General features: G+C 33.2%; 14 protein-coding genes, 3 long non-coding RNA genes and 1 pseudogene across 20 annotated transcripts; 6 read left to right on the plus strand and 12 right to left on the minus strand.

Moving 5' to 3' along the window:
- Positions 1-7837: 7837 nt before the first annotated feature.
- Positions 7838-16572, minus strand: LOC146957716 (RAF-like serine/threonine-protein kinase 20). 3 transcript variants are annotated; one of them, XM_085738467.1, is made up of 10 exons: positions 13599-16572; positions 10986-13386; positions 10683-10898; positions 10507-10593; positions 9884-10036; positions 9484-9647; positions 9260-9407; positions 8868-8990; positions 8662-8749; positions 7838-8343 (listed from the first exon to the last, which is right to left on the minus strand). In XM_085738467.1, the coding sequence occupies exons 2-10, from the start codon at positions 13275-13277 to the stop codon at positions 8156-8158; spliced, it is 3459 nt and encodes a 1152-aa protein (XP_085594593.1). In that variant the 5' UTR covers positions 13278-13386; positions 13599-16572; the 3' UTR covers positions 7838-8155. The 3 variants fall into 3 exon arrangements, with proteins under 3 accessions (XP_085594593.1, XP_085594600.1, XP_085594609.1); XM_085738474.1 differs by having other exon boundaries at positions 14916-15177; XM_085738483.1 differs by having other exon boundaries at positions 10986-13249; positions 13599-13899.
- LOC146957717 (holliday junction resolvase) lies at positions 16417-24238 on the plus strand. The gene is made up of 7 exons (XM_085738494.1): positions 16417-16572; positions 16694-16792; positions 18203-18337; positions 18436-18525; positions 20422-20571; positions 21088-22679; positions 23027-24238. Exons 1-7 carry the CDS (start codon positions 16510-16512, stop codon positions 23988-23990), a joined length of 3093 nt encoding a protein of 1030 aa, XP_085594620.1. The 5' UTR covers positions 16417-16509; the 3' UTR covers positions 23991-24238.
- Positions 24239-24500: 262 nt separating this feature from the next.
- LOC146957718 (putative glutathione S-transferase) lies at positions 24501-26601 on the minus strand. The gene is made up of 2 exons (XM_085738512.1): positions 25821-26601; positions 24501-25066 (listed from the first exon to the last, which is right to left on the minus strand). Exons 1-2 carry the CDS (start codon positions 26127-26129, stop codon positions 24698-24700), a joined length of 678 nt encoding a protein of 225 aa, XP_085594638.1. The 5' UTR covers positions 26130-26601; the 3' UTR covers positions 24501-24697.
- Positions 26602-27525: 924 nt separating this feature from the next.
- On the plus strand, positions 27526-33207 carry LOC146957719 (uncharacterized). Its single transcript, XM_085751058.1, has 3 exons — positions 27526-29026; positions 29167-30728; positions 31018-33207. The coding sequence occupies exons 1-3, from the start codon at positions 27526-27528 to the stop codon at positions 33205-33207; spliced, it is 5253 nt and encodes a 1750-aa protein (XP_085607184.1).
- Positions 33208-34465: 1258 nt separating this feature from the next.
- On the minus strand, positions 34466-36690 carry LOC146957720 (putative glutathione S-transferase). Its single transcript, XM_085738502.1, has 2 exons — positions 35868-36690; positions 34466-35044 (listed from the first exon to the last, which is right to left on the minus strand). Exons 1-2 carry the CDS (start codon positions 36192-36194, stop codon positions 34682-34684), a joined length of 690 nt encoding a protein of 229 aa, XP_085594628.1. The 5' UTR covers positions 36195-36690; the 3' UTR covers positions 34466-34681.
- A 1383-nt stretch (positions 36691-38073) lies between these two features.
- Positions 38074-39692, minus strand: LOC146957721 (putative glutathione S-transferase). Its single transcript, XM_085738537.1, has 2 exons — positions 39360-39692; positions 38074-38631 (listed from the first exon to the last, which is right to left on the minus strand). Exons 1-2 carry the CDS (start codon positions 39666-39668, stop codon positions 38263-38265), a joined length of 678 nt encoding a protein of 225 aa, XP_085594663.1. The 5' UTR covers positions 39669-39692; the 3' UTR covers positions 38074-38262.
- A 2880-nt stretch (positions 39693-42572) lies between these two features.
- Positions 42573-52781, minus strand: LOC146957722 (putative glutathione S-transferase). The gene is made up of 2 exons (XM_085738545.1): positions 52388-52781; positions 42573-43202 (listed from the first exon to the last, which is right to left on the minus strand). The coding sequence occupies exons 1-2, from the start codon at positions 52694-52696 to the stop codon at positions 42843-42845; spliced, it is 669 nt and encodes a 222-aa protein (XP_085594671.1). The 5' UTR covers positions 52697-52781; the 3' UTR covers positions 42573-42842.
- Positions 44999-50111, plus strand: LOC146957723 (uncharacterized). Its single transcript, XR_015023870.1, has 8 exons — positions 44999-45359; positions 45506-45542; positions 45684-45735; positions 46057-46120; positions 46998-47107; positions 47392-47454; positions 49132-49227; positions 49716-50111. It is a non-coding gene; the product is annotated as an uncharacterized LOC146957723 (long non-coding RNA).
- A 1795-nt stretch (positions 52782-54576) lies between the features above and the next one.
- On the minus strand, positions 54577-68535 carry LOC146957724 (general transcription and DNA repair factor IIH subunit TFB1-1-like). Of its 2 annotated transcripts, XM_085738524.1 has the most exons (20): positions 68211-68535; positions 68049-68127; positions 67587-67648; positions 67288-67348; positions 66588-66690; positions 66247-66322; positions 65779-65874; positions 62834-62878; positions 60903-60959; positions 60633-60788; positions 60472-60537; positions 58534-58657; positions 57635-57691; positions 57449-57555; positions 57114-57305; positions 56822-56935; positions 56115-56192; positions 55722-55769; positions 55489-55557; positions 54577-54906 (listed from the first exon to the last, which is right to left on the minus strand). In XM_085738524.1, exons 1-20 carry the CDS (start codon positions 68295-68297, stop codon positions 54823-54825), a joined length of 1761 nt encoding a protein of 586 aa, XP_085594650.1. In that variant the 5' UTR covers positions 68298-68535; the 3' UTR covers positions 54577-54822. The 2 variants fall into 2 exon arrangements, with proteins under 2 accessions (XP_085594650.1, XP_085594655.1); XM_085738529.1 differs by lacking the exon at positions 62834-62878.
- A 1225-nt stretch (positions 68536-69760) lies between these two features.
- On the plus strand, positions 69761-73046 carry LOC146957725 (pentatricopeptide repeat-containing protein At3g23020-like). Its single transcript, XM_085738559.1, has one exon. It carries the CDS (start codon positions 70023-70025, stop codon positions 72504-72506), a length of 2484 nt encoding a protein of 827 aa, XP_085594685.1. The 5' UTR covers positions 69761-70022; the 3' UTR covers positions 72507-73046.
- Positions 73047-73840: 794 nt separating this feature from the next.
- LOC146957726 (chaperonin CPN60-2, mitochondrial-like) lies at positions 73841-78764 on the minus strand. The gene is made up of 18 exons (XM_085738562.1): positions 78599-78764; positions 78314-78338; positions 78041-78172; positions 77604-77763; positions 77241-77416; positions 77027-77122; positions 76612-76716; positions 76187-76273; positions 76016-76105; positions 75830-75910; positions 75676-75744; positions 75376-75453; positions 75169-75264; positions 74957-75056; positions 74775-74878; positions 74471-74576; positions 74275-74353; positions 73841-74185 (listed from the first exon to the last, which is right to left on the minus strand). The coding sequence occupies exons 1-18, from the start codon at positions 78634-78636 to the stop codon at positions 74077-74079; spliced, it is 1731 nt and encodes a 576-aa protein (XP_085594688.1). The 5' UTR covers positions 78637-78764; the 3' UTR covers positions 73841-74076.
- An 898-nt stretch (positions 78765-79662) lies between these two features.
- Positions 79663-80316, minus strand: LOC146957727 (AT-hook motif nuclear-localized protein 29-like; annotated as a pseudogene).
- Positions 80317-82321: 2005 nt separating this feature from the next.
- Positions 82322-87188, minus strand: LOC146957728 (chaperonin CPN60-2, mitochondrial). The gene is made up of 18 exons (XM_085738565.1): positions 87087-87188; positions 86780-86804; positions 86543-86674; positions 86131-86290; positions 85587-85762; positions 85391-85486; positions 85103-85207; positions 84610-84696; positions 84434-84523; positions 84251-84331; positions 84094-84162; positions 83891-83968; positions 83675-83770; positions 83477-83576; positions 83291-83394; positions 82998-83103; positions 82770-82848; positions 82322-82681 (listed from the first exon to the last, which is right to left on the minus strand). Exons 1-18 carry the CDS (start codon positions 87122-87124, stop codon positions 82579-82581), a joined length of 1725 nt encoding a protein of 574 aa, XP_085594691.1. The 5' UTR covers positions 87125-87188; the 3' UTR covers positions 82322-82578.
- A 2312-nt stretch (positions 87189-89500) lies between these two features.
- LOC146957729 (putative glutathione S-transferase) lies at positions 89501-91175 on the plus strand. Its single transcript, XM_085738571.1, has 2 exons — positions 89501-89829; positions 90653-91175. The coding sequence occupies exons 1-2, from the start codon at positions 89521-89523 to the stop codon at positions 91022-91024; spliced, it is 681 nt and encodes a 226-aa protein (XP_085594697.1). The 5' UTR covers positions 89501-89520; the 3' UTR covers positions 91025-91175.
- Positions 91176-92513: 1338 nt separating this feature from the next.
- LOC146957730 (uncharacterized) lies at positions 92514-94799 on the minus strand. Its single transcript, XR_015023797.1, has 2 exons — positions 94423-94799; positions 92514-92762 (listed from the first exon to the last, which is right to left on the minus strand). It is a non-coding gene; the product is annotated as an uncharacterized LOC146957730 (long non-coding RNA).
- A 2889-nt stretch (positions 94800-97688) lies between these two features.
- On the minus strand, positions 97689-100054 carry LOC146957731 (uncharacterized). The gene is made up of 2 exons (XR_015023800.1): positions 99678-100054; positions 97689-98017 (listed from the first exon to the last, which is right to left on the minus strand). It is a non-coding gene; the product is annotated as an uncharacterized LOC146957731 (long non-coding RNA).
- Positions 100055-105657: 5603 nt separating this feature from the next.
- On the plus strand, positions 105658-107467 carry LOC146957732 (Integrase-type DNA-binding superfamily protein). Its single transcript, XM_085738353.1, has one exon. The coding sequence runs from the start codon at positions 105822-105824 to the stop codon at positions 107055-107057; it is 1236 nt and encodes a 411-aa protein (XP_085594479.1). The 5' UTR covers positions 105658-105821; the 3' UTR covers positions 107058-107467.
- Positions 107468-108654: 1187 nt separating this feature from the next.
- LOC146957733 (putative F-box protein At3g16210) lies at positions 108655-110008 on the minus strand. The gene has a single exon (XM_085727179.1). The coding sequence runs from the start codon at positions 109942-109944 to the stop codon at positions 108733-108735; it is 1212 nt and encodes a 403-aa protein (XP_085583305.1). The 5' UTR covers positions 109945-110008; the 3' UTR covers positions 108655-108732.
- Between the last annotated feature and the right edge of the window lie 11888 nt (positions 110009-121896).

The following is a 121896-nucleotide window of genomic DNA, read 5'->3' on the forward strand; positions in this document are numbered from 1 at the left end:
GTGCCAAAAAATTCTAAAAATCAAATAAAACTAATGGAAATTTTTTCGGATTTTTCTGAGAATATAAAAAATTAATAAAAATGAAAAATGGGTCTAAACGATGGAATTTTGAATTTTGAAAACCCGATTTTTGTTAAATAAAATATTGGTTTTTAAAAATTAGAAAAAAAATAAAAATATTGAGAATGAATGTGGAAGTGACATGTGGCATAAAAAACCTTACTTTATATATATACTATTGATTGATTGATTGATGTGTAGTTTGTTGAGATAAAAAATACTGAGTGCATAAGATCAAAAGTTTGTTGAGATATTTATGTTAAATAAAATAGAAAAAAAAATAAAAATATTGAGAATGAATGTAGAAGTGACATGTGGCATAAAAAACCTTACTTTATATATATGCTATTGATTATATTTACGTATTATGTTCCTATTTTTTATCAAATAATTGAATTAATTTTTTATTTTTTTTTATAAATAAGCACACAAGATTTAGTAATATTGGTTTGGTAGTGATGGTTTATGACCTTGGAGTATGTTCTTCTCAGATTCAGTTCTCTCATGTCACTTTCGGTGGATTAGTTTGACTTTTTCATATTATTTTTTAGTAATGTTCTATTATTTTATGAAAAAATTATAAATTACATTGTTTACCACTTTGATATTATACGGAGAATAATAATAAAGTTAATTATTTATTGGTTTTGTCGTTTGTTTCTATCTATTATTTTATATTTATTTATTTCTTCTTTTTTTAAATGTGCAACACGAAAGACATATAGTATTAAAAATGATTAGTGCATGTCAACTATTACTCGTTATCTTCTCACTCCTACAAGATTTTGTCTTCCGTGCGATTCCTGCCATGTGATGTGCATGGGAGTTCAGATTAACTACATTTACCAAACTCTATTTATTGTTTATTTATGAGAGATGGACACAGGTGGCATTTAACATGGGAAAGTGTAAAAATTTCCCACAAATCTGACCATTAGATTAAATAATGAACACAATTTTATCATGGACTCTCAACACCATATCTAGCCATCCATCCTCTACAATCCATCTTCTTCCTTGCTTCCACAGTTCCACCACCTCATTGAACCTTCAATTTTTGGAGCAATAGTTCCAAGGGACAGCTTAACGAACTTCAACGAAGTAATTCCAGGAGGTCTGTACTCTTTTATTAGCGGTTCAACAGTTTCTCTTATCACCATAGTTGCTGCCTCAAAAGGCAAACACAAACAAAAACAAGATAAAGTAAGTTATTTATTATGCAAAGTATGAATACCCTTCCCAAAGGAAGATTAGGAATGAAATCCAAAGTTTAAAGGTCTCCTGAAGCTTGAGCACACGAGGATTTTTGTTTAAGGAAAGCAAGGTCCATGTTGCAAAGAACATACACTGTGTTTTTCGAACATACAATGTTTTCAAAGGAAAAAAATGCACTGCTTCCTTAAGACCAAGGGGTCACGAGTTCTAGTTAGTAGTCACAGAAGCCCCCTCTCATATCAGGGTAAGGTTCCTGTTGTTTTTGGATTTCCAAACTATTATATTTGGATTTCCAAATTCTATTATCTACCGAAGTTGTTACTAGGTTGAGTCACGACCAGACGTTTCGTGGCACTACCCAAAGTTGTGCAAGGTAGACTATCAACCACGCCGCCTCCAGGATAAAACAAGCTCAGCTACAACTGTGCGGTTAACTACTACACTGTAGAAAACCGTTCGAGAATTACACCTTCAAATATGGTACTAAGACCACTCTTTAATACTGAAACCACTTTAATATAGTATTATTATCATTCTATTATGGTGCTAAGACCACTCAAATATGGTGTTTCCACCATTCTAACCCTTAAGTTCTCCAAACTATCAATATGGTACTATGACCACTCAAATATGGTGTTACCACCATTTCTCCTCAAATAGAAAAATATTGTTATAATATTTATATACCGTTAAGATCATTCTTGATTCCGACGGGACATTATTATTCCAAATATGGATTATGATCTTAAAAGTACTCTTTATTCCGAAGGGACATATATTACCGAAGGGACTATGAACTTAAGACCATTCTTAATTTCAAAGGGACATTAAACCGAAAAGGGACTATGGTCTTAAGAACACTCTTAATTCCGAAGGAACAGAAAGGACTAGAAAAAGGAGAATGACTTGTTAAACAAGTCGAAGGAGGGAGAAGAGAGGAAAGACTCGTCAACACAAGTCAAGAAAGGGAGAAGAGAGAAAGAGTTCCCGACAACTCAATGAAACTCTTTGGTGTGTGGAATGCACTATGTGAGTTCTCTATTTATAGGGAAAATTCACAACTAATAAGTGAGAAACTTTGGGAACAAGTAATATATTACTTTGCGATTAAGTAATTCACATATTAGATCTAGTACAAAAATATCTTAATTGAGTACTAAAATATATTAAATTTAGTACAAAAATATATTATATTATGTACCAAAATATTTTAGCAAAACTTAGGGACTAAGAAAGCACTTTCTAATAATGATTAAATTAATTATTTAATTTATCATTTTCAAATAATAAAATATATATCAATATATATTTTTTCTCTTGTGCTTATGTACCCCCATTAATTAGAGGTACACCCCCACTATATAAACACTACTAATGTGTGTGTTCTATCCGATGTGGGACTTCCACTTTTTTCAATTCACACAACACTAGTTCTACCCAACATGGGAATTTGTGTTTAGTCTTTTTACTCAATTTCCACACATGTTCCAACAATCCCCCACTTGAATTTAAAAAATGGTTTCAGAAGTAACGTCAAAAACGTCTCCATAAGATTTGCTAGTAAACAAAGGTGTCGCCTACAACTTGAACCTTTGCATAGCGAGTAAAATTCTAATTAACAAGAGTTGCTTACAGCATTGAACTCTATCTCAGACATAGAACCCACACACAAACCTTTTCATAAGGTGTATTCTAAAAGCCCGTGCGTTTATGGCCTTGCACGTGTATCCCGGTTTTAACGAACACTCTAGGTATTCTGCCCCGAATCCCATAGGAACCGGCCCTTAGTTCCACATTCATATAGGTGAGTCTATCAAAAGTACTCCTGTAGCTATGTACTCCACTCCAAATAGAGTATAGATCTCATTCAGAGTTTCTATTATCTCATCCTTCTATCGCTGCAGGAATCATGCTTTCTTACTTTTAACATAGCATGTTCTATCACTTGTGACTTGTTATTACCTATTGAACCTATTTCTTGGGATCTCCAGTCATGTAGGTCGGGTTACCATCACTTATGACCTTTGGGCATTAGTCTCATCCTATTGGATGTGTTTAAGACTTTCTTTTTAGTAATTCCTTTCGTCAAAGGATTGACTAATTCTTTATCAGTACGTACATGATCTACTTTAACCATTCCTTTTGAGAGTAGCTAGCTCTCTAATCCTTTATGTGTTCATGCCTTAATTATCGTCTCTAACGATTCTCAATTTTTGTAATAGCTGTAGACTATCACAATGAATTAACACTTCTGGAAACGGTTTTATCCACTAAGGGATCTCAATTAGCAAGCATCTTGTCAACTTGCTTCTCCACTAGTTTTCTCTAGTGTTCTCATCTCAGATTCATTCCATAGTGGACTGAGTCAATATCATTTGTTTTAACAAACAACTCCTCTAGTGATGCTCAATATGCAAACACTAGTCGCTAAATATTCATCTGAAAGATGTTCTATTTTATATCTTGTACCATTTAAGTACAATAGGTTACTCCTAGTGAAGTAATCTTAGAGTCATAATCTTCTTAAAGCACCTCATGACTCTTTCTATAACATGGCAATGCTTCTCATTCGTCTACTAGTAAACTTGCACAAGAGTTTTACGACATCGGCAATGTCGGGTCTAATACATTCAGTGACTTACCTAAGGACTGCCAATGATGCTCGCATATTTTATTTGTTTAACTCCATCTCAAGTGTTCTTACACTTGGATCATAATATATGATTGCAAGTTTACGGTGAAATAATAATATTTCCTTAAGATCTTCTCAACTTTGTGAGATTTATCAAAAAAGTTCTCTTTTCTGATCTAGTAATCTTGAAACCAAGAATTACTTCAATTTTGTCTAGGTCTTTCTTATCAATGTTGTTGATAAACAATGATTTCACATAATTCATAACATGAATCTTTAAATCAAATATGAGCAAATCGTCTTCATAGAGACATATGATTGTGCAAATATTATTTGTCACTTTCATTCACTTTATACTCATTCGATAACATTAGAATGTCAAATTTTTCATGTCATTCCTCAGGAGTTTATTTTAGACCAACAAATAATTATCTAACTTACAGACCATGTTTTCTTGTCCATGAATCGCAAACCTTTCAGGTTGTTTCATATAGATTTCTTCTTCTAGTTCACCATAAAATGAGGCAACTTTTACATCCATTTGGAGTATTATCGAGTTATGAACGACGGCTAAAGGGACTAGTACTCTTATGGATATGATTTTCGTGACTGGTGAATGAATGTCGAAGAAGTCTATATTTTTCTCTTTGTCTAAAACCTTTGATTACAAGGAGGGCCTTGTATTCATAAACCGTACCATCAGGTTTTAGTTCTTTTTCCCAAAATCCAAATACAACCGATTAGTTTGCAACTATGAGGCAAGTCAACAAAGTGTCATGTTTTGTTAGACTCTAGAAAATTCATTTCATCGTTTATTGCTTTTTGCCATAATTCAGCATCCAATGAGGATATATCTTCTTTAAGGCTTAATGAATCTTCTTCCAATGTATAAACCAAGTTCATACTCTTTAGCAATTTTAGCTTTCTTACCTCCTTGAGGTTCTATAACATCTCGTATGATGTTTTCATAACTATTTCTAATTACATGAATGTGATTAGATATAGTGCCCCCACTAGTTCTTAATTTTTAGAAGGGAATTTATTTTGCCCCCACTAGTGCTGTGCTCCCATTAGAGCCCCCACTAGTGCCCCCACTATTCTTTAGTTAAATGGGTAAACATTTACATAGAAATCGACATCTTTTAAATTCTATGATCACTTTAACATTTAGGTCATAAAACCTATATGTTTCGTTATTTTATCGCATACCTGATGAATACACATTCATAGGCTCTACTAGTGAGTTCAACTCTCGGGGTCCAGAATCCAAATATAGTTCAGACAATCCCAAGTTCAAAAATAAGACAAGTTGGATTGTCTTTTCTTCAAAAATTTCTTAATTAGAATTTTTGTTCTTAGACTTGGATACACATAGATTTCAATTTTCATTATAAAAATTGAACATATCAAGCATATCAATTTTATTTTTCAAAATTCACAGTCATCAATAAATATGATAAAATATTATTTTATCATTTCTAGTTTATGTGCCATCAAGTTTGCACATATCATAATTTATTAAGTTTAGAGATTCCTATTCTCTGAACACTGATTTATATGAACTTTTGGTTCATATATCTTGACTGCAAAAAATAAAATTGTCTAATCATATAACTTTGGAATCAAGTCCAAGTTACTCAAGTTTAAAATTAAACGCTTGTTCACAAGTCAAATATTAAAATCACACAACTAATAAAATAGAAGGAGAATTTTAATTCTGAATATACCATAAAAAAGGTAGTCTTTCCCAATAAGAATACGAATACAAGTCAATAGACCTGTTCTTATAGGATCAAAATCCTAAAATAAGTGAGTGCTCGAGTTTATAGTTAAAATCGTAAAGATATGCTGATGCTTTAATTTACCAAAGAAAATGAGTTCATGTGCTAGAATTGGAGTTGGTTTTGGTAAAGCAGGCACAACATATTTCTAACGTGTACACTCAACCTTCAAAATTAGAAGCTAGCATCTTTTTCTTTTACCAACGCGCTGTACAAAGATTATCAATACTTGATCACAGGATTTTCCGTTTCCACTTAAAGTAATAACAGAATCCATTGCAAGCAATCATCAGTTCATTATTTTTCTTTTCGATCCGACACTTTTTTTTTCGTAACAAACTTGTCAGTTTTATCACTATCAATGATAATCAGGAACTGTTGGAGTTCTTATTCATTTGTGTATGTGAATTTCTTAGTGTTGTTGTTATAACAACAAACACTTCTTTGTTTCAGTCGAAAGATGTATTTCTTATAGCTTGATTTATCCTTCTTGTATTTAGCGACAATTGAACCTCAATAAGTAACTTCTTCGGTAGACATAGCATATCGAAACGTCTTAAAATTGTTGTTTTTGGATTTCCAAACTATTGTATTTGGATTTCCAAATTCTATTATCTACCGAAGTTGTTACTAGGTTGAGTCACGACCAGGTCACTCTCTTTAAGACGTTTCGTGGCACTACCCAAAGTTGTGCAAGGTAGACTATCAACCACGCCGCCTCCAGGATAAAACAAGCCCAGCTACAACTGTGCGGTTAACTACTGCACTGTAGAAAACCGTTCGAGAATTACACCTTCAAATATGGTACTAAGACCACTCTTTAATACTGAAACCACTTTAATATGGTATTATTACCATTCTATTATGGTGCTAAGACCACTAAATATGGTGTTTCCACCATTCTAACCCTTAAATTCTCCAAACTATCAATATGGTACTATGACCACTCAAATATGGTGTTACCACCATTTCTCCTCAAATAGAAAAATATTGTTATAATATTTATATACCGTTAAGATCATTCTTGATTCCGACGGGACATTATTATTCCAAATAGGGATTATGATCTTAAAAGTACTCTTTATTCCGAAGGGACATATATTACCGAAGGGACTATGAACTTAAGACCATTCTTAATTCCGAAGGGACATTAAACTGAAAAGGGACTATGGTCTTAAGAACACTCTTAATTCCGAAGGGACAGAAAGGAGTAGAAAAAGGAGAATGACTTGTTAAACAAGTCGAAGGAGGGAGAAGAGAGGAAAGACTCGTCAACACAAGTCAAGAAAGGGAGAAGGGAGAAAGAGTTCCCAACAACTCAATGAAACTCTTTGGTGTGTGGAATGCACTATGTGAGTTCTCTATTTATAGGGAAAATTCACAACTAATAAGTGAGAAACTTTGGGAACAAGTAATATATTACTTTGCGATTAAGTAATTCACATATTAGATCTAGTACAAAAATATCTTAATTGAGTACTAAAATATATTAAATTTAGTACAAAAATATATTATATTATGTACCAAAATATTTTAGCAAAACTTGGGGACTAAGAAAGCACTTTCTAATAATGATTAAATTAATTATTTAATTTATCATTTTCAAATAATAAAATATATATCAATATATATTTTTTTCTCTAGTGCTTATGTACCCCCATTAATTAGAGGTACACCCCCACTATATAAACACTACTAATGTGTGTGTTCTATCCGATGTGAGACTTCCACTTTTTTCAATTCACACAACACTAGTTCTACCCAACATGGGAATTTGTGTTTAGTCTTTTTACTCAATTTCCACACATGTTCCAACAGTTCCTTCTAAGGAAGAAGATGGATTGTAGAGGGTGGATGGTTAGATATGGTGTTGAGAGTCCATGATAAACTTGTGTTCATTACTTAATCTAATGATCAGATTTAACTTTCCCATGGTGGGAAACTTTTACACTTTCCCATGTTAAATGTCACCATGGAGACAAGTGATGCTCCCTCTGATACATAATATAAGCAAAAGTACCATTTTAGACTTAGGTAACTGGTTGCTTATATTAATTTTAGCTAAAGCATAATTGCTTTGCCCAAAATACCCTCATCATTATTTACACCACAAAGTAAAAAAAAACATTTAATATGACAAAAAGTTGCATTTAGGTAACCACAAACAATTTTCTTTTGTTGAAAGAAATATGAACCGTTGAGTTAAATATTAATATACAAGTGGCTGAAAAATGAACTTTCCCATGGTGTAATTTCTTTTTTTTACTTTCCTATTCTAAATGCACCCGTCTAAGCTATTTATATTAGATTGATTCTACAATAAAGCGGTGAAGTTTATACACGGTTTCTACTCATTTTCAGAAGATACCTCTATGCTATGACTTTTATACAAACAATGCTAACCAATTGAAAAAACTCATTCCATCTTTCTTTCATATCTGCATTCATACACATGAAATGTACGCTTTCACCGGTTCCCAATATTCGGCCTCTTTTTCTGCAGTGCAGCTGACATGTTACGAAGTCTATTTTTAACTTCTGTGAAGCATGGTCTGCTTTCAGGATCAGGACTCCAACACTCTTCCATCAACCTTTTCCACTCAGAATCACAACGTTTCGGAATAGATGGCCTGAGCGTATTACTAACAATACCTCCTTCAATAAATAATTAGTAGAAAAACAAACTTATAATTAGAACTCAAACAAAACCTATTTATTGTGAAAATTATAAATGTTTAGTGATAAGAGATGAAGCAGTATGATTATTAATTATTTGCAACACATTGCTAACAAGATATACACAACTAGATACATTGTTATTGTTATTGTTTCAGTTTTAGTCTCAAGTTTACTTGAGAGGTTGTTCTAATTCCGCATTCATGACAAAAAAGACTGATCTATAAAGGATCTCAGGAGTAAAATAGAAAACTTGAATGAAGGCTATAATTTGGAATTAACATGGAAAAATCTTACCTATGATGGCACCACAATGCATGTTTGCATAAGGTTCTTCCCCGGTCAAGATTTCCCACATTGTGATGCCAAATGAGAAAATATCAACCTAAAGATGACAGAAAGTAGTTAGCTCAATAATACAATCTCCACGAAAGCACTTGCTCTATCCACTATATAAGTGCATGGTCAAAATTGAAGTAAAGATAGACACATGAATTACTAACCTTCTCAGATACTCTCGAACTATTACCATCCAGTAATTCTGGTGCCATCCATGGAAGGGTCCCTCTGACACCACCCGAAACAAGTGTGTTGCGTTTAATTCTTGATAGGCCAAAATCTCCAACCTATTGATCAAATTTTAGCCAAAGAGATTAAACCAACAACTTTCTTTAAATAAAATTGGTTGTAAATGAAAAGAAAAAATATCCCGACAATACGGGAGCAGGATAACAACGGGGGTTATTTTTGTATCAATAGTTGGAAAATATTTTGAATAATTAAATTAAAAAAATTACTACAATAAACGTGATATGATATCAAATATTTACAAGCATGACTTTCTTAAATGCTCATAAGTCAGAAGAAAAAAAAAATTGTTTCTTCAGCAAAGTACCTTACATACAGGCCGTTCAGGATCGCCCAAGTTGACAAGTAAATTATCACACTTCAAATCAAAATGAACAATATTTTTCAAATGCAAATATTCCATGCCAAAGGCTGCATCCATTGCAATCATGATCCTTTTACGACGGTCAAGTACTCTGCGAGTATGCTTTAGTAAAAGTGATGAATTCAAAATTAACAGTTCACAACTTATATATGTGAGAGCTTGCTTACCTTTCCTTCTTCAAGAGAACATTCCTCAGTGATCCATGTACCATATATTCTGCTACAGTTGCCAATGTTCCACCTGGGCCATCTGGAACTACTCCGTAAAATGCCACCACATTTGGATGGTGAAGAGTTGATAGAATCTTTGCCTCTCTCCAAAAATCTTTAGTCTAGAGAAACAAACTAAATAAGCATATAACTAAGAAACCTCATACAGAAAAATAACTATACGTGAATTAATGTTAATGGCCTGTAAATATGAGATTTTCTCTTTCCCATTCATTCATCATGGAAGCACTTTTCCATGAATAACTTTTTATAAGAAATTTTATAATATCAGTTTGAAAGGAAAACTAAATAAATGACACTAATAAATTCAATTTGTTTATACTCAATGGATACTTACCAACCGCTCTTGCTCTGAAAATCTACCAGCAAAACAACTACTTTTTATTCTCTTAATTGCAACATCTGTTCCCCTCCATTTGCCATGATAAACGGTTCCAAAGGTTCCAGATCCTAACTCATGTAGTTCTTCGATATCACCATTCTCAATAATCTATATTTTTACACATGAAGTATTCGGGTTAAACATGGATACTTGTGGATTTTGATTTGCCTTCTTTCAATCGTTCTACTAAAAAAAATTAAAAAGCCAAAAATTGGAGGAAAGATTGGATCTCAGGTGGAACTAGTCCTAGCACGATTTGCTCAATTAATGAAGACCACTATTAGTCTTTGCATGATTAACAACAATATAATTATAATAATGCAAGTGTTATTTTCAGAACAATAACTTTGAAGTATCTCTTTACATGTAAACCTCGTATTACTGGAATTAAATACAACAATTATCATCATTCTCATGTTTCATATTAGTCGACAAAACCAATTAGTAAAAAAGGGAGATAAGTAAATAAGTGGTTTTAATCAACCAAATAATACCTAATGAAATTTGAGAGTTTATTCTTATATCAAAGATGGAAATGCAGATATACACCAATACACCAAAATCTAGTGGTTTGGTACCTGTAAACCATGAAGTTCAGACTCTATTTCGGATGTTTCTGAATCACCCATAGGCTTAGTGAAGTTTCCACTATCAGCTCTTGCAGGCTATCATTGTAGATAATAACCACAAGTCAATTATATAACATAGTTATCACATATAAAGCACCAACACGACAATTTCAAATTATTCTCACCTTACTTTCAGAGCATGATTGGATACCTGAAGATATGTAATCAACCGTCTCTTTGACAACTGCTGCTGATTCTGGCTTATTGATGCAAAATTCATCAATGTATTCATAATATTGTTTACCAGTGACTATGTTTTCGTCCTTTTGGTTCTGGTAGTATACAGGATTGTCGTCATGGACAACAACCTCTCTTAGTGAAGAAGAAACCATATCTGGATACTAAATTAAAGAAAATGAAAATACTTATATTCTTATCTACAATAACATAGTTTATTTGAAAAAACAAAGGTTACATCATATACTTACCGAGATAGCTAGTGTATACTCTGTGTCAGTTTGGGACTCTGTAGACTGTAATTCTAAAGAGCCAGGGGGAGGTGGTCGGCCATCTTTTGTCTCCGACACATCATATTGGTGTGTTGATGAATTTTGGCTCGTAACAGAAAACTCATAAGCAATTGTGTCTAATGGTATACCATGGGGTTGCTCGATCATACTTCCAATGGACTGTGAAGAGATAAGAGGTGCAGCAGATGCATTGTATTCACTACTTTGTAAATCCGGTGAAGATGAGGAAGCACCATGTTGGTAGTAGATGTGTTGTAAGTGTTTTGGCATAACTCCAACTTTTTCATCGAACCCACCAGTGTTTTTATTTTTGCAGTGTAAGTTCTCTTTACCAATTTCTGACAATCTCTTGAAACTAGCGCTTGTTCCAAAAGTCGGCAAATTTTGATGTAAAATCATACGTTCTTTCCCATCATTTATCTCTCCTAGATGTACTGAACATTCTCCCAAAGAACTCGAAGTTTCTAATGATGACAATTTGTCTCTCTCAACATTAAGTGGAAATTGCAAGTGGACTTTGTAGTTCTCACTATTCTCTAGAAGTGTTGAGTCGGAAAGTGCATGCAACATTCTATACTGAGATACATCCCAATCATCAGACACCGAAAATACACTCGATGACTCAAGAGGATGATGAGAGACAATCTTGTTAAAATGGTATGAACCTTCGTTGTTAACTAAAGGTCTCTCAAATATCATATCACTTTGATTACAAATTGCAGAAGAGACAAATTCATTACTATTGCTTCGTTTGTGAAAATGAAACTCAGCATTAGACTTCTTGACATGGTCAGACTCCAACATATATTGATTACTAGGATGACAGTTCACACATGGAGACCCTTGAGGAAGATTGTTATAATATGCAATCCGATTAACAAAATTATTATTGTCTACATACAAAGAGTTGTCACCTGGAACTTTTTCCGTGACAAAGGGAATAATGTTTTCATTAGCAACATTATATGGTTGATCCTTAAATAACTGAACATTAGATATTTTTAGCTCTTTAGGCAGTACACGGATGGGAGATGGAGGCTTTTGATTAAATGACCTTCTTGGTACATTCAATGCTGTTAAATATGGACCTCGTTTTGACATTATGCTTGCCAAATTTGAAGAGGTTGGGTTGCAATCCTTTGCCTCTGAATCAAATGCAGATGTGGATGATTCCCTATGGAAATGTGGACTGTTGTAATCAGAGGTATTTGCAAATTGGCTTGTGTGACTGGCCAAATTCATCCCACTCGAATTCTTTCGCGGACTTGGATCCAACATACCATTAACAGCAACAACATAGTGATAATCGACATCACTTTGTTGATTGACTCTTGATTCATTAGAACTTGGACTCTCAGATTCATTTGAAGTTACGAGAAAAATCCTAAGTCGTTGAGATCCTCCAGCTCTTTCAAGCTCTTCATACTCCTCAATCATATGTTGAAGATCCTCGTCGGAACAAACAGAAATAAGAGCGTCAAGATCCTCTCCAGGGAGTTGGTATTTGATAATGTGAGTTTGATTGCAAATACCATAAGTCTTCCCCGTAAGTTCCTCGTGTGTCATGTTCTTCCCAATCGATATAATACGTGTCTCCCCACCCACATATCTCAGCTTCCCGTCATTTGGCCTTGGCAGTATTCGACCTCCAAAACTACATAGAAACTTTATCTTTTTGTAGAAAGAACCTTCTGAGAATACTGTTCCATAAGGATGGCACGAACGAGGAGACTCAGCAGCATAAATGGTTGGAGTATTTGGTATCGAGGAAACTTGATCACTTCCGTCAGAAAACCTACCAGATAATTGTCTTGAAAACGCACCTGATGCTTGTCTTATAAGACCGTGTTCACACTGGTATCTACTCAAATTATTATGATAACCCCTGTTATCAACTTCAGCAACATAGCCTCTAGCTAAAGCAATCTCTGACAAATCCAAATTGCTATCAGAACCCATTCTCCCTAGTCCAAGAACATGATTTTGATTCTCATAAACCAGTTGGTAATTGTTACTATTATTAATTGTATTGATGTCCAATTTGTTTGGCAGGTGCTGCTCTCCGTCAGTTATAACAGGAAGTCTCCTTAAAGCAACCCGATCACGTAAGAACTCCGCAGAAAATTCTTCACCGGTCTGTAGACATATATTATCTTCATCGTCTTTATCAGAAGACGTTATGTCACTAAACACAACACTTGTTGTACCTTTATATTGATAGCCTGAAATTCCAGGGTCCTCATTACTCATGATTGAAAAATATACAGTTAGCTTAACCCAACCACCTTTTGCAATAAACTCTTAAAAAATTCTCAATGCCCATCCCGCATTTAACCATTCGAGCTTGAGAATTTAAACCCTATAGAAATATAGACATGATCAACAAAATATAAATTGAGATAATGCAGAACCTATTTCTTTCTCTCTCTCTCTCTGTTTTTTTTATAAATTAAATTGTGAAGAAACAAGAGTGCAATGAAATAAAATTATGAACAAATTATGAAGAACAAAGGAGGAATGGTGTGAAACCTAAAATAAAAGGGAGTAATTAGCAAAATTAGATTAAATTACCTGTTTGTGTGTCCATAAAGTGAAGGTGAACGTGAAATTGAGGCTGAGAGATTGTTGTGTTGGGGATGCAAGGTTTTGGGGCCGGTAGGGTTGGAAGAACCCAAAAGAGAAAAATGGGGGTTGAAGTTTTGTTTTTGTTGGGAATTTGGAAAGAGAAAGAGAGGGTTTGTTTGTTTGTTTGAGAGGAGATCGTTGTTGAGAGAGAGAGAGAGAGAGAGAGAGAGATGAAAATGTTCCATGAGGATCGGAGGTTACTACCAATGGAGATGTTCGAGAAGAATATTTGCTTAAAATGGCGCGGAAAGGATTTGGTCTGTCAGAGAAAAACAAGGAGTTACTCCTCTCTTCTCTTCTATCTATGTCCACGTCATATAAGTACGATGTTTTAAATGGGGAAAATTGTCATTTAATAACATTTTCTTTTAATAAAAAAAACATAGAACAAAACAAATTTTGCTAAGGAATGTCCCGACTACTTTTTAAAGGATTTTAAATTATGAAATTAATTTTATAAAAGTTAAATACTATAAATTTCAATGTATGAAGTACACACATTTTGATAAAAACTTGTTATTTAAAGTCTTTAAATATTATTTCTAGGTTTTTATTTTTTTTAAAGAGTTGTCTGGAACACTCGTTAATATTTCCCTAAAAAAAATGCACGAAAGACATTTATCAGAGGTTAGTGGGCATGGGTTCTCTTCACTTAATAAGTGGGGAACTAATTTGATATTATTTTTTGTCGGTGAGACTCGCAAGAAAATTGCGAAAGATCATAGCGGGTTATTAGTGTATGAATTTTTTATACCATGTGCAAATTTGCATATTTTATGACAAATGTATTATATTGAAACTTGTATATTTTATAATCAAGTTAAAATTTATACAAATGTATCATGTTGTTCATACAAATTAAAATTTAATACAACATTTGTCTTAAAAATTTATACAAATGTATTAAGAATCTAAATAATTGTTGTTTTCAATAAAAAGTTGATATTGTTAGTTACTTTAACATGTGCATTATTGTTGATCTTGGACAAATGTATTATAGAGGGTGATACTGGGATTTTTTTTAATGAATAAAATTATGAGCCAAGCAAACACCCCTTACATCATCCCTAAAATAAGACTTAAAAAGAAAAAGGTTCATTCACTAGCATCAAATTGAAAGTCTAGTATGAAATGAACGACCCAAATTAACTAGACAATCACCACATCTATTAACTTATTTCAAGATATGAATAACATAAGTTCTTCAATAGGGAAGTTGGAGAAGAAAAAGATCCTCTTGAAGAAGAGGTAGAAGATGCAAACCTGATGAGTATCATGAATGTACAATATATTGACCACCACACATGTGTCTAAATCCAACTCTATTTGGAAATCCTTTGACTAAATCACCTTCAAAATATGAGTAAGTAATACCGCCATAAGAAGAATCAGGAGATGAGGTTCTAAAAGAACCATTGGCATTCAATTTGAACCAGCCTTGAGAAGGTTTGGATCAAGAGTCCACAACTTCCCACTTCGGGATATAGATTAACCTTGTTTATTGATTGAGCTTGACTTGGAACATAGTATAACAAGTAACAACAGGATATCTAAAGAAGTGGGTTCTGAAAAGACAAGGCTGTTACAACCTTTTAAAAAATTTCATAAATGCCACTTCATAGAAGGTGGACTAACGAGCTTGAGTTTGACCAAGATCATCATTAGAAATGAACAAGTTTCTAGACCAAAAAGAAAAAAAAGAAATGAACTAGTTTAACCACTCGTAGTCTTTCAACATATGCAAAATAGTTTTTCGGCAAGTGAGATATCTTGGACAAATATTGTAATTGAGAATTGAGATCCCTCTAGTGTGACGCGCATCATTGGTGAGAAACCGTTTATGGGTTGATTTCCTGAAAAACATCGATATCAATGAGAATTGAGATCAATCTAGTGTAACGCACATCATTGGTGAGAAACCATTTATGGGTTGGTTTCCTGAAAAAATATCGATATCAATTAGGACCATTCCAAGTCCAAATATTATCAAAAATAGGACCAGGAGTAGTTGTTGTTTGAGCATAAAAGGGGATAGATAGATTATGAGTAGACAATAAAATCAAAACAAAGTAGACCATTTAATCCTTGAAATATAGGGATGAAAAGGTTCAAAAGAGGAGAGATATGTCGAAGGTTGTTGAAATTTGGGGTCTTACTCATCCTTACAAAATCAGTTTGTAAGGTGATGAGTGATGTCTACTCTTTATAAATTTTCATCAAGAGTCATATCTATATGATATGAGACTTGAGTTTTTATCAATACGCCCCTCACGCCAACACTTTTGGACTTGGTGCGTGTATATAAATGGTGGATGACCCGATCGATAGGCTCTAATACCGCTAGTTTCACGAAAGTGAGTTCATCCAAATATCAACAAAAATATGAAATGATTTCACATATGCGTGTTACACACACATATCTTCGACAAACAATTTAAATGTTGAGAAAGACACTAAAATTTAAAGGAGGCCAATTTAATGGAACAATCAAATTAAAATGAGAAGAGGAAGAGAAGGAATAAGAGATTTTTTTTTGTTTTTTTTGAAAAATTAGTATGAGATTAGGGATTATTTTTGTAGGGGAGATAGGTGTATTTTTCTCAAAGCTGACAGGAGGTGTAATTCGATATTAGGGGGGGTGAAATGCGTATAAATCGAACATGAATCAACTAAATTTGTTCAGAGTTCACATTGATTTAACTCGGGTCGACCCGTTCTGAGTTCTGACCAATTTTGCGTTGAGAAAAGAGCGGGAAAAGCACGGAACCAAACGAGAAAACAACAAAGCAATTCAAAAATCGAAATATAAATATCAAAAAAGAAAAAAGAGAAGACGAAGATAACAAACAGTGAAAAAATGGCGGAAGGAAACTCCGGCGCCGATATCCACCGTATACTCGCCGCCGTTAAATCCTCCGAGGCGAGCTACTTCCATTTCTCGCTTCAATTTTTCGACTCGTCAACTACCTTTTCATTCTGTTCACTGATTTAGGGTTTAGCGCTAAAATTTCCACTTCGTTTTGCTTTCATTTTCGTTGCAGGTTGTTGAAGATCGTGTTCAATTATTCACCGATCTAGGAAATTTAAGCTTGAAAGAAGCTTCTGAATCCGATCATGCTTCCGTCATGAATTGCCTTGTAGTATCCTTTCTTCACTTCATCTTCTTCAATGTTTGTTACATTCTATGTCACTGATTGTTAGATTAATTTGTTCAATTAATCAATTATTAGAGATTCTGATTAATTTATTATTAAGTTAATTATTATTAAATTCGTTAGTTAATAATATTTTCAGTTCACACGTTTCTCGCTGCTTAGTCAACTTGTGGCACTGACACTTCTGAGCAAAAGCGTGTCCCGGTGTCCGACACCGACACATGCGATTATATTGAATTATGTCATTTTCTCAAAATTTTACGGATGTCCACATGTCAAGGCTTCATACTTATTTTACACAATATGTCAAACAAAATTTTTGTATATACTTTTTATTTTTTTGTTATTTTGCACTTCAAAGTAATTTTGCTCAGCACTGCCAAATAAAACTCATTTTATTGTTATTACCTTTAAACTAATTTTGTACTTTGGCGTATGTTTAGTTTACACTTAAGAAACTCTAAATGTATGCTTGGTATTAAAATCCTCAGAGTCAAATGTAAGTTTTCGGCGGAATTCCGAACATATTTAGTAAGTAATTACTGTAGAATTAACTCATTCAAAATAATTTACTCTGAAAGTAATCTACGTGACTACAGAGTCATCAAACCAAGACTGTTTAGTTTATACATAATTGTAAATTTGTTTGCAATCTTATTGTTTATGCATAATTGTAAATTTCTAAATCAAGGTCTTAATCAAGGACAATTGTGTTAGCCTTTCCGAATTTGTGCATGCACGTGTAGGCGCGTGATGCACACTCATCCAAGATGGTCGAGCTGTGAGATAACCATGTTTAGTAATTTGTGTGTGCACATAAGAACAACATACGCCGTTCATATGATGTCTATTTGCAAGATTTGCCACAACTTGACTTGATTTATGATACACTGAATCAATCTTTTGATCTTGAAGATTAGTCTGAAACGAATTAGCACAAATTTGTTAGCTGTCGGTTTTAATTTCCTTCCTACTAATCCGAAGTAAGTAAGGCTGACACTATTGATGGTTGTCATCATCAGGGCTCAGGCTTAGAATGGTAATATTGCATGGAAACCAATCAATATATAAATCTTAGATTGATGTTTGTTGTATTTTTAAAAAACGGCTCTGTAGCACTCTTGGATAGCAGAATTTGATCAAATTGCTACTGTTCCGCGATATGCTATTTAGTATAAAATATTGTGAAATAGATGCTATAGCGGTGCCATGACACTGTTGCCGTCTTGCGTAGTGGAATTTGGACAAATCTCTATTTTCCACTTCTGCAATTGACAAAATTGGTTTAAGTTTAATGATAAGTAAGTGCCGAATTATTAAACAATGGTACTTGTATCCTATTTCAGTACTCTACTACTTGTTTGCATTGTTGCTTCCACCTTAACTGCAAGCTCGACCTATTGGGAAACTTTCACATGTTTGGATGTTACCCAATGCATGCTAAACAGAAGTATTCTACAGGTCGCCTTAAAAAACATAGATTTTAACCTACCTAGCTGTTTACTGCAAACTCTCACTCTTGGAGTCAAGGTATTTCATATACATACTTCAACGCACTTTTATATCTCCTAACCTTTTCAGGAATATATATTCTTTCTGATTTCTGATTACACAATATTGTTAATTAGGCTAGTATATGGTCTGGCAAACATCTACAAATGACCCTGTTGTCGACAGAAGAATCTCAGGAAGATGAACACAGCTCTGCATTTTACCAGGTAGGAGTTTTTTTTTTTTTTGTATGGACTGAGATCTCAAATTGTCCTTGAACAGTTCTTATTCACACACAAAAGCTTTTACTTGGCCATACATACATACATACGTACATATACATATATATGGGTTTTGCTAGAAGACACCTTTCATGAAGGTGTCTTTTAGCAAGTTATAACTAAAAAGTGGATAATCACACCTTGTGGTGTGGATTGCTAAAAGACACCTTCAAAGGGTGTCTTCTAGCAAATATATATATATATATATATATATATATATATATATATATATATATATATATATTTATTTGTATTTCCACATTTACTCTCAATCATTTTTGTATATTTTCCTCCTTGATTAGTGATTTGAAATAAATATTCTCTCGTTTTAGACGTAAAAAAACACTTGTTGATTATGGTATATTCTAAGTAAATGAGAATGAACTTAAGATATCATATACCTTTGCTGGACAAATGTAAATGAAATTATGTTCTATATGCTTTATGTATATAGGAAAAGAGATGATAATGTTTGTATCATGCTTCCCTATTATTTTTATTTTTTGTATGATTTCTTCTGATTATTCAGTACTGCAATATGCTCAAGGAGAAGTTAATATTTGTATTATGACTCGGTTATTTCATTTAAGTGATGAGTTAGCTGTGATTCCTGTTGCCTCCCATTTTAAATTATACCAATGTTGTTTTCATCTATCTAACTTATGATCCAATGACTCATAAGTATTAGCGTGCAAACTCAGAGAAAAGGGAAATTATATTTTTGAATATTCTCTATTCTGAATTCTGAATATGTAGATTCATATCACAAGAAATTATACAACTACCAACCTTCACTCACTTAAACGCTAACATACACCCTCTGTAACTGACTTTAAAAATAGGTACTACAAACAGTGCTTATTTGGCACTTCACGAACTAATTCTTTAGTGTTTAGAGGCACTTTCATGCTGTTAAGAGCAGCTAACCCAAGCTAAAGCTAGTATACATTACTCATACAATGAGTCATGTCATGATTATTTATCCATGGTCGTAATGCACGTCAGCTTCAGCTTCAAATTTTTCTGGACATCCTAAATTTTCTTGCTGTGTATGATTTCTTGCTAGGAAATTTCCATTGATGATCATCTCAGTCTGTCGGTGAGTCTCCTTCCTTGGTTATGCTGTGCAACATTCCAGCCAGCTCACTGGGTTGATGATCATTCCTATTGATTTGCTGAGTTGTCTTCCGAGCATTACTCATGTTTCGAAAATCTCCAACATTCTTGAGTTGTCTTTCTAGCCATGTTTTGTGGAGCCTATATTATATTTTCTTTAAAGATCTATTTGTAACAAGCTTAAAGCTTCAGCTTGAACGGAAGTTTTAGAATATATGAAAAATGTCTCATAATATTTGGGTTCTATCTCAGTAATTTAGAATATATTGGATTATCTCTTATGGTTGATTCCCATATTTCTTCACACATAATATGTTTCCGTATTTATTATCTGGAGTGTAGTTTTACTACAAATAATAATGGATAGTGCTTAGTCTTTTATATCAAAATATGTTTCCGTATTTATTATCTGGAGTGTAGTTTTACTACAAATAATAATGGATAGTGCTTAGTCTTTTATATCAAACCACAATCAGTCAATAACAATTTAAAATCATTATTCTTTCTCATCGCTTCTAACTTATCTAAAATCCCTATAATCTCAGCAAATATGAATAGAATGGTCCAAAGTGTTGACAACTTTTCTTATGTGGGATGGTTTGTTAAATGGTGGCCACTGATTTGAGAGTTTTGCAAAGGTCATTCAGGAATCTGCGTTTGTTGGGCTAAACATTGATTTTAGTGACATCATATTTTACCTGAATCATTTATATTTATGTTCTGCAGCTTCTTTTGGAGATCCTAAGATTTTCAGCATCAGCTTTTTCGGCCTTGTTGAAATTCACCGATATTAGTAACAAGGAATTGATGGACAATGTTGAAATTTTCACTATAGAAGTGTTAAATCTAACTAAAGATTCTATATCTGAAGCCAAGGTAATATTTTTCTTCCTGTGTATGAAACTTGACAATTGGAGGATATAATTTTTATTATTGTCATTATATGATCTAGGATTTAATTTTGATCTACTGTAAGATATTTTTCCTTTTTGATTACATCATCTCTAAATCATGTATTTCTATTTTCCACATTATTTGAAGTGTACGACTTTGATAACTGCTTAAATATCAAACCTGTCTGTGGATACATGACTGAGTGGAGGTGTAAAAAAAATCAATTGAGAATCAAAATTGAACGCCAATGATTTATCAGTCCTTTGAGGTACCGCTGATATTTTGAGACTTGTGGTCTTCCGGGTTCCAATGTAGTCCTTGAATGTTTAAATTTATCATTTCAGTATTTTTAGTCGTGTGGCGTTCGATGATAGTTAATGCTAGGTAGCAAGAGTAAAACAAATGTGCCAATGATGAAATTTCTCCCATTCATTTCATATTTACACTGCAAGATTTTGTATGTGTCGCTAAGCATGGTTCTTTTTTGATCCTAAGCAGAAAATTCAATCATTTGGATCAGAGATATTAAAGGCCGCACACACGGTCATTGATGTTGTTGTAAAGCTATGCAAGGTGCGTTCTGAATTAATAAACTGGGAGGCTTGTGATGAAAAACAGTCGAGGTTTGACAAACCTATTCATGTTGTCCATGCTATCAACATAACCAAATACACAATAGAAAAGCTGTCTCAAATTGGTGTTCTTGCTGCGAATGATGGTGGCAGTTTAGTCAATATTCTTAGTATCTCCTGGAAAGGTGTTGTTTCTTTGCTTCAAATTGGTGGGGGGCATCTTACAGAAGTGAATATAGCAAATATAGTGGTATCTTTGCTTGTATTAATAGCCGAGCCTTTGAAATGTGCTGCTGAGGTTTGGTCATCATCACTGAATGAAACTATTTCTGTAACTGAAGCTAAAAGGATATTTGTACCAGTGAAATTTTACCTGATCAATGCAGTTAAAATATGCTCACTGTATCCTCATCAGACCTACACAGTGTACAGGGAGATCACACACTGCATTCTCACTATCACTTCATTTTGGGTTTTAGCAAACAGTGAAAATCTTCTGAAAAATGCATCAGCAGTGATAGCGGAGCTATTGGAGGAAACAACCTTGGATTTGGTGTTGTCTTTGCTAATATCTGATAAACTAAAACTGGAACAGAAGCTTGAGGTAGTGGAATGGCTATTTGTTAATGAAGATTCTCATTCTGGCCTTGATTGTCCAACATTAGCTGCTTGTAACTTTACATTGGTTAACAAAATATTTTTAAGTAGCTGTGAAGACATAAGCCGATCAAGAGTACTAATACTTGGTCGAGTTGTTTTGTTTATTAACTTCCTTAAATATTCTCTCAAGCTTGATGAGGATATGAAAGTAGCGATTACTCAGAAGCTTAATTGGTTTTTGGATGTTTTAGTTGAGGAAGATGTATATTCTTGTATGCTTGTTTTGCAACTTCCATCATTATCTGGCTCTGGAAAAACAGCTGAACTGGTGTGGCAGCCTATGTTTACTCTCCTCTTGCAAGCATTCAAAACCTTCATGATTGTGATCTCTTCAAGTACAGCTTGGAGGGAGTTGCAGTCCTTCTTACTAGAGAACTTCTTTCATCCTCACTTCCTTTGTTTGGAGATTGTGATGCAATGCTGGTGCTTTGTACTGCAATATGCTGAAACACAAATGGCAAACAACATAATTAGCAAACTATGTTCATTACTTAAGCTGTTGGGATCCTCCGACTCAGTTTTCCTTCCTCATTCTTCTTTCAGGAAATTGACAAGATCATTTTGCTTGCTTCTTACCTGTTGTGAAAAATCAGTGGTTGAAGAGGTGTTTATGTCAATTGTTGGTGATCGGAGATCACACTTGTCACAAATTTTGTGTTTGGCTCTGTTCATTGAAGGGTTTTCGCTTGATTTGCTGTCTGATGAGTTGAGAAAAACTTTCATTCAAACAATTATATCTGATTATTTTGACTTCATCGACAACTTTAATGAAGCTTCATTGACGGCATGCTCCTCCGGTTTGTTTGGCATTCCAGTTTTTATTCTCTCTGCTTCTTTGCAATCTTCTTTGCAATCAATGTAAGTAATTTGGTTGTTATATCCATTATTATATGCCTATTTATATATATAATTTTATATCCTATTAATTACTGTTGATCACTTTGTCATTGTTAATCGTAGTCTTCTTACAGCATGCTCGCACAATTCTTATGATCAGTTTGTCATAAATTTATTCTGCTTCTTTATATCAAAGACTCCTAAATCTTGGAAGCAAAAATCAGCATCGAGTTTGATCTCCCACATGCATATGTTTTACTTTTGTACTTGGATTTCATTCATTTTAACCTGATTTCTTTTATCCCTTCACTGAACCAGAATTATCATTCTGATTCCAACCTTACGAATAGTGTTCCCATTTTATGCAGCAAGGAAAGACTACCTGAGATTGATGCAAGGGCCATAAAGTTTTTGGTTTCAATTAGTTCTAACTACAAAAGGACTGTTGACAAAGAAATAAAGGACCATTCTCTTCGGCTTTTTGGTGAAATTCTAGTGATCATTTCATATCTGGAACATCTATACAAATCGAATGATATTGAACAGGCCATAATACAGATTGAAAATATCTTTATCACTGAGCCTCCAGTCCTTTTGTACAAATGCAAACCACATTTGGCTCAGTTCCTCACTGGACTTGTTCACATGGAATTTTCAGAAAGTGATGATGGTGATGCAAAAAGTCGTGCTGCATGGGAATTATTTCACTTGATCTTGACAGAGCGGCACTGGGCATTCACACATTTAGCATTAACTGCATTTGGATATTTTGCTGCTAACACAACTTGCTGTCAGCTATGGAGATTTCTTCCACCGGATGCAGCACTTTCATATGATATAATTTCAGGAACAGAGACAACTAAGGAGAGATTTTATGCTGAGCTTAGAGAATTTCTTAATAAGCAAAATGCTCTTCTAACAGTTGCACCAAGTCCTGAACAGCTTGAGCTGCTACGACGAGAAGGTTTTATGCTAAAGCAGATGATCCATAACATTTCAGTCAATGCTGAAAGGAGAGATGGATGTGAGAGCATGGAAATTGATGACAAGAACCAATTAAATAGCATGGAAGTCGATGACATGAGCCAAACAAATAAAAAAAGGAAACTTCCAGCAGGAATTAGCAAAGGAGTGGAATTGCTGAAAAACGGTTTGAAGATTATTGGTGACGGTCTTTCAGAGTGGCAGCTTAATCAGTTTGAAACCAATGAACTGCATGTCAAGTATTCTGCTCAGTTTTCTCGACTTGAAGATGCAATTACTCACTTCGAGGAATTGGCTGGGAGTGGCGAGGTATGTTTATCTCCTATTCAGAGCAATTTGCGAGGTTGATTACCCTTTGATGTTTGTTTTATAGTAAAGAAATCTGATTTATCAACAAGTATACTGTATGATACTGAAGTGCCAGATGTTCAGTAAAATTTAATTCCCTCTTGTATTGATTCTGATATATCAACAAATATATTGTAGAGATTTATTTAGCATTTATGTAGCAACTACTCCCGCCATTCCTAAACTTTTGATGTTTTTAAGTTCATTGCACATATTAAAAAATAATAAATAAATATATATTTGGACTATAACATTCTTATTTAACCTCTTCCTAGTATTTGTCATTAATTATATTGCAGATTTCTTATTTCTCTCTTCAATTAAGGGTATAAATGGAAAAGTACATTAATTAGACATTAAACATCAGTATTTTTGAAACTAAAACAAATGCTAAAACATCATGATTCGTAAACATCAGCATTTTGATGTAATCTTGTGTACCAAATACCTCTGTTTAGGTGGAGAACAAAATTATAAGGTAGCAATCAAGCACTAAAAATAAGATAGTAATCAACTAAACTTTTACTTTATTAGACGTGTGGTCCTTACTTTCAACATTAAAAGAAATGAAATCATTTTAAACTCTGATTATTGACGTCCAAAGACAACATTAAGCAGCTACTAGTAACATCAAGAAATGCACATGATAAGATGACCCATGAAGATACAAATGCTTTGTATACCAATTCATATAAGCCATAATTTTCTCAAGAAGATGCCTTGACTGCCTTGATTTTTTCAATTAGAGAATTAAGAAAGGCCACCAACTTCTCTTGGTCAGGGGTGTTTTCTTTGATGACGGGAACATCCTTAAAATTATTAAACCATAAATGCAATCGAGGGAATCTCTCACTTTGCAAGATCTTCACTTCAAACATATCTTCCTGAACCTCAATAAATTTGATAAAAGATCCAAGAGCTATGTCTACAATGTTAATGGTGTCTCCCCCATAAAATTTCTTTTGATCATCCAAACACTTATCCTCAATAACTCTGAGTCGCTCCCATAAATTCTCTCTGGCCTTCTCTCGCTCTTCACCAATTTTGCTATAGAGGAGTGCCGCAATTGCCGAAATCTGTAAATATTGATCCAAATATTGTTAGTCTGAATCAAGATGAGATGGTTAGAACATATTAGGTAATAATTATAAGACACCAGGGAAAGTAAATTATAGATTCAAATATGCAAAACTAAACCATGAATCCTTTAACTTAATTTTTTTTTATAACTTAATCCTTTAACTTAATCTTAAGTTTCAAAAAGGTCTTTCATCTTTTTTCGTGTCATGTTGGTGATTTATGTTCAAAAACGTCAACGGAACATCTTTTTTATCTATGTTTGTTACCATAAGTTATACTTAACCATTCATAAAGATAAATTACATCTTCAATTCATCAAGTCATCTTTTTTATCTATGTTTGTTACCATAAGTTATACTTAACCATTCATAAAGATAAATTACATCTTCAATTCATCAAGATAACATATAAATTACATCGTAAATCGTAATGACATTGTGATCTTGTTGTCAATGTGAGTATATTTTTTTTTTTGCAAAGTGTGAAACATTCTTAATAGTATAGGAGTATTATTCAATGATCATGTACACAGTAGCAACAAAAGTTGATTAAGAATGAAAGTTGAATTAACGGTGTAGTTTTGCCTATAAAATTAAATTAAATCCTCATGGTGTAACTTTGCCTATAAAATGAGTGGAACATGTATTGTGCAAGTACAATTGGATTATGATCACGATGGAAATGCTAGAAAACTAAAAGTAAAAAAAAAAAAAAATACAAATATGATGATTAAGTTTTGAAAAATCGTACCAATTCATCAACATATTTAACCCAAAATCGGGCTTGAGCTCTGTCATAGGGATCAGCAGGAACCAATGAGTTGTGTGACCATATCTCATCAATGTATTCAACAATGATCATGGACTCACATATGGGTTTTCCATCATGAACTAGCACTGGAGTTTTCTTGTGTATTGGGTTATATTGAAGAAGCAGAGGACTTTTATTGAAGCGATCTTCCTCTATGTTCTCATATGGTATACCTTTCAAATTTAAGGTCCATACTACCCTTAAAGTAAAAGGACTATACCAAAATCCATGTAGTTTCACCTCTGCCATCTGTTGTGTTATCCTAAACCCACACCAGTCCTTTTTATAGATGGTGATCCACCATGGAGTTATTTGGCCTTGTCAACTAGTCAAATTCAAAACAAAATAGAATTTGTATTGCTATTTTTTATATTTTTTTTACTTTCTGTATTTGCTATCACTAACAAAGTAATAGTCAGACTTAACAAGCACCATATGACGTTGCATTTTTTTTTATTTATTTTTATAATTTTTTTTGGGACAGATTTTATGAATAAAATAGTTAAGAAAACTATCTAATTGTCATTATATTAAAGAATTTATTTAATTCTCTAAAAAAAATTAAAGATATTTAATAGAAAACGAAATAATTAATATGTCTTTTATTTGTTTGATTTCTTTTTATAAATATATAAAAAACCATATAAGAAGATTTCCTTCATCCTTCTAAAAAAAAAAAAAGATTTCCTTCAATCTTCGTCAACGTTTCATGCGTGCATGGCCTTCCACACAAATGTTTCATTTTGTTCCCCACCAGCATTATTAATTTTTCTTTTTGGCAACACTACATTTTTTTTTTGAATGAACACTATTATTATTTATTGAGTAAAAAGAAAACAAGCATTATTTTTTGCATATTCAGAATCGGTGTCGTAAGTGCTTGCATCACTAACAGATAAATACGCATGTGTACGCAAGTTTGTCCTTTATGATAGTAGTAATATGATGAATGCTAACAAATGACATAATGACGAGATTTAAAAATAAAAATAATTTTATATTTTAAATGATATTGAATGCATTATTTTCAAGACAAAACTTATCTTTAGACTTTTTAACAAGTATGGTAACAATTACTTCAAACAAAAAAACAAGTATGGTAACAACATCTACAATGATAGTAAATTAACAAAGATCTTTAAATGGATCTCACATGTACAAGTCATTTATTTATAATTTTTAAATAAAAGTACATATTAAGAACTCAATTACTCCAATGGTACTAAACTAAAAATAGTCTTTAAATAAGTTCACTAATATATACTTTAACATGTGCATTTAGAAAATAAATAAAAAGAAATCGAAAAGAGAAATAATCACATAAACTTTGAGACGGTGGAGCCACCTTTTATATATTTTATTTTCTATTTTAATCGTGAGACCCGTCGGTTTTAAGGGAAGGACATTAGGCCCTCCACGGTATTGTTTACCAAACAAAAAATGTCTTGTCAAAAAATAAAAATAAAAAAAATAAAAAATGTAATTGTTGTATAGATAATCATATATTTATTATTTTGACGGATGTTAAACTTGTATTTTTAAGATAAAATATATCTAAAACAAAAGTGAAATAGTTATGTATGTTTTTAACATTGTTTTTCTCTGCTAGGGTTTCATGTCTGCCGACTTTGTCTTCTCAGCGCATATGGACACAAGTGAAACTCCAACAAAAAAACCACCTGATCACAATGATTCACATGGAAATCCAAATAAAAATCAAACAATCTCCTTCAGGGACATGGTTATGGGTAAACAAGAAATAGCTCCACCAAAGCCAAAGGTGGATCTTTTTGCTGCAAAACTTGCACATGTCGAGTATTATGGAGGTAATCCTGCTGCACCTATGGTACACATCAATGACTCAGTGTTTGAGGGCCTTTGTGAACCGTGGAAAGATTCATTAGTGGTAAAACTAATGGATAAAAGTATTGGTTATCATACCATGAAGGACCGTCTAACAAGAATTTGGAAGCTTTCTTCTGGTTTTGACATAATGGCTATAAGCAATGACTACTATATGGTCAAGTTTGATTTAGAAGAAGATCGAGTTAAGGTTATTGAAGGTGGACCATGGATGATCTTTGATCATTATCTTACTGTGCAATCCTGGTCAGCGGAATTTGCCTCTCCTTTTGAGAAAATTGAAAAAACAATGGTTTGGATCCGATTCCCTGGACTCAAGTTGGTTTTTTATGATGAAAGCATTCTTCTTGCCTTGGCTTCAACAGTTGGTAGACCTATCCGCGTCGACAGCAACACGCTTGATGTAAGGCGTGGTCGTTTTGCTCGAGTTTGTGTCGAAATCGATCTCAACAAACCTGTTGTTGGTAAAGTTTGGATCAAGGGGCACTGGTATAAAGTTGAATATGAAGGTTTACACAGAATTTGCACATCATGTGGATGTTATGGGCACCTTGGACGTGACTGTAAAAAGGTTGTGAAGGTTGCAAGCAAGGAAACGACGACAGCATCAACTACTGTTAGCGGTGGCATAACGGTTTCCGGCACGGTGGCTTCTGATTCTATCAACAATGTCATGGTGGATCCTGCCGCTGTCAAGGTTTCAGAGCCGTTAGCTAACAATCAGGTACAACCTTCAATTCCCATTAATTACTCTGAACCGTTACATGTTACTATGATGTCAAATGAGGAAAGAATCAATCAAAATATGAAGGATATTAATGAGGAGGATCTCTATGGAGATTGGCTTATGGTTACACGTAAAAGAGGTAAGGGAAAACAACATGGTAAATCTATCATTAATGCTATGGATTCTAAGGGAAAGAAAGAAAAGAAACCTTCTGTGCAACAATTAAAGCAGGGAGATAAAAAAGGCAACTCTCAAACTTACCAAGTCAACAATAGAGGTAAGTCTTTGGTTAACCATATTGTTAAAAATAAAAGGCCAAGGCAAGAAAATGACATGGTAAGACAGTTTTATACGGCACCTATTAAGCCCAAGGAAGCTACTTTAATTGAAAATTGTTCTCCTAAAACAATTTATAGTGCTGGTCCGTCACATGTTCCCAAGGATAAAGACAAAATAACCCCTACCATATATGATATTGGAAATGGTATTAAATCTGTGTTAAATTTAAAACATGTTTCTAATTCACAATATGAGCTAATGTTGGATGCAGATGAAAGTAACTCTACTCAGAAAGTGCATGAGGGGGAGGGGAAGGAGATGGTTCTAGTAACTCAAAATCATAATGATTTTATGGCTGCTTAATGTTGACATTTGTTTGGCTAACTTTATTTTTTGTTTTTATGGATTGTTATAAAGATTTCTCTTTTCTCTCCTGGAATATTCGTGGTGCTTTAGGTAAAAGTTCTAGATGCCATGTTCGTGAGATTATTAGAGGTTATCATCCAACTCTTTGTTTTATTTTTGAAACTCATGGTGCTTTTCAAAAAGTGGAAAATTTTTGGGATTCTCTAGGATATCATCCTTTATTTCTTCAAGAGGCTAGAGGTTATGCCGGAGGGATTTGGATTTTATCTTGTACTAATGATTTTACATTTACTCTTATAAATAATATGCATCAAGCTATCACCTTTTGCATCTCTAAGGGAATGGCTACTTGGTATTGCTCGGCCATATATGCTTCTCCTACTTATACTATTAGGCTTAAACTTTGGGAGCATCTGATGGATTTATGTAATTTAATTTTGGGTCCTTGGATCATGATTGGTGATTTTAACGAGGTTCGCAACTGCAGAGAGGTCTCTGGTGGGGACTTTAACTTGTCTCGGGCTAATTTTCTCTCTCAAATGATGGATGCTTGTGGGGTCATGGATTTAGACACTATTGGTGGCCTTTTTACTTGGAGGAGAAATTCTCAATATGGTGGCCATATTCGTAAAAAACTTGATAGATGTCTAGCAAATGTGGATAGGAGGCTAGCTTTTCCTCATTCTCTAGCTGAGTTGTTACCTACTCATGACTCTGATCATAACCCTATTTTGGTGAGTTGTATGAAGGCAGCGAGTAGGAGGTCTAAGATTTTTCATTTTCAAGCAGCTTGGCTTCATCATCCAGACTATAAACCTTTAGTTCAATCTACTTGGAGTGACACTGTTGGTAATGTGATCTCTAAGCTTCAAGCGGTCCAAAAGTCTTCAGAGAGATTTAATTCTGATATCTTTGGTAACATTTTTAAAAATAAAAGACAATTGGAGGCTAGGATAAAAGGAGTGCATCAACAACTTGATTATTGTCAATCTTCTGATCTCATCAATTTTGAAAGACATTTGCAGAATGAGTATAACAAGGTCTTGGCTCAAGAGGAGATGTTGTGGTATCAAAAGTCGAGAGAGAATTGGATTAAATTTGGAAATAAGAATACAAAATTTTTTCATGTCCAAACTGTCATTCGCCGAAGGAGAAATAAGGTGGTTGGCTTGAATATTGATGGTATTTGGTGCACAGATGAAGATTCTTTAAGAAGGGAAGCTTTATCTTACTTTAGGAGCTTATTTCAAGAGGGAGGATCAACCAGTCCTGCAAGCCTCCACTTTTCTCACTTTCCTCATATTAGTATTGATCTTTATGACTCTCTTTGCGTGAACCCAAGTCTTGAAGAGGTCAAGTCTGCTCTTTTCTCGATGAATTCTTATAAGGCTCCTGGTCCAGATGGGTTCCAATCTATTTTCTTCAAAACTTTTTGGAATATTATTTCATCAGAAGTTCATAACTTGGTTTCCACTGCTTTTCAATCAGGTACCATCGATCCAAAATTGACTGAGACTCTTATTGTTCCTATTCCTAAAATTGATGATCCTATGTCTTTGAAAGATTTTAGGCCTATTAGCCTTTGCAATGTTATGCTTAAAATTATTTCTAAGGTTGGGGAGGATTAGACCCCATTTAAATAGTCTTATCAGCCCTTTTCAAAGTAGTTTTATACCTAAACGAGGCACGGCTGATAATGCTATTATCGCACAGGAAATAGTTCATAGCATGAATAAAAAGAAAGGGAAAAAAGGTTATCTTTTGTTCAAAATTGATTTTGAAAAAGCTTATGATAGAGTAGATTGGAATTTCCTTCGTATAACTTTACATGATTTTGGTTTCCCTACTTCCATTATTACTCTTATTATGAATTGTATAACCTCTTCTACTTTATCTTTAAAGTGGAACAACGAAAAACTAGAGAGTTTTATTCCTCAAAGAGGCTTAAGGCAAGGGGATCCTATGTCTCCTTATCTTTTTGTCCTTTGCATGGAAAAACTTTCTATGTTAATTCAGGAGAAGGTTCAATCTAATGAATGGAAACCGATCAAAATCTCCAATAATGGTCCAGCTATCTCTCATTTATTTTTTGCAGATGATTGTCTTTTATTTACTCAAGCTAAATCCTCTCAAGCTAGAATGGTGAAAGAGGTGTTAGAGAGTTTTTGTCATGCTTCTGGGTTGAAAGTTAATATTCAGAAATCTAGATTCATGTCTTCTGCTAATATCTCCAGAGGCAAAGTGAATAAATTTTCTTCTATCGTTCATTTTATTCATCATACTCAATTAGGCAAGTACCTTGGTTTCCCTATGTTATCTGGCAGGATAAAAAATGCTGATTTTGCTTATATCATGGACCGAGTCAATAGCAGATTGGATGGTTGGAAAACAAAACTCCTTAGCCGAGCAGGGAGGGTGACTTTGGCCCAATCTGTGGTCTCTGCTCTTCCTACCTACTCTATGCAGAATTTATGGATTCCTGAAGGGGTGTGTAACCAAATTGATGCTTCTATCAGACAATTTATTTGGGGAAGGAAACATAGTCATTGGGTGAATTGGAAGATGATTACACAACCTAAGTCAAGAGGTGGTCTTGGAATTCGGACAGCCCGTGCTTCAAATATATCTATTCTGGGCAAACATGTTTGGGAATTGATCCATAATCCTGATAAGCTTTGGGTCAACCTTCTTTCTTCTAAATATCTTCATGGTATCTCTATTTTAGAGGCTACAGATTATCAGGGTTCCTCTTGTGTTTGGAAGGCTATTACCAAGACAGTTGAAGTTTTGAAATCTGGTTTCAAAACTAGAATTGGAAGAGGAGAGGTTTCTCTTTGGTATGACAAATGGTTGGAGGATGATTATCTTTGTAATCTTGTCCCTTATGTCCACATTAGTGAAACTAATTTGAGACTGAGAGACATTTACCATCACGGCCGCTGGAATTTCTCTCATCTCACAACTCAGATACCTCTCAATATTCAACTCCAAATTCAAAGTATCTTCATCGACGAGTCTTCCCAAGACATCAAGATTTGGACTTATTCCCCAACAGGTATGTACTATGTTAAAAGTGGTTATCAGTGGTTGACTTCAAACTCTCTTTCTTTTTCAGGTCATACTCAACATGAAACATGGCAATGGATTTGGAAGCTCAACCTCCCAGAGAATATGAAGCATTTTATTTGGTTGGCTATGCAAGGTAACCTTCCAACGAATGCATTTCGGGCTGGTAGACCTTTAACCTCAGATTCATCATGCAAGAGATGTGGAGCTAGTATTGAGTCACTTCTTCACACCTTTAGAGATTGCCCCCTCTCATTGGCGATCTGGGATGCCTTGCTGTTTAACAAAGATACAAATTTCAATTCTCAGGATTTCAATTGGTGGTTCAAACATTATGCCCTTGCTCCTAATGGTAATATCTTCGTTATTGCATGTTGGGTCTTATGGAAGGCTCGGAATCATAAGGTTTTCAATGAAAATGATTGGGTAAATTGGGTTTGTCTTAGCCATATTTATTCTCTTCATTCAGATGTGGTGGTGCACCTTTCTAATGATGCAATTCAGAGGCCCATTAGACATGTTAAATGGATTCCTCCTTTGAATAATATCATCAAAGTTAATGTTGACGGTAGTTCTCTTTCTAATCCTGGGAGATCGGGTTTTGGAGGTCTTATTAGAAATAATAATGGTGATTGGTTGCTGGGTTTTTCTGGATTTTGTGGTATTACTTCTTGCTTGGCGGCCGAATTATATGCCATTTTTCACGGCCTTCGTATTGCATATGATGCGGGACACAGGAACATTATTCTTGAATCAGACTCTATGATGGCTCTTGATTTAATCATGTCGGATGTCCAATCTCATCATCCTCATGCTCCTCTGATTAGTCAGATTGTCCAACTGCAACATAGAGATTGGATTGTTAATTTTCATCATAGCCTCCGTCAAGGCAACGAGTGTGCGGATTGGCTTGCTAAGCATGGTGCTTCTTCTTCGGATGCTTTTAAGACTTGGATTGTTTGCCCTCCTCAACTGCATCATTCCCTTCTGGATGATGCTCTTGGTGTTGCTCGCATGAGATTGTAGTTTGTTTTTGTTTTTTATCATTTCTTCTTGATCAAAAAAAAAAAAGATAAAATATTTTTTTATGGATTTTTTTAAGCAATATCTTTAGAGTATTTGTTAACATATACTGTTTTATTTATCGTTTTGGATTGAAGTGCTAATATGTATGTGAGTGTAGTCCGTATAGAAACTTAATGTGTGCATGATTGACTTTTTTTTTTGTGGTGGCCGGGGCTCGAACCCTGTACCTTGTATATATTATGCATTATCCATACCAACTGAGTTAAGCTCACGTTGATTTTACTTTTAGATGAGTCAATATTGATTGGAGGTGTAAAATTAATGTTGACTTGTTAAGATATTTTCTAGTAGAATTGTGCAATAGAATCTACCAAAAAAAAGAAGAAGAATTGTGCAATAGAAATAAGATTAAAAAGAGAATTAAATTACTCCCTAAGTGGAGTCAACTTTGTTACTCTAGTTTGTCAAAAAAAAAATAAAAATAACTTTGTTACTCTAGGTTTACTCAAATGATTTCTTGCCTTTATTCATGTCTTTTGTTCACTGCATATAGTGAGAATAATGCTACAACTGTAAGTAAATTCTACGGATAAGGATACAGTTGGGTTACAAAAGGATGGTTTTAGATTAATTCCATGGAGACATAGTCATTCAGCCACTTGAACCTGACTATAAAGGATGAACAATGAATCCAGACTCACCCCAAACATGTTTAAACCGGTATCCATTTTTGTGTCGCAGTTGGACCTAAACATCATTTTTAATGTTATCTTTGAGTTATTAAAGGAAGTCCCAATGGGGCATATTAATGCAAGGTATTGTGGCTGTTCATGAACACGAGACAAGGCATCGGTCACTAGATTTTTTGAACCCCAGATTTATAGATGATCTCATAAGAGTACCCCAATAACTTGGTCAAGTAAATTTATTGCTCCGGAGTTTGGATTACTTGGGTCGAGTTGGCGCAAACTGTGTTGATCCGTATGGATCACGAGTTTGCGGCCTAATAGGTAAGACCTCCATTTCTTAACTACCAATGTGATGACACATAATTCCTTAATATAAGTGGATGCATTTAGCATCTTTTGGTAAAATTTTATGTTGTAATCTATGATTCAAAGTTTGAACTGAGTAACGAACCAACAAAACTTCTAAGTAATGACCCAAACTGTTGTTCAACCGGATAATTAATAAATGAACAAATAAATAGATTTTTTTAATTTGATAATTAAACGTAGAAGGACAAGTTAAAGCTTACTTTAATTTAAAACAAGTAAGAAGTTTTTATTAGCATAAAAAATACACATTACAAGATGACCCATGAAGATACAAGTACTTTATAATGAGACGACATACATCGTCGTTGGTGTTTTAAAATTTTATTAAGCATTAATTTATGGTGGATCACTTCTAAAGCCAGTCGTATTAGAATTTTTCATGCTTCACATACGAATTCATAAAAGTCGTAGTTTTTTTAAGAAGATGCCATTATTTTTTCAATTAGAGGCCTTACATAAGCCACAAACTTCTCTTGCTCAGAGGTATTTTCTTTGATGGCTGGAACATCCTTGAAATTATTAAACCATAAATGCAAGCGGGGGAATCTCTCACTTTTCAAGATCTTCACTTCAAACATTTCTTCTTGAACCTCAATAAATTTCACAAAAGATCCAAGAGCTATGTCTACAATGTTAATGGTTTCTCCCCCATAGAACTTATTCTGATCATCCAAGCACTGATCCTCAACAACTCCGAGTCGCTCCAATAAATTATCCCTGGACTTTTCCCGCTCTACACCTTTAATTATGCTTCGATGGAACGCCACAATTGCCGGAAACTTCAAGCATTGATCCCAATATTATTGTTAGTTTGAATCTAGATAGAAGGTAAAATATATTAGTTATAGTCCAATAATTTTCAATAGTAAGGGAGGTAAAACAAATTTTTAATATATGGGATCTTTTTTGTGTGCATATGAGGCCTTTTTGTTGGTGTGCTTAAAGCGAAGGTTTTAGAAGTCTTACTCTTGATTGGTCTTGAATATAGTTATAAATAGGCAAAACTACAACATGAATCCTTTAACTCAATTTAAAGTTTTTTTTTTTTTTAGCAACACAATTTAAAGTTTTAAAAAGGTCGTTTATATGTTTTTTTTCCATGTCAAGCTGGTCATTTATGTTTAAAAACTTCATTGGTATTTGACCAAACTTCATTTTTGATCTATGTATGTTATTAAAACTTTTACGAAACCATTCAAAGAGATAAATTACATCTTCATTTTTTCAATACAACATCTAAAATACATCATAACGACTACTACAATATCAAAACTAGCATGATATTTTTTAATTTATTTTATCCAAGATTGTGATCTTGTTATCAACTAGAGTCCAATTTTAGGGTTGAGTGTGAAACATTCTTAATAGTATATATCATCATGTAGACAATGGTAAAGAATAAGAATGAAAGTTAAGTCACTAGTGTAAGGTTTTTAAAGATAGATGACTAATTTGATTTGGAAAAAGAAAAATGATTTAAGTTAAATGACTTCCGGGTAGTTTTGCCTAAAAAATTAGTGGAACATGTATCATGATAGAAAGGCTAGTAATTAAAAGTAAAAAAGTATACAAATATGATGATTAAGTTTTGAAATTTGTTACCATGTCATCAACATATTTAACCCAAAATCTTGCTTGAGCTCTGTCATATGGATCAGCAGGAAGCAATGAGTTGTGTGGCCATATCTCATCAATGTATTCAACAATAATCATGGACTCACATATAGGTTTTCCATCATGAACCAGCACTGGAGTCTTCTTGTGTATTGGATTATATTGAAGAAGTTGAGGAGTCCTATTGAAGTGATCTTCCTCTATACTATCATATGGTATACCCTTCAGATTTAGGGTCCATACCACCCTTAAAGTGAAAGGGCTATACCAAGATCCATGTAGTTTTATCTCTGCCATCTTAATTAGCTTGTGCATGTTTTCCTAAATGAACGCTATCCCTTTTTAATAGGGTCATCCATGGCTTTGGTCAACTATTCAAATTAAAAATTAAAATAGAATACGTATTGCTATCGCTTTGATTTTTTACTCAATGCATTGCTATCGTTAACAAATTATAATAATTTGAATATGAAGTTGTGGATTTAATTAAGATGAGAAAAGACAAAATTGTGAAAAGAAAACAAAATATGACGTAATTTTTTCTACAAAATGCTTGTTGTTGGCATATTTTTTTTTTAATATATATCTCATCATGTTGGTCTTAAGTCAAGACTCATGACCACTAAACCAACCCTTGGTTTTATATATTAAACCTTATTAACTTTTTGGTAATAATAATGTTCTGTGTGTCGTATCCCCTAAAAGAAATTGGTGTCGTAAGTGCTTGCATCACTAACGGGAAAAATATTGTATTAGAAAGAAAAAAACAGATGAAAAAGATTGTGTACATCTTTTCTCAACAAAAAAAAAAAAAAAAGAAGATTGTGTACATCATTAATGATAGAATTGTTTATGTTTTCTTTCATTTTTTTGTGTGGATAATATGATAGAATTGTTTTATTCGCTGTTTTCAACATAATTGCGAAAACATTTAATTATAGACATTTTTCTTTGACAAATTTCATAGACAATGGTGGTGGTGTAAACTTTTTTTGTTTGTAACCAAAAAAAAAAACTTTTTTTGTTTGTTAACTATTCGGCTCTTATGAGAACGAGATATGGTAATTGAGTTTGGTCAAAATATAAGTAAAGTTAATTAATAACTGTTTTATTTGAACTCACCTTTCAAGAGACAAGTTAATGAATTAAGAGACTTTGTTGGAGTCAGTTCATTAATTTTAATTTTTAAACTTTCAATTAATTGAATACACAAAATTTAAGAGAATGTCAAAAAAAAAAATTCGATTCGATAAGCTTAACATAAATTAGATGTGAGAATTTGACATGTAAAGAGAGAAAACTTCTCAGAATTGAGAAAAGGAGTGAACACGGCCATGGAAAACAGACACAAGATCGGAAAAGGGAAAAAAAATAGCTCTAAGATAAAATGTTAGAATTGCATGATGCAAGAAAGTTAAGGAAACAAAAAGAAAATGTTCATAATTTGTATTGAATACTATGAAGCACGGATACGGACACGGACACCAGACACGACACGGACACTGACACGCCGATACCGTTAATAATTTGAGAAAATCACATAATTCAATGTAAATATATGTGTCAGTGTCGAACACGACACGTGTCCAACACGGGAACACACCCAATCTAAGGAGTGTCCGTGTTTCATAGATTGAATATATTTTATAAATGATACAATGGTACTGCTTTTCTAATTATAGTATGTAGTTAGTAACTAACTCTAACTGCCACTAAGACTTGCGGCGCAACCTATGGGCTACTCTAAGTAACTAGATAGTTAGAGATGTCAACGGTCAAAGACAATAGTAACCAATAACTGAGTTGAAGCTCGATTTAAGTTTCAGTCTATAAAATATCTCTAACAAGGTTTACTTTTTACGATCTTGTGCTCATAGCAAAACTTGTTAAATATGACATCTTCAAATTTACCACCATTGTCGGTTCTATGTTTTTTGTTCTTCAACCCTGTCTCATTTTCTACTATGGCTTTCCACATCTTGAAAGACTCAAATACTGCAAACTTATGTTTAAGAAAGTGCACACATACCATATATTGGTCTCTCGAGATTTCACAACAAAACAAAAAAAAAGCTTAAATATAGTTCAAAAAACGAGACAAAATTGCTTCACGCTCAGACAGGATCGCCTCGCAGTCCAAATTCATTGCAGAGGGGTCGCCTTGTGATCTAGCACCTTGCAATTTTTCAAGGACTGAACCAACTCCAAACTTCCATACAATTACTTGATGAGATTTTAAGACACATACAACAATATTAAAAGAAATGCAATCCTTGAAACATAGAGCATATTTTATTAACATCAAGAAATACACACGACAAGATGACCCATTAAGATACACATGCATGTTTTGTATAACAATTCAAAGAAAGGCATATTTTTCTCAAGAAGATGTCTTGATTGCCTTGATTTTTTCAATTAGAAGATTATGAAAAGCCACCAACTTCTCTTGGTCAGGGGTGTTTTCTTTTATGACTGGAAAATCCTTGAAATTATTAAACCATAAATGCAATCGGGGGAACCTTTCACTTTGCAAGATATTCTCTTCAAATATATCTTCTTGAACTTCAATAAATTTGACAAATGATCCAAGAGTTATGTCTACAATGCTAATGGTGTCTCCCCCATAGAATTTCTTCTGATCATCCAAACACCGATCCTCAACAACTTTGAGTCGCGCCCATAAATTCTCTTTAGCCTTTTCTCGCTCTTCACAACTTATGCTATGGCGGAATGCCTCAATTGCCGAAATCTTGAAGTATTGATCCCAGTATTGTTGTTAGTTTGGATCATGATGGTACCGTTAGAGCATATAAAGTAAGGTAGTAATGTTTTGTAAGACGCAAGGCAAAGTAAATTAGTTATAGATTATAGTTACAAAATAGGCAACCCTACACCATGCATCATTGAACATAATTCATTGTTTTCATAATGTCATTTTTTTTTCTTCGTGTCTAGTCTAGTTAGTAATTTATGTTTAAAAAACGTCAATAATATTGGACCAAACTAACTTTGTCTTATTTTTGTTAACACAAGTTTTACTTAATCATTTATCAAGATAAATTATATCTTCAATTCATAAAGATAACATCTAAATTATATCATAAATTATAATGACATTAAAATATCTAATTCATCAAAATTAGCATAATCTTATTGGACTTTATCTAAAATCGTGATCTTGTAGTCAAAGATAGTCTAATTTTGGTGGAGTGTGAAACATTTCTTAACAGTATACGATTCTACGATCATGTATACAGTGACAGCAAATGTAGATTAAGAATGAAAGTGTTTATTCAACGGTGTAAACAATTTTTAAAGATAAATTTGACTAAGTTTTTTTTTTCTTTTGAAAAAACTAATTTGACCAAGGTAAGGCTAGTGTAGTTTTTGCCTATAAAATGATCACGATGGAAAGGCTTGAAATTAAAAGTAAAACGTAAAAATACAAATATGCTGATTAAGTTTTGAAAAATTTACCATGCCATCAACATATTTAACCCAAAATCGGGCTTGAGCTTTGTTATAGGGATCAGTAGGAAGCAATGAGTTGTGTGGCCATATCTCATCAATGTATTCAACAATGATCATGGACTCACATATCGGTTTTCCATCATGAACTAGCACTGGAGTATTCTTGCGTACTGGGTTATATTGAAGAAGTTGAGGACTTTTATTGAAACGATCTTCCTCTATATTCTCATAAGGTATACCCTTTAGATTTAAGGTCCAGACAACCCTTAAAGTAAAAGGACTATACCAAAATCCATGTAGTTTCACCTCTGCCATCCTCCTAAGCTTGTGTTTTCCTAACCTGACGCTAACCCCTTTTATATGTGGTGACCAATCGAAGAGCATCCAGAGAACATTTGTTAGCAAGACCTAATAAATAAATAAACAACAATGCTATCCACAAAAAAAAAAGGAAAAAAACAATGCTATAGTATACAACAATAAGTACCAACCAATTTTAAAATCTGGAATTGTGTCCTGGATGACAAATTTAATGTCGTCATATTTAATCATTTTTAATAAATAAAACCTTATACCTTTTAAAAAAAAAAAACTGATAAGAAGATTCCTTCACTCTTCGTCTTTCTTTTATGGGGGTATGGTCTTCCAAATAATTGTTTCTTTTTCTGCCTCACCAGCATTATCATTTTTTCTTTTTGATAGAAGCATTATTTTTGGTATTCCTAAGTGCTGGCATCACTAAGTAACATGTACTCAAAATAGTATTGAATAATGGAGTATTTGTTTGTTTTGTGTTTCAGAATTATTGAGGGCCTCTAGGCCCTCCTCAACACCAAATTTTGTTTTTTGAATTATTGTTTTTCTCAAAATGAAATAAATTAAAACTAAAAAACTTTGTTCATCTTAGAATAGTGTAAAAAAGAAGAAAAAAATTTAATAGCAAATATTAATAATTAGTTAATAGATTAATTTTTTTCTTTTTCGTCTGAGTTTGAACTCATATCATCCAACTTCTTATCCCAATGTAAATAATTACCCCAATTTTCTTGTGGAGTTGCGAACAAAGCAGTGCAAATACTATTGTAAGGCCTTGATGACAATCTCCATTTGGCCATCAATTTAAGGGTGGTAAATGGTGGATATGCAATGTAAATTTTGGTGCTAAATAAAGGAGATGGTGCCAAAACTTACTAAAAAAAATAGGCTCACGATCGGAAACGATGCTCTTGGGTATGCCATGCATATAAATTATCTTAGCAAATAATATAACAACTTTAGTAGCAGTAACCGTGTGTGTTTGGATGGAAGGGAGTCCTACAATAAAATAAAGTCAAAGGAATTATCTTCCCATACATCGTTTTGCACTAGTAAAGGGTGTAACATGACATATTGGAGGTGAATAGGGTGCTTGGTGAATTGACAAGTATGAAAAAAGCATTGATAAAATGGTTATTGTCCTTCTTCTTGTCGTCCCAATGCACATTGTCCTTTAGAAGACCAAAGTAGAATTTGTTGCTCGAGTTTGGATGACTTGGGTCATGAGTTTTATGAAATTACTGTCCAAGACCATCCACAATGCTAATTATAAATTATAAAAAAAGTGAACATTTTTTAATTTTATTAATAATTAAAAAAAATTTAAAACTTGAAAAAACATTATAAAATAAGTGATGATAAATTATTGATGTTTTGTTTAAATCCAATCACCGTATATTTGTTTTGTTTTCTTTTTTTACCCATTCAAATGGGTAAATTATTTGTTGTTGCAAAAAATAGTTTTTGTTGAAAATCAAATGTTGATCGATTAAATATTACTATTGCAACTATTATATAATTTACTTTTTAATATTAAAATAATACAATAATTGAATAGAGAAAAAATAGAATTAATTGTACATGTGGGACCCATGAGTAATAGGAGAGAAATGCTGCTTATAAAAGCATCAATTTTTATAAGCATCATATTCATTGATGTCACAATGAGAGTGTCTATTTAGCATGGTGTCAAATAGGGGAATGACCCCGTTGTAGATGGTCTAAGAGGCAAGGCCTCCATTTCTTAACCATCGAGGTGATGACACATGATTCCCTAACATCAGCGGATGCATTTAGCATCTTTTGGCAACAACAAAAAAATGTTGTAGTCAATGTTTTTCTAATCGAACCGGCGATGCCTTTAGATTATGGATCAATTGATTCAATCTGCTGAAACATTGTTAAACTGGATGGTTAATAAATGAATAAATAGATTTTTTATATGTTAGATCCCAATACTTTTTTCACCAATACTTTTTTTAAGAAGATAAAATGGAATATATTACTGAAAGTTTGAAGGTTTCAGCACAAGGAGTGCTAAAGCCCCAGCTGAAAAAAGTATCAATTACAAGCAAAAACAAAACGGGGAACCAAAACAGGATCAAAAAAGAAAGCTACCCTGTTACATATAAATTCCCAAGCAAGGTAAAGGATTCAACCACCACGAATGGTAGGAGAAAACAAAACTAGGACGATTTGCTTTCAGCCACCAGTAAGATTGAAGTTAAACTTTATCTAGCAATTTTGTTCAAGAAAAAAAACTTTATCTAGCAATTGATTAAACGAAGCTTCTTTTTTGTGAAAGACCCGAGCATTCCTTTCAAGGCAAATCACCAACACACAAGATAGCCATATAAGATTAAAAGTTGAGCGGTTGTTGTTAGAGAAGCCGCCTAATGTGTCAAATTGATATAAATGGTCTGACACATGTTCATGAAACACTATGTGGTAACTAAGCTATTGAGAAATACCGTACCAAAGTTTGCCAAAAAAACCACAAGAGAGGAATAAGTGCTTTGTATCTTCTATCATGCCGCATCCATCCACGCATAACTGAGCATTTGGAAATAAAATGTGTCTTTTGATTAGATTGTCCGTTGTTGGTAATCTATCACTTTTTTTATTATTAAATATATAAAGAAAATGTTTGCGTATAAGATGTTCAATTTGTCTCAATAATATTTTCAAAATATCAACTTTCTTTTTATATTTTTTGGTGATAGATAATTAAATATATTATTTGTCAAAGTTGTGCATTGACTTATGAAGTAATAATGTGTTCCAAATACCTTTGTTTAGGTGGAAAACAGAATTAAAAGGTAGTAATCAAGTACTAAAAGAAGATAATGACAAATCCAAGAATACTTGTGTGAGATGAAAAGATAGTAATCAAACCAAAAACACTTGTACGAGAAGATAATAAATGCCTTCTAGCTTAATAAGAAATTGAGTACAAATATAGTCTTATGAATATTCTCTTTTGTGAGAGAGTTTTGTCATTCATTATGATTCTACCGACTCAAGTATTAAAAAACATGAATCATTTTAAACTCTAATTATTATCGCAAAAAGACAACACAAAGCAACTATTATTAAAATAAAGTAATACACATGACTCAGATAACCCCAAATCCAAATGCTTTGTACATTAATTCAAGAGAAGCCATAATTTTCTCAAAAAGATACCAATATTTTTTCAATAAGGCGCTTTCCAAAAGCCACCAACTTCTCTTGACCAGGGGTGTTTCCTTTTATGACTGGAACCTCTTTAAAATTATTAAACCATAAATGTAAGCGAGGGAACCTCTCAATTTGCAAGACCTTCACTTCAAACATATCTTCCTGAATCTCAATAAATTTGACAAAAGATCCAAGAGCTATGTCTACAATGTTAATGGTGTCTCCCCCATAGAATTTCTTCTTATCATCCAAACACCAATCCTCAATAACTTTGAGTCGCTCCCATAAATTTTCTCTAGCCTTTTCTCGCTCTTCACCACTTATGCTATTGAGGAATGGTTCAATTGCTGAAATCTTCAAGTATTGATTTTAATATTGTTGTTAGTTTGAATCAAGATTGTATCGTTAGAACATATAAGGTGAATGTTTATGAGACACATGGTAAAGTAAATAGGCAAAACTACACCATGCATCATTTAACTCAGTTTAAAGTTTTGAAATGTCATTTTTTTCTTCGTGTCAAGTTGGTTATTTATGTTACGTAAACACTATTGGACCAGGCTAGTTTTGGTCTATATTTACTACCAAAAGTTTTAATTAACCATTCATCAAGGTAATTACATCTTCAAATAATCATGATAACATCTAAATTACATCATAATCAGGGGCGGAGCTAGGTAGCTTTGAGGGTGTGCACCTGCACGCCCTGGATTTATGAGATTTGCATCAGTTTTCCTACATTCATTGCTATTTGCACACCCTGGTATTCTTGCTTTGCACCTTACCTAAGAGTGGGTCTGACTAACGCGTGCAGGTTCTATATGGATTGGTGTGTGTACATACCAAGTTTACTGACGTGCACATGTACCACCAGTACTACATACGTTTTGACTTTTAAAGTGTTATTATTTTATTATTTGGAAGATTTTTATCACTTAAAATCCAAAAACAAATAACCTAGTATCGAATTCCTGTTATAGTATAGGGCTTCATGATTCATCTACAATTAATCATCCCACTAGACCAATTAAACACATTTGTTATATCTTTGTTTTTAGAGGAATCATTTCACTCTCTATTCTCTAGTTCTATTTTTATTCTTTTTCCTATAAAGTGTATATAACGTAAATGATATTACTCTTTTGAATTCCTAGTGGTAAATACTTGAATTTACACTTTGTCAAAAATCATAAAATTTAATGTGATAATTTATTAAAAAGAATAAAAAAAATTCAATTTTTTATTGGGTAAAAGTAACACAAATGTAAAGTTAGTAGTTTAAATGAATACGAGAAGAGTTTACTTTCTGCACATACTTTAAAGTTATTTTACACATGTATTCAATGATGTGCTTTAATATCAATTAATGAATGGATGGCACTTTGGTGACATTAATGTCACCGTGCCATTGCATCTGGGCCACACATTGTCATTGCCATTGCATCTGGGCCACACAACACATCTAATGTCACCCAATGTGTGGCCCAGATTTAATGTCACCGTGACATTAATGTCACACAAGTATTTCCCTGAATGGATGTGATAACTTGTGTTTCGCTCACATTAAATGACACGACAACACATTATTTAACGCATGTGTGAAATAAGTTCACACCGTCTTGTCAATGCATACTAAATACATCCTCCGGTCACAAATATAAGCAAAAATTCACTTTTTAGGTTCATTCAATAAATGATGTATGTGGACTATTTATAGTTCACATACATCATTTATTGAATGAACCTAAAAAGTGAATTTTTGCTTATATTTGTGACCGGATGGTGTAGTTACTAAGAGAAATGAGTAGATCAATATATATATATATATATATATATATATATATATATATATATATCTTAATCTTAATAATATACAAGCATGGAACAACAAATAGGAAAAAAATTTGCATCAATCCAATGTGTCACATCCTCAAGCCTCTTCGTGTCACATCATCGTTAAAAAATAATTTTATTATTGCCACTTTAAGCATTCACACAATACAAATTATAAAATATCATTATCACACATTTTCCCTCTTCAATTCAAAATTCAAATTTCAAAATTTTTCAAATCATTCTTTCCCTCCTACCTTTTCTCTTATCCCAACAAACATCACTTTCTATATCCTTTCTTTCTCATTCACTCTAAACTTCTTTCCTTTTTTTCCCTCACTTTTTCTCTTCCTCCCACACCCACAAACTCATCACAACTCTCTCTCTCTCCTCCTCCCACTCTTTCACGTTTCGTTCACCCCCTCCATGAAAGCCTTTTTCATACCTTCTTTCTTCATCCTCTCTTCATAATCCGTCTGCCAATACCCAAAAATAAAACCACCAAAATCTTCCTCTCTTCATTCTCTTCAAATCCCACTCATTCATTTACAGATCTATCAAGTTTACTTCTGAGATGATTTATAAACCATATTCTTCCATCATTCTCAACCCTCTCACAAAATCACCACACCATTCTACAGAAAAGGAAGATGAAATCAAGGAAGAAGAATAAGCAAGGTAAAATTTTAATATGGAAATCCTAACCCATTTTTTTCCTCAAATCCGAAAATAAACATGTTGGTGACCATAATTTTAATAGATAGTTTTTCTTCTTTGTTTTTTGCATTTAGTTTCTGATTTTGAGTTAATTCCTTTGCGTATAGGCTTTGTCAAGAAGAAATTGATGAAGAAATAAGCAAGGTGAAATTTGAATTTTAAAACCCTAACCCGTTTTTGTATCAGATCCGAAAATACCCATCTTTGGGGTGAAATTTTCTTCCAGTTGTTTTTAATTATCATATCATTCATCTCTATGAGTATTGATATTGTTTGGTTTTGCAGTTTGAATTTTGGATATGTTGCTAAGTAATGGATGATATTGTTTCTGGTGGAGGTAATGATTCCTCCCTTTTTATTTTTAGATTTACAGATCCATTATGTTTTGAAATTTGTCAAAAAAAAAATTCAAGTAAAATTTTATTTATAGTTGAAGAAAACTACTCACATCATGTTTTAATTTCCATTGCAGTCAGAAAATGTAACAGCTGCAGATTTTATTTTCCATTTGAACTGTAAAACTTTAATTAATTATTGTTTTGTTTTGTAAATTATAATGAGCTTTTATCTAGCTATTTTAGCTTCAAATATCATAGGTTGTTAGCATCAGTAATTCAGTTTTGATATTGATATAGAACCATTTTCGTTTTGATTTTAGGTGTAGTAAAAGGTGGACAAATTATGAAGATCTCAGGATTTGGAGCAATTGCAATTTGCAACAGGTTGTTAATATTAATCTCTATTGTCTTCTTCATTGTTTGCTTGCTAGGATAGATTATAGCTTCTTCATTGTTGGCTCACATGTGAAACATGTAATAAAGCATATCATATAATGGACAGTGATTATCACTCTTCCACTTTTACCAATTAGACTTATTTTTTCAATATTTAATCCAGAAATTTCCACTTTTTCAGTTATATGCCTATCAAACTTGCAAAGTTCCAACTATGTCACTTTCAAATTAAAAGTATTAGCAATGATTCAGGATTAGCATTGATTCCATTTCTTTAATTAGTTCTTTAGGGGAAAGTAAACTAATAGCTCTGTTTGGATAATACAAATTATGGCCCTCATTAGATTATTTGGAAAAGAAAATGTCCTCCAATTCATGTTTTGGTTATGAATTATCATTTTTGTTTTGGTAATGGTATTGTCAAATGGAAATTTAATATCAATATACGACATGCTTCTTCATGCTCTTGAAAGACTTTTTAACTACCAATAACATGTAAGTACTAGCCTCATTTTCAAAGTTTTGGTTGCTGCAAGTCTGTATTTTTAAATGAATATGAACGATGGCTTTAATCATGTTGTATTGTATACTGTAGAAGAAAAAAAAATCTGTGATGATTCATATTTCTTATGAAGCATGAAGTAGTATTACTTTGTTACATGTGTTACTTTGAATTTGCTATTTTTTGTGCCCAATGATTTGCTTCTTTATGATATTTGGGATTTTGGATTTTAATCATGTTTAACTTTCATTAGAAGCAACTCAGACTAATTTGAATTCTTAATAGTGACTTTTAAGTTGAAGCGTCATACTTTCACATCCTTAATTACATTAACTTTAATTTTTTAGTATTATTTCATGGCAGATTGCAAATTAAAAATGTTGGAGCTATGTGATATAATAATTCACTATAGGAGTTTCTTGGGAGAACAAGCAACTCAAATGATAGTTGGAGGACTTTGATGCATCTGATTGGTATGACTCAATTCTTTCTATGCGTATTGACCTTTATAACTGAATTAGAAAGGATCCTATTTAGGATGCATTAATATGTAAGTTTTTGTTTGGAATAAATGATAAGGGAATTCTATTTTAGTGCCACCTATGTATTTCCCATTTTTGAGTGACCTCAATTTGAATTAAGTTATGTTCAACGTCAGGAAAGAACAAAGTGTTTGAGAAAATGTCTAAATAAAAAAAAAATGATGATTTTTTTAGTTTTGATATTAATATATGAATCATTTTTGTTTTGATTTTAGGTTAGTTAAAGGTGGACAAATTAGGAAGATCTCAAGATTTGGAGCAATTGCAATTTGCAACAGGTTGTTAATATTAAACTCCTTTGTCTTAATATTAATTTTGTCTTAAATAAAAGTTTCATGAAGTCTTAAGTATGATAATGACAAGAGATTGTTAGTGAGTAATTTGTTACCATGAGCTGCATTCAATTGCTATTATCTGTAGATGTTTGAATTTTCAACATCATTCACCATTAGCATATGTGTGAATCTCTATTCCTTCTTCTTTCACTTTTACTAATTAAAGTTTGTCTTTTTTGATTGGTTCTTTTGGAAGAACTTCATGGTAACTCTGTTTATAGGCTAAAGTTTGATTGGCTCTTGATTTTTTTGAAAGTAGCATACCACACAGTTTATAGGCACACACACATTCAAATTAAAAATAAGAGTTAGTATTTTATTTCATCATCTTTTGATGCTAGAATTAGTACCTATTTTTTCAGTTTTGTTACTAGAGTTATTTAGAATACTAAAATTATATGAATACTTAAATTATATTTCATCAGGATACCACACACACATCTTTTGTTACTAGAGTTATTTAGAATACTAAAATTATATTTACTGGTTCAACGAATATGAGTGCCCTGTTTTCAACTCTTTAAATTTGGCAATGATTGAGATTATTTAACTTTTACTTTGGCGATTTTTTTGTACAAGTTGTACTATGTGTTGATGTTATAAATGAAAAGATTTTAAAGAATGCATCAATAAAATAGTAGAAGTAAAAGTTATCATCTTTACTAGGTTGTCAAAGTTGGCACAAGTTTTTTAATCTATGAGATTTCTTCAATAAAATTATTACATCATTGCATAAACGCCGCCTTTTTTTCTTTTACATTTCATTTATTTTATAAAGTGAAGTTTACTTTAATTTGAGCCGATGCATAATGGATGAATGATTTGGAAAATCTAAAAAAGGTTAACGTGTATAATAGTTCAAATGTTTGCTAGCTTATTTCGGTTCTACTTTACTTGATCTCTCTTGATGAAATAAATTTTTGTCATGTTTTGTGTATATCAATAAGTCTCACTCTATGTCTTAGTCTTATGAACTAGAAATTTTCCTATCTAATTATGGGTTGAATAGTTGCCAGCTCTTTGTTCTTTTTTTGTTTATCCTACTTTGATTTCCTAGCAATGTTATAAAAACCTTAATTCATGTCAGTTTTTTCAAAATTGAACAACTTTGGGGACTCTTCAGAGGAAGCATGTTCGTTCACATGATTCTTCATGGTCTTCATCTTTTATGGGTCAATTTTGACTAGGATGGATATCTACCGCAATCACCACATCGTCAATAGAGTATATCAAACACCTCACCACCAGTTTCAACTCATGTGATTTTTTGAGTTATATTTTGATGCCCAATTTTGTTTATAGTGATGTAATAGTTGTGATGTACCTATATGCTGTGTATTTTAATGATTTCTCTTTAAACTTATTTGCAGAATCGAGTGAAATGAGTATGTTTACGATTCACTCGGGTTAATTATATATTTGCAGAATCGAGCTTACTTATTTAATTATATACTCTTTTCTTAATGATTTCATCTTTGATATGTTTAAAATGAGTATGTCTGCGATTCACTTGGGTGTCTACTAATTAATAGTGATGAACAAGACATGTCAATTGACAATCATGTGTAATTGAGTATATTCACATGTTGAATAATTTTTTTTTGTCTCTCTTTACTGTAGGGTATAACAAGACATTGTGTGGCAAACTTGCGATGAAATGAGATTTTACTATTTTTCATTCGGGCTCTTCTTTTCTGTAAGAGATGGCTTCATTTGGTAAGCTTCTTTTCCAATTCAACATGAAAGACATCCGTTTTGTATTGTTGATTGTTGATTCATTTTGAGAGATAAAGACAATGAGGTAACTTTATTTCCTATTCGAGATAAAGACCATGGCGTAAAAATACTGGAGATAATTTGTGGGAATAAGATTAGGACAATACTTACCTATCGTGCCTTAGGCACAATTCATCAGGTCCCTCACATAATTTTCAAAAACACAGTCGTTTATTTTATTTTCTTGGATGCAGCGGTTGAATTTTTTTGTATGGTTTTCTTATATTCAAGTTAAAAACAGGATGAACAGTACCTATCGAACATCACATAAGTATTTTCTGATTAGATTAAGGGGTTTTATGACCCATAACACTCTCTCAACCTTTTTGGACATTTAAATTTAATTGTTATATAGAATTTCCTATTTGAATTGTGTCCTATCATTATAGATTCAAAGTTTGTAACTACATCAAATTTCATGGCTTTAGGCTTGGAGACTCTGGATTGAAAGCATGCCACAGGAACTACTAGATACACATTTATTTGAGACGTGCATTTCTTCTGAAGCCATACGATGCATACATGAGTTATTATGCGTACAACAAAAACCTGAAGACAGGCCTATATGTACTCTGTAATTCTTATGTTCAAAGTTGAGATGTTATTGCCTCAGGCGAAGGCTCCTGGATTTATTCTGGAAAAGGATTCAATTGAAACTACCTCTTTATCCTCAAATCAAATGTGTATCTTGATATAACTTCCAGATTTAATGTTTTTAAGTAATTTAAAAGAAAGTAAACCTGTGAATATCTTTGTAGCTTCTACGTGAACCCCTATATTTATCCGGTTTATATTTTGTGGCAATGTCAACTACATTTTCTCTATCATTGTTTTAATTATTTCTTTCCAAACGGTATCAAAATAGCTGAATTTTGTGTTCAAAAACTCACTGTCATTTCAGTAAGTTGTAAAATCAAACAGTTAGTGCAATGTCACTTGCAATGTTATCATCTATCATTCATTAGAACTCCGATCCATTTAAGTCTGAAATGCAATATCTCACAGTTTAATTTAAGTCCAAAATTTTATTTTCCTCAAATGCAGAGGTTATAGTTATTGATTTAAGTCCAAAGTTTTATATTCTATAAACACGGGGGGCTATAAGTATTTAATTTATGTTCCATTATATTGGATATCCTCAAACATGGGGGGTTTTAGGTATTCAATATATATGTTTCAATATATTGGATATATTTAAATAATATATACAATAAATTTCATTTATCGAAAGAGATGTTAAATATATTGTTGAGAAATAATTTTTTGTAGTGATATTTGAAGTCATCAGGAGATGTTGAATCTGTTGTTGAGAAAGATTTTTTTTTATGTTTATCTTTTTTTGGTCACTTTTACTCATGTGTTTAAACTATAGTAATAATATTGAGATATCTTTCGTTTATTTTGGAGTTATAAAAGCAAATGCATTGAAGGACATTTTTTGATTTTTTTTTTTTTTTTGCTATTTATGTACTTTGTATTTGTTTGTCATTAATGTGGTCATTTGATGACTAAAAGACATTATTGTGGAACCTAACTAAAATAGTATGATGGTTGTCATTCATTTGCTTTATCGGTCGGTTGTAACAAGTTCATCATATTCATATAAATATATGAATGACAATATATATTAAGTATTTTGTTATTTAGCGTCAACATTCTAATGCACTACACTAATCCATTTTTTTCCCGTGCGTTGCACGGGTCGAATACTAGTATATATATATATGAGGACATATCAAATGAGAGGACTCTTTAATATGAGAGGATGAGAGGGTTAAATATAAGCCCTTAGATTAAATTAAATGGCTATGATTAATTCACTTATTAAAAAGATAAGTATCGTCGTACACACATCTTTCTTCTTCTGGTCCTTCCATCTACCTCTATCATCAGATTCCAGAATCACTAAAATTGTTCTGTAACACCATGCCGCTGTAACAACATCTCGTCAGTTTGTGTTCTGTGGTTGTATCATTGAAATTAAAAGTCTTTTTCTTTTTTTATTCTTTGTTTTACAAACGAAAATTGTTGGATGCCAACAAAATTAAGCTACAAAATTGCTGCTGTGGAATTGGGTTTTAATCGCTTTGAATTTTCACGTTCTACCGACCGTATCACAATTCTCAACCGTGATTTCGAAATTTTCACCATATCTCAATTCTAAATCAAAAGACCTAAATCCAAATTTTGAATTAAAAATCAAGAGTGAAATTGGAAAACTGGGAAGAGACACAGAACGATAGAAAAAATTGTTTGAAAATAAAAGTAACAAAAGAAAAGGATTTCCATGGAACAAGAGGGGAATAGGAAAGGTGGAGAAGTGAGAAAGCCACGTAACAAAGAAAGGAGAAGCATAAACCTGCAAAAGTAATGGTAATCAGGTGGTGAAGCGTGACATTAAGTGAAATATCATCTCGACCATTCAATTTGATCCTAGGGTCCTAATTTAATGCTCTCATCTCTCATTCTAAAATCTGGACCTGGATTCCCTGCTGTAACTGCTTCACGCAGTTTCACGCAGTGGGCAATCTCAGCCATTAAACATTAATCCAAAGGTTCAGATTTGTTCTGTTAGTTTTCACACAGTTTGATCTCAACCACTTATCTTTGATTGGACGGCTCACACGCCTTACAGCATCCTGCTGTTACAGCAGGAAATCTGCTTACCTAAAATCTCCTCTCACTTGATACACCCTCATATATATATATATATATATATTAAAATTTATAATATTAATGATTATTGAAGTTAAAAAATTTGCACCCCCAAGTGAAGGGTCCTGGATACGCCACTGATCATAATGACCATTAAAATACCTAATTCGTCAAAATTAGCATGATCTAATTTTTTGTACGGATTAGTGTGAAACATTCTTAATTCTTAGTAGTATATCATTCAATGATCTTGTACACAATGACAATAAAAGTTGACTAGGAATGAAAGTTGAGTAAATGGTGTAAATATTTTGAAGTATAAATGACTAAGTTTCCTATAAAATGAGCAGAAAATGTATTGTGAAAGTGGTCATGATCACGATGGAAAGATTAAAAGTAAAAAAAATAAATGCAAATATGATGATTAAGTGTTGAAAATTTGTACCAATTCATCGACATATTTAACCCAAAATCGGGCTTGAGCTCTATCATAGGGATCAACAGGAAGCAATGAGTTTTGTGGCCATATCTCATCAATGTATTCAACAATGATCATGGACTCACATATCGGTTTTCCATCATGAACCAACACTGGAGTCTTCTTGTGTATTGGGTTATATTGAAGAAGCAGAGGACTTTTATTGAAGCGATCTTCCTCTATGTTCTCATATGATATACCCTTCAAATTTAAGGTCCATACTACCCTTAAAGTAAAAGGACTATACCAAAATCCATGTAGTTTCATCTCTGTCATTCTGCTAAACTTGTGTTTTCCTAAACCAACATGAACCCCTTTTATATGCGGTGATCAATGGAAGAGTTTTTCTTGTAACCTTAACTCAGTTGGTAGCGATTATGTATAATATATGAAAGGTCCGGGCTTTAAACCTCGGCCGCCACCAAAAAAATCAATTGAAAAGTCATCTGAAGACACTCGTTAACAAAATTTAATACATAAATATATTATACAACAATGTTATTCATCAAAGAAAGAAAAAAACTGCTAGTGTAAGACAATATGTACCTAGAAACTGCACGAGATAGCTCATGGCTTCACGTCCATTTTTTAAATCAAATTTTAATTCAAATAAAATTTAAAATCTGAAATGTCGTGGTATTAAGCATTTTTTTATGAGAAGATTTTCACTCTTTGTATTTGTTTAATGGGAGTGGGGGCATGGTCTTCAACACAATTGTTTATTTTTCTGCCCCACCAGCATTATTTTTTTCTTCTTCTTTTTGGTATGAAGCATTATTTTTTTGTATATTCAGAATCGGTGTCGTAAGTGCTTGCATCACTAAGTTACATGTCTAAGGTGAGTGATATTTCTCCCTTTAGAACTATGTCTAAACCTAGATAATACCCCACATCTTAACATGAAAAGCATCGTATAGAAAAGGATCACACAACATGCGTTGCTGCTCAAGATAGTATTGAATAATGGAGTATTTGTTTATTACTCCCTCTGTCTATAATTATAAACTTTTAAAAAAAAAAAAATTGTTCTTAAATGTAAGACTATCAATAAATTTGTAGATGCATTTATTATTATTAATTTTTCAACTATACCCTTATTAATACTACCAATTATCTTGGAATCTAAAAAATCATCATTGAATACATTCATACAAAAAAGACAATCCAACAAGGAGAATGCTAACTAGTGTCCTTGGAACATTGGTTAAAGTAACACATTTATGAGACAAATTAAGTAACACATTTATCAGACAAATTAAGCAATGATATTCAGTAATCTTTTGTTGTATCACTCAAGACAAGCTGTGGTAAGGTACGGTGTATAATGTACATCGAAGCAAGGGGGGCCAGGACAGAAATTTGTGAACTCGAATTTTGCATTTGGTCGGCCTAGGGATTTTAGTAATTTCTACAAAGCTAACTATTGAGTAAGATTAAGTTTGGTTGAACAGAGGGGGAGATGGAATTTTAGTTACCTATATTTGGTTCAAAAGAGAGAGGAGACATTTTAATTACATTGGTTAGTTTCAAAACGGTAGGGAAGAGATTTTAAAACCAATTTACATTTTGATCTTTATAATTTTACAACAAACGGTTAATCTGCAGGTTTATAATGAGGACCAGTTGCTTTGACGATTAGACTCTGCTGCAGGTTATTCAGTTAATGGTGTGAATCATTTTCTCACTAATCAGGAACACACCATCATACGTTTGTTTCGGATTTCATTTGTCATAAAGACGTCCCTTTGACGGTTTCAATATTTGCATTGTGTCTCTTTCACAATAGGGTTGTCCACCAAAGGATAATTTATTTAGAAGAGACATCTTTCATCACGCATCTCAATTATGTGTTAGTTATTGTGGTAACCTTGAATCACCAAATCATTTGTTTTTGGCTCATAATATATTGTTCTCTTTGACATGTTGTTCATCATTCGGTAGGTTTTTCTTCGGTTGATCCAGTTTAGTTAGTTACTCAGCACACTTCTTGTTGCAATTAGTTTGACTCTCATATGTTTAGCTAAGTTAGAAAGAAAGATATAGCAAGATCTTTAACAGTAAGGTGTCAAACTTTGGTGTTCTTCTCTTGAATGCCTTATGTTAGGGAGAATGCTTATTCGTTGGTATTCATTTTGGCTTGTTCGAAGAAAAAAAAATTCAACAAATGCTTTTGAATACATGTGTAAAAAAATTACATTGTCAGTGTATAAAAATTAATCTCATAAAATATTTATGAAATTAAATTCTATATAATTATATATAAAAAAAAATCGTCGATAATTCTAGTATTACTAACTCATTTGATCACGATATAAAGATAAATAGCCATACGGTTTTGGGGTCACGGCAAAATTGACGGAATATACATTCCTAAATTGTTATTACAGAGAAATATCATTCTTCTAAACATAACCATTAGGCTTCGACCCTTTAGCATTTCTTCTCCTAACGTCAGCATCGTAATGTAACAAAGCAGCATCCAGAGCCTGCACCAAAATGTCTTTTTCTTTTAATCCACTATGCGATAATGCGATGCAACAAACATTACAGATATTACAAAATCAAAGATAGTAAACAAAGAAGCATACAATTGGATTGAACAGAGACATGTATTTTTTTTTGGTTACGAACAGAGACATGTATGCAATACACTAGTGTTAGGACACTATATTCAGCACACAATTGTTGGATATAATAGGGAATGAACCCCACAAAACGAGTCAAAACCCACATAATTTAATGGATCCCATATAAATTTCATCTAATAATTAAAAGTGTTTCATAATATGCGTTGTTAACATTCCTCTTGTACAAAAACATTAAGCAGAGGCTGCAAAAGAATCATACCATTCAGTGCCAAAAATAAAAGAGGCAACCCGACAACAGTTTTAAAATGGTTGGGGTGATGGAGATAGATATGGACAGGCTTCTAAGGGGGGTTATGAAGTACTGAACTTATATTTCATGTTTCCGCATTGCACAATTTCATCACTCTATGTAGAAAGCAATTTGAGGATGATGATGGAATGAGACATAACTACGATCAAATGAAATTATGTGGAGCTCACCTGCTGCATTGGATGGACAACAAGGGAAACCTGGTGCCGTAGGTCTGACTTTGCAGATACCTTTATTTCCTAGATTAAGCAGATAACAATAGGCTTAAGTAGTTACTACTAATAAAACTAATGAAAGTGTATATTGTTTTTAAAAGGAATGAAAGTGTCCATGCAATGACAAAATAAAACAACGGTATTATTCAACTGAGGAATACTAGTAGAGGCTTCTACTAAATACATACCTCGAGTTTAGAATATATTTGTGATATGGCGTCTTTCAGTCTTCTAGCCTGCATCTCATTGTCAAGTGAACAAGACATCAAATACAATAAAATACAATTCAGAAATTTTCTAAATAAATCATTATCAAAAGATCTGCGCACTATAATGCATATATGATGCATATTTCCACCAAAATTATAATTGAAATAATTATCAATATTAGTTTCTATATTCTATCATACTCTTTATTTTATAATGAAATGGGGAGAATAAGAGGTGGCCAAGATTAAAAAAAAAAAAAAAAAAGTGAAGAAAATAACTGCAAGCAAGTAACATATGTGGTGCATTATTAGATAAGTCATGCATGGCAATCAGCATTGAAAGATCTTACTGAAATCACATTCAATTTTCACCTTACTAACAAGACTTTGAGTTGTTACTGGATAAGAAGACCAAAAGTGCCTCAGTAATTCCTGACTGCAAATCCAATTCTGGAAAGAAGACAAAAAGCACACATTAAAATATATCATATATTTATGGCTAAAATATGGTTTTAGTCCCTGCAAATATGCCTCGTTTTGGTTTTAGTCCCTGTAAAAAAAATTTGTTGTTTTTGGTCCCTGCAAAATTTTTTGTTTTTGAAAATATGCCCAGAGGGACTATTTTCAAAAAAAAAAAATTTTGCAGGGACCTTTTTTAAAACACAATATTTTGCAGGGACCAAAAACTACAAAATTGGTTCAGTTATAATGTGCCACGTATGCAAATCATCACAAAAGTGGGATCAGGGACTATTTTCAAAAACAAAATATTTTGCAGAGACCAAAAACTACAAAAAAAATTGACAGGGACTAAAACCAAAACAAGGCATATTTGCAGGGACTAAAACCATATTTTAGCCTATATTTATAATAGAAACGCATATAGACATACCCAATAACTTTATTTAGATTATGAAAGTTACACCACTGCTTGAAAATTACAGCAACTTACGTGACACTTTCAATCTCAACAGATATTATAATAAGACTATCCCCAAATCTCTTTAATTTTTTTCTTTTTCGTCCACTCTTATTTATTTCCTTCTAAAATATATCATAAACAACAGCAGTTGACTCACATCTAGTAGTTTCTCCTTAGTTGTGTTGGGTAATATATCAAGGACACTCTCCTGTGAACTTTTCCCAAGATTTGATTTGGTGCTTGAGATGTTTTTAGTCAATTCAGTAAGGACCTGGAAAAAAAAAACCACTTTCATTTCCAATATAACAGAGTTTTCGTGAACACAGAAATAATCAAAACGGGAAAATATGTTTTTTGACTAAAACATTGAGTATTTAACTATACAAATTAGTAATTTTGTAAAAAGTGGTTTGTTTTTATTTCAAACTAAGCAATACAAATGCCATTACCTTAAAAGCAACCTCATGACTCAATAGAGGATCCCTTAATCCCATAGTTTTGATGTTAGATATGGACCCCCTCAAAGAGCCATAGGCTTCCTCAGAACCCAAATTGCATCTTATTTTCTCCTTACCGGCTAGAGAATCATCCAAGGTTTTTACTGCGTTAGCTTGTTGAGAATCAAAATAGTCACGAGGATCCTGACCAAGAAACCACATAAGAGTCATAACACTTTAACAAATATTTAATCTAAAAAGAAAATTATTTAATCATGAATAGATTTTATGACTGGAGCTATTCACTAGGAATATGAGTTCATTTAATTCTAGAGACAAAGTAGGACCTTGATACAGAGTGGTGCAAATGGATGATCATCTTGTGCCTGAAGATCTTCAATCTGGGCCATCTTAGAAATTCTGGTTCGCCTCTCCTCTACAACCCCATCAGATTCTGTATAGTGGTACAAATTAAGAGCTTGCACAACATGAACGGAAAGAAAAAGGACAAGAAATAAGTTAGTTTCACTAACCATGTTTTCTCCGAGCAAGCACTTCTACCGCTGTTCTTGGATGTTCCATATCTATATCTACATTTATGTTTGAAATCTGAATCATCAGACCAGACAATTCTAACATAAATATGTTGCACCTACACAGGTTTAATTGCATATTCTGAATTCAATTTATTTCGGGACTATTTTGATGTTTGGATCAACACTTTCAAATGTACAGAAAACACTTGGTGCCAATAAAATGCTTCAACAGAAAGAAACAAGAGGAATTTAAGACACATAGTAAAGTTGCGGATTGGCAGTTAGAACCATCATTTTGTACAGCCACTAAATGATCTGCTCGAGAAACAAGTTTTAAAAGAATGCACAAAAAAGAGAAGTAAATGTATCTGAAAAAGTGTCCAGAAAATGTCCTATCCTATTTCTATGAAGTAATTACACAGAAGATAGAGAACCAATGCAATAAATGAGCCGGCGTATGAAGCAACTAGTTAATGCAGTAAATGAGTCGGCATATGAAGCAACTAGTTTCTCTTCCTTCACTTTGCATTTGAACTATTATTCATTTTTGTAGAGCATAATCATACAGCAACTTCAATACCGACTAATGGAGTAGTGCAAATTAATCACGTGCTTTTCCCAAAAAAAAAAAAAAAAGTGAATGATTCAATTATGAAATGTATATTTGACAATCTTTACACGTTTACAATCAAAAGACCTTCTTTCTTTCTTGTAGAGTTTAAGACAGAGAAAGTATAAGGAATGAATTCCATGAGACAGACATAAAACATCCAAAATACGAACAAAGTTTAAGAATGAAATTATGAAACAAAAAAAATATCATCAAAATATATATATATATATATATATATATATAGAGAGAGAGAGAGAGAGAGAGAGAGAGAGAGAGAGATTACCTAAAGTTTTTCCTTCAAGAACCACCTCACTTTGTCTGTTGAGATCTTGCAACAACGTTCTCCGATACAGAGTATTTTGAGCTTCAGATGTTTCCTTGCTACCATCACGGAAAATCCCATGATCCTTTTCACCAAATAGAGCAAAGAGTTAAAATACAAAAATTCAATGCAGACTAGTAGTTCTGAACTAACACAACATAGATAGACAACTGTGCTACATTTAAAATTTTGTTAATAAATAAATGATCACCAGCATACGTCTAGAATATGCAAATGACACGTGCACACAACTCATTCATAATCCACATTATATGCAGGAAAGAAAAAAGAAGAATTATCAGTGGCTACAGACAGCAAAGATAATAGAGCCTATAACGGGTAAGACAACCAAGACAAAGTAACTCAATTAGTAACCTCACCAATCCCTCAAGGATAGTCATTGGCTGAATATTGTAAACAGTTATCAAGGCAAGGGTAAGATCAATAGAAGTAGAGAAAGGTGATTCCTACCCAATGAGCACTAAAACCTGATACCAAAACTATCCCCCAAGTTGAAAGAAGCAAGTCATGAGAGCTAATTTTTCCGTGGACTAAAGTTGAAAATCTTGTGATATCTAACCAGGTCATTAGAGGACGACATTGGAAAGGATTCAGAATCTGCTTATCCATATTGTTGAAACTATTTAGATGTTAGCATAACTGCTTTGTTTATTTCTATTCAGTTATAGGAAAAGGTTGTCATATGTTGTTCAAGTACAACAGGTCATACGCTACCCATTCTCAGTAATCAGCAGAAGTATGACATAACTGTAAGGGTGCAGAACATTTGGACATGCGGTCATTCACATTATCTCTCCTCCATTGTGGGGGGGGGGGGAACCGTATCCTAACATCCAACTGTATTCTCTTTCTAGCTATTGGCATCCATAAATGAGTGAAACTTATTCTTGCGCTTGGATTCTTAGTTGTTTTAGCATTGCACTTTGGGGATTTGATTCTTTCTCCTCTCACCCACTTATCATCCCTGACATGTGGGCAAAGGAAGAGGAAGATTGACAGCTGTACGTGTTCACCAGAAGCTGGGACAATGACTCGAGGAAAACAGACAGGTCAGTTGGGATGGAACAATGATGGTCAAAGAGTAACTGGACTATTGGAGGATAACAGACATGACCGCAAAGTAACACGGCAAAAGGTTACCCTTATGCAAAACTGTAGCAACAAAATGTTACTCTTATGATATCTTAAACAAATTTTTAACCTTGTAACATACATTGGAGTTCACGTTCCATACACACATATTCCTGGAGATGTGTTTAGATATCTTAAACAAAACTTCCATAATCTTATGCTGCAAAATTAAAGCAGCATAGCTTTCCTTTATTTCAGACTACACAACTATAGCAACTTCACTTTGAGACTACAAGACAGCCTTAGGGTCCGTTTGGATTAGCTTATTTTAGAGCTTATATAAAACAACTTATGCAAATAAATAAGTTTTTATGTATTATTTATAAGTTTTTAAGGTAGTCTATGAAATAACAGTTTATGAAGATACAATTTTCGCTAGTGAGAGCTTATAAATTAAAATAAAAGCTTATTTATTTACATAAGCTATTTTTCATAAGCTCAAAATAAGCTCAAACCAAACGGGGCCTTAGTGAAAAATCAATCTTTTCTATGTTCCTATGCTTCCTCCCAAGTCTTGGAAACATCAAGGAAAAGATATGGAAAATATGTTTTTGAATCCCTTAAATAAAATAAAACAATTGAACTGCCAATTATCCTCTTACTAAAATGGTCGGCAGAGTGTAGTAAGAGTTGCTAGCACTACTTTGCGCAAAGAATGATTAAGAATTGCAACTGAAAGTTTTACTTTAAATGTAAATTGAAAAACGACATAATATATGAGATGCAGAATAGTTTCATTCACCCTACAGGAAGATGAGTGTAATCATCCCCTTGGTCTGCTTCCATGTCTAAAGTTGGATCGACCCGTCGAACCTGCAAAAACACACAGTGAAGTAAATGGAACTGAGAATTAAAGTATGAAACGACAAGATTTTCAACAAGATTAAAAAAGAAAAAAAGAGGAAGACCTTCTTTCGAGCTTCATTTTCTAATATCTCGTCATCTTTCAAAAAAACAGCAAGATCTTCATCTTCAGCAGCCTCAGCAGCTGCTGCAATAGCATTTTTGGTACTATGGAGATATTCAGCTTTGAAGTATTTGTTCCAGAAATCTACCTCGCTCATCTGGAATTTGAAGGCCATGGAAGAAATAAAATAATTCAGTGTGCAGAGTAATGGATTAGTTTAGATGTGAAAATATAAAAGATGATAACAGAAATTTATTGACATCTATAATACCTTACTGGGTACAAAATTGAGAAATGCCTGGTGAACTGCTGGTTTGAGGGCAAAAATCTGGAAAGACAACAATGCAAAGAAAGTAAGGAAATAGTCTGCAAGTCATTTCTTCAAGTGAAAGAAGAAATATAAGAAAATGTGAAAGAAATACAAGTGAAAATCAATACTGAAGTTTAGGATGAAATATAAGAGGATAAAAAATTTATTTAATTTACAGGGATTAGAGGGGGAAAAGGAAAAGAAAGAAATAAAGCTAGAATAATTTGATGTGATATAAAATACAAAAAACCAACAGCAATTTATACAAAAGTTAGGTCACGTTCTACTACAAACCACGACCTACAAATATAGAAACATGAAATTAAAAAATAAATCATAATGTTCCTTCCTCAATTAGCAGACTGCATTATTCTATAAGAAATGCACCAATGCAGTCCCAAGATAGTCTAATAAAAGCATCCATAAGAAATACAAAGCTTAGACATAAGCAAAAAGGAAAAACAGTTCCAACCCGTAAGACAAAAATGGAAGCTGCGACAACCACTTCCAAACACTAGAAAACTTTCGCTAAACATAAAAATTTAAAAAATTCTGAACTCGAAGTAAGTTAAAAAAAACACTCTCCTTAACCTTCAAAACAGAAGCCAGACAACTTCAATAAAACCTTTTGAAATGACAATTTATTATGACTAATCTTGGAAGTCCTTTTCAACCTCCTCATTAATGTACGTCTACGGTTGAGAAAATATCTTAACATCCTCATCAAACTAACTAACTTTAATATCCCCAAAAAATCATTCCATAAGATGTAGAACTCAAACAAGTAAAATCTCAAATAAAATGAGTTGCTCATGCACTAATTGTAGCTACAAAAAAAAAAAAAAAAGAGAAAAACTAATCATGTTGATACTCAGATAGGTTGAAAGCTATTACTCAATTTATTGACGACAAAAACACAAGTCTTATCCCAATAAATAGAATTTCAATGAGAACCCCAATAGGTGGAGTAGGCTACATATGTCAATTGACACCACAATATCTTAAGTCTTACGATGGAACATTTACTTCTAAACCTCTCTTAATTTTGTTCAAACCATCCGAGAAGAGACTGCCACATTTTTTACAAAGGGGGCTATCCCAATTTTCTCTTCAATGATCGGATTGCTGATCCAATCTTCTGTGGTTGTTCGTTCAATGTAAAATTATTAGTCTCAACAACACTGAGTTTACTTTCTCGTTGGCTCTTTACGACCAAACATCTTGTCTTGTACAACATTTCAAGTCTTATAGTTGTAATTTTTCTTTGAGTGATATTTTTGTATCATAGTCATGCCCAAAGAATTCCTCCATTTCAGGCACACTGCTTAGATCCTACGATTGACGTCACCCTCTATCCCCCCATATTACTTTGTATGATGGACTCAAACAAAAGTACTTAACCATGAAACTTGTTGTATTGTAGATTCTCCAATTTTCACATATAAGTTAGGATATGTCTCTTCCAGGGCAAATGGAACCCCACTGCCAGAGATGTAGTGAAAACACCCTCTCATATTATAATTATTCTTGATTTCAACTCAATATCACCTAATATCAGTATTACAAACTAAGTGCAAGCATATGAATGCACAAGAAAAACGCATAGAAAAGATGTGAAACCTATGTCATGTTACATGTGCAAAAGATACTTTTGTGCTAGCATAAACTATTTAATGTAGCTATCTATATATAACCCTACTCGGCATGCTATTTCTGTGCATAACAGCATAAATCAAACCCGGTTAGCTCCCACCAATTAGCTAAACATTTAAAGCAAAAAATCGAGCCTTGAAATTTAGTATCATTATATGTAGCATTAGAAACTTTAAACGATTCAAGACTCTGGAAATCTAGTGAACTAAAAGAGAGCAGAGTTAGATGTAGTCCCATGCCTGATATTTTATCTCTGGAGTCAATTGAAATTTAACCTGATTTATCTGAAAAACAAAACAAGAGAAAACAACCCACTTGTTATTACATATATGCATGCATCTGAAGCTAAAAAATCCAGTGCCGAGAGATCATGAACATGGCTTTAAAAAATTGAGAACCCAATATAACAAATAATACTAAGTTGGCTACATGCATCAAAGGAAGCTTAGGTCTTTATTGAAACCATCGTTGTATAAAATGCATGAGATAATAATAATAGTAATAATGATGATGATGATGATGTATGAAATAATTTCATACATATAATAATCAAAACAAGCTACAGGTCCTTAATAAAACCAGTGTTGTATAAAATTTGGAAATGCTTTAAAATTGTGCAAAAGAGGATAGTTCTCTCAACATTACAAATTAAAGTCAATTCTCATTTTTATGTTTAGCTTGAAATTGCGTTTACAAAATAAGATCCTGATGAAGAGAAATGAGAGATGTATATTGACCGAGAATGAAATTGAAATCTATGTAGCAAAGGGATGATCGATTGTGTAATTTGTCTGCAAGAACAGTCGCTTAAAGAAGAAGATGAGAGCAGCGTGATATGTTTTACTTTGAAGAGTCCCCACAAGAACAATTAGCAGAATAAATGAGACACTGAAGCACGGGTACTCCGTTTTGCTAAACGTACCCGTACCGGGTACTGCGCGGGTACTGGTACACGTACTGTACGCGTACTGTACGCACCCATGAAGCACCAGGTTTTTTTTTTTTTTAATGGTTGGGTACGGACGGGGTACTGCAGTGGTACTGATTGGGTACGTTCATCCTCTTTTTTTGGAGAAAATGGAGCAATTATAGTTTTTTTTTATAAAAGTCAAACTTAACTCCACGCACATCCTCTTTTTTTTTGAGAAAAACAAGCCCTTTTATGAGAATTAATAGCATTGAAGCTAGTCATTTTACTGAAGATGAGGAAGGAAATAGTGATATCGACACAGTTGGAGTGTGATTTTTCCTATTCATGCATAGTTATTAAGTTTTATCCCGGACTTTAGTTTTTCAATTTGGATGTTTTAGCGTTGTAATTTTTTTTTTTGGTTGAATTTTTGTCGTCATTTGAGCAATATAATTTTCTCATGCAATGTTATTTATTTTAAATTAAAAAAAAAATTATCGTAACGTACCCGTACCTTTGTTTTTTGAGAAATGCCGTATCCCGTACCCGCACCCGTGCAACACAGAATGACGGCTATATATTTGCTAGAACACACCCACTAGTTTTTATGTGGGAGTGTTTTAGCAAGCTACACCTTAGGGTGTATTCTAGCAAATGCCTATAGGAGTTGCTAACGTACACCCACTTATTTTTTACAAGGTGTGTTATAGCAACATACACCTCAAGGTGTATTTATCAACGTTTTAGTTATATCTTTGCTAAAACACGCCTTAATAAAAACTAGTGGGTGTATCCTAGCAAACTCTTATAATATATATATATATATAGCAATAATAATAATAATAATAATAATAATAATAATAATAATAATAATAATAATAATAATAATAATAATAATAATAATAATAATAATAATAATAATAATATCAGACATATTTGGGTAGAATTTTTAATATTCAAAGAACAATCGAAGTACAGATATGACAGTAATAGTGGGGGCATTTGATTAGCATTTCTAAAAAAAAAATAACTTTAAAAGCTAAAAATAAAACAAAAAAGTTTCTTGTTCTCGGATTTTAGAACCGAATAAAACAAACATGGAATTCTAAAAATGCATAATAAGGACAAGCTTCAAATGTATCATCAACTATTGTTTTGTAAACAATTTCCTTTTATGGACTCGTCCATAAATACAGAAGTTCATTAGCATAAGACGACAATCTAGGGCATCTACTTTCACTGACATGTGCACCACTAGCAGTAGTATAGACTTGCTATGCCCTTGTTATGTAAATGTGGAGTCACTAATCTTTTAAATACAAGACAATTATTACAGTTTGCATTGCCTGATTTTCCCAATCCTATTGTGTCTTCTCTACCCAAGAGCGCTTGGATGAGATGACAAGGGATCTCTTCCAGCTTAACCAGAGGTCTTGGGTTCGAATCCAGCCATGGGAATGCATAAGTGTTAAATCTCGAGGGAGAGCTTCGTCACCTACTGCGGTCCTACCCGACTCGAGAGAAAAGTCTCTACAGTTGAGCGCAGAGGACATCCGATTCACACAAAAAAAAAAAAAACCGTGTATTCTCTTCAACTTATTAATTCCTCCAAACACTTGAGAAAAGTATACAACTTAGCAATCAGTATTAGACTTAATAAAAGGCCTCACCATTAATGAAGAGGATAATTTTAATCCCATAAGAAGATAACAAACAGGGTTTTAAAATTTGAAGACTCTAATCACTTTCAAATAAAACGACAAACCAGATTTCATCTCGAAACATTATGATAATTTCTTTTAAGTACAATGACAAATGAGTGTAATGCCTATATTTGGGTTTTGCTAACAAGAGCATACATATTATATTCTAATCACCGATACAATCAGCTTGTTTTATTAGTGTTAGATCACATTTTATAGTAAATACATTACCCAAACACAAGTTTTAAAGACTTTATTTTCAATGGTTATTCTTGCAAACTGTAAAACAAAACTAATCAACCATATTCATCAGATTCAAAGCCCGTTTGCCATAGAATTGTCATACACTAAAAGCTTCCAAAAGCTGAGTTATGTGCACAATAACAGACGAGAATAAAAAAAAATCCTAAACAATATTCAATATTTCAATTTGATGTGGCTTTTAAACAATTACTTAGCTGCAATATACAGACAGTTAAATATACAATGTTCTCATGATGAGATCCAAACCCATCTGAGTGCAATCAAAAAAATAAAGTATAAATGCAAAAGAGAAGATGCAGTGCCATACCCGACCATCACTAGTAGGCTTTGTGTCGAAGATCAAAGAATTTTTAAATCCAATCCTTTGTTTTAACTTTCGGCTTTCATCTTGGTCGAGCAATTTCTGTAAAATGTTTTTTAAAGATAAGTAATTTACAAGAGAATCGGAGGGTAAGATATCCTCCATATAAAAACGGATACATAAATAGAGCAAAGCTCTACAATCTCTCTGCCTATATATTAGAGTAACCCCTTAAAATGACCAAGTCCTATACACAAATATTTGATTTGCAATATACTTCACGTTGTATTTTTTTGTTTTTTGTTTTTTATGAATAAAAACTCTTTCAATCATCATAATATCAACAACAGATCTATCATTATTAAATATATAAAGGCCCCAGGGTAGTTTAATATCCAGATGCCCTTGGCAAACAAGGAATAAATACTAAGAACAATAATACACTACATAGTAATATATCTAGATTACATTTACCTTCTTTGTAGCCCAAAATTCTGATTCTGTAAGCTTATCACTCATCACAAGTTCCATATGAATCTTCTTCAATTTACTGCAATAGTTGAACTTAAGCAAAGTCAATAACATTGATCCAGTCAAGAAATAACTTAAACTAAGACGACCATATGACCATGGGCTACTGCTACTAAGTGGCATTTTGAGCAAGAGCAACTATAAATAAATAAATGGATAATTTTGAAGTAACAGTACAATAGCAAAACAAAGAGGAGTTTGCAACAAGAAATTAAGCCATGAGCAGAATAGTAAACAATATTTTCTTTCAAAAAAGTTGAAGTACAATAGTAAAAAGCAAATACCTATCTTCTCCTAATAGCTTCATCCTCAGTGTCATTTCGGCAGTGCTAAGCTGTTCATCGGAAACAACTTTTGGGGCTTCTACAGGCTTGCTAATAATACCAGCTGCTCAAATGTACCAAAAAAACACAATAGGAAAACATATATGAAACAACTGAAAATAAAAGTATTGACAGATGAATAAAGAGAGGGAGTAAAAGAAAAATCATGACAACTCAGAGTCTCCTTTTCATGTTACTTTACTTCATACCTTCTTTGTTAACAATTTCTAGTTGTAAATTATAACTGCATTAGAAAATCAATAGGAAGGTCGATACCATGCTCAAATTCTTTGTAAGATAAATTATTTGGTGATGCATCAATTTTTCTTGGGAATAACTTTTTAAACCAGGAAACAAACACCCCCCTAAATAATTTAGCACATCTAAAATCATATTTTTAAAACATCTTTTAATGGTTTGGATATGTTTAATCAATGAAAACCTTTTGAAAGAAACTCTAACTCTGAAACACAAGCCTACGGTCAAACAGTTAAACAGTGTAATAGCAAATCAGGCAAAGCACCAGTGTACCACAATTCAATGAATGATAATTAAGTTACAGAAACCACAGAAGAAGATTTTAAAGAGAAATAAAAAATTAAAAAAAACAACACCAACAAAAAATATATTTTATTTAGCAGTAGCCAAAATAGAAACTTACCAGCAAATTCCCGGCAAACATGAAGATCTGAAAAGCTTTCAAACTCAAAGATGTAACTGCCCTGGAACATAACACCTTATAATTTTAAAAGTTCATTTTAAGAAACAAACATTACTCACGTAAAGCATTGCACTACTAAGTTAACCATAGCACACAAAATGAAATGAATATAACTCAACAGAGCAGTGTTTAAACAAAAAATAAAATTAAAAAATCGAACAAACACAACACTCAGGCTACATAAATACCACCACAATGTAGCAAAGAATAGCAACAGCCGAAATAAACAAAATAAATACCTGAGAATGTAGAAGGTTTAGCCATGGTGGTTTGGTTGACCCCTCTTTGGTGTTTTTTTGACCTAAATTTTCGCAATCAGAATATAATAAACAACATCAAACTATGCGCACAGCACATGTTATCAATAATATTCTGATATTAGGCAAATAAAAACATATTGTAAGGCTTCAATAGTGATTAAGGTTTACAATCAGTTTACTGATTCAAAGTCGAAAGCTTGTTCGAATTAACTTTTTTGAGTTATCTATTGACATAAGCACTTGCGAGACTTTCTATGAGAACTTATAAAAACATCTTATGAAACATCCATAAATTGTTTACCACTCAAGGATAGCTCATGAAAACAACTTATAACTTAAATAAAAACAATTTGACTTTATTTTATCCATTGTTATAGAAATAGCTTATACATAATCACTTATATGATAAGCACTTAATTAAGTTGTTTAGTTGAAAAGTACTTTTGATTAATCTGAAATCAACGTCAAGCTTGTTGTTTGATGTTGGATCATTAGGCTTGAAAACAAGCTTCTGTCGAGTCTGCAAAGCGAAAATCACGAATCAGGCAACAAAAATTCGCAATGTGAATGCAAATTGAAATGGTTAAAGCGCTAAGAGAATACCAATTTGATTACACCAGGAGTACCAGGATCTTTCACAGTGGTTTTGTATTTGGCACGCTTAACAACTTGTTGTACCGACGAAGACATCGCCGTAGAATTGAATTCCGGTAAGGGTTTAATTCAAGGATCGAGAAATCGCTAATCGAAACAGTCACGTTTGGGAGAGAGCATTCTACTCCACGTTGCGGATATTGGAATAATCGCGTTTGGGAGGGAGAATCGCGATTTATAATTGAGCGAAATTGAGGAGAAAAATGGAATAATCAGTTCTAAGTTCGTAGAAAACGCGAGAAGCACCGGTGGGTGCCGCAGCCTATAATAATTTGCCTGCTATCGGAATACCTTAAACCTATTTATTAACGCTATAATTCAAAAACATTTGTTTATTTTTAGTATTTTGATTTTTGCTAATTATTTCTACACTTTTGTATTTCATTCTGGACCCTCAAAACAAAAATACTACCAATGTACCACAAACTTTATATTTATTTTTTAATATAACCAACAAACTTTATATTTATTTTTTAATAAAACCAACATTGGTTTATTTTATTTTTTTGAAGGAACATTGATTTTTTTTTAGTATTTTTTATCGGAATTTATATATTTTTCATTGACATTATGTTGTATTTTTAACTAACATTGTACTGATACTGTTTTTTTAAAAAAAGATTGTATTGATACCGCTAGTATTCATATGTTTGTGTTTGTGAATAATATGTGATTATATCAGAAAAACAATTTTAACATGGATGTGTTTACGTATTTTTGATATTTTTATGATATGTGAACTCAATTTATATATTTATATATGTACTAAGTTTGCAATTACTCGAACTTATGAATTCAAATCAGTTACTTTTTTAAAAAGTTTACGTATTCTCGATAAAATATAAATTTTTTGATGATGTGTAAACTCAATTTTGCATATTTACATATGTATTAATTTTGCACTTACTCGAACTTATGATTCAAATTAGTTGCCTTTTTAAAAAGTTTACGTATTCTCCATAAAGTATAAAAAAAAAAAAAAAAACTGAACTCAATTTACATATTTATATCTATTAATTTTTCATTTACTCGAACTTATGAATTCAAATTAGTTACCTTTCTAAGAGAATAAAAAAAAAACTATTTATTCAACTTAGCACATTCAATTGTCTTTGTATAGACTAATTCACACAATGAACTTAGCATCATGAATTAATGTGACGTTACCATTATTTATTCATGTATTGATATATATATATATATATATATATATATATATATATATATATATGCATAAGAGACAATTGATAAATTGGCTTATATTATATATTTGAGAAATATTAACGAGTTTCTACGAGTGTCTTTGAGACACTTCTAAGGATTTGAAATAATAAAATTATAATATTTTTTGTCAAAAAAAAATTATAATACTTGATTTTTTTAAAGAATAATTCTTTAATATTAAATGTTTAAAGAATATTTTAGGATACTCGTTAAAACGATTTTTAATTAACCATAACAAATAAATTAAGTTGTCCTGGTTATTACAACCTAGCAGTTGGGAAGACATTTTGTTTTGGAATACTTCCAATCCAAGCAACACATTATCAACTTTGTTATTATTCAATTTGTAAAAAAAAAAAAAAAAAAACTTTGTTATTTTTCAAACCAAACATGCCATCAAAGACCCCCTTTAGCATGCAGCTTCACTCCAAAACACATCATCAAACAAAAACAACCTCTGTCATTCTGCAATTTGCCAAGTAACTCAACACCAACACCAAACCTCAAATATCTCTCCTTTTTCTCTTCAAAGAAAAAATGTTTGTCAAGGTTCAACTCTTTTACACTCACACAACCATATTCGCAAATGCAAACACCAACATAGACAAAGCCGAAAAACTTTCCAACAACACACTCAAAAAACAGAAACTCCCTTTCAAAAACGGAACAAACGTCGTTAAACGCGTTCAAAGAACTGTCTTTCGAAGAAATCAACACACCCAGTTGAAGAAACAGTGTCCTGACAAGAATTCAGATGATGAGGTTGTTGAAAAAAGTAAAATTGGTTTGCACACCAAGTGTTCGACAAAATGTGTCAGTTACGGTGGAATCATTCCTTCGATTTTAAAAGACTTGGATATGATTCAGGATGTTGAAGAGGCATTAAGACCGTGGGTGAGTAAGATTAATAACAAGGAAAGGAGTATTATTTTGAAGCAGCAGGTGAAGTGGGATAGAGCTTTGGAAATTTTTAATTGGTTTAATGACAACGAGCTTGACTTGAATGTGATTCATTATAATATTATGATTAGGATTCTTGGCAGAGCGCGTGAGTGGGCGCTTTTGGAGGGTTTGTGGAATCAGATGAATGCTAGAGGGATTGTAGCGACGAATTCTACTTATGGTACTTTGATTGATGTTTATGGTAAAGGTGGACTTAGAGAAGACGCGCTTTTCTGGCTTGAGACTATGCTGGAACACGGGATTGAACCTGATGAGGTGACTATGGTGATTGTGGTTCAATTGTATAAGAAAGCAGGAGAGTTTCAGAAAGCTGAGGAGTTTTTTAGAAAGTGGTCGTTAGGTGAACCTTTGAGGCCAAATAATAAGCATATGACGGATGCTCCGGAATCGGTTGAGAGGGCGTTGTTTTCCAATGCTTCGTTTGGGTCACATACATATAACACTTTGATTGATACATATGGAAAGGCTGGTCAGCTGAAAGAAGCTTCTGAGACTTTTGATAAGATGCTTAAACAAGGCATACCGCCTACCACGGTGACATTCAATACGATGATTCACATTTGTGGAAACCATGGACGGTTAGAGGAAGTAAGTTCACTTTTGCGGAAAATGGAAGAACTGCGATGCTCACCTGACACAAGGACCTATAATACTCTTATCTCTCTGCATACCAAGCATAATGATATCGATATGGCAACCAGATATTTTAAAAGAATGAAGGAGTCCTGCCTCGAGCCGGATCTTGTGAGCTACCGTACCCTCTTGTATGCATACTCAATAAGGAAAATGGTTTGTGAAGCAGAAGAGCTTATAACAGAGATGGATGAGAAGGGCCTTGAAATTGATCATTTCACCCAGTCTGCTTTGACTCGGATGTACATCGAAGCAGGAAAGCTTGAGCAGTCCTTATTATGGTTTCAAAGGTTTCATCTAGCTGGCAATATGACATCTGAGTGCTATGCTGCCAACATTGATGCATATGGGGAGCATGGAAATATTTTGGAAGCTGAGAAAGTCTTCCGTTGGTGCCAAGAACGGAAGAATCTCAGTGTTGTTGAGTTCAATGTGATGATTAAAGCTTATGGTGTAGGGAAATGCTATGATAAAGCGTGTCAATTGTTTGATAGTATGGATAAACATGGTGTAGCTCCTGACAGATGCAGTTATAGTTCTCTCATACAAGTTTTGGCCAGTGCTGACCTGCCGCACATTGCCAAGCCTTATTTGAAAAGAATGCAGGTGGCAGGATTAGTGACTAATTGTATCCCATATTGTGCTGTGATTTCCAGTTTTGTAAAATTAGGGCAATTGGAAATGGCTGAAGGTGTGTACAAGGAAATGATAGGACATGGTGTGAAGCCGGATATTATAGTTTACGGGGTATTGATCAATGCTCGTTATGGTGCCGGAAGGGTTGAAGAAGCTATAAGTTATGCCAATGAAATGAAAAAAGCTGGTTTGCCGGGAAATACAGTTATATATAATACTTTGATTAAGTTGTACACAAAAGTTGGCAACCTGAAAGAAGCACAAGAAACATACAGGTTGCTTCAATCATCAGAAGAAGGTCCTGCAGTATATTCTTCAAATTGTATGATTGGTCTTTATACTAAGCAATCTATGGTTGACCAAGCAAAAGAGATATTCGAGACCTTAAAGAAAAATGGAACTGCAAATGAGTTCTCCTTTGCGATGATGTTATCTTTGTACAAGAATATTGAAAGGTTTGATGAAGCCATTCAAATTGCAAACCAGATGAGAAAATTAGGACTGTTGACAGATTCATTAAGTTATAATATTGTCCTTGACCTGTATGCTACTGCTGGGAGGCCCAAGGAAGCGATAGAGATTTTCAAGGACATGGTATCAGCTTCCATTCAACTTGATGATTGTAGTTTAAGGTCACTTGGAACTCTTTTGCTTAGATATGGAGCATCTAGGCAAGGTGTTGACAACTTGCAAGTAATGATGAAAAAGGATGCTTCCAGTGGTTTGCAAGCATGGATGTCAGCACTCACAAGTGTACTTGAAATAGATGATTATGATAATGATGAATAGATATATCCTCTATCACTAGTTTTCAAAGACTTAGCTTTGAAAAGCTTGCAAAGTTCAGTTGATAGATATGAGAATACTGTTAGTGTGACAGCATGCTAGCTGCATTCTGTCGTTCGAATCCAGATTTCAAAGTGTATATAATGCAAGCTTGACGTAATTCTGTGATTGATATGCTTCATGTTGATTCAGTCTTATGGCTTAATAGGGTCAATAAGAGCTCAGGTTGAAGTTGTTGTATGTCAGAATAGACAACTTCTTAAGGCGAACTATGTAAATCTTCTAATACTGTGAACTAGAGTTTGAAGTTCACCTTGTTCTTTTGGTCAAAGGCAAATCAAGGAATTCTGAAACCTTGACTCCCAACACAATGACAGCGAGAAGGAATCCGATGCAGGCAACTTGATTCCTTAAATTTGATGAACCATGTAATTAAGTGTAAATTTATAAACAAAATGTATACTTCATCATGGACCATTGTTGCATGAGTTGTTGTATATGTAAAACTAAAGGGGTTTTGATAATTTTGAATTCGATCTGAGGTAAGTAAAGTGTGATAAAGAAATGTTGTAGTTAGGATTCAAACTCAAGTTCTTCTAAACAATTTATTCTTAACTTGAGTTAATGAGTAATGACATTTGAAAATGCTTAAAACATTTTTAGTGTTTGAATCATCTACAGCTGGAGAAGTCTCTAGAGTTATTTCTCTCTGTAATCTAATTGCTCTCACAACTATAACTCCATTTTTTGTGACTTGTAAACAAAGTAGATGTTATAAATCTTACGAAATTTGGCCTTAATATGTAAGCAGTTTTTAGCTTATTTTATTCCAAAGCTCCTCCATATAGCTAATGGCTTACTATCAAATTTTGCAAAAACGTGCAGGACGGACAATACAAAAATACTGGTATCAATTTTTATTTTTTTTTTATGTTAAAATACTGGTATCAATTTGAGACAATACAAAAGACTCAATCTATAATTTTGTGAATTTTTATAAAATCTATCTCAGAGAATACTTCAATTAACTTGAAGTCTGTTTACAATAACTAAATAATTTTATTTCAACAAGATCTAGAAAACACCACTTTCGATGAAAAACCTAAAGTAACAATACGAACATTACATTTGTTATTTTAAAAAAAAAAACTAACAATACTAACATTACATTTGTTATTTAAAAAAAAAAAAAAAAAAAACTCGTCTTAAAAGCGCTATGCCATAAGAAGTACTTATCCAGCTAGAAAGACAACAAGAAATATACTTTTTTACATAGAAAAAATTAACAGAATATTTAAAACAACCTTTCACGTGAAAAGCCCGGACAAACTTCAAAGTGTGGAAACAATTTCTTACTAATTTAGAGGGTCAAAATTATTCAAAATGTTTCAATTATCATTGCAATTGTAATAAAACAATAACAATCTCTCCTCTCTAACCTACAGATTTGGTCCCTCTGCTATGATTACAAATTAATGCCTTCTGTCAGTAAACACTAAGCAGAAAAATGCTATAAAATAGTGGTACCACTCTCTCTAATCAAGGTTTAGTGAAAGAGAGCCAGATTCATCTACTAATAACCACCCATGCCACCCATGCCAGCAGGCATAGCAGGACCATCTTTATCTTCACTTGGGAGATCAGACACAATAGCTTCAGTTGTTGTCATCAAAGATGATACACTGCAGGAAAATTATTGCGGTGTTAAGTAAAGGCAACATATAACATACTAATAACATCCATATCCAAAGCAATATTCTTAACATCTTACCTGGCTGCATCAACCAAGGCGGTCCTAATCACCTTCAATGGATCAATAATTCCAGCTTTAACCATATCAACATATTCACCTAAGCATGAAAAAAGGTTGACAAGGGAATCAGAAACAGTAATAATATTGTAAACGAAAGAAACACCTTGTGACAAAAGTAAACACGGCAAAGAAAAGGAGAAAAAGGAACACTGACCTTTGGCGGCATCGTAACCAAGATCAGGATTATCCTGTTCCAATAGTTTACCAACAACAACGGCACCCTCAACTCCAGCATTTGATGCAATTGTGTGCACAGGTGTCTGCATTGTTTTAATTATAACAGGCAGTAAAAGAGTGAGCAACCAAAATTGCAATTTTAAGTTAAACCGTAGTGTGTCTTAAAGGCAAATTCAGCTCAAAATATTGCACAATTTAGCCTTAAAGGAACCGGTAAGAGAGGAGAAAGAAGAACAATATATCTAAAACCAAAAATCAGTGACAGTGCAGAAAACACAAACCTTTAAAGCATTTTGGATAATTTGGACGCCTATCTTCTGATCAAAATTGGCAGTTGAAAGCTTACTTAACTCATTTGATGCATAAAGAAGAGCAACACCACCACCTGCGCAAAACACACATTTATCATATATGATTGGAGAATGTATAGCTAAGCATACAATTGTCAGTGCTAATAATTTACCAGGTACTATGCCCTCTTCTACAGCTGCCTTTGTTGCATTTAAGGCATCTGTAACTCTATCCTTTTTCTCACCAACTTCAGCTTCACTAGCTCCTCCAATCTTCAAAAGTCAAGTTTCAGATGTCAGTTTTAGCACAAAAAAACCTTGGAATGCTCAACAGCTTATAAAAGAGCATAAGTAAGGAAGGCCAACTTAAAATAAGCTTATGCACCTTAAGCACGGCAACACCACCAGAAAGCTTGGCCAATCTTTCCTGTAATTTATCCTTGTCATAATCTGAAGTGCTATTTTCAACTGCAGACCTGATCTGTAAATCAAAAATCATCACATGAAACAGATCAGAAGAAACATCAATGAAAAATCAGCCCAATCTCTATGAAAATGGTAAAATCAGATTGAATAGGAGATTCAAACAAACCTGCTCACATCTTTCCTCAATAGCTTTCTTATCACCAGCACCGTCAAGAATGACAGTGTCATCTTTGGAAATTGTAATCTAAAAGATTAAGAAACTTGGTTAAGTGGTCTAAATCATTTGACCTCACATATAATCAAACAAAACAGTAAGGGTTTAGTGAAAAACTAATTTGAGCTAATGCACATCACTCGAGGAATGTCTGCATCCTTTGCCAAAACCAAGCAATCATGAACAATAACCAAGAAAGAGTACTAGAACTCAACTGTGCATGAAAATGCAACAATTAAGCTAGGTGGTTACCTTTTTGCAAGAGCCAAACATTTCCAGATCAACTTTCTCAAGATTGTGGCCAAGGTCTTCAGTGATAAGCTGAGCATAGATAAAATATATCATCCATCAGCTTTTAAGATTGGAGGGAATATTGCAATAACTTTATCGCAAATAGATAACTTACTTGACCTCCTGTAAGAACAGCGAGATCCTGGAGACCAGATTTACGATTTTCACCAAAACCAGGGGCTTTGATGGCACACACCTAAGACCATGCAACAAAAAACAAATCAAATAAGCAAAACTAAGAATCCAAAAATTTAAAGTACCTAAGAACAAATAAGTAAAGCTACAGATAGGCAAAACAAACCTTGATTCCAGCGCGAAGCTTATTTAGGATAAGAGTTGCAAGGGCATCACTTTCTATATCTTCAGCAACAATCAATAAAGGTCTTTGTTTCTGGTGATGAGGAAGTGTTAGTCAGTTTCAATATTTTACAATTCAATGTAAAATGATGAAAATAACAATAGTATTACTTACTTTCAAAGCTAACTCTAATACTTTAACTATGGCATTCAAACTTGAGATCTTCTTCTCATGGATTATGATGAGGGGATCCTCAAGTTCCTGTTGACACAAATAGACGACATCATTAGACATGATTTTTTAATTAAAAAAAAAAAAAAGACAGATTAAAGACGACGACGAGTGTTTTAGAAAGCATAGTTATCAATCAAAAAATAGCACATCACCGCCAGCCCCAAAATATAACGGGGATGACTTCCTTATTAAAATTTTGCATGTGTATCTATCCTATAATATAAAGTATTATTTACAACTATCATTTACAGGTATTATTTACAAATATTTTAGAAAGCTTATATCATACAAATATAAGCTTACTAGAAAGTATTATTTACAAATATTTTTAATGCTGCTAATAGAGGCATCGATAGAAAACATACACATTTCTGGTTCTTCTGGTTTGTTATGAAATACGGAGAAATATAGCCTCGGTCAAGCTTCATTCCTTCAACAACTTCCAACTCGTTGTGCAATGTCTTGCCATCCTGGCATAGCTCAAAAGTTAGATCCCAGTATGAGAGTGCATGGCATAAATATTCAAACATGAACACCTTTAAAGGATAATGGAGATGAAAAGAAGTGGCTAAATAAAGAGTGACTAAGGTGGATTTGAGAATTGTGAGAATAAATCAAGGAGGCCTCTAGTGTACATTTTTTTTTTTTTTTGGAAATAGTGTACACTTTTATATTAAGATAAGCATCACATGAATAACACCCAGTCCCCAGATCAATAAAACATGTAAACCCAGATAAATAATATTGATAATGTTCGCAACATAAGCACATAAAACTTACAGCAATTGTGATTACACCTTCTTTGCCAACTTTCTCCATAGCTTTTGCAATTAACTCACCAATTTCTCTATCTCCATTAGCGGATATGGTCCCCACCTGACATTGCAAAATTTAAAATATTAAGTTGACCAATAATTCACGACTCACAGTCCTTCTTGCTCACTACATCTCCTACAATATGCCTATACTATTAGCTTTAAAATTTCACACAAACCTGGGCTATTTCTTCAGAAGTGCTAATCATCCGTGCTCTGCTCTTAAGGCTTGTGACAACAGCGTCAACAGCCATATTTATACCTCGCCTCAGGTCCATCGCATTCATTCCAGCGGCAACTGATTTGCAGCCTTCGGAAAATATTGCTCGAGTAAGAATTGTAGCACATGTAGTTCCTGCAAACATTTAGACCACTCATTACTCAGTCAAATAACAAAAATAACAGATGCATGATATCAGCATGTCAAATAACAGTATTTAGATTTCAATTTTCCAACATCTATATCATGTCCTAGAGATAAAACCAAATCAATGATGTAGATTTACAAGAAAGTATAAACTTCCATGGATAAAACAGCTTACCATCACCGGCCACATCATTGGTAGCATTAGCAACCTGCTTTACAAGACTGGCACCTATATTCTTGACCTTATCCTTGAACTCAATGCTCTTAGCAACGGTTACTCCATCTTTGGTCACTTTAGGAGCACCAAAACTTTGCTCAATAACCACATTGCGGCCCTAAAAATAGGAAAAGAGATACATCAATAATCAGGATTAACACCAATTTAATAAATAAAAGGACAAAGATCAATAATTCAACATATTCCATTCCTACAATCAAAATTGGTGCTCATTCCTCTTGATGAGAATGAACACGAATGTGTGATTAAATAAAACTCCATTATCAGCATTATATAAAGCATTATTTTCAACTCTTTCTCCTTATTCTACTACATTTACCAAAGATATCTTACCCCTGCTAACCCATGTGAAAGAAAAAGATTTGCTTAGTTACCTTAGGACCCATGGTTACTTTAACAGCCTCAGCGAGGTCTTCAACACCCTTAAGCATCAAAGCACGAGCCTCCACGCCAAATTTGATCTCTTTAGCCGCATAATTTCTGTTCCATGCCACCCTACTTCCAACCTATGCAACCCAAATTAAAAAAAAATGAATAAAATAAAAAAACAGACATTAACAATAAAGAGTTAAAAACAACAACTAATCTCAAAACATTATCACCAAATAAAATATTAACAAATGCTATTTAAAACAAAAGCGTTTTACCTGTTGAACATTGTTCCTAGCAATCCTACATCAAAAAACACAATTTAAAGTTAGAACCATTCAAGATAATTGGATATTCAATCAACGTGGCTGGATCAATCAATCTCAATACACAATACCCAATAAATGAAAAAGTTCAATTTTTTATCAATTTTCAATCACTTTCTTAGCGACCCATATTAACAATTTCAGAAAACACAGAAAATTGAATCCATCTGACGCGTGTAAAAGGGTAATTGAAAAGGTCTGTGAAACCAAAAAAGGACACTGCCATTGATGACTTACCGAGCTTTGGAGGCAAGTGATGAAGCAAATCGGTACATGGTGTTGTTTGATTGCGTAAAGGGTAACTGAGAAAGCAAAGTACAGAAGAAATTGCAGCGACTGTTGTTGATGAAAGAACGCTGCACAGTTCCTTTTGAAGGAAAGAGAAAGATCTAGAAGAAGCAGCAGCTTTTAGGGTTTAGGGTTTTGAGTTTTAACGTTTTCGGATATTGTTTTGATACTGTTTTGTTTTTTGTTTTTTATTTTTACAAAATTTAAATGAGTTGGGTTTCGTCTTATCGAACAAGGCAAACAGGTTCGACGAATGTTGAATGCTAAAAGAAAACATGCCCACCAAAGGGTTCCCACGATGGCCAACGAAAGTAAAATCTTGACCTTACAGTTTAATCAACTTCTTACCAATTGAACCAACTTCATTGATAATTTCTCTATATACAAATGTATGGTTTGAATGTCAAGGGGTTTAGATAATGCGACCAAGAAACGCATTTTTGGCCAATTTGCAAGGATCATGGTTGATCTTAACATATCTAAAAGAATTTGTGATGAGATTATGATTGAGAGTGAAGGGTTTTCCTTTTGTGTAGAAATTCATTATGAATGGCTTCCTGATTATTGTCATTGTTGTGTTACACTTGGTCATGTCATTGATCAAAGTAAGGGGCCGCATATCAATCATAATCCTTTGAGTGAGGTTGCAACGAAACATAGAGTTGAAAACAAACACCGTGAGAAGTTGCATTTCAATTTGGAAAAAGGAAGGTTCGCAAGGGTAAGACATTATCTTCTGATAACTCTATGCACTAATGTTATTGTGCAACCATCAAGATTCAGCAAATTTGTTGTAGATGAGGACCCACTTATTATAGATATAATAAGGTACAAAGAGATGACAACTATTGTGCATGCGGGAGATGTTATTAAGTTCGTAGAAAAGGTATCTTCTACAAGCAATAAAGGCAAATATTGATAAATAAATTTCATTCAATCGACCAAATTATTAAGCACTTAAATAAATAATATATCTATATAGAAGGCAAGAGGTTTGGGTGGTGGTGATGCCACAGTAGTATCTTGTTCAAATATATGACCTTAAGTAGAAGATGAGGGATAGTTGATCCTTTTGTTCATCATGTTCTTCATTCCAGTTGTGGATTCTTCAACATTTAGCAAGCCACGATCACCTTGTGCCACATGTCCATCTGCATTGAGAGAATTATTACCATTTTCACCTTGCTCATAGGCCACCGAAGACAACTTTTCAATTATAGGGTTTGCAAATGAAGTAGTCGTCAACACCACCGAACTCAAAGCCACCAGAGGGGAATCACATCTCCTCCAACCAAATGCCCTTTAGTGCCAGCCAAATAAATTGTCAGTCCTCCCACACTCGCGAGTGTCGATGATGGGAGAATTGTTCCAGATAACGAAATAATCTGGAACCTTCCTTGATGGGTTGCAACTTCCCCTGTGGGATAACGAAGTGTTAATTGCACCACCACTCCACTTCCACTGAGGATGCTAATCCCCCTCCCTTGATGATGGGCGTAATCAAAGATATTCTTTGCCACGTTGGCTCCAACAATGATCTCAAGCACGTGGGGACATAATGTAATAAGCTTCATGGGCTTGTTCTTTTTGCTAGGTGGACGCCCCCGAGGACGGAGGTCAACAAGTAGGTTAAGCTCTTCACTTCTTGCCGTGTCGTGGCCAAGCATTATATCCTTTCATGTACTCGTCCTAGATTGTTTATATTGCCTTGACTTGACTTGCAACCTTTCAATATTGATGGTGAAGGATACAAAATTATTATTTTATTGATATATTTTAACTTGTTTTAAAAAATATAAATTATTCTAAAATTACTCACTTATCCAACCACCAACGTTACCTTACTGCATTGCATTTACTTAGTCTGTTTAACCTTTTCAATTCATCCCATCAAACAAACTAACTAAATATTTACACTCGTTTATTGCACCAATATTAACTTATTACAAACTAACTAAATATTTACACTCGTTTATTGCACCAATTATTAACTTATTACCTTAATGCATTACATTTACCTACTCTATTTGACCTTTCCAACTCATCCCCTCAAACAAACTAAATAAATCATTACACATGTTCATTTCTTATATAAATTAATTGGGTTCACTTAATTAGTATGTTAATTCAGTCAATAAAAGAGTATAAAATTATTGACATTGTGGAAGAATGTGTGATTCTTTTCATTAAGTATTTAATATATAAATCACTCATTTTTCAACCATTAGTATTTAGATCATGGACAAGCTTGTCTCGGCTCGAGTCAATAAAAAATGGTTTCGTTTAAAATATAACTCGAGTTCAATAAAATATTTGTTTAGTTTGAACTTGGTTTATTTAATGTTTACGAACAATTGAGTTTAACTTATTATGTTTCAACTTGTTTGCTCAATTCATATAATTCAAAAGTCATTATCTTGTAAAACAAGTAAAAAAAAAATTATCTCTATAGCCTTTTAATTTTACTTTTTGAAAAGGTAAAACTGAATTCAAATAAAAGCTCTACCAAATTATAAGGTGTTTAATGTACACGAATGCAATGTGCAAGCCTCCATAAATATACGAAGAGCATATATAGAAAACTACCAAAATAAAATTACAAAACGACACCAAATTTGGCACATGTAACAGAGGCAAAAACCAACAAAATTACACGATGGGTGGGGCTTCAGTGACTTTAGCTTCGGTGCCTTTCGATGCCTTTGTCTCTATCTCTCTCCTAACCAATAATTCTCTCTCATCAAAATAATTTATTTTAATCATTCAATCATCACTCTCTTTCCTCTAAAATACACTAAAGTCACCAAAGTCACCCAACACAAAGTCACTGAAGCCCCATTTTAAATACACTAAATCAGGAAAAGCTTAAGGTCCATTTTAAATATTTAATATATATAAAAAATTACACAATCAGGAAAAGCTTAAGGTCCATTTTAAATATTTAATATATATATAATAAAATTATGTTTTTTATTTGATAATAGTAAAAAAATTATCCCATGGTGGAAAACTCTGCATTTTCCACCCTAAATGTCATCTAGCTAGCAACACTCATTCTGACACACTCTTTCTAATCACTCTATTAGGTACATGCCAGTCTCACAATATTTAATATATATATATAATAAAATTATGTTTTTTATTTGATAATAGTAAAAAAATTATCCCATGGTGGAAAACTCTGCATTTTCCACCCAAAATGTCATCTAGCTAGGAACACTCATTCCGACACACTCTTTCTAATCACTCAATTAGGTACATGCCAGTCTCACAAGTTTGAAAATGAATTTCATATAAAATGGTGGAACCTATATGTATTTCATCCAATAAGGGTGTTACAAAAATTGTGTTGAATTGAAAGTGAAGTTCAATGATTTTTACTGTGAGATTGGGGGATTTGGTTCACTGATTTCTACTTTGTAAAATCCAAAAATAGGGGGATTTGGATCGTCTCGTGTTTGAATTCAACATGAAAGAGTTGTGTTGATATTATATCACCATTAAAGCAGCACTTTTTAGTGACACTATCCACAATTACTATTGCAAACAATCACAAAAGCTCTCTATCAACCATGAATATGCAAGGACCAAAGGTTGATGAGCATCAAATAAAGATTTTAACTTGGTAAAAAAAAATTAACAAGTTAAGCAGAGAATTAAAACAGCTTCTTCTGAAAGGACCAACTTGGAAATTAACAGAGGCCGTCTTTGAGTTGAAAATTTATGAAGGGAACAATTCCTTAATATTTTGGAATGAATTGGATTGAAAATTGTTCCAAATGTTTCAACTACATCATAGGAATAACAATCACAAAACTACCTACCTACAGCTTTAATCTCTCACTATGATTACATGGATGCCTTATGTCAAATAAATAAGAAAGAGTAACAGTGTTGAAGCACCACTCCAATCCAGGTCTTCATAGCAGCTAATAGTCCATACCACCCATACCAGGCATGGCAGGAGCATCTTTATCTTCTTTTGGTAGTTCAGAAACAACAGCTTCAGTTGTTGTCATCAAAGACGACACACTGCAGAAAAAAAAAAGCAGCAAGTTAGTCAGGCTACCTGCATATAAAGTACAACATTCATATCCAACGCAAAAATTTTATATCCTACCTGGCTGCGTCAACCAAGGCGGTCCTAATCACCTTCAATGGATCAATTATTCCAGATTTAACCATATCAACATATTCACCTAATTACAAACCAGCAGCAAGAAAAATAGTTGACAAACGAATCAATAATAATAATAATGATGATGATGATGATGATGATGATGATGATGATGTAAACGAAAGAAACTCCTTAAACAAGACAAGGAAAAAGAAAACAAGGAACACTGACCTTTGGCGGCATCGTAACCAAGATCAGGATTATCCTGTTCCAAAAGTTTACCAACAACAACAGCACCCTCTACTCCAGCATTTGATGCAATTGTATGCACAGGTGTCTGCATTTTTTTGTCAAAACAAGTAGTAAAAGAGTGAGAAACTGAGATTGAAATTGAAGTTAAAACCATACTGTCTAAAAGACAGATTAAACTCTATATTGCAGGATTAAGCCTGAAAGGAATTGACGAGGAAGGAGAATGGAATATGGACGTCTAAATAAAAAATCAGTCAGAACACAAAACACACCTTTAAAGCGTTTTGGATAATTTGGACACCTATCTTTTGATCAAAATTGGCGGTTGGAAGCTTACTTAACTCATTTGATGCATAAAGAAGAGCAACACCACCACCTGTGCAAAAACATACATTTATCAGAAATGTTTGGAGGACATAGAATTAATTAAGCATACAAATATCATGCTAATAATTTACCAGGTACTATGCCCTCCTCTACAGCTGCCTTGGTTGCATTTAAGGCATCTGTTACTCTATCCTTTTTCTCACCAACTTCAGCCTCACTGGCTCCTCCAATCTTCATAAATCAAGTTTCAGGTGTTAGTTATGAAAAACTTGGAATGTTAATAGGTAATAAAAAGCATCAGCAAGCAAGGTCAACATAATTAAGCATACCTTAAGCACTGCAACTCCTCCAGAAAGCTTGGCCAATCTTTCCTGTAATTTTTCCTTGTCATAATCTGAAGTGCTATTTTCGATTGCCGACCTAATCTGTAGATGAATTTTCACATCAGAAAACAAGTTATCAAAGAACAATCAAACATATCTCTATATGATATCAGAATACGCTAACAATGGTAAAATGAAATCTAATAGGAGATTTGAACAAACCTGCTCACATCTTTCCTCAATTGATTTCTTATCACCAGCTCCATCAAGAATGACAGTGTCATCTTTGGAAATTGTAATCTAAAACATTAAGAAAATTAGTTCAGTAGATTTGCATCTTTTACCAAAACCGAGCAATCATTGTGGACTACCAAAATTCAACTGTGCATTATTAAAATGCTACATCAATTAAGCTACACTAGTACCTTTTTGCAAGAACCGAACATTTCAAGATCAACTTTTTCAAGATTCATGCCAAGCTCTTCGGTGATAAGCTGTATGCATATATAAAACGCATCACATACATGTTTATAAGATGTGACTAAAATATATTAATATTTTCTTGTAAAAAAGATAACTTACTTGACCTCCTGTAAGAACAGCGAGATCCTGGAGACCAGATTTCCTGTTTTCCCCAAAACCAGGGGCTTTGATCGCGCATACCTAAGTAATGAGAAAAAAACAAATCAAATAAGAAAAACTACAAATCAAAGATTTTAAGAATCTAAGAATAAAAAAGTAAACCTACAGATAGGAAAAACAAACCTTAATTCCAGCACGAAGCTTATTTAGAATAAGAGTTGCAAGGGCATCACTTTCCACATCCTCAGCAACAATCAATAAAGGTCTTTGTTTCTGTTGATGACAAAGTTTAAGTTAATAAAATATCAATATCAATATTTTACAATTCAATGCAAAGTGATGCAAATAGCACTACTCACCTTCAAAGCTAACTCTAATACTTTAACTATAGAATTTATATTTGAGATTTTCTTCTCGTGGATTATAATGAGGGGATCCTCGAGTTCCTGTGGTAACAAATAGATGTCATGGTTAGTTATGATTAACAAACATACAGACTCATGAGTCATGACAATGTATGGAGCAAGGACACCGACAGGGACACCTGACAACGATACAGATAAATATGGCAACAGTATTGAAATTTTAGCTATGCATTTCGTAATTTATAATGTCGTAAAAGTTTGTAATCATAATGTAATTAAAGGGGCAAAACAAAAGTCGCAACTACGATAGGTATACAATTGCAACCAAAGAGCAAAACACAATGACTGGAGAATGCCAAAATTGAGATGCAACATGATGCTCCACTACTATCGTTGATAGATAACTAGGTGCTAACAAGCTTGTTAGAGAGTATTATGTACAGATATTTCTAATGCTGCTATGTAGAGGCATCAGTTAAGAACATACACATTTCTGGTTCTTCTGGTTTGTTATGAAATACGGAGAAATGTAGCCTCGGTCAAGCTTCATTCCTTCAACAACTTCCAACTCATTTTGCAATGTCTTGCCATCCTGAAACAGCTCAAAAGTTATAACCCAGCATACCACAAAGTGCACGGCAAGATGACAATAAGTGGGAAAAAAAGAAAAGGCACAATAAAAACATTGCATGAATAACAGCATGTTCCCAGTCAAAAAAACACATATAACCAAGATTAATGATAATTCTTGCAAGATGAGCATATTTAAACTTACAGCAATTGTGATTACACCTTCTTTGCCAACTTTCTCCATGGCTTTTGCAATTAACTCACCAATTTCTCTATCCCCATTAGCAGATATTGTGCCAACCTAACATTGCAAAATTAAAAATACAAAACTCAGATAAACTACTGTCCTGCAGTCCTTGTGGCTAATATGCCTATTAGCTCTAAAAATTTGATACACAAACCTGAGCAATTTCTTCAGAAGTGCTGATCATCCGTGCTCTGCTTTTCAAGTTTGTCACAACAGAATCAACAGCCATATTTATACCTCGCCTCAGGTCCATTGCATTCATTCCAGCTGCAACTGATTTGCATCCTTCTGTAAATATTGCCCGGGTAAGAACTGTAGCACAAGTGGTTCCTGCCAAATTTTATACCATTCATTAGTCGGTCACAACAACGAGACAAAATGCACAACATCGGCATGTAAAATGTGACCGTGTTTAGATTTAATTTCTAATATATACACCACATCCTAGGAATCCTAGGAATAAAACAAATCTCTAAAATATATACCAAAAGTGCACAATATCGGCATGTAAAATGTGACCGTGTTTAGATTTAATTTCTAATATATACACCACATCCTAGGAATAAAACAAATCTCTAAAATATATACCAAAAGTCCTTGGAATAAAACCGAATCAACCACGTCCTAGGAATAAAACCGAATCAACTGTGAAAATTTAAATTTCAAAAATATAATCAACCATGGATAAAACAGCTTACCATCACCAGCCACATCATTGGTAGCATTTGCAACCTGCTTTACTAGACTGGCACCGATATTCTTGACTTTATCCTTGAATTCAATGCTCTTAGCCACAGTGACTCCATCTTTTGTCACTTTAGGGGCACCAAAGCTTTGCTCAATCACCACGTTACGGCCCTAAAAACAGGAGAAATGTAATCATCAACAACAATTAATAATGGGACTATAATTGATGATTTAATATCTTCCAGTCCTACAGGCTACAACCAAAGCTAGTGTTCTTCCCTCTGAAATATGATTGAATAAGTGTGTGATGAATGAATTAAAATCCAGCATCAGCATTATATATCTCCTTTTATTCTACTACATTTACCAAAGACATCATTCCACTGCGAATATGTGAAGGAAACGGAAGGTTTGCTTAGTTACCTTAGGACCCATGGTTACTTTAACTGCCTCAGCAAGTTCTTCAACACCCTTAAGCATCAAAGCACGAGCCTCCACGCCAAATTTGATCTCTTTGGCAGCATAATTTCTGCTCCATGCCACCCTACTTCCAATCTATGCAACACAAATTAAAAAAACAGATATAAAGGATTAAATGAGTTACAAATCTCAAAACTTATTCAACAAAAAAATGTTCTATGTAATCAAACAGTGATTCACCTGATTAGCGTTGCTCCTAGCAATTCTGCATCCAAAAGCACAAAAATTTACATTTAGAATCATTCAATATAATTGGATATCCAATCACAAAGCATACAAAAGTAGGTAATCACGAATCAACATGGTTCTAGATCCATCTCAATGCACAATGCTCAATTATTGAAAAAGTTAATTTTTTTATCCATTATCAATCATTTTAACAACGACCCAGATGAATAATTTCAAAAAAGATTAAAAATTGAAGCCATCTGAAGTGTGTAAAAGGATAATTGAAACAAAAAAAAGGACACTGCCATTGATGACTTACCGAGCTTTGGAGGCAAGTGATGAAGCAAAACGGTACATGGTGTGGTTGGAATTGGAAATGAGAAAATTGAATTGAAGGAATTGCAGAAAGTGTTGTTGAATTGAAGTAAGAAACGCTGCAGAGTTGTTTTTGAAGGGAAAGGGAAGTCTCTAGAAGAAGCAGCTTCTAGGGTTTAGGGTTTTTGGATTGTAGTTTTTGTTATTCTTATTTTTTACCCCAATTAGTTTGAGATTCTCACTTTTGACCCTTTTTATTATTTTCATTTTTGGCAATGGACTATGGATTTTTGTTATATTGTTAAATATGTTTTTTAATATTTCTTTGATCTTTGGTCCCCTGGAAGTTACATGACCATTTTTTGTCCCTATTTTTAAGTTAATTCATGTGTGTTGATCAAAATTTTGAATTAGTTAAATACATGTCACTTACATATTTTGAATAAGTTAAATATGTGTTACATCACCACTTTTGAATGAGTTAAATATGGGTCATAGACTCATACGAATTTATGAGTCGAGTTTACGAATCGAGTCTACATATCTTTTTCAAGTCTACGTAGACTCAAGAGTCTAACAACCTTGATTATCACAATTATTTATGAATGTGAATCTGATTAAATTCAACATTTCTCTATATAGATGTGTATAAAGGAAACTTCTACTGTACACTCACAAATTGAGGCGTATTGATATTCTTGCTTCCTAAGTCCATAACTTAACGCTTATTTTTATTAAATAAAGAGCTATTTTTTAAGGGGGAAATAAAGAACTACTTGTCGACTTTAATATTTTAGAAAATATCATTTCATTCCTTCAGAAGAATAAAATATCATTTCGTAAGAAAAATATCATTCCATTGTTTATAAGAATCATACTATTTTTATTTTTTTTGCATTTTATCGTAAAAAATAATAAATACTCTACATTACAAGTAATAAAAAATCACACAATTAAATTTTATTTCGTCAAACACTTTTGTTAAGATTTAATTATTATAATTATATGTGATAGAGTTTTTTTTTATATAGAAAAAACAATTCATTTAGCTACTAGTATTAATTAATTATATTCGAATTTTTAAGTAAATGAAAAGTGGTGCTATAATATGTCACAAGAAAATGCGTCGTGAAAATCATAAAAGCCTGCATATCAGTATTTCAGAACAAATTAGGAGATTTACGGTTGGCGTTTGACAGAATACAGGTCAGTGGCCAATGAGATTACTTCACCATGCATCGTGACGGTACTTACTTAGGTGCAATTGCAAGTAAGTTCCATTTGAACTTCACGTGCAATTAATTTGTGGATGTCACTATTTTGTACTATTACACTTAGTACTGTTAACTGTCAAAACGGGCGGCCCGACCCGTTTAGGCCCGGCCCGGCAATGGGCTTTTTAGGGTCGGGCTAAAAAGCCCGGTTCGAATATGGGCTGGAAAATTGGAGCCCGAGCCCGGCCCTGCACGGGCTCCCGGGCTAACGGGCCGGCCCTGGCCCGTATTTTTTTTTTTCCTTTCAAAAATCAAAAAATAATTTTATTAAAATAAGTTGAAAATGAAATATCGAGGCAATCACTTGGATGTAATTAACATGGGTGTCATGTTGAACAGTTGAAGTTTATAAGTGTTGCACTTTTGCACATCTAATGTCACCGAAAAAAAAAAACTAACATTAATACGAAAAAAAAGGGTTCTCAATTGACTGGATATTATTTTATATTAATTCTGAGACGTGAGTGAGCTTGCGAAGATGGTATTGTCTGGCGCCTGTGTGAGAACTAAGAACTGAATTTCATATACACACAAAGACAAAAAAAAAAAAATTGTATTTTTTGGCGGGCTTGCGGGCCGCCCGCGGCCCGACCGGGCTAGCCCTACCGGGCTCCGGGCTTTTTCGGGCCGGGCCAAAAAGCCCTGAATAGATTCGGGCTCCAAATTTTCGGCCCAGGCCCTGCATTTAATTCGAGCTTTCGGACCGGCCCGTAAGGCCCGGCCCGTTTTGACAGCTCTACTGTATACACCCTCCGGTCACTAATATAAGCAAAAGTTTGATTTTTAGATTCATTCATTAAATGACGTATGTAGTCTTATTATAGACTACATACGTCATTTAATGAATGAATCTAAAAATCAAACTTTTGCTTATATTAGTGACCGGAGGGTGTACTTTTCTAGTCACATACTCACATAATATAAGTGATGATAGTTGACGTGATGCTAGTCAAGAAATTAACCCTGGACCACCGAATATATGTTTGATTGTTCATCTTGCGTTTCAAACTTTTATTGACTGAAGCATGTTTGATTATTCATCTTGCGTTTCAAACTTTTCTTGGCTGATAAATAATTAACTAGAACAATGAATTTTCCTTCTTTCATCAATATATATAAGGCTAATATGCATGTCACGCACCCCATAAACATTTATAATAAACCATGGAGGATGTCAAGGTTTTTGGTCTATGGTCAAGTCCATTTACTCAGAGGGTTGTGTGGACATTAAAACTAAAGGGTGTGAGTTATGAGTATTATGGTGAAGATCTTGCAAATAAGAGTAACTTGTTACTGCAATACAATCCAATCTACAAGAAGGTTCCTGTTCTTGTACATAATGGAAAACCAATGGCAGAGTCAATGGTGATTGTTGAATATATTGATGAGACTTGGCCTCAGATCCCTCTATTGCCACAAGATGCTTATGAGAGGTCCAATGTTCGTTTCTGGTCAAAATTCATCGAGGAAAAGGTAAGAAATTTTCTAAGCCTTCTGTGTAGCTAGTTTTCCCTTTCCATAATCAAATTTAAATGACAATACACACCTTATACTGCCGACGTAATGTGACACAATTGACAAATAGTTGAATCTCTTAAACATTACGAGCCAACTTGATATTTAACCAGTAAATATGGAAGAACATTTGTTGATAGAGATCAACCTTTTAAATAGATCTTTGTATCTCGAAAGATAATTAGTCTCTAGAATCCGATTGAAGGGTATATTTGACCAAAAAAATATTTTATACGATTCAATCAAATTTTCCTATTCTTTATTTTTCTTTTATGAAACTCACACACACTAAGGGTGTGTTTGTTTCAAGTTATATTTATTGATTCCCGGGAATAAAATGATAGGAATATATATACCTATGTTTGTTACAAGTTTACTAAATTTTATTCCCGGGTATAAAATGTTCCTGGGAATAGAAAAATTTTCCCAAGGAAAAGGGTGGGAATAAAGTTCCCATGGAGATGAGAATAAATTCATAAATAGTTACCTATTATAATTCCTATTTTTATGGTTCCTAAGAATATTATAAAGTTAACCAAACATATTTTTCCTAAATACCTTGGAATAAAATTCCCATCTTTATATTCCAAGGAATGTTATTCCTAGGAATAAATTTGATCAACTTGAAACAAACACACCCTAAATATAGAGAAAAAATATACTGCAAGTTCAAACTCGTATTCCAACATATCAAATGTTAACGTAGTTTTTAACCATCAAAGTAATACTTATGAGATTAAATTTTATCCTACAATGACATTGTAATGATTTTCATTTTCAGTCAATGCACATGATGGAATTTTTTCTGTACGATGGAGAACGACAAGAGAGATCAATAAAAGAAACTTTGGAAACTTTGAGAGTGATTGAAAAGGAAAGTGGGCTTAGTGAAAAGATGTTCATTGGTGGCAACACAATTGGATTGGCAGACATAGCCTTAGGTTGGATTGCACATACTCTGCCAGTCATGGAAGAAATTGTTGGAGTCAAGTTCATTACAGTTGATGCATTTCCCCACCTTCACTCTTGGGTCAAGAATTTCTTGGAAATTCCTGCTATAAAAAACAATCTTCCACCCCATGAGCTACTTGTCGAGTACTTCAAGGAAAGGAGGAAGGTGTTTCTTGCATTGACTTGTCATCATCACCATTAGATTTTTTTGTTCTTTTCTTTTTTCGATTCGTATTCGAGAGACTAATGTTACGTACACTTTCCGGTCACTATTATAAACAAAAATTTATATTTTAGATTCATTCAATTAATGATGTACATGATCTTTATTATATACCACATATATCATTTAATGAATGGATATAAAATGTTAATTTTTGCTTTTAACAATTATATTTTATTTAAAATATTGTATTCTTATTTTTTTTGAAAAGACTTTTATGTATTAAATAACAAGGATCGCTACCATGATCATAGCAACCGACTTAATCTAAGTTTTTGTTAAATATTCTCTCTCTCTATATATATATAGAAGGGATCAAATTACAACGATGTAATGTTACACTTCTCAATATCATTTTACATAAACTTGAAATAATTTAATATGTTATTGAGACTCATCGCGATTAACGATTCTTAAAAAAAAAAAAAAAATAAACCTGTAATCTTGATGAGTTTCAATAACATATCAAATGACTTTGCATTTATGTAAAAATTTACATGGATTATCTATATGATATATGTTGCGAATTCGATGAAAAACTCACACCAATAACAACTTGATGTGTGGAGCAAGGGATAATTAAGCAACCAAAATCAAAGTGTATGGAACAATTATAATCACAAGCCAAAAGTAGAAAACAACAGCGAGAGAAAAGGAAGAGAGAACACAAAGAATTTGTTGACCCAGTTCGGTCCAAATTGACCTAGTCTGGGGGAGAGAGCAGCCCTCCGTTCCACTATATGATGAGTAACGTTACAAAGAGATTTCAATGGGTTACAAGAATAAGTCTCCCGCCTAATTCTACCCAAATCCCAGCCTCTTCCCGTAACCAAGAGACTCAATCCTAATAGTGTTTCCCAAGGTGAATCAACCCTCAAAACCTAGTGTTTGTTCCAAAGAGACAAACTCTATACAAACCCTAGTTTTGTTGTTGTCTTTCTAAACCCTTGTTTCAGCCCCCTCTATCTCCCAGGTTTACACTGATACAATGTCTATATTTATAGTAAAAGAATCCTCAATAAAATTGGAACAAATCTAGGCCCGAAAATACGTTTCTGTTTTATTTTCTGCTGTCAAAATCGGCCACCGTGCTCACCAAATCGGCCACCGATTTTCTGCTACCAGAATTCCAATTTCTTCAATTTTGAGGCACTTTCACAACAATCTCCACCTTGACTCTAAATTAGTGATGATCCCAAACCATCAACCACCTTGCTGCTCTTTCCCTTGCTTCCCACTACACAAGTAGCTCCACAAGTTTACACCCTAATCCCTTCAGCCATCGGAATGTCTTCCGCCTTCTCGAAGGTACTTGCAGTCCAACTACGCTAGGTGTGACACCCTAAATCCCAAGAATAATTATTGCTATTATTTAATTAAAAATAGAGTTTGATTCGCAGCGGAAAGTGTCAAATAAAAAACTTCTCTAATGATATAGGAATTCTTCCACAAAATTTAGGATATCACATTGACTCATAACAAACATAATTCATATTTCACTTCATTAAAAATTATAGTAATAATAACATCTAATCATTTTCTTTTGAAAATATTTCATTTTACATCATAGATAATGGTTTCCTTGCACAAAATTAAATAAGTAAGCATATCCCTTTTCCCGTGTCACTATCAGAGCGGTGCTTTTCCCTAAAATAACAGACGACACCAGACAGGTCTTCATGAAAGTACTTGACTCCAAGACTCATAACCTATATAACTACGGTTTCGCAACCGCAGGGCCAAGCCAGCAAACACAAACAACGAAGGGGTGAGTTCCGAGAACATGTAATAGTATAAAAAAAAATGAGAAGAACACGTAAGCAATTAAGTCAAAGTCGTTTCACATCACAACATAATATTCAGAACCTTGAAGAATATACTATATCATCTCAATCTATATTAGTAGAAAATATCATTACAACTTAAGAACCAAAAAAAACTTCACAAACACAATGTCACAATTCAATTCCAACTAGTCACAACACATGTAGTCACCAATAACCATCTTCATAAGGACATCAACAAATAATCACCTTCATCGTCTCACACAATTACATTAATAGACATCACAAAGTAATTCGTTAAAACATCACAACTTAACAACTTGACTCGGCAACACGACTCAACTTGACAATGCACTCTTAACAACTTAACAACTTAAATCATCGTGAAACTTCTTGATATGCAAATGCATGTGGTACCATTCAACAACGTAAATGAGCGTAATTAGGCTCTTCAACATGTGAGCACAAAGACTGCCGGGCCTAAAGCCCCCAACTTTAATGAGCACAATGGCTGCCGGGCCTAAAGCCCCCAACTTTAATGAGCACAATGGCTGCCGGGCCTAAAGCCCCCAACTTTAATGAGCACAATGGCTGCCGGGCCTAAAGCCCCCAACTTTAATGGGTATGCAATGGACTCAATCTTCCTACAACTTAGACAACAACGTGAACATCTTATACAACTTCATAATCATGGACAACTTTTTAAATTCTTGCAACTTAGACCGACACTTACAACTTTATGACATTAATGGTCAACATCATCAAACGATAAACATCAACATCTTAAACATCGCATCAACATAAGCATCATAAATAACACATATTTAAATCACACATCTTCCAAATAGCACTTCATTATATAACACATCTTTAAATAGTATCATTATCAAATACACATCATTAAATAGCACTTCAGTTATACATCATCAATTAACACATCAATTTCACATCATCAAGTAATTCACAAATTACACTTAGTCAAATAATACATCAACTATACTTCTTAAATATCACATCTTTACATACCACATCTTTAAATCATATACATCTTCAAATATCACATAGTCAAATAATATATTTCATTTACACATCTTAAAATAATACATTTAGCACTATGGTATCCAAGACACATCTATAAGGAGAATAAATCTTATTTCAAACACATTCAAAGATAGTAAGAATAATTTCAATTATTATCTCTATAAAATCACTTAAAAAAAATAAACTATTATTTATACTAGGCATACGGCACCACTACAATTCCAACTTCTAATACATAACATCACATCTATATCAATCATTAAATAAGTCATCAATCTAAATAGTTGCAGCAAATCAAGCATAAGCACCCACAAATTTATCCATGACTTCAAATACCACATATTCACATAGTTTAAATCAAGCAACACCTTAATAATGTTTCTAATTCTTCTTTTAACCTCCCACATCTAAATTTGCACATTAATTAATTATTCTCTCAAAGGGCTACAACCGTCGCGGTGAGCCCCGAATGAACTTTGGGAAATACGGCTTTCCCGTTCATCCCAATTAATTTACACTCATGATCTCGAACTCTTCTCTCTCACCCCATACCTTGATTGAAGATTCACCGAAAGAAATTGGATAGCTCAATCTGCAGTGACTGTCGTATCTCTATCACACCGTGTCCCAATTTTCTTCACTTAATCTCCCTTCCACTCTTGATTAAAGTGACAAATTGTTTTGGATTGTGCTGCGAGTTCTCTCATCTCAGGTACGGCTGACTAAGCGATTCAATATTAGGTTTTTGTGCTGCCCTCCTTAACCTAATGGGATAAGAGTATATATACTAGCTATTGGGCTATATTGCGGCGCTACCGGTTGAAAGGAAAAATAGGTTTTTTATACAAGGATCTTCTATGTCTATATATAATATGAAGGACCATTGGTTTGGGTGAAGCGTGACAACCACTTCACCCCTTTGGCTCTCGTTTTTTTATTTTATTCTTTTCTTCTTTCTATTTTAATTGACATTCATATATTAAAATAATATCATAATAATATAATAACTTTATTAGCTATTGAAGCAAGCACATAAAATTGTCACACAAACACAAACACACATAGAGAGAATTTGATATGACTTAATCTACCATAAATATGGTCATAGGCTACTAGCCTAGATAGATGCTATAATAACTAATTTTATTTTACTCACTCATAACTAATATCATCCCAAAAATAATCATAGTAAACTACTATCATTTTTCTATAATAATTAGAATAATAAATCAATAAATAAAATATTTTAAATAACATTACTATCATTAAACTTCAGTAAATTACTATGCAAACACTAAAAGAAAACAAGTAGAAAATTATCACATCATATCAAAGATATACATTATAATGATAATTAATCACAATATTATTCATTTTTAAGAATAAGAATTTTGGGGTGTTACAACTCTACCCCCCTTAAAAGAATTTCGTCCTCGAAATTCAAAGCACAAGAGAAAAATGGATATAATTATTGCTTAAATATCTTAAACTATAATGTATTTCAAACACTAACTCACCACATAAACCTCACAATAATGCAACAGAAAATCAAAACAAGTTTTTTTCACTAAAGACTCTCAACAAGCAAGGAAGAACTTCAAGAATCACAAATTACAAATACACCAGCCATAAAGCCCCAATACTAAGGTTACACAACTAAATTCATGATAACATCAAACAAGTAGATGAAAATAGAGCTACCAATCCATTAGAGTTCCACTCATAACAAACATACGCTATAACCTAAATATCAATTTTGATTTTCAACAAATAGAGAACCAAATAGCACATCAATAGCTCACTCTCTACATTGAAGTAAACCGAAACACACAGACTCCCTACACTAATTTAAAAGCGCAATATTAAAAGTCGAAACAAGGCTCTAGAATCTTTCCAGCAAGGTACATGTATCTCTTTTTTTTTTTTAAATAAAAAAAATTAATCACGTAAATCACACATTGTAAAACATTTTCAAGCAAAATATCTTAGCAACATGTTCTTTCAATAAAAGAAGAAATTCATTAAGAAAAAAAGAATATAGATATATGAAAGAATTAATAATAATAATCAGCAAAATTAAAAACTAATTAGCATCTAGTAGGAGACGACACAAATAAAAAGAAAGCTATAAATTTTTTTTTTCTTCTTATTTTTTTTTCTTGAGAAAAGTAATCAAGAAAATGAAAATCAATCATATGTTCACTTTACAACCAAAATTAAAGGTATAAACAAGACAAGCAACCAAAGTAGAGAACTAGGCTAACACGAAAACAACCCAAAAATTAATCCCAAAATACCAACAGTAGCTACAAACACAGACCTTATCCTTAACTCTATAAACAAATATTAAAATACATTAATCTAAACAAAACAATAGTAATAATGGATAATGGTTTTCCTAAAATAAAACAAGCACTCATGTAAACTGGTTAAATATTTTTCCACATTTCATCCATCGAAATGTTTTGAACTTGCTGAAATTTTGACACCACCGTGCAACGGAGTCATTAGTTCTTTTAAAAAAAACAAGTGTCTTTTGTAGTGGTTAGGAAAAATATACATGAACTAGACTATTCAAACGACACACCCCTAACAATCAAATAAGAAAACAAGACACAATCTATGGTGTCCAAAATTCAAGGATAGGGAATTATATTGTATTGCTTAACTAAATAGCTCAACACACTATGCTATAGCAAGACCGGATGCTATAAACAACTCTTAGCAGGTATTCGCTTATTCAAGTAAGAATGTAAAATACACAATCCAGTCAAGAGAGTAATACAGACTTCACTAAACAATCAAAGAGGGAATAATTATTGGACTTGAGAGGTAAAAGTTTGTGAAAAAATAAAATAAATATATAAACTAGAAAACAGTAGGGAAAGAAAGATACTGCAAAAACTCCAACTAGAAAACAAAACCACATGCAGGCCACAACGCAAAGAGCTACCACATTATAACCATCACCAGAAGCAAAAGACTTATGAGGAAATGAAAAAAAAAATTAAGAATTAAAGTCAAACTTATTTTAGAAGTTCTCCACACGATATTTTTTTATTTTATTTTATTAAAGATACACCATCACATTCTATTAATAAGTGAACTAAATCATCATTTAAGAAGAGAAATAAATAAATAATAAGTTTGTCCTTGCAGCTAAGAAGGTAGAGACTACAAACATATATATATATATATATACCTCTTTTCTTACTATGAAGTTTATAAAGGATAAATTTTCAGACACTCATCACTAAATAAAATCATTCAGCACTAGACCATATTTTTTTTTTTTAGGTATTTTCAATAACTCCATTCAAAAACAGATAAAGAAAAAGTATTTCCAATAGCCACAATGTTTACTCATTGTCCACAAGAGCAAAGAGAGAACACACCAAAAGAAAATGAAATCTATAAAGACTTAGATTAAACTATTTTATTCATATTACATAATTCACACAATCTAGGCATACAATTCAAGGAAAGACGAAACATCTAGTACAAAAATCATCCATGAATGCAGATCACACAATGTAAGACTACAGGGAAAAGGTAAACACATAATATTTTGGCCCAATGGAAAGACCGGAGTTGGTGATAATCCTAACTGACAGAGGACGTGAAGAAGGTTAAACATCAGTGCTGACCTAGTAACACAATAAAACTAAACAAACCATAAAAGACCTAACGAGGTACACATAGGAAACACAATGGACACACAACCCACACGGTCTGATTGGACAGACCTGCTCTGATACCACTATGTGACACCCTAAATCCCAAGAATAATTATTGCTATTATTTAATTAAAAATAGAGTTTGATTCGCAGCGGAAAGTGTCAAATAAAAAACTTCTCTAATGATATAGGAATTCTTCCACAAAATTTAGGATATCACATTGACTCATAACAAACATAATTCATATTTCACTTCATTAAAAATTATAGTAATAATAACATCTAATCATTTTCTTTTGAAAATATTTCATTTTACATCATAGATAATGGTTTCCTTGCACAAAATTAAATAAGTAAGCATATCCCTTTTCCCGTGTCACTATCAGAGCGGTGCTTTTCCCTAAAATAACAGACGACACCAGACAGGTCTTCATGAAAGTACTTGACTCCAAGACTCATAACCTATATAACTACGGTTTCGCAACCGCAGGGCCAAGCCAGCAAACACAAACAACGAAGGGGTGAGTTCCGAGAACATGTAATAGTATAAAAAAAAATGAGAAGAACACGTAAGCAATTAAGTCAAAGTCGTTTCACATCACAACATAATATTCAGAACCTTGAAGAATATACTATATCATCTCAATCTATATTAGTAGAAAATATCATTACAACTTAAGAACCAAAAAAAACTTCACAAACACAATGTCACAATTCAATTCCAACTAGTCACAACACATGTAGTCACCAATAACCATCTTCATAAGGACATCAACAAATAATCACCTTCATCGTCTCACACAATTACATTAATAGACATCACAAAGTAATTCGTTAAAACATCACAACTTAACAACTTGACTCGGCAACACGACTCAACTTGACAATGCACTCTTAACAACTTAACAACTTAAATCATCGTGAAACTTCTTGATATGCAAATGCATGTGGTACCATTCAACAACGTAAATGAGCGTAATTAGGCTCTTCAACATGTGAGCACAAAGACTGCCGGGCCTAAAGCCCCCAACTTTAATGAGCACAATGGCTGCCGGGCCTAAAGCCCCCAACTTTAATGAGCACAATGGCTGCCGGGCCTAAAGCCCCCAACTTTAATGAGCACAATGGCTGCCGGGCCTAAAGCCCCCAACTTTAATGGGTATGCAATGGACTCAATCTTCCTACAACTTAGACAACAACGTGAACATCTTATACAACTTCATAATCATGGACAACTTTTTAAATTCTTGCAACTTAGACCGACACTTACAACTTTATGACATTAATGGTCAACATCATCAAACGATAAACATCAACATCTTAAACATCGCATCAACATAAGCATCATAAATAACACATATTTAAATCACACATCTTCCAAATAGCACTTCATTATATAACACATCTTTAAATAGTATCATTATCAAATACACATCATTAAATAGCACTTCAGTTATACATCATCAATTAACACATCAATTTCACATCATCAAGTAATTCACAAATTACACTTAGTCAAATAATACATCAACTATACTTCTTAAATATCACATCTTTACATACCACATCTTTAAATCATATACATCTTCAAATATCACATAGTCAAATAATATATTTCATTTACACATCTTAAAATAATACATTTAGCACTATGGTATCCAAGACACATCTATAAGGAGAATAAATCTTATTTCAAACACATTCAAAGATAGTAAGAATAATTTCAATTATTATCTCTATAAAATCACTTAAAAAAAATAAACTATTATTTATACTAGGCATACGGCACCACTACAATTCCAACTTCTAATACATAACATCACATCTATATCAATCATTAAATAAGTCATCAATCTAAATAGTTGCAGCAAATCAAGCATAAGCACCCACAAATTTATCCATGACTTCAAATACCACATATTCACATAGTTTAAATCAAGCAACACCTTAATAATGTTTCTAATTCTTCTTTTAACCTCCCACATCTAAATTTGCACATTAATTAATTATTCTCTCAAAGGGCTACAACCGTCGCGGTGAGCCCCGAATGAACTTTGGGAAATACGGCTTTCCCGTTCATCCCAATTAATTTACACTCATGATCTCGAACTCTTCTCTCTCACCCCATACCTTGATTGAAGATTCACCGAAAGAAATTGGATAGCTCAATCTGCAGTGACTGTCGTATCTCTATCACACCGTGTCCCAATTTTCTTCACTTAATCTCCCTTCCACTCTTGATTAAAGTGACAAATTGTTTTGGATTGTGCTGCGAGTTCTCTCATCTCAGGTACGGCTGACTAAGCGATTCAATATTAGGTTTTTGTGCTGCCCTCCTTAACCTAATGGGATAAGAGTATATATACTAGCTATTGGGCTATATTGCGGCGCTACCGGTTGAAAGGAAAAATAGGTTTTTTATACAAGGATCTTCTATGTCTATATATAATATGAAGGACCATTGGTTTGGGTGAAGCGTGACAACCACTTCACCCCTTTGGCTCTCGTTTTTTTATTTTATTCTTTTCTTCTTTCTATTTTAATTGACATTCATATATTAAAATAATATCATAATAATATAATAACTTTATTAGCTATTGAAGCAAGCACATAAAATTGTCACACAAACACAAACACACATAGAGAGAATTTGATATGACTTAATCTACCATAAATATGGTCATAGGCTACTAGCCTAGATAGATGCTATAATAACTAATTTTATTTTACTCACTCATAACTAATATCATCCCAAAAATAATCATAGTAAACTACTATCATTTTTCTATAATAATTAGAATAATAAATCAATAAATAAAATATTTTAAATAACATTACTATCATTAAACTTCAGTAAATTACTATGCAAACACTAAAAGAAAACAAGTAGAAAATTATCACATCATATCAAAGATATACATTATAATGATAATTAATCACAATATTATTCATTTTTAAGAATAAGAATTTTGGGGTGTTACACTAGGAATTTTAGGTAGTTCCACAAGCCTTTACCTCAACCTCTTCAGCCATCGGAACATCTTCCGTCTTCTCGAAGAGTCCTTGCAGTCCAACTACACTAGGAGTTTTAGGTAGTTCCATAAGCATTCACCATGACATCTTCAACACAGGATATCTCCCGCTTCCTTGAAGGTCTCCTTGCATCTAATCACCCTTGGCCTTCTTTTAAAGTAATCCCGCAAGTCGTACTATACATTCTTCAACCTCCGGAATACCTTCCGTCTTCATGAAGAAATCCCTTGCTCACCACTAGAGCATAGCACCCAAGGTCCTCCATAGTCGTACCACTCCCAGTGTGTTCAACTCCACCTAAAGCTGAGCTTCCAACCTCTCAACTAGCAAATGAGTACATCCCACTATGTCTTAAACCTTGCAATTCCACCTCAACGGGTAGATCATGAGTATTCTTACCACCGCCTCTACAGGCTGATCATGAGTATTCTTACCACCGCCTCTCCAGGCTGATGTTGAGTGTTTAACGTCTCTCCAGACGAACACCGCTCCAATAGGCATCAATCCCAAGGTGACCAACATCACCTTCTTCATCCTCCAAACAACACCACACCATCAGAGCACCCGCATCCTCAAGACGCACCTTAATGTTCTCCAAATCACCAATGATTTTGTTGAACTCCACAAGTAGCTCCATGACGGCCTTTAACTTTACCATCATGAATAAGTAAAGTTGTTGCTTTAGGAATTGCCGACGAGCCAAAGACTTTGTCATATACAAAGATTCCAACTTTGCCCACATCGATGTCGCGGTTGGTTCCTTTGCTACTTCTCTCAAAACTTATCTCCGAGGCACAAGACAATGGGACTCCTGGCCTTGTCCACCATCTCGGTCTTCTCCGCTCGTGACATGGTGACCGGTAACGAACCTTCACCCTTCAAAGCTTTCTCACACTTTTGTTGTATTAACATTGCTTCCATATTCACCTTCCATAACCCAAAATCGTTATCTCCGGTAAACTTCTCAATATCCCACTTTGAACCCATGGTACTTGATTATCCTTTGACCCTTGCCCCACGGTGGGCGCCAATTGTTGCGAATTCGATGAAAAACTCACACCAATAACAACTTGATGTGTGGAGCAAGGGATAATTAAGCAACCAAAATCAAAGTGTATGGAACAATTATAATCACAAGCCAAAAGTAGAAAACAACAGCGAGAGAAAAGGAAGAGAGAACACAAAGAATTTGTTGACTCAGTTCCACTATATGATGAGTAACTTTACAAAGAGATTTCAATGGGTTACAAGAATAAGTCTCCCGCCTAATTCTACCCAAATCCCAGCCTCTTCCCGTAACCAAGAGACTCAATCCTAATAGTGTTTCCCAAGGTGAATCAACCTTCAAAACCTAGTGTTTGTTCCAAAGAGACAAACTCTATACAAACCCTAGTTTTGTTGTTGTCTTTCTAAACCCTTGTTTCAGCCCCCTCTATCTCCCAGGTTTACACTGATACAATGTCTATATTTATAGTAAAAGAATCCTCAATAAAATTGGAACAAATCTAGGCCCGAAAATACGTTTCTGTTTTATTTTCTGCTGTCAAAATCGGCCACCGTGCTCACCAAATCGGCCACCGAATTTTACAGAACCAACAGACAAAAAAAACAGAGTCCAAAATCGGCCACCGTGCTCTGAAAATCGGCCACCGATTTTCTGCTACCAGAATTCCAATTTCTTCAATTTTGAGGCACTTTCACAACAATATATACTTACAATCCAACAATCAAAATAGAAAAATATGTTTCAAGTAAAACAATATTGAGAGGTGTAATATTGTGTAACATTACATCTGTGTAATTTGTTCCCTCTTCATATATATTCACACGACTCATACTTTTTATCATAAAAAAATTAAAATGTGATGATATAAAGTTATTGATAATATGAAATTATTAGTGAATCGTATTCTATAATTTTTTTGAGATGTTGAGTTAAAAGAATTGTCTAGTTATTAAATTTAAATATTATTATTCAAAAATTATAAATGAACAAAGTATAGAAGCGAACCCTTAAGTACTCAAACTTGAATTTTTCATTCTATTTTTTTTGTTAGTCAAATATATAATAGATAGAATTCACCTTTTAAAATTAATAAATGAAGTGTCTAAAGTTCTAACTTCAACTCATGTATATAACAATGTATTGTCCCTGACCGAACTATACTCACGTGACTTTTCCATTTTATTCTATATGCTTTTGAGGACATCTCTTATCAGATTGTGGTGGAGTTTCCATGCTTGTACATTTTGCGAATATTATTTGTTGCCACCACCAAGCTTCAAGTAGATGAGAGATCGAGGCAAGCCCGTCTCAGATGAATCATCTCATAGAAGACTCATTGGAATACTTCTCTCAATTTGCATCGACACATAAGTTAACTATCATAAGCTAGGAATAAATAACTGTTATTTGTAAAAAAAATATTTTATTTTATGATGTCATCATCGAAGAATACTGTCTCAGAAATGATTTATAAGCAAAAGGTAACTAAATCACACATATTAAAATGACAATATTTAAATAAAAAAATGACAATATTAACCAATTAAAATTTGACTCAAGTGGTAAAAAAATAGACCTTTTAAATAAGTGGTCAAAAGTTTTTTTTTTTTTTTGTGGTGGCCGAAGTTTAAACACATAGAAAAAATTAATTTGGTGGAGAGAACCTATATTATGCACCTAACAAGTTTCCCAACAGGGAAAATCCGGTTGGATTACCTATAACATGTTAACCCAAAAAATGACAATTAATTACATAATCTCATTTTAAAAATTGTTTTGATTACTTGAAATACCCTTCAAGAGTGTAGCACTATGGCTCATAGAAAACAAATGTTAAATTAACTAAGGAACACTTTAGAGATGGTAACATTAAAATATATTAAAAATGTTAAATTTTGGTTATATTTCACTCTAAAATATAACGAGCCAATTTTTTTCTTATAAATCATGAGGGAATACAAAACAGAGACATGCTTGGCATATTGTGTTTCACGATCACAGGAGTGCTAGATTTGAATATGGCAGACAAATATAATATATAATGGCGCATGTTCATGCATTTGGCCACATATTTGTACCCCGAGATGTGAATTTGAAATAGATTAAAGTTTCCTCGATATATTGTATTTTTTGCAATTCAAGATAAAATAAAATGCATAGTTGAGCCTATTTTTTTACAAGAAAAAGACATGGTTAAGTTAATGATGTTGTCAAGTTTGTTTGTAGTCCCTCTCAAAAAAAAGTTTGTTTGCAGTCAAACCAATGTAGTAGCCCACAACACTATTACAAGTTATGCTAGCCATAATAATTTTATTTTGATTTCTACTTTTTTTGGAGTATAATTTTTTTTTTCTTTCAAATTTCATATCAATACAGACCGAATAGCATAATAATTAAACAAATCATGATAGCCTATTATTGTTCTTGCAGTTAATCTTTGACATAATAATCAACTCATAAACTGCATTAACATGATCCTCAATTTAAGCAGAGGTAATGTGGAAGTAATTAAGTGATTCATTCTTAACGATCAAGATGAGGTACAAAACAAGACAATGAATAAAGAACAATGCTTGACGTAGGAAAAGTTGACAGCTAACTAAAGCAACATCTTATACATGACCTCCTGTCTTGTTTATTTTACATAACATTATAGTTAATGGTATGCATCACATTCTATCTTGGTCAGAACCATGTGCATGGATTATAAAGTAATTGAGAAAACAGCTACAATATTTAAAGAAACCTTATTATAAATAGTATACTATAAAGTGAAATAAAAAAAGTTACATGTAGAGTGAAAGATGCCTAGAATCTGTCTGTGTCTCACATAGAACAATTTTATAAAAATGGTGTTTACTTTAAATTTGTCAAGCCATGTGTCATGAAACAAATGGAATGACTTAAAATCAATGCAATGAATTCCACTTAAGAGTGCAATTCTAATCATTATAGTCTCAAATATGGAGGTGGATACTGCCATGACCATGAGATTCTGGTATACATTTTTTTCTGCATCAACCATTAGAGAAGGTTTCAGCGTCTTTAAGTCATCCTCAAGAGACATTGAAATGTGGTCCATAAAGCATGTACATAAAGTACATACATTTGCTGCAAATTGGCCATTTGTTTAATACTAAAAGGTAGCAATGACTTCATCAATTTAGAACATAGGATATTAAAATTTATGTACATGATAATATAGATAATAAAAGTTTGTCACCTGCACCGCTAAGCCTTCAAAGATTAATGAATTTTTAGGATGTTAAATATGAAGTTTGCCACCTCATTTGGTGATCAGAAAGACATTTCAACAAGTAGATAAGAGGGTTATCTATTAAAAAACTAAGGCTCTTTCCCATGCTTAGTGTCTATGAAATGTATTAGTGACTGTGACAACAAAACAAAGCATGGCATTGGTTAATTAATTGCATGACTGTCCACATATTAAATTACATTAGCTTGATGAAGAAAAGAATATAGCATGTGGGTGTTCAACAAAATCACATGATTATTAATCACAAAAAAGAACAATACTCCAAATAATTACAAAGCATGAAATAAAGGTCTTAGATTAAGGAAATGGCTGCAAGAAACGAAGATCGTCCGTTTGAATTGACTTATTTAAGTTTATCTAATGAAATAAACATTCGTGAGACTGTTTGAGAGAGTTTATAAAAATATGACATGTTAAATCCATTTTCAGCTTATTTCTATAAGCTCTATAGGATGGTTTTGAAAACAACTTGTAACTTATATAAAAACAATTTAACTTTATTTTATCTTTTGTTATATAAATAGCTTATACATAAGCAATTATATAATACAGGCTTATGATGATAAGAGGTGAATTTAGTTGTTTATCCAAAAAGTGCCTAATTATCTATGTTATTATGTAGTACTTTGTAAGACAGCTGACCCAAAAAAAAAAAAGCATGAGCTGTCAGATTCCAATTGGCTGTTAAAGAAAAGTGTGAATTAGAATGCAAGCATATAAATTTTTAGGAGAAAATGAAATTTTTATAAAGAGATAAACCTGATCAAACCATAAAAAAATTCAAATGAAACAGAAAGTAGGTTCCTTTACTATTATAATAAGCCTTAACAGATACCTGTCAAATGTCAATATGAGGTGTGTCTCTTAGCCATAAGGAAATTTGTTTGGTGTAGTGACATTTGAATCATTTCTATCTGTCAGTGTTTTTTATCTCATATTCACTGTCTAAAGGATCTATATGGAAGATACATTTCCCAAGATGGAAATCTTTACACAAAAGGAATTACCAACTTGTTTTCAAGAAATAGCAACAACAGAATCCAAGTATTTGGAGGATACAATTATAAGAAGAGGCTCTTACTCTCTCACTTCCTCATCAATATCATCACCACAAAAGCTTTTCTGGTGTACTTCAAATTCTACTTCAATGAAACAAGAGGTACCTTTAACCACTTTAGTTAATCAAATACCTGCAAAGTTCAATGATCATCATGATGACATGAAGAATATGAAAGCTATAAACCAATCCATTTCTGAATTCAATTCTATTTCCAATCCTAATGTCTTAGCCTCAGATATAAAACATAGTTTTGTTCCTCTAAATCTTTTGGAAACTCTCCCGGCTTTAACCGTAGCTCCGATGTCTGATGAGCCTGCAGTATCTTTAGCTTCTTCTACCTGCGCTACGCCGAAATCTCCAAACTTGACTTTGTTTTTGCAGGAACCATCCATGATGCTATACTCATCAGCTTCAAATATGAAAAGTAGCGAAATCATGTCAACAACTTCAAATCCCACATATCCTATGTCTCAATTTGGCCTAACTCAACATCATCAACAAAGTGCTTATGAATTTTACGATTCAAACAAAATGGACAGGAATATGATGACAAATCTACAATCCAAGTCTTTCAATGAGAATTGGTTGAGTGCCACAAAAACTCAACCTATGAAGTATGGTACAAGAGGGAAGCATTTTAAAGGGGTGAGGCAGAGACATTGGGGGAAATGGGTTGCTGAAATTAGGCTACCAAGAAACAGGACTAGGGTCTGGTTAGGGACATTTGAAACAGCTGAAGATGCTGCAATTGCATATGATACAGCAGCATATATACTAAGAGGAGAATGTGCTCAGTTAAATTTTCCAAATCTAAAGCATGTGATTCAAGCAAATTCATTGAATGGAACAACTGCTTCACTTGTTGAGGCAAAACTGCAAGCAATATCACAAGGTGTTTCTTCTTCTCATAAAAAGCAAGGTGATTCATCAGAAAGGTTAAACAATAAGCACATTGATGAGATTAAAAATGGAAAGGATGAAAGTATAAAGGAGTTGAAGGTTGCAGGTGACATAACTGAGAGAAGCAAAAGTACACAGAATGAGATATGTGATGTGGAAACTGTTCAGTTAAGTAGAATGCCATCTTTAGATATGGATATCATTTGGAATGAACTTCTAGTTTCTGATTCATGACCAAACTATTTCTTTTTTACTTTGAAAGCATACATATGTGATAAAACCATTGTAGTGTCGAGATTTCATGGATGGCGTGTCCAATATCCAACACATGTCGGTGTCAGGCACCACCATAGATGCAGTTATTATATTCAAGAACTTTCATTTTCTCATTATTACCATTGTGTACATGTCAGTGTTGTGTTCAATGTGTGTGTGTGTGTGGTTTCACCATATAACCTTTTGTTTGGTTTACAATTGTTGTCTATCATTTGGACCATAACTTTGTTCAGCAAAACAGTTCAATGTAGATTTGGTAGTTCCTAGGCCATATCTCACAGTATACTATACTGAATCAACATCAGATTAAGGTTTTCATTTTCCTGTAATGATCATCATATTGAAATTAGTATCCTTTTTAACTCCAATTATTCAGGAACTTACATTGATTTAGAATTTTTATATCATGATAAATTGTTCAGAGATTATGTTACACCTGAGTTTTATATTTTAGACCCAAAGAATGGTCTTTTGTTCAGAGATTATCTTGATAATTATATAGGGCTATTTGAGATATTAACCCTAAATATAATAAATCAAACATACGTTAATTGTAAAATTTATCTACATTCCTAAGTTGGAATCAACATATAATTATCAAGATTAACATTTTTTTTTTAAAACTCGGTAACCGCTCCAAGAACCGACTAATCCGAGGGGACTAATCCCACCGTCCACTTGTGGGGGCCTCATTTAAAGTGCTCTGTATGAACTTGCCCATCAAAATTGATATTAGGAAGAATTAAACGTGAGACCTTGAACATGTTAATGAGAAACTGTTGGTTGTTTTTTTAGAAATGAGAAACAACATAGAAAGCATCATATATTATAATCGTTGAAATGTTTCACAGTTAAATTTAGATAACAAAAACACCATCACTATGACTAGAGAAATCAAAACAGTGTTATATTGGTTATTATACTTACAGAGGTAAAGACAACATAAGTAAAAGACTCCATGTACATTTTAGTACCTATTTTTAATCAATGAGAAATAACAAGGAAACAACAAGTATATGAGGACAAAGTCTTATTCCTTTAAGTTTGGCACCAATCTCCTCAATCAATTCAATACCTTTCTCTTTAGCACCTTTCTTGTAAATTACCATCTTACACCAAAAACCTTTCTCCTTTAACACCAATCTCCTCAATCATCCTGTAACATAATGAATTGTTCAGGGATTATGTTGTACCTGTTTTTTTTCTATCTTATAGACCTGAAAAATGGCTTTTTAGCAGCAGTTCGCCATCAATCAGAAATACTCGTGTCATTCACCACCGATGAATAAGTCTCCAACAAGAAATTATGTGTTATAATATTCACAAAGGGAATAAGATTACACTACAAATTTTCCTCTAACCACTTATCACATCAATGATCAAACAGAAATAGCACATCTCCTAACTAGGCAATAATGAATTTTAAAACAAAACATTCACAGAAAGAAGTTAAATATTTAAATAAAACTGGTAGAGTAAGACAAATGCTTCTTCATCATATATTTGATAATGTATATAAACTGGGCAACTGCCAGCCAATTTGCAAACAAATAACTTGATAAAGTTTAACTTCCTAAGAACTGGACTCATAAATCTCATGAATGAAAACTTTAAACATAGACTGCAAAAGCAATTAATTGTTTACTCCTCCAATTGGATGAAGGTTTTTCTCGTAAATTACCATCTTACTCCAATGCTGCATTACCATCTTACTCCAATACTGCTCTCCTTTAACACCAATCTCCTCAACCATCCCGGTAGTTAAATTAAAACAAACTAGTTTATCGTATTCTTTTATGAAGAATATATTATCCTTCTTCCCTGCTCCGATAGGATACTGAATGAAAGACAACGGTACAACATCAAAGAGTCTAACCCATGATTCCCTAACACCAAGTTCACCCAAAAGTGATATGTGAATAGAATTGGTCTCTTTATAACGTGATATCACAGTAACCGATCCATTCAACACCTCCAAGATAAAATAATAAGAAGCATGCGTATAATTAGAGGGTAAAAGTGTAATAAAGAACACCTCGTTGCTCAAGTTAAATGACACTACACATGGTATTTGATCATCGATTGTTGGCCGTATTTGATCGATTGTTGGCCCCAACCAATGACACACTCCATTTGTGTACGCCTCACTACATCCATCCAAGTAACACCTTGGCATATCAAAATCTAGTTTCCTCCATGAGTTATCTTTTAGACTGAATATCTCCCAGAAGGGGTCAGGTGTCACATAATTCGGCACATCATCCCAGCGAAATTCTTTAAGTGAAGTATAATGCACACGTTGAATGACTTTGTAGTCATCTCCAACATAGTCATAGCCAAATCCATGAAGATGAGGGAAGGCCAAAACTTCAGGTGAAAGATCAGCAACACAAGAGGGAATGACCTTAATCTCCTTCGTAGCAGGATTCCATAATCCAACAGTTAAATGCTTATCATCGTCATAAATACAAATTATGCCGTTAACAGCAGAGCCTAAAGTACGTATAAGAGTACTTTGAATATGAAATGGAGGTGGCAAATCCAATTTCTCTTTGATCTCGAAGCTATCATCAGAAAGTAAATACAAAATGCAATGATGTCCGGGACCCACATACGTGCTTAGAAGGAGACACGCAGCATTTTCATCGTAGAGTGAATGAGATTTGGAAACGAGATTGTTGCGAAACATGTTCATGAAACTAGGGTTTTCGAATAAACGAGTCCATGATTTGTGAACACAAGAAAATCGCTTAAGAGATTTAACAGGAAGTTTAGAGAGAATAGACAAGGAAATGTCATGTGGTATATAGTTATTATTACTCACCTTCTCAAATGTTGGAGCCATTGAAGGACTTCTCCAAGGTGACGCCAAATTCGCGAATGGTGTCTGTGCAATGCAAAGTTGTGTAATTCCCGATATTTGTTGCTCAAATAAAATATTTTGCAACTCTTTTTTCGCTTGTGGTATATTTTTTTCATTCTTTATTATAGTATAATATTATTATTTTTTCCGAATATTTTTAGCCGTTGATTTAGTTACTGCCTTTATTTTTCACTCGTGAAATTGATCCCATTTTAAAATCATTCATTTTGAGTTATTTTTTAAATTTTTGAACTTAAAAACGATGATATATCATAGTTGAAATGAAGTTTTAAAACAATGTTTTTTTTTTGGGATGCTTGGAAAATACCTTGAGATATTATCTCTTTAGATAAAGTGAAAGAGGGATTGTGTGTTTAAAGAATTGAGTAGTGAAATTTTAACAACCATTTTGGTACAACTTTTGAGACAACTTTGTTGTTCTCTCTTCTTATTGGTCAAAAAGAATAGAGAGAGAAACAGTAAGAGAGATAAAAACATAATGTGAGTAAGAGAGAGAAAGTTGTACAAAAATTGTACCAAAATGGTTGTACAAATATCATTTCTCTAAAGAATTAGAGAGTTTAATTTGGCCTTGTTAAGGAAGTGGTGTTGGAGGTTGTAGATTGAACAATCGAGCTTTTGGAGTTAGTAACTAGGTATGGGGTGGAGGAGGGTAGGGTGAACAAGTTCCAACTGGTGGGGGAATATCTTCTCCGATCATAGAGGTTTAGGATTGGGGGTGGGATGGTGGTTTGAAGCGAGTTTGGTGAGGGTGGTGGGAGATGGGACCAAGATGTTATTTTGGTTGGATCAGTGGTTAGAGGGAGGAGTTATGTGTGACAGGTATAGGTGGTTGTATGACTTATCAGAGAACTAGTTTGCGACGATGATTGAGATGTGTACATTAGGATGGGGTGATGGGGAGGATGGGTGGAAGTGGAGGTGTATGTTGTTGGCATGGGAGGAGGAGCAAAGTAGGGGAGTGTAGTCTCTTGTTGTCTAACATTTTCTTGCAGGCTGGTGTGGAAGATGAGTAAGATTGGAGTTTCGATCCAGACAAAGGGTACATGGTCTGAGGAAATTATCATTTACTTTCTTTTGCGGTGTTGAATAATATGTCGGTACATTATGACACTGTTTTGAACAAAACGGCGCATTTGAAGGTCTCATTGTTGATGTGAGGGGTGCTTTTAAATCGTCTTCCAACAAAGGAATAACTGATCCATCGTGGAGTTATTCCACCGTGGGGTTATTCCACATGCTCGAGTGGTTGCGGTCTTGACGGAAGTGTGGACCACCTATTTGCGGGGTGCTCGTTTTACGACAACATTTGGTCTCATATTTGCCATTGGTTAGGAATTTATACAACAGATATGTTATCTATTTCTGATCATTTTCAACAGTTTACAAATATATCTGACGACTCTAAAAAAAACTCGATTTGATCTCCATTAATTCTTCTCATTTCGGTGGCTCCAAGCAAAAATGTTCTCACTTAACTTTTGATTTTATCATTGGCGGACTAAACCCATTCAATGTTTAACATTTGTCCCTAACTAGATTTTTGTTTCCATTTCTAGCTAGCATTGATGTTTTTCTTGTATTGTGACAATATTTTCTCTTGAGCTCTAGCCTAGCATTCATTGTGCGAGTGTGGAGTTTCATTAGTTTATTATATACATCATTTTGTCTTCATAAAAAAAATCATCACATTGTATGATATATCATTTAAAATGTGTCACATAACCATTTTTTAGTCCAAAAGTACGAGAAAGACACTACAACTGTGTGATTTTAAAATGTGAGTGAGTGAACATAAGAGACCAAAATTGCAATCAAGTGATTTGTTTTCACAATATGCACACGAAAATGAGCAAAACTTATGTGCAACCTGGATAGGATGAAGCATCAGGGTTGGAAACGTCCCTTGCTTTGTTCACTGCTCATCATCATAGGACGCAATGGCAACAGAAAGGTTTGTTGATATAACTAGAGTTAGTTAAGGTAGTTAGAGTTGGTTAAATGTTAGTTAGAGAGAACTATAGTTAGTTACAAGTAGTTAGGGTAATTGAGGTCTATAAAAGGACCAACCATGTACTCATTCAGTAATCTTTTTCAATACAATTCATAATGAATTCTAAGGGTTTTCCCTATGTTTCTTCCTATCATTCATACTTCTCCTATGAGGCTAATCTCAATCTCTATGATCCTATTATTTCTGATATGGTATCAGAGCAATACCGTTGCGCATCTATCTATAGTGATCATGATGATGAAGACAGAGAACTTGTTTCTGACTGTGATGATGAAGTTCTAAGCGAAGATGAAGATTGCTCATCTGAATCTCTACGTCAAGCATCACCATTCCAAGAAGCTATGGAGAATGGCCGTGTTTCGCAGATGATGAAGAAGACAACTTATCTCTTCCCTAACTTCTCAAAGCAGCAAGATTCAATTCTTGAATCTGGAATCATGGTGTGCAAGAATTGGTTCGATCTTCCTCAACTGTTTTCCGGTGTCACTGTGAACAGTTTGATCAAGATTGACAAAATCATCCATTCAAGAACCACTGAGTTCTTGTTTCCCACTCCAAGTTTGATTCAGTTTTCATGCTTCAAGTCTAAGAAGTTGGTTTTGGCAACAACGACAACACTGCCAGAACGCGTCAATTTCTTCTACAATCTCCGTGGAGTCCACATCAAAGTATTTGATCCCGGTGGTAATTTTTGCGACTCATCGCCCTCACTTCTGTCAAGTTCAGTTTGTATTTCGTCTATTTTTGTTACTATTTTCGTTTTCAATTCCAACGACAATCGGTTGTGTTCGTTGTTGCGCTTGTTTAAAGGCGGAGGCTCTGCATTTGTATTCGATCCCGGCATAACAACTTTGTTTCGGTATTCTCTGTTTTCACCAAATGTGCTCGCGATGGCGTTTCGTTCTCTTTTCCTTGCAATGATACCAACACTTTGTCATTGTCCTTTCTTCATTTTTGATCCTGGTGGAATATTTGTTATGTTTTCTTCGGCTATAACATCAGAATCAAACACTGGAATTCATGAATCAATTTTTCAGTTTTCAATTAGAATGAAGAATAAGCATGTTTTGAAATCACGGTTTGAGAAAGCTATCTTAATTGAAGATTTTAGGGACAGAATTCAGAGGTGTGTTTCCAGCTGTTTTATTGTCTCAGAATCGCGTTTTGAAGACTTTGTTTGCACATTGCATAAGTGCTTTTGGGGAATCTCATTTTCACTATTCAAGCAGATTATCACGTTTGCAGAAGTGGGTTTTGCAGAATGTGTTTTCTGTTTCTGTTACAACAGTTTAAAGTTTCTTGCAGCACCACGTTACAGGAGTGTGTTAAAGAGTTCTTTCTTTTGGTTTAGATTTTGCATAAGTTGTTTTGATTGTATAAGCGCGATTCAGAAATTTCAAAGGAGGAGATGATATTCTTGTGCAATTCCTGTCTCAACTCAGATTCCCATAAGGACTTGGATTTTCATTTTCTTGGGCAACAATCACGTTTATAATAAGCTAATTTGGTTCAATTGCTGTTTGGTTAAGCTGGTTTGCGTGGTGCAGTTTCTGAGTTGCCAAAGCATGTTTTCTCTTGCAAGATAGTTCTGGACTTCTGATTTTGGACATAGGACTCAATCATTGGCCTTCAAAGCTTTTCTCATCATTTCTTTTACTAAGTGTGCCCCTTTGTTTTAGTTACAACATTATTACTTTTGGGATTTGTATTTCAAACTCAAGTAAGAATTCTCTTACCTTGAGCTTGAGGGGGGATGTTGATATAACTAGAGTTAGTTAAGGTAGTTAGAGTTGGTTAAATGTTAGTTAGAGAGAACTATAGTTAGTTACAAGTAGTTAGGGTAATTGAGGTCTATAAAAGGACCAACCATGTACTCATTCAGTAATCTTTTTCAATACAATTCATAATGAATTCTAAGGGTTTTCCCTATGTTTCTTCCTATCATTCATACTTCTCCTATGAAGCTAATCTCAATCTCTATGATCCTATTATTTCTGATAGGATCATAGACACTACAACTGTGTGATTTTAAAATGTGAGTGAGTGAACATAAGAGACCAAAATTGCAATCAAGTGATTTGTTTTCACAATATGCACACGAAAATGAGCAAAACTTATGTGCAACCTGGACAGGATGAAGCATCAGGGTTGGAAACGTCCCTTGCTTTGTTCACTGCTCATCATCATAGGACGCAATGGCAACAGAAAGGTTCGGTCAAATAATCTCTTACTAGTTGATTCATTCTCTAGGTCACTGTTTTGAAAATTGTTTGTATTTAACCTTCCAAAGTTGATTTTGTTGTATCTCTGGACTCTGGTACTAAAGGTGATTTTGTTGTATCTCTTTATGTTGCTTACGTTGATTTTTAGTCCAAAGTTGATTGTATTGCAATAGCATTTTCATGCCTTCTAAAGTTCTAATCTTGGTTTCTTTTTTTCTTTTGGTCATGTAGAGATTACGTTAGGTGCATTTTGGACTGGAATTAGGTACATTAATAGCACGAACTAGTTCACAATATCAATTATCAACCATTAACCCCTTGCACTTTGGTCCCTTAAAACTCTTCATTCCTCAAATAATAATGCATCTCTTTCGGGGAAAAAGAGTATTTGTCACTATTGGGTGTTTATTCGTATTTAAGAGAAAGAGACAAAGAGGGAACATGTGTAGATTATCTTTTGCAGCGAGAGTATCTTGTGATCAAGTGTTTATCATTCATAGCAACTCTTAAGTGGCAGTTGCAAGGTGAAGCAAAATTTGGATGGGGGTTTTTAAATTTCTACAAAACTTGCAAGTTGCAACTATGTACAACTATTATTACTAATAAAGTAAACTGGGATTTCTAAAATATTAAGCTTTTGTTTAAAATAAATGTCCTAGTAATTTGAAAAACCAAAATATGCGGTGGCGTTGCCAGGACCCTGGAGTAGGAGGTTCAAACTTATATATATATATATATATGTGTGTGTGTGTGTGTGTGTGTGTGTGGGAGCGCGCGCACGCGCGCTCGCACACACAAAAAAGAAAAAAGAAAATATATTTTTGTTCATAGTGAGAGACGAGAGATTTAAGAGAGATGGTGAAGCGCGCATTGCAAGTGTAGCTCGGTTTATTTATAAAATAGTTGAGACTAAATTTAAGAGAAATTACATAAATTAAGCTTGTTTGGTGCATAACCAGTCATTTGGAATCTAGCTTAATTTTAGAAAAGAGAATTACACGAATTAAGTACGTTTGGTGCATAACCAAGTTGTTTATAATCAAGCTTAATTTAGAAAAGAGAAATTACAAATTACCCTGACCAGTCAAACTCTATTTTTTTTTTTTTTTTGAAACAAATAGTACATGTTTGATGATTGAAGAAAGACCTTCTCAACATCCTTGATGAAAAGAATAACAGAACCTGTTTCTGATACATAAACCAAGAACTTGAAAAATTACAATATGTTTGCTTGTTAAAACTAAACTTGTGACAAATATATATCTTAACAATGTAAGATTAGTTATATATGTTTATCATGCAAAAATTAAGAGTGACATGCTTCTAATACAAAATGGAAATTGTATATCTTAAAAGCAATTAAACAAAAGTATATATATATATATATATATATATATATATATATATATATATATATATATATATAGAGACAGGATCCGTTGACACCAGGTGTCAACGGATTCGTTGACACCAAATCTGATCCATCCATTTAATTAATCTAATGGTGTCTAATTATTCCCTAAATTGCTAATGTGAGGTGACTCGCATACTAGTTGTTGCCTTGTTTAATCTCCGCCTAATTATCCCCAAAATTTTCTACACCATCTCTTTGGAGACACACCAACGTCCATGAATTACTCAATTCTACTTTGTAAGAATTAACTTCGTGTATCCATGGCCAACAACAATTCAGATTCTTCTTCACTGGTGGTGTGGTGCAATAGCCACAATCAATTCAATATTTGATTGCAAAAAAGTTATAATATGTATTATTATTGACATGGGATTCCACTATTCGATTCAATTAAAATAATTAAATCTAATTAAGAAACATGGGATCTATGAGATTGGGATCAATTTAAGGAATTGGATTTGAGTAGGCAAGAAAGACGATGAAACTATGGTAGCAGATTCACGTTTTATTGCTATAGAAAGAACGTATTCAGTTTATATTTTATTGCTATGATTCTGTTTATATTGAATCTGTTTTTTTGCTATGATCAATTGGTATTTGATTGTGTGGAAGAAGGATACCAGACATAGGGAGGAAGAAGATGAGAGTGTGATATGTTTTTCTTTGAAGAGTCCCCACCTTAACAATCAAGTGAATAAATGTGAGCCATTAAGATCAAAACAAAGAATGGTCAGGATTTGGTGTCAACGAATTCGTTGACACCAGGTGTTAACGGATCCTAACTCATATATATATATATATATATATATATATATATATATATATATATATATATATATATATATATATATATATATATATAACGCAGTAAATGAATAGTTCTGGGGAGAATAAAACCATGTTATATCCTTACACAATGTTACCATAATTTTGTCAACTATAATGTTTTCTCCGATACATTACAAATTTAAGCTAGGAAAAGCTTTTAGTATAATCACCTTATATAGTGAGTCTATGAAGCGCTTTTCAACAAAACTAAAGAGAGGGAGTTTTACATAAATCACAAATCTCTTTAGTTTTAATCAGCTATAGTTTTTGATTTCAGCTATTTTGAAGTGCCCTGCAATCTTTGCCCGGCTCCTTCTTTCTCTTACCTGAATCACCTCAAGCCCTGATTAAAAATGGTTAATTAAACTAATTAAATAAATATTCTTTTTTTTAAGCGGCCAAACAGAATTGGCTCCTTCTTTCTCTTATCTGAATCACCTCAACTCTTCAATTAAGGCATCTATCTCTCATGTCCCTTGCAATGATTTTAACAATTAGATTAGATTAGATTTTTGCTAAAAAAAAAAATACTGGATTTAAATAGAATTTTATAAATAGTAAAAAATGAAATGCAACAATTTTATTTAAAAAAAATTACATTAATTAAACCACGCCTGTAAATATGATCTCATTTTCAAGATGGTTAAAATAAAAAAAAAAAAACAATACAAATTATATAAGAACACATCATAGCCAACGTAGAAAACCGTGAAAATATAAATTGGCGGAGTGTTAAACTAAATAGCATACAAGAAAAAATATAAGATACCCCGTTTAACCAATAAAAAAGTGCTTTCCACCAATACCTATTATCGTGTTCTATGGCTTCTTTAGCCAACCCGGCAAGCTTATACATAAACATGAAGCCTACAAGTGCAATTACACCAACTCTTATTAATCTATTTCCACTCTCTATATAATTATCTAGATTGTTATTAGATTGTGGCAATGCCGCTAAAGTAGCGATGAAACCGAGTCCCATCATATAAGTGTTTGACGATTTTGATAAATGTTTTATAATTTCCAATTTCCTCTGATCGTTGTTGAGGTCTATATCTCTGCACACATAAATAAATAAACATTATGAATTTAATAAATCCTTAATATATTAAAGTAAATCTTATCTTTGGTGTAAAATATTTTCCAGAACGCAAAAGTGTGCTCAAGAATGAATGTATAATACCAAGAGTGAATGTAAAAAAAATTGAAACGGCAATTTGAGGCTTGAGCTTCGGTATAAATCGCTAACTATTGCGGCTTGAATCAATTTGAGGCTTGAGCTTCGGTATAAATCGCTAACTAGTGCTTGAAAGGCTTGATTCCCTAACTACAGGGTGTTATTTTGTTTGTGAAACGTGATTTATGTAAAATTTAGTATGTAAAACTAATTTGATTAAAATTGCGTTTGAAGTAAATTGATTTATGTATAGAAATGTTTACTATGATAGTAAGAAAGTTCAAAACAGGGTCGATTTTCTTTGTTAATTTTGGAGAATTACTTTAGGAGGGAATTAACATTGAATGAGCAAGAATCTATTTCATAACATGTAGAGTAGGTATAAATTCTTTTGAGAATAACATAATTTTCGAAATACACATACACACGCACACGTGCACGCTTGCGCGCGCGCACACAAACACACACAAACATATATATATATATATATATATATATATATATATATATATATACATAGATAGATATATATATATATATATATATATATATATATATACATATATATATACATATATATATATATATAACAAGAATGACAAATGATAAATAAATAAAATGTAAATCTTTCATAATAGATGTGAATCCAAATGTTAACATAGTATGCAAATTTAACGAACCCTGATAAAATAGACCATAAAGTACATTATTTTATTTTATGCAATTTACGAAAATGTATTAAAATAGACCATAAAGTACGTGCATCAATCATCAAGCCATCCATCTAAATGGATCTTGATGGTCCATGCAGTGAAACTTACACAAAAAACAGAAATTACATGGGAAAATGCAATAGCACTCCTGTTGACAAATCTTGAAAACGTTAAAAAATAAACAGTTACACTAAACATTAAGCATGCATATATATAAGACATTCCACATAGATAATAAAAAAATGTTTTGACTATATATATCCTATTGCGTTGTATAGCATCAATGGCTAAAACCCCCAGAATCATCGTAAATGTAAATCCAATTATTGAATACATTCCGGCCTGGATTGTATTATTAACTCCAATTTCATAGGATGGTGACTTCAATGGTAATCTGGTTAAACATCTAATGAAAGCAAGAGAGGCAACGTACGCTCCTGGACATTTGAGTAGGACGTGTTCCATTGATGGTGTATTTGGAATATGAGTATTGTGATATCAGTGTTGGATGGTACATATGAAATTAAGGCTTTAAGTGTTTCATATTTCTTCAGCAGTGGTAATCAGAAGAGAGGACTTGCTTATAATGAATTAACATTGAATGAGCAAGAATCTATTTCATAACATGTAGAGTAGGTACAAATTCTTTTGAGTACAACATAATTTTCGAAATACACATACACACGCACACGCGCGTGCTTGCGCACAACCACGCACAAATATATATATATATATATATATATATATATATATATATATATATATATATATATATATAAAACAAGAATGACAAATGACAAATAAAAAAATGTAAATCTTTCATAATAGATGTGAATCCAAATGTTAACATAGTATCCAAATTTAACGAACCCTGATAAAATAGACCATAAAGTACATTATTTTATTTTATTTTATGCAATACACAAAAATGTATTAAAATAGACCATAAAGTACGTGCATCAATCATCAAGCCATCCATCTAAATGGATCTTGATGGTCCATGCAGTGAAACTTATACAAAATACAAAAATTACATGAGAAAATGCAATAGCACTCCCGTTGACAAACTTTGAAAACATTAAAAAATAAACAGTTACACTAAACATTAAGCATGCATATATATAAGACATTCCACGTAGATAAAAAAAATGTTTTGACTATATATTTCCTATTGAGTTGTATAGCCTCAATGGCTAAAGCCCCCAGAATCATCGTAAATGTAAATCCAATTATTGAATGCATTCCGGCCGAGACTGTATTATTAACTCCAATTTCATAGGATGGTGACTTCGATGGTAATCCGGTTAAACATCTAATGAACGCAACAGAGGCAACGTACGCTCCTGAACATTTGAGTAAGAGGTGTTCCATTGATGATGTATTTGGAATATGAGTATTGTGATATCAGTGTTGGATGATATATATGATATTAAGGCTTTAAGAGTTTCGTATTTCTTCAGCAGTGGTAATCAGAAGAGAGGACTTGCTTATAATGAATTAACATTGAATGAGCAAGAATCTATTTCATAACATGTAGAGTATGTATAAATTCTTTTGAGTACAACATAATTTTTGAAATACCCTTACACACGCGCACGCTTGCGCGCTCGCGCACAAACAGACACAAATATATATATATATATATATATATATATATATATATATATATAAAAACAAGAATGACAAATGACAAATAAAAAAATTTAAATCTTTTATAATAGATGTGAATCCAAATGTTAACATAGTATCCAAATTTAACGAACCCTGATAAAATAGACCATAAAGTACATTATTTTATTTTATGCAATACACAAAAATGTATTAAAATAGACCATAAAGTACGTGCATCAATCATCAAGCCATCCATCTAAATGGATCTTGATGGTCCATGCAGTGAAACTTACACAAAATACATAAATTATTTGGGAAAATGCAACAGCACTCCCGTTGACAAACTTTGAAAACATTAAAAAATAAATAGTTATACTAAACATTAAGCATGCATATATATAAGACATTCCACGTAGATAAAAAAAATGTTTTGACTTTATATTTCCTATTGCGTTGTATAGCCTCAATGACTAAAGCCTCCAGAATCATCGTAAATGTAAATTCAATTATTGAATGCATTCCGGCCTGGACTGTATTATTAACTCTAATTTCATAGGATGGTGACTTCAATGGTAATCCAGTTAAACATCTAATGAACGCAAGAGAGGCAACGTACACTCCTGAACATTTGAGTAAGAGGTGTTCCATTGATGGTGTATTTGGAATATGAGTATTGTGATATCAGTGTTGGATGATATATATGATATTAAGGCTTTAAGAGTTTCGTATTTCTTCAGCAGTGGTAATCAGAAGAGAGGACTTGCTTATAATGAATTAACATTGAATGAGCAAGAATCTATTTCATAACATGTAGAGTATGTATAAATTCTTTTGAATACAACATAATTTTTGAAATACCCTTACACACGCGCACGCTTGCGCGCTCGCGCACAAACAGACACAAATATATATATATATATATATATATATATATATATATATATATATAAAAACAAGAATGACAAATGACAAATAAAAAAATTTAAATCTTTTATAATAGATGTGAATCCAAATGTTAACATAGTATCCAAATTTAACGAACCCTGATAAAATAGACCATAAAGTACATTATTTTATTTTATGCAATACACGAAAATGTATTAAAATAGACCATAAAGTACGTGCATCAATCATCAAGCCATCCATCTAAATGGATCTTGATGGTCCATGCAGTGAAATTTACACAAAATACAGAAATTACATGGGAAAATGCAATAGCACTCCCGTTGACAAACCTTGAAAACATTAAAAAATAAAGTTACACTAAACATTAAGCATGCATATATATAAGACATTCCACATAGATAATAAAAAAATGCTTTGACTATATATTTCCTATTGCGTTGTATAGCCTCAATGGCTAAAGCCCTCAGAATCATCGTACATGTAAATCCAATTATTGAATGCATTCCGGCCTGGTTTGTATTATTAACTCCAATTTCATAGGATGGTGACTTCAATGGTAATCCGGTTAAACATCTAATGAACGCAAGAGAGGTAACGTACGCTCCTGAACATTTGAGTAAGACGTGTTCCATTGATGGTGTATTTGGAATATGAGTATTGTGATATCAGTGTTGGATGGTATATATATGATATTAAGGTTTTAAGAGTTTCGTATTTCTTCAGAAGTGGTAATCAGAAGAGAGGACTTGCTTATAATAGATTAACATTGAATGAGCAAGAATCTATTTCATAACATGTAGAGTATGTATAAATTCTTTAAAGTACAACATAATTTTCGAAATACACATACACACGCACACGCGCACGCTTGCGCGCTCGTGCACAAACACGCACAAATATATATATATATATATATATATATATATATATAACAAGAATGACAAATTACAGATAAAAAAATGTAAATCTTTCCTAATAGATGTGAATCCAAATGTTAACATATTATCCAAATTGAACGAACCCTGATA

This window comes from Medicago sativa, chromosome 1 (assembly GCF_051527215.1).
Source record: "Medicago sativa cultivar Bolivia chromosome 1, Bolivia_mono, whole genome shotgun sequence".
Classification (NCBI taxonomy): domain Eukaryota; kingdom Viridiplantae; phylum Streptophyta; class Magnoliopsida; order Fabales; family Fabaceae; genus Medicago; species Medicago sativa.

What these genes read in the sequence shown, in the direction of transcription:
- LOC146957726 (XM_085738562.1), bottom strand. Translation starts at nt 78,636, where the DNA reads ATGTACCGATTTGCTTCATCACTTGCCTCCAAAGCTCG. An exon ending in CTGTTCTTACAGGAGGTCAA is followed by an intron (nt 75,745 to 75,829) that starts GTAAGTTATCTA and finishes ATCTATGCTCAG; the next exon opens with CTTATCACTGAAGACCTTGG. An exon ending in AGAAGAGGGCATAGTACCTG is followed by an intron (nt 74,879 to 74,956) that starts GTAAATTATTAG and finishes TGTTTTGCGCAG; the next exon opens with GTGGTGGTGTTGCTCTTCTT.
- LOC146957729 (XM_085738571.1), top strand. Translation starts at nt 89,521, where the DNA reads ATGGAGGATGTCAAGGTTTTTGGTCTATGGTCAAGTCCATTTACTCAG. An exon ending in CAAAATTCATCGAGGAAAAG is followed by an intron (nt 89,830 to 90,652) that starts GTAAGAAATTTT and finishes TTTCATTTTCAG; the next exon opens with TCAATGCACATGATGGAATT.
- LOC146957721 (XM_085738537.1), bottom strand. Translation starts at nt 39,668, where the DNA reads ATGGCAGAGGTGAAACTACATGGATTTTGGTATAGTCCTTTTACTTTA. An exon ending in TTAAATATGTTGATGGCATG is followed by an intron (nt 38,632 to 39,359) that starts GTAAATTTTTCA and finishes CAATACTTCAAG; the next exon opens with ATTTCGGCAATTGAGGCATT.
- LOC146957725 (XM_085738559.1), top strand. Translation starts at nt 70,023, where the DNA reads ATGTTTGTCAAGGTTCAACTCTTTTACACTCACACAACCATATTCGCA.
- LOC146957722 (XM_085738545.1), bottom strand. Translation starts at nt 52,696, where the DNA reads ATGACAGAGATGAAACTACATGGATTTTGGTATAGTCCTTTTACTTTA. An exon ending in TTAAATATGTCGATGAATTG is followed by an intron (nt 43,203 to 52,387) that starts GTACAAATTTTC and finishes CAATACTTGAAG; the next exon opens with ATTTCAGCAATTGAACCATT.
- LOC146957728 (XM_085738565.1), bottom strand. Translation starts at nt 87,124, where the DNA reads ATGTACCGTTTTGCTTCATCACTTGCCTCCAAAGCTCG. An exon ending in ACCAGAAGAACCAGAAATGT is followed by an intron (nt 84,697 to 85,102) that starts GTATGTTCTTAA and finishes TTGTTACCACAG; the next exon opens with GAACTCGAGGATCCCCTCAT. An exon ending in TATTAGAGTTAGCTTTGAAG is followed by an intron (nt 84,524 to 84,609) that starts GTGAGTAGTGCT and finishes TGTCATCAACAG; the next exon opens with AAACAAAGACCTTTATTGAT.
- LOC146957720 (XM_085738502.1), bottom strand. Translation starts at nt 36,194, where the DNA reads ATGCACAAGCTAATTAAGATGGCAGAGATAAAACTACATGGATCTTGG. An exon ending in TTAAATATGTTGATGACATG is followed by an intron (nt 35,045 to 35,867) that starts GTAACAAATTTC and finishes CAATGCTTGAAG; the next exon opens with TTTCCGGCAATTGTGGCGTT.
- LOC146957732 (XM_085738353.1), top strand. Translation starts at nt 105,822, where the DNA reads ATGGAAGATACATTTCCCAAGATGGAAATCTTTACACAAAAGGAATTA.
- LOC146957733 (XM_085727179.1), bottom strand. Translation starts at nt 109,944, where the DNA reads ATGGCTCCAACATTTGAGAAGGTGAGTAATAATAACTATATACCACAT.
- LOC146957724 (XM_085738524.1), bottom strand. Translation starts at nt 68,297, where the DNA reads ATGTCTTCGTCGGTACAACAAGTTGTTAAGCGTGCCAAATACAAAACC. An exon ending in TAAACCTTCTACATTCTCAG is followed by an intron (nt 67,349 to 67,586) that starts GTATTTATTTTG and finishes GTTATGTTCCAG; the next exon opens with GGCAGTTACATCTTTGAGTT. An exon ending in CTCCAGAGATAAAATATCAG is followed by an intron (nt 60,960 to 62,833) that starts GCATGGGACTAC and finishes TTGTCTTTCCAG; the next exon opens with ATTTTTGCCCTCAAACCAGC.
- LOC146957718 (XM_085738512.1), bottom strand. Translation starts at nt 26,129, where the DNA reads ATGGCAGAGGTGAAACTACATGGATTTTGGTATAGTCCTTTTACTTTA. An exon ending in TTAAATATGTTGATGAATTG is followed by an intron (nt 25,067 to 25,820) that starts GTACGATTTTTC and finishes CAATATTTACAG; the next exon opens with ATTTCGGCAATTGCGGCACT.
- LOC146957716 (XM_085738467.1), bottom strand. Translation starts at nt 13,277, where the DNA reads ATGAGTAATGAGGACCCTGGAATTTCAGGCTATCAATATAAAGGTACA. An exon ending in AGTATACACTAGCTATCTCG is followed by an intron (nt 10,899 to 10,985) that starts GTAAGTATATGA and finishes TCTTTAATTTAG; the next exon opens with TATCCAGATATGGTTTCTTC. An exon ending in GCATTGTGGTGCCATCATAG is followed by an intron (nt 8,344 to 8,661) that starts GTAAGATTTTTC and finishes TATTTATTGAAG; the next exon opens with GAGGTATTGTTAGTAATACG.
- LOC146957717 (XM_085738494.1), top strand. Translation starts at nt 16,510, where the DNA reads ATGGCGGAAGGAAACTCCGGCGCCGATATCCACCGTATACTCGCCGCC. An exon ending in CCGTCATGAATTGCCTTGTA is followed by an intron (nt 16,793 to 18,202) that starts GTATCCTTTCTT and finishes ACTGCAAGCTCG; the next exon opens with ACCTATTGGGAAACTTTCAC. An exon ending in ACAGCTCTGCATTTTACCAG is followed by an intron (nt 18,526 to 20,421) that starts GTAGGAGTTTTT and finishes TATGTTCTGCAG; the next exon opens with CTTCTTTTGGAGATCCTAAG.
- LOC146957719 (XM_085751058.1), top strand. Translation starts at nt 27,526, where the DNA reads ATGGACACAAGTGAAACTCCAACAAAAAAACCACCTGATCACAATGAT. An exon ending in AATGTTGGATGCAGATGAAA is followed by an intron (nt 29,027 to 29,166) that starts GTAACTCTACTC and finishes ATTGTTATAAAG; the next exon opens with ATTTCTCTTTTCTCTCCTGG. An exon ending in TGCTTAAAATTATTTCTAAG is followed by an intron (nt 30,729 to 31,017) that starts GTTGGGGAGGAT and finishes TTATCTTTAAAG; the next exon opens with TGGAACAACGAAAAACTAGA.